The sequence below is a fragment of the Limanda limanda genome, chromosome 15 (assembly GCF_963576545.1).
Source record: "Limanda limanda chromosome 15, fLimLim1.1, whole genome shotgun sequence".
Taxonomy (NCBI): domain Eukaryota; kingdom Metazoa; phylum Chordata; class Actinopteri; order Pleuronectiformes; family Pleuronectidae; genus Limanda; species Limanda limanda.
Window position 1 is genome coordinate 19,125,594 of NC_083650.1, and position 144,179 is coordinate 19,269,772.

Here is a 144,179-nt window from a genome sequence, read left to right on the forward strand (position 1 = left end):
AGCTGAATGAAAGTGTGTTGGTAGCAGTAATGTACCTAAACGTGCCTCGCAGCAGTCTTCATACCAATCTCCCCTCGTCTTGAAAGCAGAGACGGTGGAACGAGAGGTTTTGCTCAGATGCCCTGAAGCAGCAGCTTTACAGCAGTTCAGCTTTTCAAGACAGGCTGAATTCAGCTTTCACTTCACTGTTTGAAGTTCACTGAACACAGCCCATTTCTCAGTGTGAGACAGAGGTATACAACTTTTTTGTTAGTAGTTTAATCTGTTCTATTTCTCTTCCTCCATCCTCTTTGCTAGCATTCTAACATACTGTCTATGCTTTAAAAAAAAGCTGGTGTCCACTCAACTGCTGTCACACTCCCAGTCTGGATGAAAACAACTCAAATCAATGTACAGCTGTAGGGCTTAGATCTATAGCACTTATCCTTTGAAGGTCGTGGAGGGAGCTAGAGCCAATCCCATTTGATATTGGACAGGTCTGGACAGGCTGCCAGTGTTTTGCAAGACCAAGACACAGACACCAAGAGTCAATTTAGAGTCTCCATTCAGCCTTATATAAAACAGCATGTTTTTGACTATGGGAGGAAACCAGAATACCTTGGAAAAACCCACACATGAGGGGGGGAAATTCCCCACAGAAAGACTCTGACCGACCAGGGATTCAAACCTATAACCTTCTTGCTGTCAGGCGACTAACCACTGCATCACCATGCAGGCCCTCGGCTTAGATATAACATTTACAGAACATGTAGAGATGAGGTAAGCCTTCAGCGGTGTGACTTGACAAAATTAAGTACTTATCTTCTAAGGTTACTTTTTTTTTTTTTATTAAACAAATCACTCTTTGTGTTATTATCCCTCCACGGGAGTTCAAATTAAAGCAGACATTCTCAACATAAATATGAACATGTGGGTATGAAGACAACCCTGAACCAGGCCTCATCTCCCTGTGTGTCACCCTGATGCATTTTGTAGCTCTCAGATAAACCTCTGTGCTTCCTGCGCTTTTCACATAGTGTAGCTTTATATATCTGTGGGGTCCACACGGGCTCCCAGCTGTTCCAGCCTATTTATTTGTGTCAGTACATGATATTCTTATACTCCATATCTTACACTCCAAGAGCCAGGCTGCTTTCCAAGGCCTGCCCGTAATAAATGAATCACAGGTTAAATTATGCAACTTCCACACTTTCAGTATTATACTTTGGAAACCAAAATGAGGTCATGACGTCTGTGTAGTATTCTGAAAGGAGAACACTGTACAAACACTGAACATCTTTAAGAGTTTAGAAAAGCTTCAGCCTTCTCTCAGTTTGAAAATTTTGTTTTCGAGAACAATATTTCATGTTTTACTTCATGGTATTTGGACTGAATACTAATGGAGTGGCAGTTTTAGTACTGTATTTTGATTTAGAATCGTGCTCACCGGAGCCCTGCTGTGTTGTGGGCTGACCACTGGCATCAACACAAACCACACAACTTCTCTTCACACAGATTATTACATCAATATACATATTAGATGCGATAGTTACAATTTGCTGAAATGCCCCTGTGCTTGTTCTAGTGTCTGCATCCACAGATGGAGTGGTGGGTGGTTGGGCTTTTCACATAAAACAGTTTAGCATCTAAAAAGGAGCACGAGAAAGTCAGTGAACTTATTTCTCTCACAGCTTGTCTTCTCAGCTCTACATGGAAATGTGGAAATGCTCATACGGTAATGACATTTCAAGTTTCCCATGCTGCCGGATGAGTTCACCTCTGACTTAAATTCCTCCTTCCTTGTTCAGTGTGGTTTGCCTGCGTCACCCTGACCACAAACTCTGATTCAGGTGATTAACAAAAGCATTGACAGAGAGCCAGTATGTCTTTCTTAAAGGTATGAGAACTACTCAGGAGGACTTGGATGGCTTCATAAATCTGAGTCCACCTCCTCCTTCGGCTTCTGAGCTGATAATCCACAGTGTTTGGGAGGGGGGGAAGTAGTGAATCATTAACAGCATGAAGACTCTGGTCCTCGTCACCATGTCCATCAAGACTGCTTTCTCCTACACAGGAAGTTCTGCAGCGATTATATCCTAGAACGGAAAAGCTATTTTTGTAGGTCTGCCTTTTCATGACGTGTATACTGAGGGAATCAGCAGGGCATTAGATGTTTACTTGGAACGGTTGCTTCCATCAGGTCTGACGACATTGTTTCAGAACAGGAACTAATTTTGGTTATAGATAATAGTGAATAGCTTTGTATGCCCCTTTCTAAAGTTGTCCTCTTATATCCAGAAGAGTAGAAGTTCACCTCAGAGGAACATTGTTTAACATACTAGAATACATATTTAGCTTATGCTTTTCCATCCTTTACCTTAAATAAACTACATTTATTTAAATGAGACAAAAACACTGTGCTACTTTTTCTTATCACTTCAGAGCATCAGTTTATTGATTTTCAAATATCCTGAGTACAGGAGCAGCGTATCATTATATATTTTATGATTTTACCTGATATCCTGCCGTGAAAGAATTCTGGTTAAGCTTATTTTTTCAGTGCACATGCAAGAATAGCCGAGCTGTGAAGAGTTGAGAAGCATCAGCAGAAATTAGCCACTTACTGCCATCTGCAGACTGTGGATTGCATTGTCACTGGCCATGAGCTGCTAATGATGGCATACAGTGTACTACAGGGTGTGGACGCATTACAACCGAGTGTTTACTAAAAACAGAGCAAAGAGGTTCCTCAGTCACATCTGAATTACAATGTTGTCTCTTTCTATGACAAATGAAAAGACAAGGAATAGAAAGCAATGAAAGGACACAATAAGAAGATATACAAATAAAACTGCGCTCTCTACCAGCACCAACAGACAGAATTCTCTACCACCATGATAAAAATCATTTATAAAGTTTCCAAACTACCTCACTTCTCTTCTATCAATATAATATTATCTCCACATGATCCAGTAACTACATATCCTTAGATTTACACTCACACTAACGTTGGCAGAACCGGCTTCAGGTATTATGCACTTTTCAAACGAGCTGCAATCTGTCCTACAACTGCAGACTTACCGTTTCCCTTAGTGATTTTAAAACTTTGTAATATATCTATTTCGAGTCTTGATTCAATATTTGTATTATTTGTTGATTTGCTTTTATGTTTTACCTCCATGTTGTTTTGTTTTTATTTATCAACTCCTTGTGTTGCATTTAATCATTAACTCCTGTTTATTTAATTACTGGTTGTAAATGCCTCCTCTTCTCATGTCTCTCTCTTAAAAGATACTGAAAATCTCAATAACACTACCTGATGGAATAAAGATAAAAAAAACAGCAAATCATAAAGATGGGTCTGATATAAGCATTTTACATCCGGTTGTGTTTTTCTCTTAAACTAGATTTGGGAAGAGTCTAGTTTGATCATTTCTAAGTTGGATAACTTTATAAAATAGACAGAATAAGTGCAACACAAGTTGAAAATCTTCCACTTTCATTGCAGATTTATTCACTGGTTTTAATAAAAATTGGACTTTTGGGGGATCCAATAATAGACTGCACTATGCACAATGTAATTCAAGAAATCAGATTAAATGTAGGAATAAAATAGAAATGCTCAATAAAGTACATTTACTGACATTTTTTTAGTGTAAGGATTTTAAATAAAGTCATATATAAAGATGCTATCTTTAACCAGAACCTAATTTTAGGGAATATATCAAAGAAATCAAGAGGACAACATTTCAATTCAACCAACACAGTTTTGTGTTTTATTTAAAACTATCATCATAGAAGTGCATAGCACTGACTGAAATCCTCTGTGTACAGAAGAGCAACAATTTTCTCTGCAAATAAGTTGACATCTAGAGGAAAATATTCTTTACTACTTACACAAATAACACTCAAAACAAAATTCGAGGCACCGACGTAAATCCCTTTGATTACTTCCTGTTTAACTAAACAGTAGTGTCCCTAAATAACACAGGCACAAGGTGAATACGTGCAATACTTCCGAGGTATTTTGGCTTAATTACAAGACTTTTGGTCTGTAGATAAATTATACAGTAACACTAGTCAGTACAGTGGTGCAAACTCTGCCTCTAGTTACCTCACAACAACATTCATTACAGATATCTCAAACGTCTTGAAAAAAAAAAATCCTCAAGCAGGCTCTCCACAGAAAATTCCAGCCGAGTATGCATATTGCACATTGTGTACACCTTATGGTTCAAAGTGCTAGCACAATTTCATCCAGTCTCTTCAAATTAAAAACACGCTTTTTTTTTCCCCTTCGAGGGTATTCTGTTATGTAGAGGAGAAACAGATCCCCACTTTTCTCTTCCTTTTCAAAAAAGACTAAATCCTACAAATCCATCATCTGTCAAAACACGGAGCGGCACAGGTGTAGTGCATGCTGACTTGGTAAGCCCTGTTGGTGAGGTTGGACTTTGGATCCAGTGAGGCAGAGATGGTCTGGGTGCTGCCGTGCTGGGGGCCACTGGGAGCCGGCAGACTGGTGGTGGAGTGGCTGAGGTAGGAGGCAGACCTGTGGTTGGCCTGCTGGGGATACTGCAAACTGGGCCGGTGCAGGCACTGGGCCACAGTGGCTGTCTGGCCCGAACTGTGGTACACCATCTGCTGCTGCTGACACTTCTGCTTGTTGGCCTCTCTGACATCACTGTCATGTGCACTGCTGGACAAAGAGTTGCACTGCGGATTAGTGAGGAAATGTAGTGCTATAGGATGAGCATCACAACATGGATTCACACGCGTCTCCTCTTGAATGTACAGTGTTAGGTTTTTAGGCTACCGACAACTCTTAAAGTTAGGCTTGGTAATATGTTTCAATTAAATTGTATTTATATAGCGCTATTTATAACATACATTATCTCACTTTACATAGTAAGGTAAAAACCTTAAAAATCATAGAGAACCCCAACTTCTCCCACAATGAACAAGCACTTTTTCAAATACGGAGAGACATTTTTTTCTCATTAAGTGGAAGAAACCTCTGGCAGAACCAGACTCAGTGTGGGCGGCCATATGCCTCGACTGGTCGGGTGAGCAGAGAGAAATAGGGAAGGGAGGAGAGATGGGTGGCAAAGAGGGGAGAGAAGAGAGAGATAGACCAGGATCAGTTGTGTGCCGTCATATTTGAGAGAGAGAGAGAGAGAGAAAGAGTTGGGGTCGATTGCTATGTCAGATTTAAAGATTGGATTTTTTCTTATTGGTTGAAATCCTCTCCATGTCCCCACAGACAGCTTTGAGTAAATTGTTCTTGAATTTTTTTTTAAAACTGTCTGTTGCCCTTGCAGGACAGAAAATACGGCTTCTAGCAATTGTCAGCTACTGCATGCCCGTGTGTGTAGATTTAGCACAAGGCCAGATGAGGAGGTTGGATATATCAATTGCAAGTGTAGCCTGCTCTTGCACGCTTTTCAAAGATTACCAACCCTGGCTTTAATTTTTGTGCGACAGCATGAACTGAAAGTTGTCAGTATCTATCTGCTTTACTGTCACAGAAACTAATTCCTGTATCTAATTGTCCTTGTAGCGTGTACAGAATACAGCAGATTTTTCAGATACACACATGAGTAGTTTCTCAGCACATGGGACCAGGTTCTCCCATGTGTAGCCTGTGAGGCGCTGCAGTTGTGGCGGCCACGTAGGGGACAGGTGGAGGACGAGGCGGGAGGCGGCCACACACGCAGCCGCCAGTAGAGAGGGGGCAAAACACAAAAACACATGATCTGGAGGGAGAAAGAAAACAGGAATCCATCACCAGCGCCACAAACAAAATGCTATGGAGGAAAGAATTGCAGAAACTTTGTCAGAATTGAGGAGAGGCCAGATCTCAATGTTCGTTTTACCACAGTAAAGATTATTAAGGAGTTAAAGTTTAATCAAAACAGCACAAGCACTTGAAACCAGTGTTAAAAACAGAGACTGCTAATACCAAACTGCTTCATTAAAGCTGATTTCAGACATGCACTGAGCGCCACGGTTCCCCTGTATTTTCTATGGATGAGGCGCATGCGTGAACGCAAATGTCAGGGTGAGAGAGCTGGATTTGTAGTTTCATAAAAACTGGAGAAGTTGATGCGAGAGCCCACGAGGGGATCTCCCACTGGGTTAACCACGAGCGAGTGGGGGGTGTTGATGTCTCCCAGTGAAAAAACTGGGCTAAAAAGTGGAAGACACAGACAAAGATGTCAAGAGTTTGTGATGATAAGAGCAGACGTTAATACGTCACTTCCTGCCTCTGTCTGCTGCACCCGGCTGCTCCACCTCAAACCTGAATATCCAGAGGTTTTGTTGCTGTTGTGTTTGGTCTGTTAAGGGAACCTCCCACTGTGTTGTGCATGTGTGAAAGGCAAACTGTGGGTAAACTCTGTATCCAATTCAATTTTGCCAACAGGTCATGTCTGAAAACAGCTTTGGAGAATGCTACAAGCAAGTGACCCAACGTCAGCTAAGTCTAAAACTAATCATATCCACTTCGAGGACCTGAAATACAACTCACCTTGCAGAGAAACCTCCAGGAAATAATCAGCATACTTGGCCATGTATAATTTAGACTTCTCCAGGCAGGTCAAGGGCCAGCCATCATGGAGGTCTCCCTCATGGATGGCGATAGACAGGCAGTATTCTATGAAGTGAGCGGCCGTGGGCAGGTACAGGTTCCACTGGAAGGTTTCTAGCAGGAGCAGCTCCATGTGCAGCAAACCCTGCTTGGTCAGGATCAGGTTCATGGAGCTGATGCAGCCCAGGCTGTTCAGCGTCTCCAGCTTTGGCACCTGGTCTTCTCTTTCCTCAAACTTACCTGCAGCGAGGAAGATTCGGAGCTGGTCACCAAACACAAGAGCAATGCAGAGTCTGAGCAGTCTGACACTTGGGAGCGTGAGGTCACTTACTGGCCAACAGAAGACAGGAGAGGGAGACCACAGCAAGCTGCTGCTCGCTGACATCATAGCGGTCCATGAAGAGGTCCAGCAGGTACACAGCCAGGTGTCGGGCTGCAGGACACAGTCGGAAGTGGTTGCTGACAACGGCTATGAGGTCCGCATAGTATCGTCTCAAATTCAGCTGAGGAGACTGGCCCTTGTACGACGGCAACTTGAGCTCCTGTTAGAGAAGATGCAGTTTTGAGATCTCAGGGCACACAAACTCCCATTGGTTTATAATCTGTAATGATACAATGTAAAGAAAAAATATACGGAATACACAAAAACAGACCGGAGCTAGTCTGATGGATGGGTCAGGGCCGACATAAAATTCAATTCAAATCACGCCAAATTACAATATATATTATCTCGAGGCACTTTACATATTAAGGTCGAAACCTTAAAAATAAATAAATAGTAAATAATAACAGTTCTCACAATGAGCGTATTGGTTGCTCTAGGGAACCAATACGCAAACAAAGCTGTTATATAACCATTGCAATTTAATTATCTAGGCTTTTTAAATAAGAATATCTCAGTTCTAAAATTCAATTCATCTTCATTCACAGTCGTAATTATTGAAGAAAAGAAAATCTCTGAGTATGTATATATATGTTCTCTTTCAGTTAGTAGAATTAGCAGCTGTGGAAAAATGCACAACAGAGGGTTAGCACAGAAACGATGGAAGAGTGATAGAGCCACTTGAAAGTAAAGAGCAAATGCAATAAACACAGAGACATACATTGAACATTGTATTTTGTTGGTTGTTCTATCTTTACACACAACCTTGCTCAATGTTTGACACACTCAAGTGGCTCAACACAAAACACATATTCTCCTTCAGACCCTCTTTACTGTCGACATTGTATCAAAAATAATTAAGAGTAAAAAAATTCAATATCAGTTGTCTGTCATGTTATTCTAAAATGTTTTCTCATCTTACACCAACCAGCTTATGTTTTCAGTAGTGATGTGACTGTTCTAGGATTTCTTGAATTTGCTTCTTCCCTCATTATTAATAGAATTATGTTTCTCTTCATTGACTGCATCTAGTATTAATGTTGCAACTTTAAGGTCCGCTTGTTTGTTCTGTATTATTGTTCATTTCCGTTTCCCCATTAGTGTTAAGGACCCCCCTGGGAAATGGGATGAGGGAGTTTATCCCATGACGTTACATCCCTTTCAAACAATGATTTAGCATATATGAGAGTATGAAATGCTCGTAAAAAAAATGAATAAAATAACATTTAAAAACACTTAAAAGGTGTGTGTGTGTGTTGGTAGCCCCCCCAGCAGCGGGTGTGGCCCACTCACTTTGTACCGTAGTGCCTGGTAGATGTCTGTGGCCAGCTGTCCTCTCCACCATTGGTCCTCCAGCTCCATTTAACACAGTGCTCTGGGAACCTGCGAAAACCCAAAACTAATCAGCTGGTTCTGAGCACAGCCGGGGATCTGCACACTGAACACACAACTAGCTCAAAGTCACACGGCGGCAACATGACTGTCAGTCGTTCATTGTGTTGATGTGTTCAGGGGGAAACACTCACCCAAGGAGCACGTGTAGTGATGCTCACAGCCGGCGCCACTGAGGTGCACTAACCGGACATGCTGCCTGACGAGCTCAGCAAACACTACTGCTGCCTTCAGGGCCCGCGGGAAACGACAGCACTTCACGCTGAGAGCCCAGGAACTAAAAATGATAATGAAACAATGAAGCGAATAGTAGGGGTGGGAATTGGCAAAAATGTGACGATTCAATAGTATTGCGATATTTGGGCCACGATTCAATAGTATTGCGATTCTGCGATATATTGCGATTCATGTCCCCCATATTATTCAAAGGCATTACAAAAAATGAGGAAAATAAGACTGCTCAACTCACTTCAAATGTCACATTTAATTCTGTGAACAACATTGTCTTCTACACATTAACTGAAGTGCAAAAACTAAGAAAGGGTAGTGCAAAAACTTTGTCCTTGAACATTCAGGACACAGGACCTTTGTAATTATTTTCTGAGTAGGAGACCTCTCACATGAACACTGAGCTCAATCATATAAATAAGAGTAACCTAGAGCTTCAATCAAATTGAGACCTGCAAGGTCATGACCTAAAATGTTAAATTCATTTGGGAAATAATTGCATTTTTGTTCAGAAAAGGAGTTGGTCAACATGCTCAGATGTTAAAGTGCTCCTCTGGGCCGTTACTATATCTCCTGCAGTGGTGAACATCCTTTCCGCACACACACTAGGTATCTTTTAAACTCTGAAACTCTCCTCGTCATGCTTTGCCAGCCATGGGCTGTTACATATATAATTGTAAATTAATTAATATTTTTTTTTTTTTTTTTTTTTTAAATATTGCAATACTTTGTGCTACAGTATCGATATAATCGCGGGCTCAAAATATCGCAATACTGAACAAAATCGATTTTTTTTCCCCCCACCACTAGCGAATAGTAGCGTAAAATAGTGGTGAAAAGAACAATAGCCAAACCAAAGACAGAAGCTTTGCTGTAAAATGTCTGCAGAAGGTCTGGATTTGTTTTCTATGTGTGTTGATGGTAGACAGTTCCTGTTTACACACACGGTGTTTCACTTTTGTTGTATTTCATTTGTGTTAAATTTTACCAACAGCACAGGAAAGCTTGTTTAAAATGTTAAAGCCACAGTCAAAGCCAAATTTATGTTTCACATATTTAATGTCTGAGGAGAGGGATTTGGTTGTTATAGTCTGACATATATGACCATATATTTGTTATTTTATCTCTTATTCTGCCACTGCTCTTGTTTCTGACTTGTTTATAGTGTATTGTAAGCTCATGCATGCTGACTACATTTTGGTGCTTGACACTTCAAAAAATAAATGTCTTACTTACTTACTACAATGGAAAAACTACTTGTAGAGCATTTCACAGAGCTACATTGGTTGTGTATCAAGAACTAGTTCACTCCTATAACAAGGCGCTGTTGCTGCCTATGATTGAACTTATGTTAAGAAAACAATTTAATTAGGATCCCAAGCAGAGGTACGTTATATATCACTTTTTCATACAAGGCTCAATTCCCCTAAGGGAGGGCACTAACATCATCTTACAACTTGACGCATTGCTGAATTTCAGTCAATCAATCAAATTTTATTTGTATAACCCATATTCACAAATCACAATTTGTCTCATAGTGCTTTAACATTGTGAGACATTATCTGTCCTTAACCCTGAACAAGAGTAAGGAAAAACTATTAAAAACCCTTTTAACAGGGAAAAATACGTAGAAACCTCAGAGAGAGCCACATAGGAGGGATTCCTCTCCCAGGACGGACAGAAGTGCAATAGATACCAAGTGACATAGCAATCCTGTATAGACCATTTGCTAGAATATCCATTTCGACCTGACATAGACCACTCAGAGTCAATTGATGAAGAGAGAGAGACTTTTCCCACTAGCACTTGAAGGCATCATTCCATTGCTGGGACTGATGGTGCACACAGGACGCAGCCAATTACAAGTAAGTACGGCAACTGTCAACATCCAATGGCGGCGCGGACTGCTGCCAGCCAGATGCAGCCAATAGCCAATAAGACTGAATGGTAAAGTAATTATTAATAAAAGACCCAAATGTTCCTGAGCTACATGAGCTACAGTAATGAAGTGATTGGTGTCTGGGCTTTTATTGGATCCTTTGCTCATGTTGTGCACCCGAAGTGCTGGTTTTTACCAGAAGCTGGGTCTGTGCACAATTCTTATGGAGTCCAGTTATTGGGGCATACATGCAGGATAATGCTACAACAACAAAGATAAAAATAACTAAAATTCTGAACTTTAAGAAGAGCAGATCAGACAGAGGCCCAAAACGTAGCCCAGGACAGACCCTATGGAGGCAGATCATCGATGCCTTATGCCCTCAAGGAACGAAAAGATTATGATTTAGATAATTTCACATCTGTTTATAAACTCTATTCAGTGATTGGTTAAAATGCATTATGTTTACACCCCTTTGGACTCCAAATATGGACAGAAATCCTGCATTGACCATAAAATACAATTTGGGAAATCATTCTATAGCATACGTTATTTAAACACTATTGTCCACATTTTTATTATATCTTGAGCAATTTAAGGCAGCTTGTAAATGAAATCTAATTGAAATGTATTGGACATTTATTCTGATTATTTTCAAGCAATATATAGTTGATTATGATACCCATGTACCCAAGCTATACATTAATACATAGACACAGTGAGTGACTCCTTAGGCGTTGTGTCATACATTTGTGAATGGATGAAATATGGTTCAAACACCCCCTTCTGCGACAAACAATAATCGATCTGATTTCACCTACATCTCTACACCGTCACCCCTACTAAAAACTACATTAGATCAACAATAACAGTAATTTGAGTGCATACCCATATACATTCCTCCGGGAGAAGTAGCCATTCATGCTCAGTCTAATGTTGACCAAATGCTCAGTGTCCTTTTCGTGGTACGAATTGAAAATGGGTCAGTGTGCCCCTGCAGCACAGCACAATTCAATTTGACCCAGATAGGTTAAATCAACAACAATGTTCCATAAAATGCTTTCAAGAGACTTTCATCTGATGCAATGTTGCATGTTACCAAAACAACTCTATTTATTCATGGCCCAAATAAATATTGATTGTATATTTCATTAAAGGCCTCAGAGAATTATAAACCTTACTAATTAAAGATGTACAACATCCAGTAGCCGAACAGCATAGTCGATTTTAGTGGGAACTATAGAGGAACATGTCATGTTTTGAGCCAACTGAACCAAGACAGAAAAATAATTATTGAAGGTAAAAGTAATTTGAAAGCTTTCCTGGGTTGGCACATTCATTCCTACCTTGTAGTTTATTGTGAGGTAAAATCTAGTGTAAAACTATATTTCTGAAATGAAAATCATAGAAAGATCAAACGGTTGCTCCATGTTTAACCTAGATAATAAAAAGAGCCATCCAGGGGTGGTGGCTGTGTGGGGGATGGTTTATAAGAGGATTGGTAATTCTATCCACTCTGTGGTAGACGCTGTTGAGGTGTTGGGTAGTCTCGTTCCTAATGGATTGGAAGTGTCTCCTGGAGGAAACAAAAGGGCGTCCTGGGTGGAGGGAGCTGCTGGTCGTCCTTTTGAAGCTTTTCTTCCCTCTGGTGTCCTGCAGCTTCTCACTGGAGGGCAGCAGACAGCCATTGACCTGCTCAGGAGTGTGAACAGCCCCACTGCTGAACACACTGACAGAAACACCACAGCAGAGGGTGTAAGCTGCCTGACGGATATTGATTTTACATTGTCTACTGATTTCCTTGGCAAAAAGAACTTTACCTCCTAAGGAGGGGGTTGATACCATACATCGTGATTGACTCATCTGATTTCTACATTTAAACTATTGATTCTCCTCTGTACATCAGAGATTCCTTGGCAACTCATATGCTCATCTTCACCATATGTTCGCACAGGAAACCATGTGAGGATCTTGCCTTAGTTTAGTTTCTCTTCCAGCTTGTTGGCAGCACAAAGGTTATTCTGCCCAGTTAGGATCATGTATATGATTTAAAGGCAAAGCTACTTTCAATATATCACAAAAAATCAAAAGGTTACATACAAAGGATACCTTAAGGTCATGTAAGCAGCAAAGGGCGAAATAATAAGTTGGTCCGACACATAAACGTTGGTAAACACAGGATAACTTATTATTTGTAACTACATGGATTAAAATGCTAAAATTAATTTCTACATGTGTCCAAAACGGCAGTTAGGTAAACCTATCTTTTACAAAAAGGTCACTGCCGTGAATTAATCCTCACCTTATCATCTAGATGCAGTAAAGTGTCTCACATTTACAGAGATCCGGCCCAGTGGGCTTTTTTTATGGCTGTTGAATAGTGGCACTTCATTGTGTGTTAATTTGTGAACTTCTTGACAGACCCAAAGGGCATCCTGCTTCTCCCAGACATACCAGAGGTACGATACAGCCTCACCTCCCATGTGATGTGCAGGATAATGGGCTTTAAAATACACACTTTAACAGCTTGGGATTAATGACAAGACAAACAAAAACACACACACACACAAAAACAAGAAAAGTAAATCAATTGCAAAAGGTTTTTATATTGCACCGAATGATTGAATGAATGAATGAAAATCCATATCAAAATAATGTGGTTTTGTGTTTCAAAATGTTCTATTAATGCAAGCTGCTTTCAGACAAAGAAATTAAATTGAAGTCACAGGAGTCTGGACATTTTCTTGAAATCTTGCAGAGCGGCTGAAATTTCTGGACCATTATGTTCTGGAGCTCTGTTCAATCATGGTTATAAAACTAGTTTTTAATTATGCTATGCTAAAAGCTATCGAGTGAATGATTCAAACGTGCACCTTACCGAATTGTGCATGGACGTTGGACTTAGAACTGTTGATCATAGCTCTGCACATTTACAACTTATGTTTAATTTAACTGCAGGGGCCTTAAACTAGCAGCCTTTATTTACATGCAAACACTGAATGCAGTTGACAATGACAGTTATTAATCCGTCAGAGCAGTAAATGAATACAAGGCTAAGAGCTGCTGTAGTAAGTCTCCACTGGAACTGGAGTAAAGTGAGATTTTGACTGTATTTCAGTGGCGAGAGAAGTGAATGAATGGCGACAACAATGCATTGAGATCAGTGTTTGCATGGGAAACAGCTCAATGTGTGTGAGTGTGTGTGTGTGTGTGTGTGTGTGCAACAAGATCTCGAGAGAATCTTGCAGAGCGGCTGAAATTTCTGGACCATTATGTTCTGGAGCATTGTTCAATCATGGTCATAAAATTAGTTTTTAATTATATAATATACAGCTTTGTCCCTAAATATAAATAAAATGCAGGGGTGGATACAGGGACAGGGCTGCTGGAATGTGATTGCCTCTGAAGTGCCCTTCCCACATTAGTAGTATTTGTTCTTTTTAAAAAAAATATGAGTAACTTAAAATACTGACAATAATTATGACAATTTGGAAAGAAAAATGTGTTCAGTGATGTGTGGCTTTGCTAAAAGCTATCGAGTAAATAATTCAAACGTGCACCTTACCGATGTAGGAATTGTGCATGGACCTTGGACTTAGAACTGTTGATCATTGCTCTGCACATTTACAACTTTAAGTTTAATTTAACTGCAGGGGCCTTAATCCAGAAGCCTTTATGTACATGCAAACACTGAATGCAGTTGACAATGACAGTTATTAATCCGTCAGAGCAGTGAATGAATACAAGGCTACGATCTGCTGTAGTCAATCTCCACTGGAACTGGAGTAAAGTGAGATTTTGACTGTATTTCAGTGGCGAGAGAAGTGAATGAATGGCGACAACAATGCATTGAGATCAGTGTTTGCATGGGAAACAGCTCAATGTGTGTGAGTGTGTGTGTGTGCCTGAGTGTGGGAGTGTGTGTGTGTGTGTGTAGGCTCGGGACAGGACACACTCAGTCAGAGGAACCAGGCTAAAGGCTAAAGAAGCTCAGAGGCTGTAATCCCCGGATGAAACCATCATGGCTGCCACTCGCTGAGCTGTCAAGCTCCCACAAAAGAAAAGGTAAAAAACCCGAGACAACTCCGACCCTAACCCGGGTTGTGTGTCCCCGGCTCCGCGGTGTGTGTGTCCGCTCCTCTCCCTCGATGCGAGGCGTGGAGGGAAGCGGGATCGACGCAAACTTTGTCGCCATGCTTGTTTTTTTGAATCGAAGTTATTTGGTCTTTGTAAGCTCTTGTGCGTCACGTTAATTCAAATCACTCCGCAGAGCAGCGGCAGCAGCAGCTAGTTCGGCTAACAAACAACAACAACATGTGTGTGTGTGTGTGTGTGTTTGTGTGGTGTAGAAGCAGCTTGTTGTGTGTTCTCACAGCTCCACACGCTGATCTGGAACTTCTCTGGTCCCGGAGGCTTTCGTCTCATCACTTTGTTGTGGTCAAGTCAAACTGCACAATGGCCGCACGGTTCCTTCGTTCATCTGCTGCTTAAACAACCCCCCCCCCCCAACCGGCGGGATAGTGGTCTTTTTATTCGTGCATTTGTTGGGTGTTTTTGTAGTTTTTTTAATTGCACCACCTCCGCTCCCCATAGCGGGTCTAGTTGTGTTTTTACGCAGCGGGTGGAGTTCATAACTCTGTGTGTGTGTGTGTGTGTGCAGGTGAGCAGCTCAGTGGCTGATAACAATCTGTGTTCCTCCTTTCCAACGTGATCCCGGTGCGATGGATTAACATCTATCCGCAGACACTGGGAACAATGGCCAGCAACAGGTGGACTTAAAATGAAGCAGCGAGCAGAGGAGCAGCCTCGGTCTGTGGATCTGACATGAGACGGTGCAGGTCCCAGGCAATCCGTCAGGTTCAATGTAGACTTCAGTGGTCCGAGGTGGAAGAATTGTCTTTGGCTTCACAGAAAAACATCAACAGATTATAAATAGAAACAAACAGTAAATTGTGAGCGCTCAGAGTTTATCACAAACAGACAGATTTCAAAAACAACAGAAATTCCACTTCCCTAGGTTTTTCTTTCTTTATCTTTTCAAACAGTTCGGTGCACTAATGATACCAAAGCTTCTTTAGTTAAAAACACCAAAAACCTTAAAATGAGGGTCAACAAGAAGAGAAGATTTTAATTACCGAGGCTATTGAGCGTTGACATTTGAAAAACACATTAAAAACTAAAAAGTACTTAAATACAAATATAAACAAGTACCTCAAAGTAAAAATGTGTAATATGGCCAAAATGGCCACTAAATGCAAAATAGCAGGCTTCCTGTTCCGTTCTTCCAATTGCACCTATAGACCTTTTTGTTTGTCTGGTCATGATAACCATGTGTATCGATTTTTGTGAAGATCGGTCAACGTGAACATGTTCCGGGGGTCTCGGGGGCACCGTTGAGCCATTTTGCCACACCCATTGAAAATTCCTCCAGAATATGTAAATTTTCACCACTTTCAAACAGTTCGGTGCACTAATGATACCAAAACTTTTTTACTTAGAAACACCAAAAACCTAAAATGAGGGTCAACAAGAAGAGAAGATTTTAATTACCGAGGCTATTGAGCGTTGACATTTGAAAAACACGATAACATTATTTTAAAATGTACTTAAATACAAATATAAACAAGTACCTCAAAGTAAAAATGTGTAATATGGCCAAAATGGCCACTAAATGCAAAATAGCAGGCTTCCTCTTGCGTTTGTCCAATTGCACCTATATACCTTATTGTTTGTCTGGTCATGATACACATGTGTATTGATTTTTGTGAAGATCCGTCAACGTGAACATGTTTGGGGGTCTCGGGGGGGCACCGTTGAACCATTTTGCCACACCAATTGAAAATTCCTCCAGAATACGTAAATTTTCACCACTTTCTAATTTTCTCCAAATTTTGGTAAGAATTTGAGCATGTTAAAGACCTCAAAAAGCCCATTCATTTGCCTGAAGAATAATAATAATAATAATAATAATCCTTACAATTTCAATAGGGTCTCACCTGACCTTTGATGTCAGTGCTCGGGCCCTAACAAGTACCTCAAAGTAAAAATGTGTAATATGGCCAAAATGGCCACTAAATGCAAAAAAGCAGGCTTCCTGTTGCGTTTTTCCAATTGCACCTATAGACCTTTTTGTTTGTCTGGTCATGATCAAATGTGTATCGATTTTTGTGAAGATCGGTCAACGTGAACATGTTCCGGGGGTCTCGGGGGGGCACCGTTGAGCCATTTTGCCCCACCCATTGAAAATTCCTTCAGAATACGTAAATTTTCACCACTTTCTAATTTTCTGCAAATTTTGGTAAGAATTTGAGCATGTTATAAGCCCATTCATTTGCCTGAATAATAATAATAACCCTTACATTTTCAATAGGGCCTCACTGCCTGTCAGTGCTCGAGCCCTAATAAGTGCAAGACTCTTCACATAATAAATAACAATACACCAAAATAATCCCGCTCCAAACCCGTCATTACTTGTGTCCTCTCTGCCGGGGACGTCCACACTGCTTCCGGGTGATGTGCTTGACCCTTGTTCACGCAAACAGTCAAACCAGGAGCATCCCTCTGCTTTCAAACGGATCTCATGTGTCGCCATGTGCTTTAAGTTTGTTGTGCTCCTCCCTTAAAAACGGAATTGTTTTCATCACGAAATACAGACGTACTTTTTGTTATTTGGTTGTCATGTCGACTCGAGTTTAAGGGAGCTACTTGTGTTATATTCTGCCGGCGTCCTGTAGAGATTGTTTGTGATCAGAGTTGAATGTAATGTTAATTTGGCACGTGGAAGCAGGGGAACTATCAGTACAGAGCTCAGACAACGAAACCTGCATTGGGATCTTTTGTGTAATTCAGCTCCCCCCATCGCTTCGCTGCTATCTCTGGTCTCCATGTGGTTTTTCTCACCACATTTCTCACCCTTCACGGTTTCCCTTTGACACTTGACATTCAACTACTCTCCATTCCAAGGAACCATATTAAAAGATGCTTCCCATCAGTTTCTTGTTCACCATTTCAAGAGTGTTCTGGCTCTCCTTGAAGTCACTAAGCTTTCTGAGTAGATATCATTTCTGCATAGGCATTTTATATACATATTCTGTGTTATGTATATAATTTAAAACATCCAACCTTTTCAACAGGGTTCCCTATGTTTTTTTCAAAGGGATGACACAAGTCTGGCATGTAGTGTTTATTGTATATGATCATTTATTTGGTCTTAGTAATATTTATCTCCAGAGCACTTGATTAAAACCATTTCTGAGTGATGTCACATGATCAAAGGCATTACGGCTGATTTGAGAAAAAATTCATGACAAAAGCAAAAGAACTGAGCACTTGTTGATTTGTTGCCTTTATCTTGGAGCTGCATTCATTTTGAGCTGCTTCTTTGTGTTTGTCTGCACTTTCAGAAAGCTGAAAACCCATGGATTCGATGGATCTTTCTGCAGCTTCCTCCGCAGGAGTTAAGAAACAGCGTTTCAGGAAGAAGGGCAGAAACAGGCGCAGACGGCTCCACCTCAGGAAGACTGCTGTTCAGCCCCCTACTATGCAAAGCCAAGATAAGTGTGGACCAAAGAAGATAGCGGAAGAGTGGGTGCAAAGCGAAGTGTGGCCTTCATCAAAGAAGACCTCCCAGGAAGCACAGCCCAGCCAGCACGGGACAAACGACAGTGAGAAAACACTGAGGTTCACGTGCTCTCAATGCAGCGACGACTTGGAATATGTTCCCAAAGACTTGGTGGCACACTTTGAGGACAAACACAGAGGAAGCCCGCCAGTCTTTTCCTGTCACACATGTACTTTTATAACCCATGAGTTCTCCTACCTACAGATTCATCTATTAAGCCACAAGGACACTTTTTCTTGTTGCAGCATTTGTAATGACGACGTTCAGCGCACATGGCCTGAATTCAGCGCACACTTGACTATGTGTCACTGCCAAAATGGCAAATATTCATGTCAGACGTGTCAGAGATTCACCACGGGTGACGTTAAAGTATTTCTAGAACATGTATATGCACATAATTTGGGCCTGGAAGGAGTGAGCAGTGATATGTCGCTGCGCACGAAAGACAAGAATCAGTTTGGGCCTAAACCAACCACTCTACGTTGTCAACACTGTGGCTATGAGGCATCTCAGAAATGGCTGATTACTAAGCACATTAAAGCTGTCCATGTTTGCCAGAACGGGAACCAGAGGCAGAGGAAAAAGGAGGAGGTTCATTCCATAGCAATGAAACAAAAAGACCCGATCCCCAAAATGAAGCCTAGATTAACAAGAAGTGCAGTTAAGGAAATGTGTTGGCTGACCCAGGACTGTCTGTCCCTGCCAGGGAGAGAGTTCCTGGATAAATACTGCCACCTTTCAGACCCACAAACAACACTAGAGGAGACTCAGCAGTTTTTGATGAAATCGGTCGCCAGGGAAACCGGCGACCAGAAATGGACCAAGGCTCTGAAATCGGTTTTGTCGAACGTCCCTCAAGATGTGAGTCTTCATCCAAAGTCGGAGAATGGAATCATGTCGAACTCGTCCGACCTTACTGTCCTCACGGTCAAGAACAAGATAACTGTAGCGCAGAACGGCGCCGCCTATGCCAAAAGGAGGAGAAGGATGACGACATCAGATAAAGAGACCGTTTTCCCCGAGAGTGCTGCTGATGATGCTCGGTGTGCAGTTGACCAAAATGGGTGTCAGTCGAATTTGAATGACTGTCTACCTTGTCCGCAGACTGAAAGCAAACTCCACAATGACGTCTCGGTGTCGGCCCCCAGCGAGGCATCAGGGTGCACGCAAACGCAGGAAAACAGAGAGAATCAGGAATTAAAGACCGATCAGGAAATGGAGGAACATGGGAAAAAACAGCAGGAGCCCATGAATGAGGATGGGATGAACATCTCCAGTGAGCCGAAGTTGACGAACGAGAGCGCGGAGACGACACCCATCCGTCAAGTCCCACCAAAAAATAAGAGACGAAATCGAAGACGGAAAAGAAGGTCTAAAAAAGTGTATAAAAGACCCTCAGGACTGCCCTTGAAAATGGTGCTGAAGAAGAATCCCGTGAAGGAGAAGCAGTGGGTGTCACAAAGCTCAGGAGGTGATCCCATGGATGACAACCATGGACTGCCAACTCCTCAGATGACAACAGAGATAACAGCACAGGTTCTATCAGAGAAGAAATGGACCAGAGCTTCCAGGACTGATCTGCGTGAGCCGGCTGAAGCCTTCACTTCAGATCCACAATCAAAGTCGGGAGAAGAACTCAGCCCAAGTTGTGCTGCACAGCCAGTGGGGTCTTTAAATATGGACGTTAATGAGTCTGGCATGCTCGTAAGCTCGTTGTCGATCCATCAAGAAATGCAAGATGATCCAGGGGAGTCACTGAATTTCCCTGAAGCCGATGTTGACGTGAGAAGTTCAGCGGGTAAATCAGAAGCTGTGGCAGAGGCTGAGGTAGACATGTGCCCCGAGAACTCACCGCTCCAAACATCAGGGAGTAGCCTGGACCGCCATGAGCCAGACGAGAAGACGATTTCAGCAGCTGATGGAGAGACTCAAGGCAGTTACACCAAGTCTTCCCCTGTTTCCCAACCGGCTATTACATCACCGGGTAAGACGGCAAATTATAGCTTCTGCTCAGACATAGTTGTTAAAGATTAACACACGTTGGCTTTCGAACATTCAGTATATATTTTACATTCATGAACACTGGCATGTTTGTTTTTTTTAAAAGCATTTTTTTAATAAGTATTTTCACCCTTGTTCCTTCCAGGTGAGGTAAACCTGGAAGACTCGAGCCTTGCTCTGTCTTCAGAGCAGAGTAACCATACTGCTGAGGGGGGGAGAGACAGAGAAGTGCCTGCAGACTCCTGCCCAGATCTCTTGTGCAGCACTCACTTGCCGGGGGGGAAAGCCATCCAACAAGAGCCCTCACCAGCCTCTGGTCAGCCGGCCCCTAAAACCCAGCAGAGGACCCTGAAGTTAGTAGCCATAAATTCATCTCAGTTGGTGAAGCGTCCGGCGGGAGACCAGCCTGTCGTGGTGCTAAACCACCCGGATGCCGACATCCCCGAGGTGACCAGGATCATGGAGGTCGTCAACAGGAACAGAGGAGAGGTGCAGAAGGTGGTGTTGTCCCGCAGGACCCTGAGTGCTCTGTCAGCCATAAACACGGAGGCCCCTCAGACGTGCGACCCACCAGGGGTCCAGTCTGACTCTGCCAGCCTCACCAAAGACTCTGTGCAGGAGAGGTTTCTTTTGAGGTTGAAACTTCGCAGGTTGAGCAGAAGAAAGTACGAAGTAGTGGACGCATTCTCTCCCAGCAGGGACGTGGCGACAAAGTTCCGCTGCTGGTTCTGCGGCAGGGCGTTTACAAGTCAGGAAATTTGGATTGACCACCGACAGCGACACCTGATAGAGTGGAAAAGGCCAAACTGTGAAAACTCTTGAATGTCACACACACTGGATGAATAACACAACTTGTCTGGGGGAAAAAAGGATGACTTTGCAATACAACAAAACAATAACACAAACTGTGATAGCCACTCTCCTTTTTAAGGTCTTAATGAGTGTTTTTTTTTTTTTTTTTTTTTTTTTTTTTTTTTATGGAATCATTCTCACACTTCCTGGAAGGTTCACATTCTCAGGGTGATTAAAACATTTACCTTCGTCTCTCTCCCAGTTTGAGTAGCTTGATGCAAACTCTTTGTAGATCCGTAATTATTTGTGCAGCCACAAGGACGTGGTGTCGACAACTTAGATCTTTATATATTCTTTTGTATAATGTCAACGCAATAGCTTTATTTAAGGTGATTTAAGTACACTGTCGTATGGAATCTTTTATAGAACACTGTAACATGTATATTTGCCATACCATCTGAGTTTTATGGATCAGTTTATGTACGGGTAGGCTATACAGTGTGGTAGCTATAATATTTATGTTTTTGGAATGGGATACAGAGACCCACAGGTTACTCAGATATACCAAAATCTTTGTGTTAAAGAAAACAGACAATAAGCTGTTTTTATTCAACATTTATTTATGACGCTAGGTTTAGTCTTTTCAAGCTTTTCCTCGTTGCTTTTTTGATCTTTGAAAAAAATCTCTTAATTTGTACAATTTTTGTATAATCTCCAAATTCTGTTATGGTTCAAATATGCTATTATCTTTTAAAGTTATTTCCATGCATTATTCAGTTGGAGGATTTACTCCTAAAGACAGGATTAATTTAAAAGAGTGAACCATTGCTCTGTGACATCAAGGAAATACTCACAAAATCATATCTTTCTGAAATCTGGATAATTTGCTCATGTGTGTTTGTTTTTCTCTCAACAAGTTTCCTCTCTTTTGACTTGAAATGATCCTCTTATCTTTTAATTGCACTATGAAAGGAGGATTAATATTCCCCTTTACCTCACCTTATCAGGCCTTTGACAATCTCGACCAGCGTCCCACTGTGGTGAAACATTTCCTTAAGCAGCCAGGATCCCCGAGTATTCACAGCAAAGGGAACTGTGGCTTGTCTTTATGTGTGTGACACTCGAGGAATAATTGGACAGATGAAAAATAAATTGTGCACGTACCCCCAGATCTGGAGTGTGTCACTCGCTGTTTGGGTACACGCGCGTGTACATTTTTTCAATTTAGGTAAAAAATATATATATTTGTATATAGTCCGGGAGGAGGTACTGTAAAATATTAGAATATAGAAGTTTCACAAAGTGCCTTGGCGTTTCGTTATGCAACCAATGTGTATGAGTGTGACAACATATGTTAAAAGGAGAATAAACCGGCCTGTTTATTTTCTCATGACTGAAGACGTGAGTTGAGTTTTACAACACAAGAGTAAGAGTTTTATTAAAATCAAAAATATACAACCCTGTACTTTTTGGCTCTCCAATGTTCTGCTGCCGTAACTGAATCATGTGTCTACCTGCTTCCCTCTGCTTCAGCAACACTGTCTCATTCCTTGCATTCATTTTGATACACTGTTTACTGACAGAGCATTACAAAAAAAAACTTAATAAAACTTGAGTTAAAACGTCTTCTGAGTCAGTGCTGCTTTCAACTCTGCATGACCAGCAATGCAGGAAAGTCCAGTGCATCCTCCCAGCACCATGTGATCTTAATGGAGGAGGAGGAGAGAAGCATCACACAGCATTCTTCTTTAAACAGTCTGACAGTGAACACAGCGGGTTGGGATGTTCACGCCTGATCCCTGGGTCCTCTTAAGGCTTAATGGGGTAACACAGCTTGGTGGCGTCTTTGCTGTTATTCTGGCCGTCGATCACCACTAGAGGATTCCTCTGGTGGTTCTCGATGATGTGGGAGATAGTGCTGAAATGCTGAGGACAACAAAATGAGGATGATGAGTTAGTCCAAAGTGTAAAGTTTAAATTCCCATCTCATGAAGTTGGTTGAGGTGATTAATGACAGTTCTAAGCTCTGTGTTTGATGTCATCATGTTACATGTTTAGATTAACTATAATTCTAATATATACGATAAATAAGTAACTATATATTCCGCTGAATCTTTTAAATCAAACACTGAATAATTTTCCAACTTTACCATGAGTTTCAGTCTTCCTACATTCTTTCCTCCCTACATTCTTTATCCCCTGTGTTCTCTATTGGCTTGTTCCATTGTTAGGAAGAAACGTATCAAAAAAGAATGTAGATTTGAAATGTAAACTTCACAGCCCCAATTACAGCAGCCTTCCCAATAAAAATTGTATATGAGCGCTTTTCACTGGAGACATTTTGACATGCCACATTGGGAACAGCATAGATGTCAATAAAATCAATGATGGCTGCTTTCCATTTGCCCTTGTGGTTAAAAGGTTCAAAGACCATGAAGATAAGGGACACAACTGATGACATGTCCCGAACAACCACTGGTGTTTAACTCATTAGACTCGTGTGGAAGACCTTAGAACGCACGAGAGAGACATTCACCATCTTGTTCTATGTTTTAAACTAAAATTCCTGCCTCAGTTTTATGGGTACTGTGGTATTGTGCGTGCTAAAAATGAGTATTTACTTTAAATTGTGTTGGCAAATTTAAAACTGTAAAATGTAAGCTTGATACAAAACTTTAAAAATTGAGGCCAGCAGGACAAAAACAGGGTCCATGACCGACTAATGTCTAATGTTTTGTGATTTTTACATTATGTGAAAATGACTGTTGTGAGACTGCAATATGTGGCAAGCTATTGTCAAGGCCTGGGGACACGTGGATGGACTCAAGTTATTAATTGGACATGTGCATGTGCGTCAAATGAAAAAAAAGGCCTATGATGCAGGTGATATGATTTCAGCATAAAAAAAGCATGTAGAAAAGTTATACCTCGACTTTTCTGAAGGAAGTAATAACGTTGTTACACTGACATAATTAAGTGTCTTGTGTTGACTCGGTTATCTCAAGGCCCTTCCAAAGTGCATATAATGAATTCCTGGACATTTTAAACATTATTTGGCAAAATAATATGTCTTTGATTTACCTCAGCCACAGCCAGACTATTCCTACTTTTAATTCAACATTATTATTCAGGACAAGATCCACACGTCTACACAGACATAAAGAGGCTAAATGAGAGAAATGAAATGCCTTCACTCTACCTCCTCTCCTCTCTTCTCTCTTCCCAGTGCATACTGCTGCATGTTTGGGATAAAGCGGATTGGTATGTTGTACACCCTGCCCTTGTAAAACACCACTAATGTGTAGGGCTGCTGGGCGTCCTGACCGGAGCTCTTCCTCACCATAAACGCCCCATCCTGAAACAGAGAGCACCCGCAGTCAAACCCAGCGGGGCATCATGGGAAATAATCCACACACTGCTCGGTTGGATTAACAACATTGCTTTTCTAAGTACGGGCTTTCTCACTTTATTTGAGTGAAGCAGAACCTCGTCAGCAGTCCTGCGGTCACAGGCGCCGGCGTACCAGGGCTTCTTACACATGTCTGCATCCTGAGGAGAAGTCAGCGGAAAAACAGAGGATATTTTAAAACACATTAAGAAAAAGAATTCGCTGAGTCATTTAACTCCTTTTAACAATGTCATGCTTCATGTGGATCACCTTATCTTCATCCTTTGACCGATTATCAGCAGAAGTAATTCCTCTGTGTGGTAGTCCTGACACATCAGGCACAAACACACACACATTATAGTGTTTAGTTACAATGTAGCTTTTATAGTAAGACCATTTTTTTTTTTTTTTAATAATAAAGCACCAAAATAAATATGATACCATTTACAAATATGTCTCGTATAGGAGACATAAGAAGAAGCTGTACTTACTGAGGGGGGTCAACTTGGGAAAAGGTATTCTGCAATAGAGACCACAAGTACAGCAGAATTGATTAATTCTACTTAATTAGTTCAACTTGAGTTTTAAAAAGTGGACAGAGTCAGTATAATGCAAAGTGTAAACCTGCATGTTGCAGTTCTTACTTAGGGCGACTCAAGTCCAGTGTCCCAGCCTTTGGAGGAACTCTGTGGTCTGGGGTTTGCATCACGGGCAGCGTTTGGCCTGTGGAAATCCAGACAAACAGTGATTAAGTAATGACTTAATAATATCAATAACTTAATGAGTGAAAAACTTAATTTAATAGTTTCATAAAATAAAGGGATAGCATATTGTCAATATGTTAATAGATCATTACAAATATCACCTATAAATAAGTTTTTCAATTGTTTTCAGAACAATATCATTTATAAGTGTAATATGAATTTCATTAAAAGATTATAACAAAGATCAAACATATATCGAAATAATGCTAATGATTTGTGCACAGTGAGGAGGTATACCACTTTAATATAACACAATATTGTTCTACCTTGGCTGTCAAATGTTATGCTGTTTATCAAGTATTTATCATTCTTATAAAGAAAAGATTAAAAAGAAGCAAAAGTCTGTTTTAAACTTATATTAAAAGTTATAATGATGACATTTATGAAAATAATAATGTGACATTTATGGACATAATTATCTATAACTGCAACTACAACTGATCTGAAACAGTTTATCTTGATTTGGTTTTTGGCCATATCGTCTTCAGCTCATCTTGGGACACTACAACTGGTCATCATTCTTTACTAAAAGTCACTGAAATGTTTTCTGGTAACACATTAATGTGGGTTTCAGGGAAAGACATGAATTCCACAAATAGATGGCGCTGGATATCGGCAGTTAGTTGCCATCTATCTTTAGTTTTTAATAAAAAGTCTGTAACTAATGATGCAAATGAATTTGAACGCTTACTTTCAGTCTGCCTTGGTCTTAAAGCCGGCTTCTGCAAAACAAGTCATATCAACATCTTCATCAAATGGGAAAGTAAAATACAGTAAAACAAGGATGATCTATATGTACTATTATGCGGATTATTGTGGACTTGATAAAAAAAATATTCCTACCGGTTTTAAAGGTGGTTTTGGTGACCTCCTGTGAGAAAAACAATTAGATCAGATTATCAGCTTTATGACATTTAAACAGGTCTCACTATATTTATATGTAATTAGAAAAAAAATTGACATAAGTGATGCTTACTCTTTGGGCAGAGGTTTTGGCAAAGGTGGAGGAGGACCCTCTGCAGCTTGATCCTTGGAACCTAAAAGAGCACATCGTCCAAATAAACAGCTGATCAACCACTTATTATTCCACCGCAGGGGAATTTATTACTCCCATGGCACTAGTTTGCCTCCTGGTGTTGCACCTAGAATGATTCACGGTAGAAGTCTTAACACAAATCAAAAGGGAAACAAAGTTTAATCTAATACTCACAACTATGTGGATCACAAACTTCATATTCATCGTCCTCTGTAGGCTCCTGTACCTGCGAAATCATGAAACCCATAGTTTAATATCCTCCTAATTATGCAGCATATAATGTCTCTGCAAAACATCTTTTGAATGAAATCTACATTTGTCATCACTTACAGGAGGCGGAGATCTACTCCTCTTCTGTCTAAAATAAAAAACAAATTATTATGAGTGTGGTAATAACAAAGTAATGCATTGATTTCAACATTTGGATCTTTAATATTGAAACTATTCTGACAGACATAATAGAAATCAAGTAAAATTCACTTTGCAACTGGTCTCTTAGGTCTTTACATTAAATGGCAGTGTTGCCAGTTCGTACCTGGGGCTGGGTGTTGGTGGTAAGGGGTGTGACTGTGTCTTAGGCACTGGAAACAGTCTGTAAAGTAAAAAATACAAGGAGATTATTACTCTCAGATTCTATCGATTTTTTCACTATACAAGTTTATACTAAGGAATGAATGAACCTAAGTCAAGAGAGTGTACAACTGACCTGCTTGTTGGCTGAGGTAATGAGGTCTCCTGTAAAGATTAATTCAAATAAAATGTAATTCCACGTGTAAAAGCACCTTAAAATTGCTTGTAAGTGCGTTACAGCTTTCTCACCTCTTTCTCTGGAACTTCATAAAAATCTGAAAAATAACCAAAGACTAAATTAGACACGTTGTCATGCGGCAGTGGCCTTGGACATTTTCCGTGTTTGACTGTACCAGAATCAGAATTCTTTTAATTGCCAAATATATTTACACATACAGGAAATTGCCTTGGTGTGGTTGGTGCATTGGACATAAAAACAACAATCGGACATAAAACAACAATATATACAGTAAGAACAATAAGTTATGGGCACGTGTGGTGCTAAGGTGCTCTCGCTGTAGGTTATTTGTAAAGGAAACAGAAGGGGAGTTTACACAACACAAGCTCTTTCACAGAAGAAAAATAAACCTGAATAGGTGAAAGGTAGGAACGTTTGACTCCTGGTCACATGCACAAGTTGTAGAAGTGTACAAGTACACCCTTGATACCACATTGTGCATTTTCAGTTATTATGATCAGTATTATTACAGCGTCTGGAATTATTATTTTTAGTATTACATAGAACTCAAGGTGGTGCAGTGTTTAGCACTGTCACCTCAGGTCCAGAAGGTTCTGCTCATATCCCTGTTCAGCCAGTGCTTTCTGAATGGAGTTTGGATGTTCTCCCTGTATCTGGGTATAGAGCTAAAGCTCCAAATTTGTGAAAGTTTGAAGATGACTCTATCCTCAGTCAATCAGAAGAGATAAGATTGGAGTATAATTCAGTGTCACATTCAGTGTGACAGGTGGGAATTTCTTTTCTTCTGGCATTGGCTGAAGATCAACTTTTTAATTTTCACTTCATTTCTTAACCACTTATTTCCACTTATTGTTCCAACTTCTTAGGAAAAACAGCCCCGGAATTTCACCCACAAAATAAAACTTGTGTATTTGTCATCCTGGCTTACATCACCATACTTGCAAATGGAATGTAATTCTAGAAGTATAGTGGGATCACAATGTTGTATCACCCTTTGTTTCCGGATGGTGCATTCAACACAGGGCTGGAATGCACGGTATTTGTAGTGTTGACAAGGGATGATAATTATACAAATTGTCCCCTTGTGAACTTACAGCAGGTACAACATGTGTATTGTTGCACCTACCAGAACTCTCTTCATGCTCTGGGGGTGTTGGCAACATAGGGAGATCCATCCCTGTTCTGCGCCTACAAGGAATTATGGGATCTGAGGAGAGGCATAGGGAAGATATTTGTATTGTTATATATTTGTTTGAGTTGTTAGTCTCCACAGCAGCAGCATACACATCACGTGTTTTAGACTCCGTTCTTTTTCTTCTATAGGTTGTTGCGTATCTTACTGGCAGGTTTATTCTCTTCAGGTTCTATGTAGTTGTCGTCCTCGTTACTGCCGTCTGGACTGATGTAGTCTTCCTACAAAACAACATATTGTGAACAAAGGGCCACATCAGCTGTGCTAACTTAAATAATAGCACCAACACAAGATAAGGCAAAATTCTCCAAAGACAATGTTGTGTGGAAGCTTCAGCAAGACACAGGCCTGTGCTAGAGTGTTTGTGAGAGTTTGAGTTCAGGTTGGTTTACTTCATCACTGCCAGTGGGGGTGGGTTCAGGGGGCAGTTGTTTGGTGGCTTTGGCCGGGCGGAGGGGCTTCCTGGCGGGCCGGGTGGGACGGTTACGACAGCTGTCTGGAAAGGAGAAGCAGAAGTAGAAACAGGATATCAGCATTTGCATGAAGCACCAATCCGAAACATCCTGTGAATGATCAGTGCGTATCCACTGAAGGGCTTAATGTTCCAACTCCATTCTGCAGAAATATGAATCACATGGAAACTAGTCTTCCATGTGAAAAGGACTCATCTAATTAAAGCTTTAAATCAAAGCTTAAAATGTAATTTAATCATAACACATCCCCTTATTCTACCTAATTCTTGTGTTTATTATTGTAAAAGGTGGTCATGCCTAAATTTCTGTTACACATTTAGAATTTTTAATTCATTTATTAGTTCTTTAATAGGTTTTGTTCATGTTTTATTATATTTGAAGAGCACATTGTATCTTAGTTTTGAGACGTGCTATCCGTAAATTAAGATATTGTTATATTTGTTGTTGTTATTATTAACAAAAATCATACATGTAAAAGTTTCACTGTAAAAAAGCTGTGAATAAAGGCTCCATTATGCTTCTACGTATCCGTTTCGCGGAGAGGGACGCACGGCTACCAGGCAGTCTTTTTGATTTTTGCTTCTCCGACGACCGTCCGTGTGAAAACAATTCACCGCCAAACAGTAGGTGGCGCAACGGAAGACAAGCTTGGAGAAGCCTACCTCACGAGTAATCAAAAGAAGTCCACGCTGTTTATTTACTTACTCCCCACTTTCCTCACACACAGTGTAGTCTACGATGGCAACTAAATAAAATAAAGTGACACCCAGCAGGTCAAAATGCTGATGTAATTGTTTCTTAGCGCAGCGGTTCCCCGGTCTTGTTTCAGAATTGCGTTGCTAATTCCACAGCTTGAAGCTCGACGGAGCTAGCTATCTCCCCCCCAGCTAGCTTACTCCAGCTTCCACACACAGTCAGCAGGGACTCCCGACACAAACTACTACCCAGTGTTTGCTTCTAACCTGACGGTATTATAGAAACAGTGTCATGATAGAAGTGGAATTAAAGTCGTGACAGAGGGTTTTTGCACTGTAACCACCGCAGTTAGCATGGTTGCTAGCCCGCTATCCTAGCCCGCTAGCGCCGTTTTGAAAGCTCGTTATAACCGTATGTGACCGTGCACACATGCCGTCAGTGCTCTAACGAGCCACCGTCAGCCGGACAACTCCGCAGGCTTAACACACACGTCACATTAATCGTAGAATCGTAGTTGTGTTTATTGTGATACAAGGAAGGAAGCAGGAAGTTTGAGGTCCGGAAATGTGAAATCCGGAAATGACGTCTTACGGAAATGACGTCGTACGGAAATGATGTTGTACGGAAATTATGATGTTCGCGGACCAATCACAGCCAAGGGCTGTCCGTGGGGTCTCCGAAATAAACACGGACAGTTAGAAAAATCAGAGGTGCACGAAAAGGTCTCCGAGGCGCTCGGAGAGGGCGTTCCACGCGGATAGGGCGGTCCTATCTGTCCGTGTCCGTCAAAAACGGAAAAGTATATATCGGCCTTAAGATATGAGGTGCTCTACAAGTCAAACAGCTGTATACTGACCAATGTACTCCCCCCTTGGGAAGGAGGAAGAGGGAGTGGTGGTGAAGACTCTTTGGCTGGGAGGCGCCTCGTAGCTGGCGTCCTGGTCGTCACCCAGATCCTCATACATATCGTCATTACCCTGGGAGCGACATACATACAATGTTTCATACAAATATATCAGACAAAAGAAACATTTAAATAACTAACAATTTCCAACTCACGTAATCAGGTTCAGAGAGCTGTTCATCAAACTCCCCGTCATCATCTGTACACACAAACATTTACAGGGATGTAATTGTAAAGGGTGGAATATATGAACCAGAGATGGGAGATATCTGATTTGTGAATTCATTAAACCAGCAGTTACAAGATATTAAACACCAGCACATTTTCTAATTTCAAAACAAGGCCCCATCTCTAGCCGAGCGTATCTCCTCAGCTCTCTGTTGAAAAATCTCTTCAGCTAAAGCTTCAAATAACCAAGCCCAGTGTTTTTCTCAAAACAACATCTGGAAACAGGGGAAGGGTGTATATAGATATAGATAAATAAATATGGCATATTTAATATGGTATGTTGTGTTTCTCATCACTTGAATAGGCGTTTGATTTCAGACCTTTGGAAACCACTGTAAACTTGTTTCTAAAGCTCAGAAGTGACTGATACGTCATTACAGGGTGATGAAATGAATGTGAAAGAACGTGGGCTGAACCTGGTCAGATTCAGCAGCAAAAAGTTAACCGCAAAGTTTTAGGTATTATTCCATTAAGCAGCCAGCAGGCAAGAATTTAGTCTGAGGCAGATGGTGAATTAAAAAGGATTAATGGTGTTAAAAGAGTTGTGAAAGAGAATGAACAACACTCCAAGTTCAGTAACACGACTGAATCCACGCTCCAGTGAATAAAAACCTGAGGGTCTGTGAAACCCACACAGTCTAATTCTAGTCTTGAGACAAAATTGACACTTGCTATCAGCCTTTTTCCAAATCTGTCTTGTTCACAGTTCTCATTTCTGCAGAAAGTCACTCCAGGGAGAGCTGAAATTGACATGAGGCTTTAATAGTCTGACTTAGTCCAATCTTCCAGTTGCAGTCCTTTTAGTGAGGAATTCCATTTTGTGTATTATGTTTCCTTGCTGAGTTTTGGTGTTTGGAAAGATGAAGTGGGAATTTTGTTTAAAAAAAAAGTTGTAACTTTGCATAATATTCACTTGACCTGGCAAATACTGTGATCCACTCACGTATCAATAGTGCTAGGGATCTCTTTGTGATCAGAGAGGTGGTCAGTAACTCTTTCAATAAGGGCATTTGAGTGTTGTTATAAGACAAACATGAATACAGAATAATTCCATGTGTCAATGTTGAATCAACAGATGGTGACTTCTTTACTTCATTAACACGGTTTAATTTGCAGCAGTGTTAAAGACACAGGCCTTACCTCTGTAATCTCTCTCAGGTAGCTTTGGACATGGCTTGTTTTTAAATCTGTAATGTAGAGAGATAATGTTATGCATTAAAGTGGAATTGTTTGACAAGTGATACTTTGTCTTGGTGCAGGACACATCTACCACAGCAGGTGGTTTAAGTGCACATGGCTGACTGATGTGCATATTTTACAGAAAGGATTAGAACAAATACACCTGTTGTAATAGTATCTATCCTCAATAGAGGACTTATTTCAGGAAAGGAAAGTGAGAGAACAGACATCTGTTGAAGATATTTTTGGTTTGTGGTTTGTCTCTCTTTCCAACGCCTGTGAAAGAGGAATTGACATCCTCCACAGATGCAAATGTATATGCGAACAAACACACACACAAACATGACATTGAGAATTTTTAGATCACCCAACTTCCCAGAGGTTTGTCTCCTAGGTCACAAGGAAATTTTTTTATTTTTTTGTAAGAATGTAGCACTGACCTTCTTAGTTTACTCAGAAAGCTGTCATCTTTTTTCCTGATGTCCTGAACCATCTTTTGCAGCTGCCTGGAAAAAATATACAATTATATTGTTATTCAGAGACAAATCTTCAGATGTATTTTAAATCATAGAAGCTGAAAAACGTTTAAAAGTTAAACTTATGGATATATTTTCAGTTTGCAAAGTTACAATCAAAACATTGGGGAGGTAAGTGCAGCATATCCACAAGACTTTTCTGTAATTTCCCAACTATACAAAATTGTTTATCATAATGTAAAACATCTTTGTTATACTCAGATCAGGGGTAGGGAGCATCTGGGCTGTATAAGGCCCGCATAATAACTCTTAAATGAGAAAAAGACAGAAGAAAAGAACAGGGAAAATTATCTTGTGACAGCATTTTTTTCAGGCAATAAAAAAGCAACATGAACAGTAGACTAACATGTGAGACTAACAGGGAGGACGGAAGTCAGTCAGAGTTAAAGGACCTAAGAGAAAGTCTCTACAATGTCTAAATCATGATTTTTGCGGGCTCAAAAGAAAGGAAACAAGACTTTCTCATTCAACCCAATGTTACGTCCACTGTGCATCTTTCACTTTGCACTGAACATTATACACTACGTCCACATTTGTGTATCAGACAGGCTTCACAGAAAACATTGAATATTTCTAAAAAGAAATCGAATTTTGTACAAAAAATGGGTGGAGTTGGGAATACTGCTCTTAAAATGCAACTCTGAAAAAAGAAATGAAATAAAAGTAAATTTTTTTATTTTGTTGATTTATTTAGGTGTTTTTTCTTTTCTTGCATTTATAGCCCCTGGCCAGTAGGATGTTCAGCGGCCCCCTCAGCATCCTCTACTTCCTGCTTCTGGCTGTGTCAGGTCAGCATGAGTCATCACAAGTGTCATGGTGACTGGTGAAAATAAAATGTTGATGCAGAATGTTGCACTGTCTAAGAGAAATGTGCAAATTCTGTAAGCATGTCGACTTTTTTTCTAGTTTGCGGGAACGATTGCTTTCTAATCACAATTGCTAGCATGCAGCTAACCTGGGTTAGTTGAAAGGACAAATACTGATGGATAAAAAGTGAGCTAACAGCTAAGTTGTGAGCCAACAGGTGAAAAGTGAGCAGTGTTGCCAACTTGGCGACTTTGTCGCTATATCTGGCGACTTTCCAAACCCTCATGGCGACTTTTTTTGTCAAAAGCTACTAGCGACAAATCTAGCGACTTTTTCTGGTGTTGTTGGAGACTTTCTGGTGTTTTGGAGACTGACGTGAAAGCACGTATCGTTCTGCAGTTACTGTCCTCAACGACCAGTGGGTGCTGCCGTGAGCCCCTCCGCCGTCCCAGAGCACTCACAAGCGGTCAGTCTACCAGTAGCTGCAGTCACAGCAGAGAGGAGAGCAGACTGCAAATGAATTGCGCATGCGCAAAGCCGCCGCTGATCCTGCCCTGGTTTACAGACCGAGATGTAAGTGTCAATGTATCTTCACTGTCACTGGAAAACATGAGTCATTGAGTTCAGTCTCATCGATGCAGAGTCCACATCGGGATGCATCTAAGAATCAAGACATTTCCACACCTCTAGATGGTCTATTTCAATGGCAAGATAAAAAAAAAAAAAAGAATCAACAGAAGAATACAGAAGCGTATTGCATTCACTTGAGAAAAAAAAAGTTCTGTTTTTTATTTTATTGAGAACTTGTTTTTCAAGTGAATGCAATACGCTTCTGTAGAAGAAAGCTGATTTGTAGTTCTGAACATATTAAAGGTGATTTTTTTCTCACTTTTTGTACGTCCTACAGCGACCATTACAATTATGCAAATTAGGCGATGACGTCATTTAGCGACTTCTAGCGATTTTTAGGACAGCCAATAGCTACTTTCCTTGCTGAGGAGTTGGCAACACTGAAAGTGAGATGTGAGCAAATAGCTAAGATGGGAGCTAACAGCTAAGATGTGAGCTAACAGCTAAGATGTGAGCTAATAGCTAAGATGGGAGCTAACAGCTAAGATGTGAGTCAACAGGTAAAAAGTGAGCTAACAGCTAGGAGGCTGAAACCTCGTGCAGAAGGAGAAGTGGTAAGGGAGCCCTGTGGCTGCTGTGGAGATGCTAAAACCAGAAGGAAGAAAACATTGAAGGGCACAACAAGAAATGTACATTTTGTTCATGTGTGTCGTGTGATGAAACAACAGACATAACAAATATGGACTAACTCGACATTTTTGTAATTGTTATCTCTGCAGAGTTTGATACCAGGAAAGAATTACTGACTGTAGCCTATTTGCATTGAAGTACCAAAGGTGGGGATTTATCAGAACAAGCTGTTTTGGCTAAAACCAGTTAATGACTTCATCATCATTATTCATCATCATCATCATCATCATCATCATCATCATCATCATCATCATCATCATCATCATCATCATCATCGTCATCATCATCATCATCGTCATCATCATCATCATCATCATCATCATCATCATCATCATCATCATCATCAGACATCTGACTTCTTTCCAAACCGAAGCAGTTGTAGCCATATCATCAGAGAGGTTAGTGTAATATATGTTATATAAATTGAGAATGGCCTTTGATAGGAAACATCTTCTCCACCCCTGCTCTACTTTAGACCTTTTTCACAGTAGCCATCGGGCATGGCACTTGAAAGAAACACTTGATTAGGCTAACGTGAATAATTAGTTAAACCTGTGTTTACCTGCTACTTCATGTCATAAAGACTTCATAATGACTTCTGAACATATTTTCTACAGTTTAAACCCCTTTTTTCACTCTGTCAAAGACGTTTTACCACAGAAGTCTTTTAAAACTTCAAATTAAAAACCTTCATTTTTGTCCAAGGTACCAAACATGGCAACAGTTTAGCAGATATTTTAAAGGATTTGAAAAAAGTGACGGCGTGTCATCGTCCCCAGAGCCTACGTAGACACCAAAGTTCAAATAAAACTGGACGTCTTACCGAAACTTTGCCGCGGCAGGAGCGGCGAATTTACTTAACATATCCATATTCATGTTAAAATCGGCAGTATATGTTTTTGGCTCTTCATCCCTCTTGGTCATTACGCCTGTGGTGTCAGATGTTTTGCAGCAGCTTAAATGAATGCTGTTTGGCTAAAAGTCAAGTCTTTGTCATAGAGGGGAGGGAATGTGTTCATACCCGCATCTGTGAGAAAAATCACTTCTCTTTTCCACTCCCTGTGTCACACACACACACACACACACACACACACACACACACACACACACACACACACACACACACACACACACACACACACACACACACACACACACACACACACACACACACACACACACTCGAAAACAGATTTCAGTTAGCAAACTTTGAACGACCCTCTTGCATCACATGTCACTCGACTCTAAATCCCACTTCTACCACTTACCCTAACCCAGACACTGCCATTTTAACCGCTACTTCCAACTCAATAGTGGCGTCCACTATCAAGTGGTGTCACACCTTTGGACCCCACTCTATATACTGTATACCAACTGACCGAGGTCACTGGAGGAGGCCTTTCAGGTAGTGCATGTTTGTTATGTTTTGGAACTGTTTTGGTCTTTTTTTATGTACAAGGAAAACTGCACAACTACATTTTAAAAGCTTCCTCTTTACAAAGAATCGTTGTCGTTACTGATGTCACCGCTGGGCACACAGGGCTGTTTTTAGTCTAGATCTGTGGGAAAAGGTCTTGCTCCATGTGACATGGAAAGTACCATGTTGTCATCCATTTTCTAAATATGGAAGGGTGAATAAATGTGTGTTGATCCTTTCCTCATTTGAATGGCAGGAGGATGATGTGTGTGTCTGTGTGTGTGTGTGTATCTGACCACCAAGGGGATTTTTGCTAAACAAATGTATGCTCTGCCTCTGATCACAGTGTGTGTCTGTATTGAGAAATGTCCACAGCTATTAAATAATTAAAGAGACAGCTCTGGATTTTTAAGGAAGCACTGTGAGACAAAAAGCCATTTGTCACTATTCAGTCTGGAAATCTAAGTGAAATTATTTGGAAAAACTACTTTACATGAATCTTTAACATCCTTCATTCTGTAGCTTTGACCTGCACAGAAATGAATAAAACTCAAATCAAAATAAGTGAAATTCATTTTGCAAAGTTTGCTCAGGATATACATCAATAGTTTGATTAAAGTTTTACCTGCATGTTAACAATAATCATAATTTAAAACAAATTTATACTCTCAATATTTTTCAGTGGACTTGACAGAGAAATCCAACCTCACTTGAATTTGAAAATGGATTTAAATTTTTACACTGGAAACATTTTTATGTAAAAATTCGTAATTTTAATTTTAAATATGCATTTAGCCATAAATAGAACCTTACATTTTTTTTTTTGCGATTTAGACTTTCAAAGGAACAATGCTTTTTCAAACACAAATATCTGTAATTATGCACATATCAATTATAAATACTCAAATATATATAAAATAGATACACACATCACATAACTCTTTTTATTTAATGGTCTCAGTTTATGTGAGACACACATGTTCACACCCACACAAGCAACACACACATGGGGATAAATGACAAGGAACTTATTTCAGAAACATGAACAAACACATGCTCACAAATGTGCAGGTGTAGTCAGACAGGCAGACCAAAATCCTTCATATGCAGCTGTAAGTGTGTACAAGTATTAAATAACTGTATGCATGTACACCCACCTGGAAACTTATTTTATTTTTATATCTCATACACTGTCTTAAATCACGTTACCTGCTGTCACCTGATGTAATTTTGAATTATTTACTTAAAAATGATCAAAACTGACTATCCAAATGGAGATGTATAGTATTGTATATTTTGGCAATGACCTCAGTGCTCCTCCATGATGTCCCACTAATGACAGTAGCAGCAGATGATTTAGGACACAGGTGCTTCGAATGATAGAGCGTGAAACAAATGGAAAGAAAATAACTGAAGGATGAAGAGAGGCTGAAGAGAAGTGGGTATGATGGAGGTGTGTAATGATGACTGATGTATTTAAGTGTTACTCACGGTTGGTGGATGAGACTAAACTTGCTCATGTCACTGTCAGACAGGTTCTGTGAAAGCATCAGAGAAATCAGTTGTAAACACATGAAAACTGGAGACAACAGAGTTCACACACAACTGTGATTCCTTGGAGCAGAGATAACCATGCAACCTTGTCACTTCACTAAATACAGATGTTTGAGCAGAGGTGGTGGTACTCGTAGAAATGCATTACCTCTCCGCTAACAGGAGAGGGCAGCATCTCACAAAGGGCCACTTTCTGATGTCACCTCATTTTATTTCTTGAGAGCTAATACTGAGATGCAGGGTCAGAGATTGTCACATAAATTACAATCATGCATATATTATTAAAATACCTTGCAGGACTTCACTTTCACACAGGCCATTATTCATGGACAGATATTGCAGCACCTTTACAGGGACCCAACCTTGGAGGTTGAGTGCCTTGCTCAAGGGCTTACTGATGATATATATAGATGATGTAAATATTTATATGAGGAACAGTAAGAACAGGAGCAGTAAGTCAAATCTTTTTATTTATGGGGTGTTTTTCACTGATTGCAACAATGACACCAAACACAGTGGGAGTCAATATCACGGAAAACGGAAAGGGCATAGACTTAATCTCTAAAAAGAAAAGCACAAATCAAAATGTGTGTTTTCTTCCCCATTACCCTGTTTCCCACTTGCAAATAAAAACTGTCAACTTTCAGGTGAAGAGCTTGTTCTTCTATTCAAACAACACACTGACACCACAGTCACAATTTTAATAAATCAACAAACCTTTAAAAAGTGTCTGACTTCTTGCTGTATTCTAATTTTTATTGCATTTTAATGTCTGTGTTACAGTAAGACAATGGAGATTTGTAAATGAGAGGAAAATTATTACCATAAAATATGCAACAAATCCCACTAAATTATGTATTCCCCCTCTCCATTCATAATTTATCGCTCCAAGTCGTTACCAGCTCCGTCTCTCCTCTGTTTTATTATTATTGTAATGAAATGAAAATCCACGACAACAAACGTGTTTATTGTTCTCCTGCGTTTGTTAGATCTCAAATTAACAAATAGATAGAAGCTTGTTAGAAGGGGTTAATGTAGGATGTGTGGGTCTAACGTGGCTAGTTAATTTACACATGAGTAATGCATGGACGGCCCTTAATCTGAAGCGTCTCCTGTGGAACACGTGTAATGATGTACTGTTAATGCCCCTGCAGTTGATTGTGTGGTAGTTTTTCAAAGCTGCTTATAATGTATCCCAGACTTTCCACAGGGATGGGGCTTGAAAATGCAGCTCACAATACACCAGATTGTGAAAATGGGCACTTTGGTGCAACAGAAACATGCATTATCTCTTTAAGCAGAGCTTTTGATTTAATCATCTTGTTAAATCAGAGAGTGAGATCACTTAATATGAAAGGCTTTACCTCCTTCAAAGATCTGAACCTTGGCCTCACAGATACACTCTTGATCATCCCACTAGCTTACAGGGAAGAAAAAAAACCTGTCTGTATAAAATCAGACTTAGCCTTTTGACACCGAATAAAATATCAAATAGTCCGCCCCAGTGGATACTCTGGCTTTGCTCCCACATTGAATTATTTATAGAATTGTCTGTGCTTGTTCGAATGAGACACAACAGTTTTTACAAGCTGCAGCCTCTTTTTACTATAAGCCCGAACCCTCACTCACAGTATAAAACACTCAGTCACATTTAAATTTGTACATGTTTTAATATCTTATATTCAGTCCTCAACAACAGAAATTCACTTCACTTCAAAGTCAGATTGATTTCTTACTGGCAATGATCTGCTTTTCAATTTATGAGCTATTGATTTTTTCTAGAAATGGTTTATTTGTCTTTATTTTAAACTCAGATTTCTTTTAAAACCATCTTGTGTGAGATTACAAAATTTCTGACTTGTGACACCCTGTAAAAGTTAAGTATTGTATAGCTATCTTCTGATTGGCAAGTGATAGATTTTAATATTATCTCTGCACTGAAATCAATCCCATTAAATTGAGTATATGGGTAATTTGTCATCATCACCTCAGTGTTTAAACTGTCGTAATTACCAACTAGTCTTTTGGGGCATGTGCCAGTCCTCTAAAAACTTAAACCCTGTCTAGAGAAACATCTCTACCTCCTAAAGTGAATATTTAACGTTCATTCCAAGTTTTCTTCTCTACAGGGAAGAGTTGTTTTTTCTTCTACATCTTTTTCCTTCAAAAAAAAAAAAATCATCTCAGTGTGAAATTTGCACTCATTTGCAGTCAAAAATGTTTTTGTAAATCTGATAGACACATAGCCTGTTTAAGAACAAGCATGACACAGATAACAAGGAGAGCCATCACAAACACGATTGATGTCTTATAGAGGAATCTGGAAATGTGTGCGACTTTTCTCTCCACCTTGATCGTGACTATTTCAGTCAGATATAAAAACATTTGAATCCTGATGTGGTTACTAAACATGTTTTATGAACTTACAGACCCAAATACTTTCTCAAAGGCTACTGCAAATTGTCTTGCAGATGTAAAGATTTTTTAAATATTATGTTTTGGACAAATTATTGGACAAATTATAATAATATAAAATATGATATAAAATATTGGTCAATTTCGAACCCATCAGTTCAATAGCTGTTAACTAACTCCAAAAGCTGTGAACTGACTGACCAACATTGCCATGTAGGGCTACGGATGTTTAGGATTATTTATTTAATAGATGCTATAATCCTTTACAAATTATACACAGAGCAGCTTGAAAATAATGGAACAAAATCCACTTGTGACCACCTGAGGGCCTCAATTTAAGAATATGTTCTTAAAATGAGGTGTGGTCAGATGCATTGTTGTTGCACTGTTGTCTCGAGGCAGCGGAAAATGATTTCACAACCAAAATATCGGTCAGAAGTCAGTGGCACAGTGTTATTTTCAGGACGCGTCATCAAGATAGTGCCTATGTAGGCAAGTGCACAACACATGTACACTCTGCGTGTTACACACAAACTGGTGGTCTGCTCATGCTGGTTTTCATTTGCCTTTCACTTGTCTGCAGGGAATTGTTCTCTCTTATTAGATGGCAATTCTGCTTTTATAATGCGGGCGCAAGCACATCTGACTTTTAATGGGAGATGGCAACCCGTGTATTGCATGATACTACCAAAACACAGGCTTGCTATAATTAAGAAACAATGTACAACCCTTAAGAACCATGCACCTGGCAGAGTGTCTTTTTGCTAAACACTGAAGATTCAGTAGATTATACAAAAATGTCCTGATAAAGCACATATCATCAGTATTTCAGTGTTCCACAGCAGGTGTTTGATACCAACAACAAAGTCATCATGTGGGACATGTTCCCATAGATGTGTGCATAGGCTCTCCTTGTTGAGTGGCCTTTGTTTGTAGTGTGGATGTCAAACACACAAGTTGAAAGTGACTTCTTCAACCAGCCACAGTGTCACAGAGATGGAGGCTGACAGTTCTTTTGATCCCTTTTAATCTGTCTACCAGTGTGATCGAACAGGCATCAAAAAGATGGAGATTGCCTTTATCTGAGCCTGGCTGGCTCTCTGTCATTCCCATCCACACCGTAGAACACTGTTGTGTATTGCCAGCCACCCCTCAACCACAATAACTTATTTCTCCATTCATTCTGAACAAATGATGAGGAGTTACTGTAGGTGTAAGGTGAAGAAGATGCCTCCCAGGCAGAGCGTGGTGTTTTCATCTGACAGCAGTTTAAAGCTGTACTGCCTACTAACTTGTATCTACTGATTTTATGACCTGTGCTCCATCTATTGTATAAACTTAATATAAATATGCAAAGTAAGTCAAAGGCAAAGTTCAGGTGCAACACTTGCTGCATGACATTCAGACCCTCTCTGCCCTTAGCACACAATGACCTTAGTACGTGATGACTCAATCCTCCTTTCTCATGCTGCAATTCAGCAGGCAAAGGTTTACAAATGTTTGTGATCATGCATGTACATGAAACTCACAGCAACATGTCTAAATCTTGCAGAAACATACAGCATTTTAGATGTGCATATTTAGATATAATAGGTTAATGTACAATCAGACTTGGGTAGGCTCTACACTATGGTTTGGCAATTATCGTCCTGCGAGTGGCCATCATCTGTTTTTTTGTGGGTAGGGATAATTTGTTAATGTATTTTGTGGCCTGCCTCCTCAAGAATCCCTTCAACTCTTTAGATAATTCTACACTTTTCTATACTTTTCTTTAATTGAAAGAAAAATACACACGCACACAAACATAACTGTGCAAATACATCGATTTGTGGGCTGGGTATGGAGCAAAAAGTGAAATTTCACTTCCAGATTCAACTCCAAAAGAAAAAAAAACATCTGTTTTCTGTCAAGAGGAACTGGATATTTACAAAGAGCAACTCTGAAGGGAAGAGCTCCAACTACTGAAACTCAGCTGAGATAAATTGTGTCTCATATCTTCAGAGTAATGAATTTCGGAGATAAAAATGTCAAAACTAAAATCTGCGAAAATGCAGATTGAATATTAACACTATTCTGTTTTCACACAAGTGAGCTGTGTGACAGAGACAAAATACAAGGACACACAAGGACAGGACAAAACATGATTTATGTTGTGAGTAAGTGTGTTTTTTCAGTTTTGGTATAATATTGATCAGATAATCCATCATCTGACCGCCATCAACTGTATATTTATACATTCATGTTTACCTCAACTTATTCTCTCACTAATATACCATTTATACAAAGGCTTTTCCATCTTTTAGTTGTATTTATAATAATTTACGTTACTAATTGTACAATAAATTAGCGATTAATACATTTCTTTGTATTGTTTTATTTTGTAAAAATAGATCACATAACAGAGTAATTAATCATTTGAAAATGCAATGGGGAATAAAAAAGAGGACTTTAAATTGATCTATTAATATTAATTAATAAATATAAATTAAAAACAAATTTAATTGAATTAAAAATGCTGAATTTAATAAGCCATTGAAAAGGTCCATTTCCTTTCCCATTTGCATTCCAATTTCTCCTCTGTGTTTCCTTTTCTAATTATCTGTTTGATTTTCTTAGTTATTTGAGTTCTTCTCTTCTGTCTTCCCATGAAACTTTTTGTTGTCAGCTATCCGTAAACCCACTTTGTTATTGTGGCTACAAACAAATAAAAATAAGGGTTGCCATTATGGCTGTAGTGTTGACTGAATAGGTTATACGCCCCCCTGGGGAGGGATAGAGTCACTGCATCGTGGGGCTTAGATGAGCATGGTAAAATACGGAGTGAAACTAAGTTGATTTATTGATGGCAAAACAAACAGTATTTTGCTGATGCTCTCGTTTGTTTGTTTCACCCGGTGAACTGCAACGTCCTGAAGTCTGAATTTCACCACTACGCAGAGAGATTTCGATTTGTACAGGTCTGACACAGGAAGCAGAGTCATGTGACGACTCCCTGCTGCAAGATGAGAGAGGGAGGGGAAGAAGAGAAAAATAGAGAGAAGACAGAGGTGGATTCAACCAGCTAACACAAAGTCAGATAGATTTTTTCATTACCTAATACTCCGATCAATGCGTACTATGCACGGTGACCACCCATGGACTCAAACTGATAGAGTGTGACCAGGAAGAATTGTTAGACTGGTTAAAGCAAAGGTGTGTGTAGCCATTGTGAGGCCATGAAGAAATATACTTGTTTAATACGGGCTTGTGTGAACCTGAGTTTAATAGAGCTCTGGTGCACTGGTTTAGCTATGGGATCCATTAGACCATACACCTACTATATAAATATGTATTTTTCAGATCTGCACTGGTAACCTGCAGGAAGGTCTCTGCTCTGAAACATTGATCAGTCTGACTGATACAAATCCACAGTGAGCATATTTTAGATGGTGAATAATCTGTGGGACTTTGTGAAAGTACAGTATTTTAGTGATGCAATATCCCACCTGAGATGGAATAAGTCCAGGGTCAGTGAATAATGAATAGAAGAGAAGATCCTTGCTCTCAGGAAGCGGCCAATAAAAAGATGCATATGAATGAATGAACGCTTTGAAAGGCAGTGCACAGGACGTATTACTGAGATATTAATAGGATCCTCAAAATACCAAATATTAGGAAGTTATAAACCCATGCTTAAGTTATTTCACTGCATAAAATCCTCTTCCCCCTCATGACTGAGGCAGATTAAATGATACTTAACTTAAATAAGTAGGGATCACAGCTTTAATAGCCTAGTGACTCATTTCACAGTTCTTACTTTTTGTGAAAATGAGAAGCTGACAGTTTTCCCCTCCACTCACTGCAGTGTGCTTCTCAGAAGTATCAGAGGCGCCTCAGAGAATGTCCATATGTGGATCATGGTGTCTAACAGAGGTGTAGTGCTATTTGTTTAAGTACCAGAGTCTGTGATGCGAGTGCATCTGTGCGGGGGCACGGTTAAATTGTAGCTCATTACATAACTAGTGTTCCTATGGTGGCAACTTTACCTACGTTGTAGTAGTATATCTGAGACCTTAGACAGACATTTATCACACTAGTAATATTACCTGGCAGTCAGCCAAGCATCCTGCGATTTGACTATACAGTGGCTGTAGTAGGTTGTAATTAGCGTGGCGTTAAGCAATATAGGAGAATGAACACAATGTGCCTGGTTGAAACACAAGTGTTATAGGCTGGCTTTGTAATGTATTTGTACTAATGCATCATAGATAAACAGTCAGATGAGGGGATGATGAATGAAAGGATGTTTTACTGATGTAACAGCTTTATTAGTTAACATTAGCTTGGGTAAAGATGATCCTGTCATGGAGTCACAACAATTGCAATGCCTGTCACCACCTTGATGTTCTGACCCATCAATGCTCAGTAATCACTACTACAATATGAGTTGAGTACTCAGTAATAATTACTTAATTATTAGATGAGTAATTAGTAATACTACATTATTAGATGAGTACTCAGTAATCATTAACACATTATCAGATGAGTACTCTATAATAATTACTACATTATTAGATGAGGATTTAATAATCTAGTTGGTTTCTAATCCTGACCCTAAAACCAAGTCTTAACCCTTAAATAGACCTTTGAAGAAGTGACGACTGGCCAAAATGTCCTCACTTTCCGAAAAAATGTCCTCACACTGTTGATAACAGGAACACCCCCCCCCCCCCCACACACACACACACACAGACAAACAGATAGACTTATAAGGTGAAATGATACCAGCCCCACCGTCGTGATTGGTACAAATAATTACATTTACTGTTCAACTAAAGGCACAAATATTGTGATTCCATTGTTCTGATGTGCTCCTGTGCTCCATGCTGACAAAAGCAGCGAGAGCGAGAGTCCTGTCAAAGCAGAAGTTCCAACTGACTCACTAACTTTCAGTCAGAAGGCCCCTCATTACAAACTGTGTGTGGGAAGTCACGCAAGCACGTTTACATGGTTACGTTTCATATCCTGCAAACTCTCCTTTGTGTTTCAACTGTGACAATTTCTTGGGTTGTTTAAGATTTAAAGTTAACTTTATTCCTCAATTTATTCAATAAATACCAAATAAAAGGTTCAGGATTAATAAACACTTGTAGCTGAATAAGAGAGAAAAAAGTCCAAACTGCTGCAAAAATATTTGACCTTAAAACAAGAGTGAAACATGTTTTTTAAGTAAATTCATTTTTTCATTTTTTGCAAAATGGGCACAAATTAATTAAACTAATTAAATTGTCCTGCTGTTTTTAAAACGGTTATCATAATAATAATAACGATTGCTTGGAAGGATTTGTCCATTTGAATTTAATTAGAATAATAAACTAAACACAACCACACAATTTGAAACTGGAAGAAGGACAGAGTATTTTCTGAGAAAGCAGGTAAAATAAGAAAAATGTGAGGGATTAACTCACCAGGAATCGTTGTCCATTAATCCTCAGCTTTCTTACGGTTGTAGCACACTCTGAAATTTTGTTCTGAAGGAAGTAAACATTGATTTTAGTTTCTGAATTTACATAAACAGAAATAACTTCTCTTTATGATCACTCTGTCTTTACATTTTATGAAGCTGTGTATAGTTTGCATGAAGAGAAATTGTCAAACATGACATGATCCACTGTACAATAGGTCAAGTATCCACTGGTTTTCTGCCAGTGCCTTATTTTTTCTCCTGTTTTTCTTCTACTCACCTGGCACAAAAAGAGGGCTACTTGTGCCGGGTCCCAGCCCTCACACTCCTCTCTGGTCGGAAGGTTCATTTCTGTCTCAACAGGAAACCTCTGTGCAGGACTGTGCGTTTGAAAGTACAGTAACAGACTGACCCGTCGGCACGGAACGACACACCATCCAGCTTCAGCAGGGAGAAGTACACACGGGGAGGTCACCTCATTAGAGGCCAGACTTATTATCCGTCTCTAAAAAAACATCTAACTTCTACTGCTATTGCATTGAAGCATAGACAAAAGGGAAGAAGGGACTTCCCCAAAAGGATTCTGTATAGATGTGTCATAATGGTCAGGTAGGTTGTGTAATTTCTTAAACATTTATTAGTTTTGTTCTTGATTGGAAGTTATATTTATAGAGTTTGTGTTCATTTAAAGACTGTCATCTCAGATACAAAAATATAAATGTGTCCATCTATCTCAAAACCCAATACACAGTCATACAGTGTTGTAGATGAAAAAGCTCAACAATAAATTTGATATCCATTTTTACGCATGATGTCCAACTCAAGAAGCTTATTACGCCACTTAAAACTTTTCTTTCTTCCTCAAATTTTTTTTTAGATGAAAATTCCGCTCAGGATCTAAAAACTGCTTAAATGTTATACACTTCCTCTCCCTAATTTTGGAACTGGGATAGCTGAATATGATAATATGGCCCAACCTTTGCTTCCTGTCACCCTACCATCACATCTCACTTCAAGTTGAGGAGCCTACTGAGCTCCACCCACCCAAGTTTAGTTTTTGTTTGGTTTCTTAGTTTTGTGACATCAAGAACATCGGCTGTCTGAATCTCTTCTTCGTAGACTGTCAATTTGTTAAGTGCACTGTTTATGTCGAAATAAGCTGTGGTGTTATTTTGCAGACAATCTTCCCTTTTATCATAATATGCCTGTTCACATATTTAAAAACTGGTCTATATAGAAGACTACAATTACTCGTTTTTACTTAGCATCTGTTTACTGTCATCGTCATGTTTACTTCCAGGTGTTTGCTGTAACACTGTAGGGGATTCTCAGATTCCTCAGATAATGACTACAACATGAAACACAGTCATACACCTCAATTCATAACTAATTCATGAAGACAAATACAAAAAAGGGAACTGTTACTTATTTGTTAATGACTGATTTGTTATAGGGGTGTTCCTCCTGCACTGTCTTTTATTTGGCTACAAAGCATCCTCAACCTCAAATATTGATGATACAAAGCAGTAACTGTTCAGCAAGAAAACTGGATGATATGACTCACCTTCAGGCAGAGATGTTCTCTCTTTTGATGCTCTGTTGGCTATTGATTTGAACATATTTAATGCAAGAAGCCTACTGGAGCTGACAGCAACTGGCAACAAACAAAAGAAAACAGTGCTATCAAAACACTGCTGTATGCTCCAAGCATCGAGTCTTTGTTAGATCATATTTCACACATCTAGCTTTCTCTCCATCTATCCTTCCTCCTTTCTAAAACACTAAGCGCTCCTAATTCAACATTTAAAGAACACGTCTAAAGCACATAAAGTGAGGGGAAAGTTCCTGCAGCAGGCACATTGGTTGAGAAGGGTTGATGTGAGTGCTGAAGGGTCCTTGGGCAGGAGACTGAGCCCCAAATTGTCCCTGGTGGTTGTGCTGGCAGTGATGTGTTAGAGAAAGTGCTGCACACAGATGTGTGTGTACACGGGTGAATGGCAAAATTGAACTTTAAAGCACTGTAAGTGATCATCAAAACCAGAAAAGTGCAACATAAATACCATTTACCGAGTCTTAATTAATCATGGGTGTTTTTTTGGCAAAACATTCAGTAAACTAATCCGAGTGCCATCTTTCATTCCATTTAGAAGCAGGTGCACACTGTGGTAGATTAGTGGCAGAGCACGGAGTGACAGACAGGGCGCCTGTGCACGGGAGTGAAAGCACACAAACCAACCATCTGTGTGTGGAACAAGCAGAGTGTATGCTCTCTGTGCGCCACGTAATGAAGGTGCATAGAACCTTCTTGATGATGTGTCATTAAAATAACAGTAGAACTTGCCACTGACTTTGGATGGGAAAATTACAACCATGTTAGTCTAAAACTAGCAAAGACACCTTGGGTCACACTTGGTCCTGATTTGCATTTGGAGTAAGATACTGTTGGGCTGAAATGTGACCAATCACTCAACTCTCCCTGCAGGACCCAGCTACCTTATGCAAGTAAGATAGATATGCAAATTAAATATGAGAATGAAAAAAACAGGAATCCAAATATATGACATGGATCATTTGTGCTTAACGTTACATATGCATACAGTAATGAATGGAGCCTTTTGTCTGTACTCTTAGTCTTCTGTCATTTTGTCTGTATTTGGGTTTGTCCTTTTAAATTAGAGACGGTTAAAACAGACAAAATGGAGCTGTGCCACCGGAAATACAGGGGGGCAGTGTAACCAAGAAGTTAGAAGTGAGATGACTATAGGACACAAAGAAGAAATTTCATCAACCATTGGTCGTTTAGTAAAGGCAGCATTAATGAGTTAGTTTAACAGCATTAAATACAAGCATTTAAATACAAATATCACAAGATTGTAGCATACTTTTGTACAGATTTCATGACATTTAGTATCTGAGATAATTTTTGTATAAAAAATAGAGCCCTATGGTTTTTACTAAAATTAAAGTCGAGCCGAGTTTGGCTCAGGGTCCCACTCACTGCCACATTGTCCTTTCTAACCAAACTAAATACGTATGATCATTTTAATTATAAGATCATTCTATCATGCACTCACATCGTATGAAGCTAGATGAGAAATTAGGTTCATTTTCCTCGCAGGGATTTCTCCTGGCAGTGTTGGAGCCATTTGTCACAGTGATGTTAGAATTTCATCGGTCACTGTTTGGACGGCGGCCAGGACCCTCATATACATATATGATAAGGTTGTAAATCGTCAAACAATTAGTCGCATCTGCCCTGTGACACCCGTTAACCCCAGCAACTCTGTGCTAATGAGAGCTGTGTAATATTTTGTGTGTAGCAGACAGAAGCAAAGTGTGCTTATTACACCGAAGAGAAGAACAGAGTGGTAATTAGATTTAGTCTAATCAAGACCTATAATTTTGTTTTTTTTCCCCATCTTCGTTAGAATCTACAAATCATTTGTTCTCGGTGAAGTGATACAGATGCATTGTGCATTGTAATAGATTAGTTTAACTGATTAAATCCATTTCCTGTTTATGTACCTTATTTCTGCACATTCAGTGCTTTACCTTTACCTTTACACTGGCTTACATGTCTCTGTGTAGAGGCCGCATGAGTTTGTGGGGTCTTAGGGGAAATGCCCACAAAGACTCTTATTTTAGGCAGTAAGCTAATTAAAGTGATGGAGCAGATGGTGCAGACTTGGTCCAGACATAATGAGACGGTGAGTAGCGAGACGAACTGGACATGGCAGGACAGCTGGGAGGGGTTTCTCGAGGTGACCAGAATTCAGGCGTCTCCCAGGAGTGAGGCTTTACCCGAGCCAAGAGAGTGGAGTTAAAACTGCGTGAAAACTTCTGAGTTACTTGGAGCCATGTTTACGTCCTCCAGAACATGCAGAACAACATTTACTAGAAGTGAATAATGCCATGCCAACAGTTTTTCTTTTTTTTTTATATCTTTTGTTTTCTTCACATCCTCAATCATTCGATCTTGGCAGGTGGTTTTTGGTAAACACCAAATTCTCAACACCTGTTGCCAGAAGCTTTTCCTTTCTGCCAAGTCTCACCAACCCTGCTCCAACTGACACTCTCAGTCCCACCATGGGCAAAAAAAGCTACAACTGTCAAATAAACAACTGTGGCCTTATCAAAGTGGGTGTTTTTCTTGGTTGTTTTTTCTCAAGTATCACACAATTACAAAAAAGGCTCACAACACCAGAAATTCCTAGTGGATCAAGAATACTTTGGACACCTTGTCTTAAAAGATGTTCCAGGCTCCCATTGTGCTTCGTGTGAGGAAAAGGCGGAAGCCGGTGGAAGACAAGGTTTCCAGGCCTGAAAAGGTTAAGTTTCAGGATGTAAGACTGTATCTGGTGGAGAAGAAAATGGGAAACAGCAGGAGAAGCTTTCTGACCCAACTGGCCCGGTCAAAGGGCTTTATTGTGGAGGACGTCCTCAGGTTCGAAAAAGCTTTCCATTTTATTGTTAACTGACTGAGCAGGGCTTGGCTCCTAAAAGCTTTTGAATGTGAAGCTCAAAGAGCCACACTAATGTAGAGTTCAGAGGGATGCAGGGGGAGTTGGGCTATTTTCCAGCTTTGTGTTTTTTTGCTCTGGTACCAGCCAGAATGGTTTGATCTTGGTTTTCAAGCACTTATTGTTACCCTAGTGAAATGGAAGGTTGTTATACCGTTTAAAAGCCTGTTTCGAGCATGGCTGTGATTTCTGGTAAAAGGAAGACTTGGTTTTTGGAGCTCAAATAAACATTAAATTTGTTGCTGGTAGAAGCAGAACAAATTACAGATAATGCAACAAATTTCAGTAATTTCAGATATCAATGTCTTACCCTCTAAATGACTGTGCTCCCGGAAAAGTTGTCAATGTCAATGTACTTTGTGCCATTTTCTTAACCTTCCATTTCTTTTTATGAAGTTAAGGTTCAATTTGCTAATTAAAGAGCCACTGTTGTACCATGAATACTTGATTAGACATGGTTAGGGCATCCATCCTGCCTCTGCTACACCTTAGTGGATTTTCCCCCTGAGCCATAACTCAGCTCCTACATAAATACGTTTAGCTGGGGAGGAAATGGGCTGAACCAGCTACAGCTTGTTGGCAGTGAGAAAAGGAAAACATTGGAAGACAGGCAACCGAGCCCACACAAACTTTTTTAATGAGTTGGCTGAAAGTTTTCTGTTAAGTTGCACTTAACAAGAGATTTTTTGCAAGCTTGTTTCTTACGTTGATGAAATATCTATTGTGTGGTAATTATGGAAGCAGCGTCTTCATCAGTTTTTCTGTCCCTAATTGAAAGTATCTCTTAAATCCCAAACTGTGGACGTAGCAGAAGACCTCTGCTAGTCGTCCACAGCGCTTCAGAGGAAGGTTCATCTGAGGATAGACTTACTGTTGATGCCCACCTTCCACTTTTTAAAAATCTACTCTTCGGGCAACTGAAATTTAGACTTAAAGAGCCCTTCTGGTGAGCAGATGTCTGTGTATGAATGTTTTTTTACTTTTACTTTTAGACATTCAGTGAGGTATATTTTTTTTAAATTAAACTTCCCTTAAGAGGAAATGAACAAGTGTTTATATGTAGTCAATAACGGGTCCTCTTGAGTGTAGTATGCCCAACAGGTGTGTGTGTGTGTGTGTGTGAGTGTTTCAATGCATGTCTAAGTGTTCTTGCCAGCCGTGCACCAGCTTGGCCGTGGCAGCATTCCCAGAAACACAGCTTGCTCGCTCCTATGGTTACACTTGGCTTGTTACAATTGTTTGAAACCAACGACAGGAAGTAGAGCGTGCCAGCCTCAAACTGTCATGAATTCTGCAAGCCGACAAAACTGATATCAGCTGCAGTTTGATAACAACACCTCCCATATCTAGCCTCACAGAAAATTATAGGCCCACTGCCTTGAGCATATGGTCTGATGCACTGTGTGCATTCCTCCGTGCATGAAGGAATGTGCTCGAGCACATGCACTCGCCAGTCGCCCCTTGTCCTAATTTCGAGTCTGATGCTCATGAACTTGGATCCAGATATCGACATGTTTATCCTGGCTGATTGATGAGCTGCAATAAATGCTCTTTCTCACACACACACACACACACACACACACACACACACACACACACACACACACACACACACACACACACACACACACACACACACACACACACACACACACACACACACACACACACACACACAGGCTGTGGATATCATAATTAACCATTTCTAAGCCCAGTCCCCTATACAGTAGTTAAATATAATAAGCTTTTAGTTGTCAGACAGCATATACAGCATGTACTTCCCGGTGGGGGTTAATTTACTGGTCTAAATTTGTAGCTATTTTATTTTATTTCAGATGGTCACAGACAAAAGTAAACTTCTCATTTGCAGCTGACCTTTTTAAACCCTGCAAAAGTATCTCAATCATGCACATGATTTCTATATTATGCTTAACCAACAGGTCCCAAACATAGACTGTAAACAAATAGGGATGAATGAGGCTCCCCAAAAGTGAAGCTGAAGCGTCTCAATCACCCCCTGTTGGCCAGCTGCTGTATAGGTCATAAACCCAGCCGCTTTAATGTTAGTGGATAGCTCACATCTAATTTTCGGTAGTTTTTATCACACAATTTTTTTTTTGTAAGTTTAGTTTTAATAAGTTATTGTATGCTAAGAAAACAGCAGTATCTCAATACCATGGCTCCATCCCCTGAATACTACTGGAAAAACTCTAACTCAAACTGACATCATCGGCACAAGATGCCAGCGGTCATATCTGGGATATTTAGGCTTAATTTCTGGATAGTGGGAGGAAGTGGAGACGTGTCTGACATCTTTGTGAACAGTCCATGTTCCCAAGCCAAACACCTAAGTGGTGGAATGAGCCCCCCATTGACACCAGAAAGTTTATACATCTTCTGCCGCAAACTAAAAACATATCTCTACCGACTATACCTTGAATAACATTTTGAAACTAACAGTTTAGTAGCACTTAAATGGCACTTACTTAAAGCACTTTGTAGTTTTGCTTCATATTTGAAGAAATTGTACATTCTTGATTCTTGTTGTTCTTGGTTTGTACCCTCGGGGTTGATTGCACTTATTGTAAGTCGCTTTGGATAAAAGCTCAGCTAAATGAAATGTAATGTTATGTAAAAACAGTATAACTACCAAAGACATAAAAAAATAAAAATAAAACATTTTTATTGTTTTGCAGTGTACAGCTACTTAGTCCTAGTACTCTTAGTCTAAGGGAAAATTGTTCAAAGTGTTATTGCGTTATTATTCTAATGCCGCATACATACATAATATGCAGTGGACGTAAAAACTCAATCTAATTAAATTCACGTATTTATTAGTAAATTTAAAGAATTGTATCTTCTCTTATTACAGTGATTGTGTAGCCAATAATTAGACGTTGTCTTACAGGCGCAGCTGTTAAAGACAAACAAATGAAACCCCGCTATGGTGTAGAAATCTGTTATGGACACATTCAGTCTTTGATTTGTTTGTTGTTTTTCACTTTTGGAAGGGACAGGCGGGTAGCTGCTGACAGGAGCAGGGCAGAGAGATGAGATCCAGAGAGTTCTCCATATCAAAGCCCATCGACTTTAGCTTGTCCTTGTGTCTGGGCTGAGTCCCTCTGATTCAATCTGGTGCTGGGCTTGCATTCTACCTCATTTGCATGTCAATCTGCCATTTTACATTCTGTGTGGCTACGCATTAAGATAATGATTCAAATTTGATATCTTGGTAAACATGACACGGGCATAGAGTGCTTTTCCCCCCTTAGATCTTCAATCTTGTTCCAGCATAGCAACTCAACCCCTCAGCAGTTTTAGAGGAAATCATCCCTTTAGCCAAACATCTATTACTGTGACATACAATTGAATTTTAAGCTTTTGTGTCCCCTAAATCCCTCAAACTGTCTGTTGGAGAAATCCATGTATTTGTCAATTTCTTTGTACCGTGATTATAAAAATAAAGAAACATGGACCATCGGCGGCCTGACTGATATGCCAAGCAGATAGAGGATTAGTTTTGTCAGTGATTTGGTCAATTAGGCCTCAGCCTGAGCTCTGCTGGGATCTCCCCTTAAGGAGTCTTTCCGCTGATTTACCCACGGCAGGAGAGAGGAAGAGGAGGAGTGTGCAGAGGGTAATTATGTACGGCTGGGCGCTCTGATTGGGTACGGTACTTAGACACTGTTGAAGGAAGCAGAGGGGAGGAGGCCATGATAAAAAGTCTGTTGAAAATGTCTCGGCAGAGCTATAGACGGCACTGGTTGAATGAGTTGAGCGCTCAGCTATCACACAGTTGAGAGAGACACTGAGGGTCTGTGCTGATTGTTCCCCCAGTGTTGTTCCCCAAACAGCATAATACTGAGATATGAGCTTTCAAAATCGCACTTGAACATTTGCACCCTCCAAAGGTTTCTGAGGTCAAAACAGGAAAGGTATACGTTACAAAATCAAGCAGTGAAGCAGACAATTCATGGTATCATGTCAATCAGTAAATGTGGAATCAAGGTTTTTTAGCTGCTTATGTTTTGCATGAAGAGAAATTCCTTCATGCCCTGGAAACACATATCAGGTTATTTGCTTGTGCATAGAAACAAAATGTAATGCTGCAACAGTTTTTGTTCTTCCACATGGGAGTTTCTTATCTGTGCTATTGTGCTCACCCTAACCCTCACTGCTTTTGGAATAGGATGCTTTATGTAACATGCCTGTATTAACCAATGCGACTTTTAACATGTGTGCATGTGTGTGTTGGGTTGCTGTCAGTCAAATATAATAAAACAGTGGTTACCTCCTAATAAATATGAGACAAGAATGTTTTGATCAAAACTCAAATTCTAATATTGGTTGTCATTAAATATCTTAGAGAAACATGTTGTGTTTAATGGTGTGTTTAAGCTGCTAACATAATCATAATGTCTGTATTGACAGTTGATCACATGACTTCTTTTAAAAGAGTCACTCGTGAAATCAAATGCACAAAGAATCATCACATAACCAAACCAAACCAGAGCTAAAAGGAGAGTAAATATTAACGTTAAATTGAATTAAATGTTACAGAATCCAATAAGCTGATGTTTTCGACTTGACGTAAGCAACATTTTGCTGAAAAGTTAACTCTGCCAACCTAAAAGGTAAAAACTATGTTTCTTCTGTTGCCGCCCTTGAACTTAAAAGTGACCTTAATAATGGAGCTTTGACTGACTGACCAAGACCACAAACTGAGCCGTGACCCTTCTGACAGGTCTCTTCTCTTCTCCTCTCTCCTCAGCGAGACGGTCACTCATGTTGTGTCAGAGAACAGCCAGGCTTTGTCACTGTGGACGTGGCTGAAGGGCTGCGATCTGAAGAATCTACCCAGCGTGCACGTGTTGGACATCAGCTGGTTCACTGACAGCATGAGAGAGGGGAGACCTGTTGCTGTGGAGACCAGACATCTTGTTCAGGTTAGTAGTATCGATTCAGATATAGGGTTAGCAATATGGCAGATTTATTTAATTGGAAATGGCGGATAGACATGCAAAATTGAATTATTTGAGGAAAGAATCAATTATAACTTTTGTACAGGAAATGCATATTCTGAAGTTATTCCTCCATATAATATATGTCTAAATGTTATAAGCTACTTCTTTTCACCCTGCAAAACTATGATGTCTAATGTGTAATGTCAGCTCTCTGACAGGGAGAACAAATTCAACCTCCCTCTGTCTCTTTCATAGTTCTACAGTTCACCTTGCTGATAGCAACAGAAACTCCCCTCATATTGCACGGAAGTGTCAAATAAAGCCACCAGCAGGATGTCAGGGTTCCGAGGAGCACACTAAATGAAACACATCGAAACACACATTTCCCCCTGTGGATGGCACTATGAGTCATATGGATCCACAGTAAAGAAATATATATATATCTCCTTTTCCTCCCACAGTGGAAAGAGGAAAACACTCAACTCCCGGAGTAATGCTTGCCTGTGATGGCATTAACGGTCACGGTGACATTCACTGTTTATGGGACTGCGAAATACCCCACAAGTGTTTTTGTCTTGCAATGGCATTGTTTCCACATAAGCAGGCGAGCGTGGCACATCAGTGGCATGCTTCTAGTTGACTGCATCATTAAGTGACGAGGCTAACGAGGCCATGCTGGCATTTATTGACCCAGCTCCCCGGGTAACCAAAAGCTCATTTCTCTGCTTGTTTTGTGATGCCGTTCCTCTTCGAAGCCAACAAGGTAATGCGCGGTGGCATTTATCTGCGTGGCGCTTCTAGGAGATTGTTTTTTATGAGAGATGGATCCATTTCAGGAGCCATAGAGATAAAATGTTCCCCATGTAAGCTACTTCTCGGCCACATTAGCCGGCAGCTCCTTTTGACAGTATGGAAATTCAATGGTTTTCCTTGTCAAAGATATTCTATAGGAATTCAGGGAGGAATTATAAGCTTTAAATGCATTGAAATGTCACATGTGCCATTACTTCTTGGCTTGCAGAGAAGATGTTTAACCTATTTAAGTGGAGAGGTGGGAAGATGGAAGAATGTGCTGTTAAAGGAAATAAGTGGAAATCATTGCCAAGGATTTAGTTTGCATGTAGCTTGAGAACATGTGTCTGCCTTCACTCATTGGTTAGATGACATAAAAATGCACTTACACTCACTCAAAGCCTTTCTGAATCAGCTATGTTTTGAGTACATTCATAAAACTTTCAACAAAGCTTGAAACTGTTCCGGGTGTGCCACAGTATTAGAGCATACATTGGTTGTAAAAGACGGTTTCTCAACTCGTTTTGTGAGCCTTCAAAGAAAAAAAAGTACCAGTATCAGTTAATGTCAGGGCTTTTATTTTTTTATAAGCGGCGAAAGTGTTTGAAATGTACGAAGGTGTTAAATCATGAATAAAAATGAACAAAAGAGCTTTGGATGTGGGTAAAAAGATCTTAAAATTCACTATCAATTGAGGGGAAAAGACAGTGCAGCCTAAACAAGAGGAATGTCTGCTCCTTTAGAGGACCTTTGAAGAGATCATTGTTATAACATTGTGCATGTGGAGGAATGATGTTGTGATCACTTCGAAGGACCGCCCACTCAGCTCAAGGCCTCTAGCTCCCTACTGTCAATATGATCTGAAATCATTTTTACATTTCTCAGTGTTTCCCATGCATTTGTCTAATTGCGGTGATTCGCCACACTATCAACATTGACTGCCACGTATTGATTTTTTTTACCCTTTCAGATTAGTTAAATCCTTTTATTGCAGCACATTGATTCTTTCAGCCCCTGTTCCCCCGACCTCAGGCAGTCAGAGCCAATCAACAGGATTGTTAAACTGCGTGTTAACTGTGTAGCTATGGAAAACGTATTGATAATGTGATCTGATGCAAGCAGAGGAAATGGCAGAGGACCAGGTGTAGGTTTGTGTGTGCAGTGACAAGTAGTCTCCCTCTAGAAGTGGAGCCTCTGTGACCTTTGACCTGCTCAGCCGCCCAGGAGGATTTCATCTGCCCACCTGAGTGCACTCTGCGTGACAGCCATTATCATGGATGGCGTGGAGTGCCTCTTTGGTTTACAGGAGGGTGCAGGAGTGGGCGAGGTCTTTCAGCGCTTACAGTTGTTACCATTTCATCTGGACAGATGGTTTGTGGAGAAAGGAAGCTGCGGCATGTAGACTGCACATATTAGTTACATCTAAGTCGTACAGCAAACGTGAAGAGGACACTGGAGAGGAAGCCAGGAGGGGATTCACTGCCTATCTGATCGGTCTTAGAGCTTCCACAGAGTTATGGGCCTGTATAATAACCAAGGCCAGATGGGAAAAGCAACTTCTGCATGCTGATGCACAGACGCTTGGCTCCATGGATGCACAATCCCATATTGGATTAAACAAGCTGCAGCTGAGGAGGAAAAGTGAGGGAGAACCTCCTGTTGTATTTACAAGCAGCGCAGTTAGGGAGTTTCCGGGGCAGTTTTACATTTGATTGGCAGAAAAATTGTACCGTGATATATATTCATTTATTCCGTTTTTTTGGGGGGAGAACAGGAAGGGCTCCTGGCAGAGAATAAATGATGAACATTTTATGAATCCCTTACTGATTGATTCAGCCCAGCTCTGTGAGAGGCACCAGCGCTTTGCATTATCTTTTCTGAGACACTCCTGTTCCCTCTGCAGCATCGATCCCAGTCAACACGGTGTGGCGACAATCGCTCCATCTTCCTCTTCCTCCTCTTCCTCCCCTTTCTGTATCATTCTCCCACCTATTCCATGGGCAATTTAATGGACACAATGTTCTCTTTTGTGAGTTCTAATTGTCTGCAAGAATATTAATATTACATTGGTAATCCTTTTGACACATATATAACAAATGGGGAACCATTTCTTCATAGAATGAAAAGGCAATTTACAGGAGGCAAATTGGATGATGGCAAGCAGATTTGTAATGCCACGGGTTAGGTAGTGTAATGGATTTGGATGCCACCAGACTGTGAGATGAGTGTCATTAGCCTGTTGCCCTGGAGACACACAGTCATAAAAATAACTTCTCCAAGGCAAATGGCTACATTTTTATGTAATTCAATTTGAATGCTCGGCTTCGGCAATAGTCAGGAAAAACCTTACACACATTAAGCCTGTCAACAATTTGCAAACGCTCAGAAATAATGACAATATATGGCTGTGTATGTATGTGTTCATGGGTCTGTGGTTATTTTTTAATTTTTTACATAGGACACCGTGGCCGCATTTCCAGAAAGTTCTACCCCCAGTCCTGAGGTCAAAGTTTCCCGATACGCCTGCCAGAGGCCGACAAGCACGGAAAACTACAACACGACTTTCACAGTAAGAAACTGTTTTCTAACCTCACTCTGGACACAACTGCACCTTTTATACGTTCACCCACCTGCGGCTGTAGCTCCAGCTGTGCAAAACATAAAAAGCCCCCTAATCTGTTCTGCTCTAATTGGACGGCTGGCTTGCTTCACTCACCAGCGCTCTTGACACAACTCCCCCCCAAATACATTAACCTGCAAATGAGTAGCATCTGCAGCTGTGGCAATCGGAGGTGCAACAGCTGACATGCCCATGATCCCTGGCACAGGGGCTGGCACGGACACGCCCCGAGGCGCCGCGCCAAGATGGGTGACAGACGTGACACTCCTCACAAGCAATGATGGATTTGTCCCCCTGCCATCTGGTGGAAAGCATCGGGAGAGGAGGGGGGGGTGGTTGAGGTGGGCCGATGAGGAAGAGGCACTCAGGTTCATGCGTGGAGATGGGGAAGTGGTTAATTGGCTGATTGGCTTAGATGTTGATGAGCCTGAGAGAAAGAGGATATGATGGCGCTGAAACTGCAGGTGCACAGTGAGAGACCGGAAAATAGGAAGCAGCCCATAGTTAGGCAGGCAGTTTATTAATCATACAAACAATAAACCACCACACAGTGGTTTTGAAAGGTACTATTTGAAAGACTTGACCTACATTTCTACAAAGGGATGAATCAAAAAGAGCATTTATTATGCATCTGTGACAAACTGTTGTAGCTTCCATCTTCATTGGTGTGAGGACCTTGCTGCCTTTCCTGTTTTTGTCTTTTTAAATACGCCGTTTGGGTTTTAGTCTGTTAGTTGAAAGAAAACAATTCATTTGGAAACGTCACTTTGGCCTCTGAGAAATTATGAGAGGCATTTTCATTATTTTCTAATATTTTAAAACTAAGCAATCATCTTGAAAATAATGAATGCTCAAATAATTGACAGATGAATCTATTCTGAAGACAGTAATTACTTTAAAATTGAATAGCACAGCCGTGACCTGATGGGACATTCAGTCTGATTAAAACATACAGATAAACACATCCACATTGGTTTACTCTTTGTATTCCATTCATTTTTCATTTAGTTTTTTATGGAATGTGAACTCTGAAGACTAAGTGAGTGTGAGTGTGTGTGTGTGAGTGTGTGTGTGTGTGTGTGTGTTTAAGAGTGTGACGACCTGCTGATGAGCCTCTCTAAGCCTCTCTTCTGCTTTATTATGACTTTGTATTTCCCAGTGATAGTCATAATAAATGCAAACACAAATCATTTTCACCCGTGCACGTGAAGGCATGAATTGAAACTGAGACACATGCACTCACACGTTTGTTCACATACAGATGGGAGCACCCACACACGTCTCACCTGGGCAGGGCCTTATTCTTTCTTTCTTTCCACAACATTAACTCCATAATTAGCGATCCCACTCAATTTCTCTATCCCCATGATTAACTCATTTTCCTACACAAAGCTACATCGAAGATGACTTGAATGAGAGAGAGAGAGAGAGTTTGCACCAGATGTGGTCTTTTGAAAACCACAGGTAAAATACTTCTACCTCAAAAAAATAATTTTCCTCACACCTCAATAATAAAGCAAGTCGCTCTGTAGAGACAAGCAACAGAAAATCACATGATGTTCTGTGACAGTGCTTATATGGACAAAGGGATTAATACACAAAAATGCAATCCTTGATCTGTCCTCCTGCCTGCTTGAATGCAAAGAACAATGCTGGTGAAATGAATGCATGCGTAATGAAACATCTTTTGAAGGTGCCTAGAGATATTTTGAAATGTTTTTATGTGTCTGTATTTGTGATCATGTTTATTAATATAGTTTAGTGGTTATTTAGTATGCCTCCATGGCTTTGTGATGTAAGCTGCCTTCAGACTTTCTCTGAACTCCTAAAACCTCCTGAAGTTATCCTGAGGGGCTGCATGTGAGATCGTAAATGTCAGAGTCAGAGGCTCCAGACAATCTCCAAAGCTTTTCCTGCCAGCCGTCTAAAAACTCTAGATGATGTCGGAATTAGCCGATGAGAGTGGGGATCCTCATGATCTTCGCTGCCTCTGGCTCCATCCTCTGTGCTGGGGCTGACAATAGACTCCTCAGGATGAGCCCCTGTCCCCTGGCTCTCTCCCTGGATCTGACCCTGATCAGTCTCTCACCTAGAAGAGAAATAAGGTGTTTTCCATACTCCTAACTCCTCAGTTCAACACAACAACAAGACTAATCTCTTTACTTTAAGTAAGTCTAAATATAAGAGGGCTTTTAAGTCATAACTCGGAGACAAAAACTAACAAACTTACCTGAGAGTCTTTGCCTCTGTCTGACTGTCCTTGCCTGATGACACATTTGTGGAACATTTCCATGAGCACTTCATTACTGTCTTATATAAATTTGCGTTTGTTATCACTGGGGTCCTCACTTGTTGTTTTGGTGCAGTGGGAAAAAAAAGGTGGACCAAATCAATGTGAGTCAAGGAGAGGGATTCAATCAAAGCTTAATGATGCTTCATTTTGCATCTATAATGTGCTCAGTGCATATTGTATTATTATTTCAAATTATCATTGCTTATGTTTGCACTGAGATTGAGGGGGAAGTCTCTCTGGAAGAGTGTCCCCCCCTGGATAAAAATAAGTTCCATACACTTGGAAAAATAATAAATAATTGATTTTTATGAAAAAAAAAATCTCATTAGTTTGTGTTATTCTTCAGGTTCTGAAAATGTGAATTATTTCATAATTGAGATTTCACGATACTGGAATCACATTTATTCTGTAATTATGCCATCATTAGTTGTTTGTGTGTTATGCTGTCAAGTCATGGATGTCATGGTGTTTGAAAGTGGCTAAATATAGATGACAGCAGATTGTTGTGATAACATGTTCTTAAGAAAGTTCACTCCCTCTCATTAGCTTTTCAGCTGTCAGTTGACAGCGTTGTAGTGATGGGTGTTGTCAGAGGAGAAACATGTCTGATGGCAGAGGTGAGGGACCCTGGTGAGATTTGTTTTTGTGTATTGGTAGCATATTCACATGCCAGAAAAATAGAGACATTCTTAAATACCCTCACTTTAATAAACAAATGGATACAGTATTCTCTGGCTCAGTCCCACAATAGTATGGTTCAGTGTGTGGCCAAATAGTAGTTTTGGATCATGCTTTGCTGTCACCTAGCAACCACAACTATTACTACTACTACTGATTAGTTGATGTGAATACTTAATTAATTAGTACAGAGTATTCATGTAGCTGGCGTGATCCCATCACAAGATAGTTTGAAGTTTTATTATTTTTGGAGCTGTCTTCGTGTCATTGCAAAGAAAAAGGAGCCAATCCAACACAACACTAGACTCTTAAAGGAGACATGTAATACTTCACATATGTAATATGTTTTTTTGTAAATGTAAAAGGTCTGCAATGTTAGAAAGCCCACAGTCCACAGTAAAGAGAGCTATTCTGCCTGACATGAAAACACTGCTCGTGATGAGGCTCCTGAAACACCTCGACAACGGCCCGGCCGATACGTCCATCATCCTGTTGTCACGTGACATTGCGATGACCCACATTTGCTTTATGCACTCCTAGTGGCAAGTCCAGGATGTCCATGAAGAAAGCCAGCTAAAATGAGAGCGGAAGACGCCATTTCCTGCACATGTTGGAAGTATTTGATCAATCACAATAGAGTGGGCCAGATCGCTGATCGGACCAGACTGGGCTTTTACAGGAGGGGTTCTTAAAGAGACAGGAGCTAAAACCAAAGGTTCATGAGAGAGGCTGAAAAGAAAAGCTGCAGCAATGAACAGTCTGAGGAAAGTGATGTTTTCTGACCATTAGAGCATGTGAACCTTTTCAAGTAATAACCCAAATTTGAATTATCAACCTGAATATGCATAATGTGTTTCCTTTAAATTCCAGACTCTGCTACGGCAGCACAACACATAACATACAAATAAGATTGTGTGAACATTTTGTACGTACAATTTTGTATGTACTGAAATTACCTTGATTTTAGATAAAGATTTGTGTGGCTTTGAAACTTTTATCAGTATAATTTCAAACTGGATGACCTTGATGTCTCCCTTATATCACTAATGTAACTTCCGCGAAAGGGGACAATAAACTGTCTGTAATTTCCATTTAAAAGGAGGAAATAATTACTTTTTTCTATAGTAAGACTTTTTTCTATAGTAAGACAGACTTAGCTTAGTTAAATGAAGCTCTGTTGACTCGTTTGTTATTACTTTACAAGTGCAGTGGCTTATATATTTCATAAATAATTGTGTTTTCTTTACATTGCTGCGTGCTTTTCCGACAAATCATCAAAACAGTTTTATGTTGTCTTTTGATACATTTTTTATGAATAATTATTTACTGTAGCCACTTTCAAAAAACGAAAATAGAAAGATCTATTTAATCAAGTACACACCATGGAAATTATATCATATATAATTAGGAATCAAAGATGTACAGCAGAAATAAGATGGAGAAGATGTACTGAATACTGCGATTACACAAATTAAAATAAACCTCTTCTCTGATCCCACAGGGAAGTTGACTTGCATATTAATTTATTTTAACATGCATGTATGTGCATTTGTAAGAATGTATGTATATATGCACATGTGTTTAAATATTTATATGTATGTATATGTGTATATATGTATATAGACACCTTTGCTCTTTTTCGTTTCTTTTTCTAATCAGAAATGTTTTTTCTTTAAAGGATGCATGGGCCATGGAAGTCTCTTTGTTTAACTCTCCTATATTGTAAGACAAAATGTTCATGTATCAATGAGAGCAAGGTACAAGCATGGAAGAATATATTTGACAAAAGTAAAAAAAGAGAATGAAGCGGATGACAGGATGTTGCATCGGGATCCTGGCTCTGTAGTTACTGCACTAACAAGAATTGTTGTTTGAATACACTTCTTACCTCACCTTCTCGGTGAGAATCGCATGACAAATTGATAGCACTCTCATATCTGTGCATTAATTATGCCGTTTAAGCCAGGAGATGATTCGCTCAACATTAACATTCCAAGTGGAATTCAATGCTTGACTTGGAAGTTTAACCCAATGACTGGCAATGAGCAGATACAATTTTAACCTCATCCAAAAAAAACTTCAATCAACTGCAACAATGAATCTCACAAACACACAATGTAGGAAGAAAAGTACCACATACTCGGGGGCTTTAAATGGTTTGTGAGTATCAACGTGCACTGCTGTTTGCACACAACACAAAAGGAGGAAACAGCCTGCAATGCTTTCAGGATGTAGAGGAGGAGAGGAGCTTCCAGGGCAACAGGGTGTGCTGGAGGAGGAGGAGGAAGTAGGTGGTGCAGGGAGGTGTCAGGATCAGGAAGAGAGGATGAGCATCATCTCAGAAACAGCACCCCAGTGAGGTGTCAATCATACACTGGCAGCAAACGGCCCTTCATCCCAGAGCCATGCACTATTGATTTATTCCTCCCTGCTCCCTCTTTATCCCTCATCCCTCACCCTCTCTGCCTCGCACTCTTTCACTCCTGTACCGCTTGTCCCTGCCGTTCACACTGTGCGCTCTCTCACTGTGGTTGTCTCTTGCTGTCTTGCCGTCTCGCTGCGACTGAAAAATCCGCACCGTCTTTGTGTGAGTACACACAGAAGTCAAGCTTCCTCCCTCGCCATTTTTTTTTTATCTGCTTAGCCTTGAGACTTCTGCTGTCATTATTTTACCATAAGCCTAGTGCATGCCGACACAAAAATTGACATTTGTGTCTTGGCTGATTGACACGCAGCATTGAATTCCTTTTCTCTGGTGGCAACAAACACACACACATGCGCACAGGCACAGAGAAGTGTGCCAGAAAGACACAACATACAGTTTGCTCGACTAATGAGGGGAGGAAAAGAAAGTCAGTGGAAGAAAGAGGTGTAGAGAGAAAAAGGCTTATTGTGAATTTGCTTCCCTGCAGCACAAGGCCTCCAATGCAGTGATAGCAACATGCCACGGATGAGGAGATGTGTAGATGGGGTATTGGAGCACTGAACCTTAAAGGCATCCCCCAGTGGTGTTAACATTCACAACTTAAAGAACCAACAAACAAAAAGATACAAAGATCAGAAATGTCTCACGTTGGTGCTTCTACTGCTGACCACATTTGGTAAATTCCATGTTAGAGTGCAGTTAACTTTTCTTTGAAGGTGTTTTTCAAATCAAATGAGCTACCCCGTGTTTCTTCATTTAAGATAAATTATTACATTCCATGAAGAAAAGAAAAAAAATCCCATTTATGTCCTCATATTCATCAGATAAGTGATGGATACAATTCCTCTCCTAGCTGTTAATCTTATTAAAAATCTTCTCCGTGGGTTCTCTGACCTCCTTTCATGGTTTCATTTTGCACGTGCGGTGAGACTGGCTGCTGTGCGAACATGACTCGCAGGCATGTCCGTGATATCCGATGGCAGGGGGTAAATCGGCGTGCTACATCAATGTCCCTACGCACCAAGTCCCACTACCAGCCTTAACTCCTCATTAATTAGATAAATGCATATAGAGAGTGGGTTTCCAGCCCGGAGCGCAGAATTCATGCAGTTGCTACGACAACTTGACAGTTAACAGACTGGCTGCAGAGGGTGTCTGGTGTGTGTGCGTGTGTGTGTGTGTGTGTGTGTGTGTGTGGTGTCGGGTCTTATTTTTACAGGCCATGTGATTAACATAATTTGTAGTTTTGGGTATCAGTTTCTTTGGGGTTTAACTAAGCTTTTGCTGCGATGTTTATGTTGCCTTTAAACAAAGCAACTATTTCACAACAGAGCTCAGGCACCAAACATCTGCACTTCGATTTGATTTGATTGGTTGTAGGAACCTCAATGCCCAAACCCGTTCATTTGGTGTTTGCTTGCTTCCAAGCTTTAATAATTTCAACTACTTTCTTGACAAGTATTACACAGACACTGTCACTTGATGAAATCCCTCGTTTAGTAACAGTGAAATAACTTCTGATTTAAAAATAAATACCATCAATAAGTTGTTCCAAGAGATGTTAAACTTACAATTCCAAATTTACAACCTGCATAGAAATGTTTTTTTATTTCTGATGTCCTGTCTTATTTATAGTTTTCAGATTTTATACTACTTATCTATATAGGTATATCTATGTATAGCTGAGGTCAAAGACAGGGATGGAAAGGCATGAATGCTAATCGTGTTTTTGTCCTCCATAGAGAACCATGAACTAGCTTCACATTGCCAGAGATTCTTGTTATTGTGTATTATGTACTAGATCATCTTTTTTTGATAATCCACAGTTTACCCTCTGGATTTTATTAGTGTGGCTTCCAGACAGACTTTTTGCAACACACTCTGCACACTACACACTTGAAACTACACAAGCACGCCCTATCACCTATCCAGTTATAAGCCTGCTTCTCCTATTTGTATCGTGCTGAGAGGAGAACCCAACTAGCTGTGTGTGCTTGTGTATCTATGTATGTGTGTGCATGTGTGTAATTGTATGCAAGTGTGTGTGTGTGTGTGTGCGCGTGCTGGGATGTAAAAGGGAGCTCTCATTCTATTTGCTGCTGAAAACGGGTCAGTGCGTCTCCTGGGTGAGCCGGACTGGAGTCCGCTGCTCACTGACCTGAGGCTGCATGTCTGCACAGGACTCCGGCTGGTGCAATGACCTCAGGTTGTGTCCCTGCGAGAGGAGAGGAAACGGAGGCATGAATATGTCTGAGTTTGTCCTGAGCATTGGTCACACTGGGCTGCTCTAAGTCCAGGCCATGGATCTAGACATTTTAGTCCCAGTAGTGGCATTTCACTATTTGTCCTTCAGGCACTTGTTCCATGGCAGAGTGGTTCATTAACTGTATGGTATTTCACTGATATGAATCTCTAGTTTTGCTATTATTGTTCTTAAACATAACTAATTCATGCATTACATCCAGGGCAGAGTAGCATCATGCTACGGTTGGCATTATATGAAATGCTGACCAAAATGTCATACGGGATTACAGACTAAGCTGTTTTAGAGATGATACTACACACTTTGTTGCACAATGTGTTGTTATTAATGTTGAATTAAATGTTAAACACATGCTTATAGTGTCAACCCCATTGGGAATCAAATGGTCTCCTTCGGCTGCATCGCGAGCATTAGAAACACCTGCAATTTTCCATTGCTATCTATTTACTAAAAAGGCTTTTAGACGTGCACTGGAATGTGAATGTGGCTGAATGTGAGAACGCAAATGTCTGGTTCAGTTGCTGTGGACATTCTGCAGAGTTATTTCTGCCAGTTCCCTGGTGAATGAATCCTGAGAATGAGGATTCACTTTGAGTGAGTGGGCAAGTTGATTAAGTTTCTAACACATGACAGATGCAAAACAGTAAAAAACTAAAGTAAAAGATGCCAACAAAGATGTCAAGGATGGAAAGAGAATGAGATTCGTGAACTTTTCGACGTGCTGTCAACAAGAACACATTTAAGTGTGATGTCCAGCCTCCTGCTTGCTCTACCAAGACATCAACCCTCTCCTGAATGCTTTTCCTGATGTTGTGTTGTTTGCGGAGTCCTGGTGTTTTGCATTTTGATTCCAATATTCTATATTTTTCAGACTTTAAGTCAAACTCTCTTGTGTGAATAATGTACGATACTTTTCCAGCCTGAAAACGTGGTTTGATTATAAGTGTAGGTCTCGAAGTGAATCAAACTTTAGTGCCCTGTATAATTTCTCAGAAATTGTCGGACCAAACAGAACATAAATCAAACTTCACTGTTTGTTCACTTCAAAGTCAGTTTATCAGTGTTGGTTGTTGCTGAAGTCTACATGTTTGAAGATTGGAGAAAAAACCCGGGGTGTAGCATTAGAGTGAAGTGAGCTGTCCAGACCTCCTCTCTGCTGGAGGCTAGTGGCTCCAGGCTGCAGCAGCTATTACTGGTTAGGTTTCATAGTGTGTAATGAAGGCAATGAGTTTTAACAAAGGAAGAATGAGATATTGTTTCTGACAGTTTTAGTAAAAGAAAGAATCCAACAACATTAATCTAAAAGAGACAAAAGTCATGCAGTAATTCAACTGTTTCTGTCCCTTTTTGTGCACATAAACAAGTGCGTACTGTGTCTCCCAGCAGGGACTGACATTGTGCTCTTTGGTTTCCATATATATATTATATTTATTATTAATTATTGTTTCTCACTTCTCTCTATGATGGCACAGGTTTTCAGAAACCCTTTGAAAGTGGCTGTTCTGAACAGCTATTCAAAACAGCTTTTAACACATTTGCCCATGGTCGGATGAAACATCTTTCAATCATCATCTTCTGGATCCCAGAATTTGTGTAGCTTGTATATCTCGAGAACCATTCATCTTATCAGCTTCACACTTGTCATGTTTATTGTTAAATGCCCAGGGAAGTGTAGTGTTGAATTTGTTGCGATTTGCACAAAAGTCAATATTAATAACCTTTCAAAGGCCCTGGGACTCCTGAACGGAAGTGATATTGTCGATTGCAACAACAAGACGTTCACAACAACAGTGTGATCATGGAACGGCGATGAAAACTCATTCCTCAGTTTTGGGTTCTGTTTTCTGAGTCAAGCTTCGCTGAACTTTGAATAAGCAGGTGAACAGTTGAACAGCTAGAAAAAAAATCTGCAACCAGCATTACCACAAGCCAAGCAAACAGTCTGTTCCAAACAGGCAGGTTTATAACTGGCACTGTACTAGTTCCAATAATTACATTTCCACAAGCAGCCAAACTTTCAGTACACTAATGTTGCCGTGTGAATCATCAACTAAAATACAGGTATGTATACTTTATGAAGGTGCTATTGCTGCAAGATTGCTTTGTAATGATTTTATAATGTCTTGACCTTTTGTAGAAAGAACAGGTGGTGTTAAAGGTTCAGTGTGAATAATGTACTGACTTCTAGTGGTGAAGTTGCATGTTGCAGCTGAATACCCCTCATCTCATCCTGCACTTCAAAACATGAAAGAGAACTAGTGGTAGCCTTCAGTTGTCCTAAACAGTCAAAGGTGTTTAGTTTGTCCAGATTGGACACTGTAAAAAACATGCCAGCCTCCGTAGAGAAGACCCGCTTCTGATGTCAATATAAAGTATTTAAATTTTAGAGAAACATTTGGTACAATTTAGATGAAACACACAAGTGAAAACATCACAAGAATTATTTTATGTCAAATTACTGCCAATAGATCCTTTTAAATCGTACACACTGAACCTTTAAATATCAAATCAGTAAAACAGGTATTTGTTGCACAAAACTCAAATTTATGTAAGAAGCAGCTTGGCATCATTACTATTGTTGCATTTAAAGTGACTCAATAGACATAATATTACAAACAGCATCTGAATAAAGAAGAAATATTGATTTATAATAACCATTAGAAAAAGAAGGCAAGTGGCAGAATGGCACTTTGGTTATTAATAAATCGTGTGGGTTGGGGAAGAATCTTTGTAGGTTCCAAGTGAAAAAGCCAAATTAAAACAAGACAGTACGATAGCACATACATTTTTAGTTCAGTTCTCACAATTCTCTCATTCAGAGAAGCACAGAATGCTTTGGCAACAAGAACACGTTTTCATGGATGGACACAAAGACATTTGTGTAAGGTTCTCAGTCAAATTAGTAAAATTTTATAATAGTTAGACAATTCTTTTTTATAAGCTTGGCTTCATGTATCCAATACTGTATTGTACAGTTTTTATCAACTGTTAATTTTTAATGCCTTTTTTTTAACATCTAATGCTAAGCTAAATGCTAATAGCCTCTTGGTTGTTTCAGTTAGGATTCCATATTCTTGCTTCAATATAAACCAGCTTGTTCTATAGAAATGATGGAAGTTCTCCTCACACCTGCAGCTCTCCAGCTCTCACTGCACCAACCTGCTCCCATCTCAGAGACACTCAGACAGCAATCTCCTTTCAAATGCTTTTTCATCACCCACATACAAATATTATACCTGGCTAATGAATGGCAGTACTGATGATCCGGCTCTCCTGTGGTGACATGTTTTCCTCCACTTCGTTCTGCAACAGTAGCTCATCTCTTCAGCGGCAGCAAACCGTGAAGCGGTCGAGCTGAACACGGCGCCACATGTTCAGCTGCATGCCAATGTTAGAGTGACAGTCAAGTTGTTTCTCGACAATAGGAGTCCATTGCTTAAAATGTGAATGACAATGATGTGGAATGGCCCCCAGTAGTAGTGGCCATTTTATTTGTTTCTCTGGTCTTTACCAGGATATTTTAAAACATACCAAATGGATTTCGACAAAATCCATATATATAATACAATATTAGTGACTCTGACACATAATGAATTTAATCATTTATTGTTTGCCTATATATGTTTAAATGGAAATATAAATTGCAATAATTCTTTAATGAAAAATGAAGAATAAGTGATTCTTAATTCAAATGCCTCATTTACATCTGCATTTTACAAAACTACACAATGCTAAAACATTCTGGTAAAATGTTGTCATTAGTCAGACAGATTTACCTTTTGCTCAATCTAAGATGTTCACTGATAATAAAGTTTTTGGTCAAATTTTGGCTGTGGAAGCAAGCTATTCAAAATATAGACATATCTCCCTACTTGGTTGATTAGGAAAGAAATGATCAACTATTTTTCCTATTGGTTTATATGTAGATAAATTGTTTTGATCAATTGATTCAAGTTCATTGCATAACAAGTGCAATCACAACTTTTTTCATCCTCTCTTCAAATGCTTCATTCACAAAACTCAGTTGAAGGACGGGACATGGGCAATGAAAGAACACTTTTCATTTTGGCCTGGATATGGATTTAAGTTTTTTTCAACTTCTTTGTTATGTTTTTGTACATTTCACCAATTTCACAGGAAATAGTTCATGGATCTTGAACAACATGAAAATAACCAGGCACAGTGAATGGAAAGATATTTAATAATGCATACAATTTGGTGCACATACATTTCTGAATCAAACTAATATAAATCTGGTTTTATAAGGGGACTGTTGGGTCTTGGCGTTGGTATGCGCTCAAGCTTGGTATAGAAAACTTTTGAACACGTTGCCTTCGTAACGGTAAAGTCAACACCTGTTACTCTGGGGAGCCTGCTGTGAACAAGTGGAAAATGACAGGTTCCAGTTTGGTGTTCACCTGCCTCAAATGTCTGTCCGGTCATCCAGAAGAAAACGACATGCAGCAGGTCCTACTGCACAGTGACAGCAGCAGGGGCAGGACCAGGGATAGAGAGAGGGGGGGATGGAGGAGGGAGGACGGAACTGGAGGGAGTTCTGTTCCTGTCTGGTTTCCTGTCCGGGTCACTGCACCTCACATGTGAATGCACACCTGACACATTTTAGCTCAGTCTGTCTTCAGTTGCTTGGCTTTCTCTACCTTTCCTTTGTAAAATGAATGTGTATGTGTTAGCTTTTAGCTTCTCTCTTCTATTATTCTTCTACATCCCTTCACCTGTCCTTGCCTGCCTCTCCCAATAGGATGCGTTTGAAGTCATGGCACAGAGCTATGAATTCAGTGAGATTGAAGGTTCATGTCTGGCCTTCAGGAGAGCTGCTTCAGTCCTGAAGAGTCTGCCCAGTGTGGTGCGTCGTCTGGGGGAGGTTGAGGATCTGCCCTGCCTCGGAGAACATACCAAAGCGGTCATAGAGGTAAGGCCTATAGAGCACTGACAGCCAATCCATCCATATCATGTGTTGCTGAAACAATCGTGTTTATTAACCATATGAAACGTTATTTTAATGCATTAGAGTGCTAAACTCTAGCCTCTCACAACACTCATGAATGCTTTGAGAGTTTGCACCTGTGAAAACGTGTGCAAACTTGATTACACCTGCAAAAAAAACATGCAAGCTGATCAACTAACGGTGCGCACTGAGGACAGCGTGCAGAATAACACACACTGCCTTTTTAGTACTTTCGCTTCAATGAATATGCATTATCGGGCGTTTCTACCCGAGTGAGCAAAATAGAATAGATTCAAGGACTTTAATTAAGCAGACACATTGTAATTTACAAAGCCTGAAAATAATTGCGGTGATTGTGACTGCGTCTTTATAAATACATGTGAAAGGTAGGTGCTAATCGGCACGGCGGTGCACACAGATGGCTGCAGTTATTTTGGTGAGGAGGAGACGGAAAGAAGGAAGAAGACAGAGAGAAGGTTTTTTTTTCCAGAAAGTTAACTGCACCTGCTGCTAAATATTGGTCAGAAGCATCTCTTCCACAGCCCCCCCCATCACCTGTTTTATTTGCCTTGCATCTTCTCTTAATTTCATCGTATTTTGTTTTACCTACAGCATTTCCTTTCTCCCTGATACTCTCCCATATCGCGTTTCTTTGAATTATATTAATATTTGTTTTGCTGTAGCTCAACAATATGTTTGTTTGCCTCTTCCACTTACACCTCCAATTCCATGGAGCAGTAATTCCATGACTAAAGTCAGAAGAAGAGTATCTCGATCCATCACATATTTGTATCAGAATACTGAATCCTTTCTTCTCTATTGCAGTATGCGTTGGACCCAAGGTTTTGTTAGAGAGCTAGATGGATTACAAAGAAGGTAAATAGAATATCTGCAAGAGGGCCACATGAAGATGTGAGATTATAATTGTTATTTTGCAAGGACAGCACATAACTCCTTCACCCTGCAAGATTTCTCTTACAATCTTCTGACAAAATACCTTGTGACTGTAACAAGTCCAGGAGTTGACAGAATACTCAAACAAGGAGAGATCTTTCACTGTTGTGAAACTGTCTAAAGTCAGAGCCTGCCTTGAAGGGAGAAAGCCAATCTCAATAGTTTCCGAAAAATTGCATTGTCAGCAGTAATGCTAAATGCAGGTGATGTGATTATTGAGCTTAAACAGTAACAACTATAGAGATGGCTGTTTAATGACCAGTAAACCATGACCTTTATGGACTTTTATAACGGAGTGATATGAAGAGCTGCAACAATGACAGACCTGACTTACTTCACTGTGAAATAATAAAACTGACCACTTAGCATTTGGTTAAAGTACTTTGCACATGTAATATTGACCCGCTTAATACAGTTAAACAACAGTATATCAACGTACCTGATTAGTTACAGGAGTATGAGGAAGATATCCATCGTTCAGCTATATGTGACTTACCAATAAACTTAATAATTTGTTGTAAATCTAATTACAACTAATACAACTATTTATATAATCATCAGAAAGTAAGTTAGAAAATACGTGTTGGATATACAATTTCTTTATGGTAGTTAGTTTAACAGTAAGAGAAACCATTGTTAAATATTGTAAATCCAGTGGACTTGTAAATGCGAGGGAAATGGGTGATTGGAACTCATTTAACATTTTATGACACAAAACATAAAACATGGAATTAACAAATTTAAAATCGCATGGACTTCACTGTAAAAGACCTTTAAAGTTAATGGAGAGTAAGTAGGCCTTTATAACTGACTTGTACACTCTGTGGACTCAAGCAGTGGACAACTACAAATAAACAATGTCCAGGTGTGTCAGAAGCCAAACATGAAAAGAGAGGGAGTTGAAAAGCTGACTACATGTAGTAACCAGTTATTTTGCTGCTGTAAGCCCAACTAATAGTGCTGGAATGTTTTCAGGTCAAGCAAATACCAATTTGGTCAACTAATTCACAAAGAGTTCAATAGGCAATATAGGCCCCTTGATGTCACACCCCTTGGAGAGGTTAGACACAACCGTGTCCCAGAATCCAAACTCTGCTGCCCACTCCCAGAACATGTGAAAACAACTACCAGCTGCTTTCAAGGGACAAAGAGTATTAGTAGGGTCAGAGATTGTTTTTACTGAGTAAAGCATCCAATGTGTGATGTGTTAACCCAAACTTTGGGCTTAGATCTGGGACATCTGTCCTCCACAGAGCATTTAATGTCAGGGATATGTGGGAGTGTTGTAACAGGAGACCAAGCCCCTTGTGCCTCTAGTGCTGCACAGTACTTCATGAACTGGACACGTGTCCCTGAAACTGCTCTTCAGGTCTTAGTTGCAATAAAAGAAAACAAATTGGCAGGTCGTACTTAGCACATATGACATTGATAAAGTTTTTGAGATATTTTGTTTTGATGTTTTGATGGTGCAGTATTCCTTTAAATTTTGCTTGTTAGTTTGTTTTTCTGTCAAGAAGAGAGTAGTTTAATCTTTCTGAATCTGGACAAAAGGACATTGAAGTGGAATTTCATCTTACAAAACTCATTTGCCTTGAGCTACTGAAGGTAAAAAAAAAAAAAAATGACATAGCATTCAATCTTTCAAAACAGATATTAAGAATAGTTTTGATATTTCAAGTCCCGCACAGACACACAAACTTGCCGCACTCGATGCTCACACATGAGCACACATACTGACAGGCATCACACAAATTTACTTCATCTTCTGAGGGGAGAAAAAAAGCATCTTATTGGGTCGCCGGGCAATCATCCCATCATCTACAGTGGAGCTCAGGGCAGACATCGTGGCAGGTTGTCAGGGAAAGTGTTGAAAAATGTTTGCTCGGAGAGAACGGTGAATCCCTGCAGGAGAACAAGGTGAGCCCTGCAGTCTAACTCACTGACACATTCAACCTAACATACACACAGCGGTTCTCGGAGCAGGCTTCACAATCTGTCACATCTCTCACCACCGGGGCTGATTTACTCATCAAAATAACCTAAATGTACCAGAGAGGCCAAATTAGACTGCCTGTGAGTGACCTCTCCCTCTTGTTGTTCTTACACGACTCAGACGTACGCCCAGTGGTGGTTTTTTTTTTGTTGGTTTGTTTGTTTTTTGTGGTTAGGTTGTCTCTTTGAACAGATCGGCGTCTCGAAACAAGAAGATGACATGACACGTAAAACAAAGTGAAACCAAACAGAGTAAAAACAAAACGCCTGATGTGCCTTTGAACATCGGAGTGACACTGTCAGCAGCGACTGAACCGCTCGCTGCTTATCCAGCATCCAAAGTGGGGAAAAGATATAAACCTACTGACATGAAAGTCTGGGAGCACTGAGGCAGAGTTGGTGATGAATAGATAGTATGTATTTTCTGTGTGTATGCGTGCGTGCGCGTGAGAGGGAGCATTGTGCACGTGAAGAAGTGCATCTCCCGCGGCGCAGGGAGTGTGTTGAAGAATTATCCTTGCGTTTGAGGTTGGCCTTAGCTGGAGGGTGGAAAAGCAGAGGTGGACGGGCGGATGCATCATTGAGCACTGAAGGCTGCTTTAATCTGCACTGTACTCACAGTCTAGATCTGAGGTTCACTGGTTCATTGATGCCCTCACTCCATGCACAAGCTTGAAATGCAAATGCATATTTAATGTAAAACTCAAAGATGCAGCCTCATTTTTGACACTAACAACTTTAAAAATGTCCCCTCGGGTGATGGTGGGAATTAACCGGTGAACTGCTGTTTGAGTTTACACCTTCACATAATGAAGACAGTTCAAATTTGACCAGCAAATTACTTGTGCTCCGCTCAGTAAGGCAGAAAATTAAACTCAGGACATAGTTGTTTCATAACAAACAATAAAAGCTGGGGAAAACATTACCCTGGGCTTTTTATGAATGCTATAAAACCTGTATTAATCCCAGGTTTCACAACAGCAAAGTCATTATTTCTTCAAAAGAAATGGAAATGAGGAAACCTGATTTAATCGGAAACTGCTTTAAAATGTCCAGCAATTTGGGGCAATTGTTAATCGCTGACGGAACAGAAACAAAGTGGAAAACAAGCATATGCTGATTCCACCAGTGTTTTCACATCATTTACTTTTATATGTTGCAGGATATTCTTCAATATGGCCGTTCGTTTGAAGTCGAGAAAATACTTTCTGATGAAAGGTATCAAACACTGAAGGTCAGTAGATGGAAAACAACATTTGTGTGCTTTCTCTATTCTGGTGCTTTCAACTCGCTGTGATGCTCGACATTTGCTGTCTCTTAAAGACATAAAGCTCTTGAAAAAACTTTTAAAAGCTGACTCCTTCCGAGGAGAGCCAGTCATTTCAGAGCATGTCTTCTTGATTACGTCCTTACCTCGTTTCCTGCCAGCTGTTCACAAGTGTGTTTGGGGTTGGACCGAAGACGGCGGAGAAGTGGTACCGCAGAGGGCTGCGCTCATTCAGCGGCATTCTGACAGAGCCCAGCATCCATCTCAACCAGATGCAGGAAAAAGGTACATCAACATTTCGCTCTCTCCACTCTGACACTCCACAAACGATAGACTGAAAAATACAACTTGAATTTGCTTCTCAGAAAAGGCCTACATCTCATTCAGAGATCTTTTTTTTGTTCTTTTCGCTCCCATAGGAGGTTTCTTATGTGATTTGTTAGCTGTAATGTGTTTCCTCTAAAAGTGAGATGAGATGTGACCAGCAGGGAGTTAACAGTGGAAACGTAATGCAAAAGGCAGCAGGGGTATTTTTAATAAAAATCAATGAATAGTGACTCTGAAGTGGAATGCCTGCTGTGGAATTAGCACTCATCAATCAGCTGGGCAGAGCACGAACCAGAGCACGCCAAGTCGATGTGAGGCTGCTCACAGTGTTATAACTTGTATAGCGTGTTAATGGTAACGCAGGGGTGGGGAATCTTTCTCCTGCCAAATGTTATATTGATTATCACATATTTATTCTAACAGCCTTCATGGGCTCTACTAAGTTATTAATTACATTTTCGAAAGAGTATCGCACTAATCTATGATGATGATGGTTGTAACTTTTTGTCTGGTGAAGGATCTGATTTCCGATTTGTTTTAGAACAAATCTGCACCTTTGCTGGTGAAGTCAGTAATTCCTCCCATCAGTCATTTAGTGAGTTGGTCTGTATTGGTTATCTGTTATTTCATCACAGGTCAGAGAGAAAAACTGGAATTTCTTTTGTGTGCAGTATCCAGTTGTTTTTCCCTATCTTCAGTATCATTCTAGTAGCTCCACAGCTGCAACAAGGCTCCTTCAAAAATGTTACTTCTGAATCGGGTTTAAGCTTATTTGATATGATCTCACTGCGAAGCTATCAGCTTGGTCAACACCAAACTTGCCTGTAAACGTTGTCTGTGTCAAACTGATAGTTCCCCGCAAATTGGCCTCACCAGTTTGTTGTTTACTTCAGTGAAAAACTAGGTTGTTAATCCAATTCAAGTAGAACCCGAGCTATTTGGGTCCACGCTGAAATATCACAACTATTTTTGGCTGTGATGAAACTTTGTACGAATGTCTATAATCTCCAAAGGCCAAAAACTAATTTACTTTGAAAATCCCCTGAGTTTTACAGTTATACCAACCAAAAGGTCAAAAGTGTTACTCATACTGGACTGATATAAACATCTAGTTGGTGGATTGGCATTAAAGTTTGTAAATACTTTCATAACCCCTGAGGATGCACTCTGCTGACTTTGGTGACCTCCTGACCTACCATCATCAGGAAGTGGAAATTTGTGGTTTTCAGTGAAATGTGTCAATAACCACTGGATGGTTTGTCATGGATCTACAGTAACTGCCCCTTCAAGATGAATCACAGTAACTCTGAATCCCTTCACTTTAATCTAGCACCATCTTCAGGTCAGAATTTAAATGTATCCAGTAATTTGGTTTATGACCAAATACCATAGAATCTAATGTCATTCCCATCAGCCTCAGCTGTACTTTGAATTAAGTGCTGTTTGTTAGCATTTAGCTCACAGCACTGTTGTGATGTGCAGCCCAGCCTCTCAGAGCTTAATCTTGTTTCCTAACATTGAAGCGTATAATTAAGCTACTAGCTGTCATTTCTCTTTCACATCAGTCCATATTCCAGGTGAAAATAGAATTAACTCAGAGTATATGGACTTGAATCAAAGTGTTAGTCATTTAATATATGACCTAGTGATGGCGCTAGCTGTTAAGTTAGGGGGCAATAACAATAGTCCCCAGAGATTGATAATGTCTGCACCAAATAGCATCAGTCCAATGTCTAATGAGTAACCTCACTCTGAAACACAAACTTAAAATTGCTGGTGTCACTGAAGGATCATCAGAGTCATTGTGCTTTAATGTCTGTTAAACATGAATGTTTGTTAAAAAAAATAAAAGTAACAGTAATACCTGAAATAGGTGTTGAGATATTGCAACTTGGAGTAAAGTGGTTGACAGGCCATTAAACTGATGTTTCTATACCTACAGACATGAGACCATTGCTAAAGATGAAATAATCGATTGATTCAAAAACAGGATGGAGATGAGAGGAAATGCAGAACAAGAAATTAAATTGGCAGGGATTATTCTCTGAGGTGATGTAATGCTCTTATCTGAAAGGGAACAACAGAGCGAACCAAAAAAGTGTGATACAGGAGCAACGAGACATGCAGAATACATCAGCTTCAAATGTGATAGAAATCAGCCTTTGACATATAGTATGTGGTAAAAATGCCTCAAAGGAAAGAAATGATATGCAGCTTTTTAAGCATCATTTCTTTGCTGCTGCTGAGGATGTTGCTGGATGTATATACTGTGCACGTGGTGGTTATTCAAAACATTCTACTGCAGGTTCCCATTCACTTTGGAACTCCATCCAATATTGTGTTATGCTGACAGACATCTTCATCAAACTGGTCATAATCCATCATTCGGAACAGTGCGGACCCGGCTCCGTGCAGAGAAATAATGCAATTTTTCAGACATGGAAAATGTGTTTGTACCTTGATCTCGCCGCTGTGTTCTGTAAATCTTAAAAGAGCAAAAACATGAATCATCCCATTTGTTTTATTGCACTACAGACAGAAATATCATGCTTTGTCTGTTCTAAAGGAAAGACAAGGAAATTGATGCTTTTTATGTCGTGCAGAAAAATGAAAAAAAACACAAAGTAAGATGCATGAAATCCACAACATACCCATCAATCCATAAATCAGATTTTTAGCTCCGTCTCTGCAGTGGCTGTAATCCTCCTGTGTGTGCAGCAGGCGTGCACCGGGAGTCGCCTCCTATCTGCCAGCACATCACACTTTACCTTATTTTTAATTCACCATGACTCTCCACTTCCCCAGGGCAAACGGCCATGATTGATGGCTGACTGTCAGACTAATAAGCACACGGTCTTTTCCCTGCAGGTTTTCTGCATTATGAAGACATCTCCAGGGCTGTCAGTAAGGCAGAGGCCCGAGCCCTTGGGAACATTATTGACGAAGCTGTCCATGCGATCACATCGGACGCCATAACGGCACTGACAGGTGGCTTTCGAAGGTACAAAACTTGTCTCCTCCTTTCAGTGTTTATACAGGGCTTGAAACAAAACAGTATTTCCTTTTCCACTGCTGCTAACCTCATATTGGTTATGCACGGGGAAATGCAAAGATATAAAAAAAGCCTCAGGAGGTCTGCTTAAATCCCATGTGGCTATTCCTTATTACTTACTACAGTCACAGCATGGATGTCACCGTGTGTGTGTGTGTGTGTGTTTGTGTGTTTGTGTGTGGTTGGGTAGATGCCTTAAAGCAGTTGGTGATGAAATGCATCCTTCTGTTAATAATTACTAGATAAAATGAATTTATTTGACGTTTAGAATTGCATATTATCACAGGGTCTTGGTCCTCGATCATAAAAAAAAGAAACATGAGTGCACAGGTCATTCCTGTTTTGCATTAAGACGCTGAGATGCATTTCACTGTCAATCTCAGAGTGCATGGTGAGTGCTCTTGTAAAGCTACCTACTGAGTGTGACTGTTTGTTCACAGCCGGCGCCTCCCTCCATCGCCTGCTCTTTGTGTTGCTCTTTTTTTGAATGTGCAGTGCTTTGAGTAAGTTTGGGGCACTCTGCTGTGTGGTGTTGTAGAGATCCAGCCATGACCAGTGGCGTGTGCGGTAAATAATTCAAAAGCAGTCTGGCAGTAAGGACAGGCGCTTGCCTCTCAGCGGGGGTGACAGAGCTGCCTCAGCTCAGCTCGCAGTCGTTAATAGTGCCTGGGCTACAAGCTTTGTGTGTTGGAAGGGGAAAGATCTCTTTTCTCTCCGAAAACCTTATAAATGTTTCACTTGACTGTGTTTGTTGTTTTCTAACATTTTCTATTTCATTGAATTTTGGTACAAAATGATCATAGACTGACTTTTCAAAGTAAGTTGGATTTAAATATGGAGCCCGGTGGATTTGAGCTCAAAAGCAATTTAGCGAAAGCTAAAATTTTAAGCTTTCATAACATTTAAACAAGTGGAGATGTGAAATCGTTTGTTCCCTTTATGTACTGATAAGTAGTATTAAAAATGACATCACAATATTAAGCTGACGCTTTTATCCACAGCGACTTTCAATTATTGCATTCAACATCAATGAGGGGACATTCATGGTTCAGCATCTTGCCCAAGGACACTTCGGCATGGGCTGGGATCCGATCTGCCGACCGAAGTAAATAGAACAGCACTGTACTATACTTTTTAATAAGCTATTTGCTATAAGCTATGTTTTCCAGTAGTACACAGGTTATAATGCGCAGCCCCTGGTGGTTAAGGTGTGAAGGTATTCGTTAGATATTAGATCTTAACTGGGCCAAAACAGTAGTGGTTAGCACTCACAGCAAGAAGGTTCCTGGTTTGAATCTCAGCTTGTCTTTGTGGGAGTTTGTCAGAGTGCAACTGCTTGTGGTAGTTATCAAAGGTGCAGAGCAGACTCACCTCATTCCAGCACCCGACACAATGCAACTCCAACACACAATATAAATCCCAGGAAAAATCAAAGAAATCATTGAATGTTGAATGAAGGTAGCAGGCAGCTCACCTCCGAGCTCTCCCACAAGGAGCAGGCCGCCCTTGCCTCTGGGCCTGTGGTGTGCAGAAATAAGAGAAAACAAAGAAACGTCAGAGCACAGAGCGAGTACACAATGTCACATACAGATATATACAGAGATAATCCTCACAAACTGCGTTGAATGGTGTGAAGTAGTGTTGGGAAACTTGCTTGAAAAATAGAATTTACATAAACATTGGTTTACTTAATACAAAATGCAACTCTGCAACTAAAATCAGAGGATTCCTTAAAGTACGCATACCAGTGGGTAATGTTAGCGAGAACATCCAGTCTCAACAGCTACATGGTCGAACCTCAGCGTCTTGATGCTGGGGTACACATTAATTAGTGTCTGTGGTTATAGGTCCAGAAGATGGTATTTAAACAACACAAGGAAAGAAAAACATCTTTGGAAAGCATAAACGGCAGCTGCAATGATATCTCATTATGTAAATAACTGCTTCTCAAGAGGGAAATGTGGTAAAAGAGATGAGGAAAGAGATAAGAGCATTGTGGATAGTTAACATCGAGAATGAAGGGGAGGAACTGTGCAAGATTTATGGGCCAGGAGTGTGCTGCAAAGTGTAAAGGCCCGGTGAGAGAGCCGTTACAGCAAACCCAGTGCGACGAGGCAGACATTTACGTCATCTCATCTTTGGTGCAGGCTCGGGGAATATAACGTGAGACCTAATTGGATTCATGCTATAATGGAAGAATGATGACTTGTACATTATCAGTCTGTAATTTACTTTTATCGTGTTGAAAAGCTGATTCTCCAGACGTGGTTTTAAACATAGTGGGAGGCGTGGCAAGGCCTATTAAAAAGTGCAAACAAAAAGTGCATTTGCTCCCTGAGATGGCAGCAGCGCCACTAATAACCCATTAATTCTCTTCAGCGTGACACATTTGAAAATGGTCACTTCTAAAGTCCTGTCAAAGCTCGATTTAATTACCTATAATTTTCCAGCGTGAGGCAGAGTCTCTTATTAGCTTCATCTCTCCAGCGGATAGCCCTTGTCAAAAATGGGGACACACACACACAGTGTATTCTACACTTCTTTAAATAGACATACCCGGCTCTGGCTAATCTTTCATCTTCTGGATAACATACACAAAAAAAAAATAACTCCCCAAAGTTTCGTGAAATAAGCAGCGTTTTGGAATAAACTCCGGGCTGTCATCCACTTCAGAGGAAACAACATGGCGAGGAATTTGTTGATGCCGCTGACATTATCCTCATTGAAAGGACAGCTGTGGAGGGCGGGTGACAATTATTAAAGCGGTTTTGTTGGGGAGGATGGAGGGGGGTGGGGGTGGGGGGGGATTAAAAATAGATTAGTCTTGAAAAACGCAGCTTCTGTCACCGCTGTGTGTGAACGGCTCACACGGTGTCAGCGGAGCACTGTATTTATTTCAGTGTGAAGTCCCCGCTGCGGCTGCTATTTAACATCTGATCGTCTGGAATACGCCTCAAAGTGACACTGATGAGGGGCCTGGTGGTGTCAGCCTTCACATCCTCAAACCGGGGCTGAGTCCCCCTGCACTGTCTCTTCCGCGAACAACAATCGAGATAAGCAATCCTTGTCAGTTTGGTTCAGGGTGTCGTGGTTTTTCTAAACTAACTCTATTATCAGCTTGCAGGCGAAAGCACAAAAACATGCCGTCAGATAAAGAGATATAGCCCCGGTCGACTTTGCACACACTGCTTGTTCTCGATAGTATCACCTGTTTCTTCTGCATTAGCAAACTTTGGTAACGAGCGAGATGGAAGGTGAAATGCATCGCTACAAATGGAGCTGTTTCTTTTCCCTGATCGGCTCCTTTTATCTGCTCCCGCACTCCGTCCCTCCTGCAGATGAATGCATTCTGTGAAATCTCCAGCCGCAGCAACACTCCCCACATCTGTATTATTCATACATGTCGCACTGTCGTCCACACAAATTTGTAAATAACCATGTATATTTGATGGGCTTTGTGGAGAAGTATTTAATAATTTAACATTTTCTCCCGCACAATAAAAAGAGCAGACTGCTTAAGTTCACACCAGGCGTTTATAGATCTACTGCTCTGCTCTGCTTTGCACTTAATTAGAATAAAAAAGAAAAACACTGAAAGTGTAGCGCTGCTGTACACAGTCCATCAGAGCTAACAATTTCTGCTGAATCTCTCTCAGCCATATCTCCTGCTGACAGAAGCGGGATGCCAAATGCTGAATAAAAACAGTGTTGTGAAGGTGCACCTTTAGAGGCACAGATGATGAAAAACACCCTCTTTGCTGGAGAGAATGTGCCTGACACGGTGTCGTCTAATTTCCGCTGAAGGGGGTTGAATTAGAGGAGGCACAGACCCGACACATACTAATGCTGCTGTGTGCTGCACTCAGGAAAGAGCTGAAAAGGGAAAAACAGCGTGTCTTCACCTCAAACAACCAGCGATTCCCATGTCAGCCCCTCACAAGCAGCCGTGCTTCGATAAATCAAGTTGTTTTTAATGCTGATTGGAAGTAAACTGAATATATGCTGATGGTCTCTTTGTCTCTCTCCCGCTGAGGTTTTTTTTGCTATTCATGGCACACATATACACGGTGCACTCGAGTGAGTTTTGCCAGCGCAGCAGAGGCTAGCGGCGAGATTCACTCAACAACTTGAGTGCCCTGTACGCACTGGAAGTGTTGTCGAATCTCGGCTTGGCCAGTTAGCAGTGTTGGAGGAAAGCTGCTCATTCAGCAGATGGGAGTCTGTGATGCATTCTCAAATAGCTGTGTCGACCAGTCAACTGAATAAAGAAGTGTAAACTTTTCACATAAAGGCCGACATGAAAACCACTGAGTATGAGGACAAGTGAGATACATGATATACAGTCACAGGGCAAATGAAATGACTGTGACTCGAGCACCAGCTGCTGAGTGAACCTGTGAGCCAGGGACAGTCCGTCAGTGCCACGGGGGTACATGCTCTTTGCCACTATCGCTAACCATTAACATTATCATGCCTTGTGGAGCTCTAATGGCTGTTCTTTTTAATACTTCCTTGCTCCCTGAATTAGCCACGGTGACCTTTGAAGCTTTCCCACAAGCCATTCACGCCTCCTTCCATTCCTTTAATGTTTCCCTCTCTCTCTTTCTCTCCTTCTCTCTCTCTCTCTCGCTGCCTTCACTCATTTGTTCGAGGCGGCAAGGAAACATCAAACATGGAGCTTTGCAGCCGCCTAGGTTTCTTCTGATCACCCAGGACGTTTATAGTCATTTTGCTTTGTGGTTAGGTGTGTCATTTAGCGTCTGCATTATTTCTGCAATTGTTTATCAAATTGTTTGTGTCTGTTTGAGTGGGCGGTGGAAGGTGGTCAATGTGAAATGATGCCTGGGCTTTTGGTAGTGCTGAAATAGGTTTAGCCTTGAAATGGAACCATTGTTGCTGCATAGTGGAACGTTTTCGTTTGAAAAAGAACCAAATCTGCTCAAATGTAGTTTGAGAGCTATTAAAACTGAGGCTTTTAAAATGGCGCTAGCCCCGTCCAGGGCTGCATTTCTGCCTGAATGAGCAGAAACTGAGATGTTTCAAAATGTTGCAGACACTCACAACCGCTTGCTGATTGTGTCTTTTCGGTCATGACCTAGCCTTCGCTGATTCTTCATGCACTTATTACATGACCCCCTTCCAGAAGAAAAACAATCTGCATTTGCTTTGGCTACCAGTGTAGACCACAACATGGATAATCAATTACAAGCGTTGTTGACCATGTTGTCTTTGTCATTCTACAATGATACAACTGCTTACAAGTGTATGAGATAGCCTATTGTTCAAGCAATTCCTGTTCACAAATAAACGCAGACCCAGTGACATACTAGTGGACCAGGAGCCAAAAGGCCTGTCTGGACAGAGATTGTTGTAGTTTTAGTTCGCTGTTTTGGATGTAGTGTGTATCATCTGAGGGGTGACCTCCGCTCAGGGTGTTTGTGTTTGCTGTAAAACGGCCATATGAGACTGTGTTAGCAGGTTACAATAATCCCAGGAACCCACTGTCACTTTTGATCATTCCATCTGACTGCTGCTTGAGTCATCCTGCCGAGCCTGTCTCCTTGAGTGAAAGACAGGTGGCCAGTCGATCACAGGACTCACACACAGACATATTCTCTGTCATATTTACTCATTTTGACTTACATGTGTTTATCACCACTTTACTTTGAGACATAATGGTCCTGATATCTTGCTCAAATGCCAAAGAGCACATCAGAAAACCAAAATAAAGCCTGTTCTTTGATGATTTAAATTATTGAGACTTCATAAAAACTTTACTGTGTTTTCATGAATGTGTGCGTCGGCAGGAAGGCACAGTGTGTAGACACAGGTCGGTGTGGCCAACTGCTGTTCTGCAATTGTGCTGACAGGAGGTGCACATGCACAATCCTGGCACAGCACTGACCAGTCTGGAGAAGTGTCTGGAACATGATGAATATATAGCTAGTAGGAGGAATACATAATCAGGAGGAGGAGTTTGAGCCGGCTTCAGTGACAGCCAATCAAATCACCTCCTCTTATGACCTTCAAAGCACAGGTTTGTTAACGTTTTTTTGCAACTAAACATTTTTTTGTAAAAAATTTAAGCTGTAATGACTGGACAATGGCCGTGAAAGGTTAGAAAAAAAGCCAGTTTTATTATAACAGTGATATTACCTCCACCAACAAGGGTTTGTTGTTGTTTGTTAGTAAGCATGATTCCTGTGGGAATTGAATAGTGTAATTTCTGTTTTTGACTTGGAAATTTATTGATTTACTGTGATCTTTATGTCACATGATACCGATGTTATCTTTAGGGGCTTGGTCAGATGATGTCTGTGTGAAACTCATTCATGCTGTCAAATAGCCAGATTACAATCAACTGAGCGGTACAATGAAAGGAACGTTGTACTCAGGAAGGCCTTGTAAATATCTGGATGACCTGGCCATTTTGATCAACATGTTATGAGTCTGCAACTGTTCTTCTGAGGGTACGTAAGACAAGACAATCTGAAATTGTGTCAGAGAACAATCCTGTGGGACTTCTCTCAATGCTGCATGATGTAAAGGGAATTGATCCATCACATCACGTCTGTTATACTTCAGAGAATTAACAACTCTCAACATTCGAGAAAAATTTCTTCGACATTACGCCAAAATGACTGGACAGATAACCATGAAACTTGAAGAATGAACCCATCACTTTTTTTCATGTATCTGGATGATGGGGCGGATCAAATAATTATTTTTTACTTTCTTTAACATTGCAAGATAGGGCGTTTTTCAACCTTATTTTTTTTATTTCATGGATCGTGATAAAAAAAGTAATTAATTAGGCATATTTATGGGATTTATATTTATGATTGTGTGCAACTTGGTGCCGATCCCAAAAAATCGGGATCTAATGAATTTAAATGTGATTTCTCCAAGGGACTGTTTGGCCTTGGTACGTGCTCTCTGATTGCCATTCTAATTCATATGTATGATCCCACAGCTCCCCCCTTTTTAATGATGAGATTGACATCAATAAAAACTATCTATTCTAAATATGCACACAGTATATTAAAACAATGTGGATTTCCACTGAGCAGAAGAATTAGCCTTCATGCAAAAATGTCCAGGCCTCTGTACTACTTCATTTCTTTCACCTTTAGAGGGTCAGCCATATGTACAAGAGAGAAATATCCAGAGTCTCTGCAAATGGCTTATGATTACCACCCTGTGGCGCTCTATTCTTCAAAGCTGCCTCCTGTAGTGCAGGAGATGCCAGCTTGTTAACAGGCTGTTGCTGCCACAAGTATCAAAAGCAGCTTTCAGACATTCACTGGACTCCACAGTTTCCTGAGTATTTTCTCCGGAGGAGGTAAATGTGTGAATTGTCGGAGTGAGATGCTCCGTAGTTTCTGCAGACTTTATCTGCCTAACCTCCTCGTATAAGGTCCAGGGTTCCCCGCTGGATTCACTGCGAGTAAGTAGGGGGTTGATGATGCTCCCTAAACTCCACAGATGCAAAAAATTTAAAATAAAAACCAAAACCAATATCTCCAAGTGAAAAAACAGTGTCATACAGGTACAAGACACCGACAAAGATGTCAAGAGAGTTTGTGGTGATGATGGTGTCTTGGTGCTGTAAACACGATCACGTGATCTCGGCAGCGGAGATAATACGTCACTTCCTGTCTCTGCCTACTGCACATGGCTTCTCCGCCTCTCACCTGAATAATGCGAAGGATTTGTTGCTGTCGTGAACGCGTCTGTGCTGGTGCTGGTTGTGCAGGTGTGAAAGGGAAAGTGCGGTTACATTTCGTAGCCAATTCTCCGGATTTTATCTCCAGGTCTTGTCTGAAAACGGCTTTAGATTTAAAGTCGATTCCTATCTTAATGGATGTAAAGTTTAGCATTTTTGCAGCAGCTGATCATACATCTATGAAGGGACTTTTCTACCTTACTCTTATATTTCTGTTCATAGGTATTCATCTTAAATCCCTCAGCACTGGCCCCCTTGCTTGAATCAGATGATCATCTTCTGCAGTTGCACTTGACTGCAAAACAGTGTTGGCTATTGTTAAAATGTCCTGCTCACAGAGTTGATATTGATTCTGATTCCTAAGATACCATATTAGTGGACATCGCTGCAAAACAATCTGTGCTTATCCCGTCTTCTATTGTAGCCGACTACAGGATTTGTGTTTGCAGCCTCATGTTCTTTCATGTTGTCTCACTCGATGGTGTAGTTCTGCGCCGATGGTCATGTGGATCAAGTTGGACACGGATCTGCACACATGGGAAAAGGAGGAATAAATGATGTGATTGCAACCGAATAGTTTGCCCCAGGTACAACTGCCTGGTATAACAGCATTACAGGCATTAAGCCGGTCATTGATTATTTTCTTGAAAGGGTCTTTTATGTCCAGCATTTGTTAAAACAAGGCAATTCAAATTGCTTCCAACAAAACACAAAATGCATTAAGACAATATAAAAGACAAACTTAATTAGGATTTAAAAGAATAAGGATAAATTAAAAAAAAAAACTGGAATAGATTCAAACAGATAACGAATAGGCACAACTACAACTTAATACTTTGAGTTTGAGTTTACAGATACAGAAAGAAAAGTCTTAAGCTCTGATGCACCCATTATACTGATCCTGCCGACAATGCCAAATTAATGAATAAAACAAATTGGTCAGTCGCCATTGATTTAAATTAAAGTATTCATTCTGGTAACCGACTCCATACATGATAAAGAGTATAGAATCTGCTTAACTCCTCAGCCTATTGTACCAAACTCCAATGAGAACTAAGTCAAAGTTTGTCTCCTGTCTGAGTAACAATATGAGGACAGTCAGAACACTTCACAGAGAGAATATCTCAGACACTGGAACTCTATAGTCTTCATGAGTGAACAGTCGGGCATAAAAGGTCACAGCAGCATGAGTTATTACAAAAGTCGGTCTAACAGTGATACAGTAGCCTCATTTACACTCATTTCAAATATAGTGTTCCTCACTGGTGACAGCCAGTGGACAGGCACATTATGGTTTTGGGTCTTCCGTCAGTCCCATTCTTGTGAACACAATATCTCAATAATGTATTGAGGGAACTTCTTCACATTTAGTATGTTAAGTTGGAGTCAAGGACTAATTGATTTAATTCTAGTGGTCAAAGTTCAATGTCACTGTGACCTTACAAAACACATTTTAGTGCAGTGAATGCAACATCTGCATGAACTGATTTGATTTTGGAGGTCAAAGGTCACGGTGGACTCATTATTGTAAATGCAACATATCAGGAACACCTGAAGGGACTGAGCCTGCACTTGCTGGCAGAGGCATACAACCCCAATGTGTTCATTCCAGTCGTAACAAATTCAAAGTCAGTCATTATTAAATCTGCTTTAACCAAGTCATATTATTCAAAGCATGCTGGATCTTCAGAAAGTCAGTGTTCGCAGTTTTTTTAAAGCTGTGCAACTGAGTTAGTGGGAGGACTCCAGGCAAAATCTTTGATATGTTGTTTGTGTACATCTTCTCTTCACATACACAGGTTCCCTGCAGAGCTCTTGGTTGAGCCTGTACTTGCATGATAATCACTTACAGTACTGGAACCCCCCCATGCCTGTAGTTCAGCTGACAGCGACAATACATTGTTTCAGGTTGAATATGGCTCGACAATGATTCAAGTAAAAAATGATGATGACTGTGATAAAAGTTCTGACAGCTGAGACAACAAGCAGTAAGCAATGACTTGTCTGAATAATGAAAATGCGAGTGTTATTAGCTTAGCTTGTGCTTTTAATAGCTCTGTTTGCCTCCTTCCCTCTTCATCAGTTAGGGACTGTGAATGAATGATTAGTGTTCTCCTTCTCACAGTGAGTAATTATCAGTGCTGTTTTCATCTCCAGGGGGAAAGAGTTTGGTCATGATGTTGACTTCATTGTGACCACACCAGAGACGGGGAGGGAGAAGAGTCTCTTACCAGACATCATCGACAGATTCAAACAAGAAGTAAGTATGCTCTTAGGTGAGTTTTACTCACTCAAGGTAAGTAATGAGGGTGTTGAACACGCTTTTGGAAATAAAGTTGAGTGTTTTTCTCACAATTTGTACAATTTGTGTCTTCATATGGGTTTGAATCCACACATTTTTGTGGATTTAGGCCAATAAGCTAAATACAAAGTCACAATTGGGTGGACAAATTATCAGTATATACTGCTATAGTGCTAAACGTGTTTATTTATACTGCTCTACATTCAAACTTAAAATGCCACTTGTGTTTTTCAGACCCTGTCCTATCAGATTTCTTATAATTTGTAATTTAACGCGAGGTGCTAGAAAGCCACATGTACAGTCAGTTATTAATTATTCTATTGATCATGGAACTTAAATTGGAATTTTCAATTTGCTCTTCAAAGAAGTGCAAACGATGCACGTGACAACCTGTCCCATGGGGTCATCAGTGAAAAATCAAATCCCCTATGTGGGCTCTTGTTGAGCTCGGTCACTACTACTAGGAGGAGAAAATTAGAAATAATGTTCAGGTTGGTCTCGTCTACCAAAGGATTATTACGCAGCAAACATTTAAACTTTGATTTATGTATCAAGGTTTGGCTTTCCTAATTAACATGATGCTTTAACTTCTTCAGCAATTAATGTCAAGTTAACGGCACACCTACTTTCACAGTTTCAGCTTATGATTTCTAATAGGTTAAGTGAGCCAAAGCTTGACACTGCAATTGTTCAACACAGAGCGACTTTGGCGAAAACATGTGTGAAAAACCAAACAATCTACCCAAAACAATCCCTTCTGATGGTCATGGTCATTTTGATGGTGCTCAGTCTGCTCACACATGTGTAACCAACGCAAGCAGGCAAGCTGTAACCATGGTAACAATAATTGCATGAGAGGGAAGCAAAAAGTCGGTGTGTCAGGCTCGACTCAGTTTGGCACAAAAAGGAAACAAAATGCCTGTCTGGATTGGTCACTGAATTTGTAAATAAGTGGACCGAGAACCAGAAGACACTCAACACCAGCATAGAAAATCTTCCTCCACAGCGCGACTCACACACACACTTATCCACAACTATAAATGCTCAGCCTCGTGCGTATCTATGGGGTAGCTTCGTCGCAGAAGCATGAATTTGGTTTAATTGAGCTGTCATACATCACAGTGATTGAGTGATATGATTGGCTGACGATATTCTTTAATCACCTCTTTAGCCCTTTTCTCCACCACACCCAGTAGATCGATTTATATTTGCCCAACTGCTGAATAAACATGAGCGGACACCATAGGCATCCATGCTGTGCTATCATTTTTTTATGTTCTGAATAAATGACAAAAGATGGAGAAAGTACATCCCGGTGGTCACTGTGTATTCTGTGATCTAGAATTTAAAGAACTGTAAAAGCCTCATAAATCTGAAAGTCACTCTTCTTTTCATTTTTCACTGTCGGACACTGGAGGATTTTCCAGAGAAAAAAATATGAAGAACTGACGATACTTTTTGTCTTAAGGACATACTGTGTTTCTGACTTCACTGCATGCTGCATGTTTCGCTGATAAATCATTAAATGGGGTTTGACACTTTCCATCATCCAGAACTGTGTCCTTGCAGCCATATCATAAAACGTGGTGTGCAGCCTCTGATTGTATGGAAGAAGACTGTGAAAAGGTTAACGGACAAGTAAAAGAGAAATAGTACAATTTAGCAGGTTTCATGAAAAAAACTTTAGCAGGTCTGTCAAGGACCATGGGCAGCACTGGAGACCCCTTAATGGAAAATGGATCCTTTAATGGAACATGGTTGGGAAAAAAAGAAGAGGTGGGAGAGACAAGAGAAAAGGAGGAGGATGGCAGCTGGTTGAAGGAAGTAGGAAATGAGAAGAGAGAGAAAATGTGTGAACAAGAGATAAAACAGAAATAGACGATGTTAATGACAAGCTTTGTTTACATACAGCTAATGGTTTAATCATTGGCTGTACTCAATTATTTGCGGCTAATATCAAAATAATTTGACAAATGTCAATGCTCTGCAGAAGTGTCTAATTAAAACCCAACGTTTGTATACACATTTATCTAATTATGTTAAACTAAGGTCTTAATCACAATATTGCAAACAGAAGTCCAGTGCGATGATGTTTGTAAATGTTTTACTGCTTTTACCTCCTCCAGCTTTCAGCTTGTTCACAATTCATTAACCGCACAGTTTGCATTTAAAGGAAAAAAAAGGAAAGAGTAAAAATAGTTGTTGTATGCACCTGACAGGAGAAAATAACAAGTTCTCCAAGTTCAGTTTTAAACTCATTAATTGGAAGTTTAGTTAAATAACTGGCAAATATGAATGAGGGGCAAATAAGCAAAATTTGGGAATTACAAAATTAATAGACATGGTTGTTTTCCATTAACGAATAACGACTTGTGATCTTTGAAGAAGTATAAAGCAGTTAAACTCTGAAAAGAATTCACAGCCACATTCAGGACACATCTTTATTGCATTTTTTAGGAAGCAGAATTTTTAATAAAAATAATCAAGAAGACCCTGAACTTCATAGTTTCTCATTAGTTTGTTTTGCACATGTAGAATGCAGTTTGGACTCATCCTAAAATGCCAGAGGTTTTACGTAAACAAGACAAAAGGCTCCTGTCACACTGACAGTGCACCCTTTTCTTCTTTATTAAAAATGTCTATTTATTTATACTTCAGATTATTAGATCAAGAGCTGTATTTAATAGTTGTTCACAGCTAAGATTTTAATATTGATTCCGTTCATTAATTATTGCAGTGCTATGCAGCGAATAATCATTTTATTAGCTACGCTTATATTTATCAACTTTGAAAAGCTCTACTTATCTGGGCCTCTCCCAAAATACATGGACTCTAAGACATTTTTCTCAGTTAATGAATATTTTTAAGGACACAGTTTTTTTACAAGAAACTGCTGCATACATTGAAAGAGTCGTGGGTCACTGCAATTATTCCTCCTCTCTTCTGTGCTGTTCAAGATGGCCTAAATCCAGATTCTGTGAAAAAATGTAATATGTCAATTTAAGCCCAAAATAGTAAGAAGCCTCAGCAGGCTGGAGTAGCCACATTAACTGTTATTGCAGTTGTTTTTTTCCTGGTCATACACGGTCCATAGTAAAACACATAGTGAATTATGGATGAGACTCGTGTGATTTGGCTGACACAGACTGTGAAGGGTCATTTAATTTCAGTTCAAATGTACAGGTCATTATTTTTTCATAACGGGTCTATTGTGGATTTTGTTCCTGATTTATGATTATGTTCTTACTACATGAAGGAGAGGAGGAATGATCACATGTTCAACAATCAATCATTTTAATGTCCCAATGGATTGTAACAACCTGCAAAGCCAGACTGAAATGAGAGATGGGAAACTTGTAGGTAAAAATGTGTGGTTGCCTTGCTAACTTGTCTACGCGAACTGTAAAAAAACACATAAAAACAATCTGTTCATGAAGAAATGGTCACAAAATTTGCAAACTTATACCTGTGAAATTATCCTGTTCTAACTGTCAGTCTGCAATCGGAGTATGGAGCCACTGTAGCATGGTCCTGCTGATAAATGTGACCAATCTTGAGTCAGTCTCAGCTGTCAGTCGTGACGTTTAACCTGGTTTTCATTGCATCCAATTCAACACTTGAACAGACGTCAGTGTGAAGAACAAACTTATGTCCCATCCACTAACATGGAGGAGGCCTATACTGCAGACAGACAATCGAGACGTTTGCCTTCACCTTTTGTGAGCAGACATGTTGCCCACTTTTATTTAAAGTCTGTGGAACAGGGATGATGGAAAATTATGTGTAAAGTTAATTAAAGAGGTAATACATATTTTGGTTCGCAATTAACAGTTCAAAGAAGACAAAACTCATTACTGGTCATTAATTCCGAATGAAATGTGTCCACTGTAACAATTTATTAAAACACAAACTCATAAAAGATTGTCAGAACGACAGCCAATGAGTCAACATTGTGATATTTGGTTACACAACCTTAGTTCATAGTTGTCTCCTGAGAGTCTGGGCAGTGGGTCAGGAATTATACACATATACAAATACATAACCTTATTATCATCGAGACTGCTCAGTTTCCACTGAACATATATGTTAACATGATACAGCCAACTGGATCTTGGAAGCCAAATGAAAATACATTATGGACAGTTTCCCTTACAGAAAACACACAGGTCATGTGGATGTGGAAGGACTTCTCTTCTCTCTCCGATTACTGCGTAGCAGGAGACAGTCATGAGAGGAGACAGGGGTTTGATGAAGAGCAGAACCACGCTGTGGAGTCGTGCTGCCGGCTGCTTTTTGTCATCACCGGGTTTAAAAATATCCTCCGTCCTCCGCCCCCTTCTCCATCTACCGCTCCACTCCCCCTTCCGCTCCTTCAGAGGTCCATCCTGATGATAATTACCTCCTACGCTATCGCGGGGAGCTCGCACCTATTGCAGCCCCTGGCAGCCTCTCGCAGCCACTTTGATTCACCACGGGTGGAGGGAACAAGGGGACGGTGTGAAAGTGTAGGAGAATGTGCGGGTCTGGGGTATAATGGATGTGAGACAGTGAATTAGGCAGGTAGGGCAGGTGTTAAAAAGGCTTTAGGAGCATAAGACGGCTAGTGTGAAACAACCAGAAGCTTTCAGGCTGATAGAATCGGGATGGAGAGGGGACTGGTCACCAGGGATGAGGACACAGGAGACAGTGATTAAGTGGAGGTAGCAGAGGTTGACTCTTAAGTCGTGTGACCTTGTCATCTGCAATCAAGGCCCTGGAGCCCCCCCAACCTGTCTCCACTCAGGCCTAATATCATGGGCACCCCTGCCATCCCCTATCCACTCGTTCAGCACCCTTCTTCCGCCTGCAGGGAGTTAAAAATACATCCATCCAGAAACGTCCTTGTAAAATCGGGTTCATCATTTCATTCCTTCCCCCCCCCCGCCCTTCCTCCTGCTGATATTCTGAAAGCATAACTTGGGGGCAGAGGCAAGGTCAGCCCCCAGCTTCTGTGGCAGACAGATGAGATTCAGCTTGGCCCTGGTAATAGCAATGGGAACGACAGAGAGAGCGATGTTTCATCCTCTATCCATCTGTCATCTCTGTCTCTAAATACTGTATAAGTTCTTCTTTCTGAAGGCTGAGCTGTGTGTGCATTGCCGCCAGTGCGATGCCATTCAGCCCCGGCTTTATTGTTCTGCTTTCCGAGTCACTGCGGTTCAGAATCGGAGCGCTTCCCCTTTAGCTTGAGTAAGTGATTCAGACAGAGCTGCCCATACAGCTGAGGTTATTCTGCAGTCACACAGAGTTAGTCACTTTGAGATCTAAATAAAATCTGAGGCAGTGAGGGCAACTTTGACCGGCAGCGAGAGGACGCACAAACACACACACAAACCGCTGCACTTTAATTCCGGCAATCAGGCTCTTTCATTCCGTCGAAGCTGTGAATCAAAGTCAAAGCGCCGTTCAAATGGTCCCGGCTAACGCGCGGTAATCTGCAACTTGAAGGCAGGTTTTTGAAGTCTCTCCCTGCGAGTCAAAGAGAATGCGAGATGAGATCGAGTCGCCTTTCGCTCGTCCTCTGCAGATGCAGGTGGCTGCGTTTGGCCCCTGTGACCGATCATCGCAATCTCTCCAAAAGAAGAGCCCGAGTAAATAATCAAAGAGGGAAAAAGGCCCAGCTTTCAGTTCACAATTTCAAAAGTCGTGTTCACTTGACTTTTTTTCTTTTTTCTGCACTCAGAGGCGAAGCTTTAGGGGAGAGATTATCTTCCCGCTGTCCTCCTCTGTAATTCCCTCTGTAAACAGTTTTGGTGGAATCAGCTTACTCTCAGATGCTTGCTGACATTACCTGCTGTGTGCGAGATGATTACAGAGCGCTATTGGGCTAAACAGCCCCCGGCGATGCTGAGACTGGAAACTTCACCACGTCCTGTTTTTATGGTAGATTTATGTGCGTCAGACAGAACAAGAGAGAGTGAGAGATAAAGCAGCGTTACAATACTGCATGCACAGGGGCAAGAAAACCTCATCAATCGGAAGACGCCTCCATATTCAGGTACTTAATGATCTGTGCAACTGTCACCTTATTATATGAATACTTTTCTCTAAAGGCATCTATACGATTCCAGAAAGAAACGCGATGCTAGGAGCAACTAAAAAATACAGTATGGGCCGGAATAGTGGAATATGAAGTGACCTACATTTGCAGCCTCATGCATGAGATGGGTTACGGACCTTCTCCCACAACTTGTCTGAAGTGTGGCTCGGGGGGTATTTTAATTTCAGATTAGTCGGTGTTTAAGTGCTTTTATGCTGTCATTCTGGCCTCATTATCTAAGTGGGAGCTGTCACTGCCTTTAGCCAAGCCATTACAGAATGTAAAGGGAACTTCAAGAATCCCTCTCCCTGGCCATTATCGAAAGGTGAATGGTTATCTGTAATTGCAGAGGGAGAGTGGTCCACGGGTGCAGCGGAGGGTGACATCAAGAATCTCTGCCTGCAATTGCGCGACAAACGTGTCCACCCCTGAGGATAATGAGATGAGGGAAAGTGAGGGCGGGGGCGGGTGGTTTCTTTGAGATCCGCTCCCTCTGTGTGTCACTCAAGGTGTTCACCGTCACCACCTTGGATTCCTCGCTATCTCCGTCCATCAGTGGCCTCTGGGAAACGCTGTCCTCCTCTGATAACTTGGGCGGTTTGACGGTCGGGCAGGGATGTTTGGTGCCGGCGACTCCGGCCATGCTGACAAGGTTTTTAATGTTTTGCAATGAACCTAAGTCATCGGCTGGACAGGCAGAGTGGCCGCTCACTGCATTCGCTTCTCCAATTATTGCTCTTTAAGGATTGTGTGGCAGATTTATGGCCAGTGAGAGGGGAGTAGTATCCCAACAATTACGCCGGGCGCTGGGATTAAATTGACAATTTGTAATCTTAATCGTTTTAACACTCCTGCATCCAGAGAGAAACATAATCAGCCGGGGCGAGGCCTGGAGGAAATCAATTCACACACACACAGTCCTTTTCCTCCCTCTCCTCCTTTCTGTCTTTCCCCTGCTATCTACTCATCCACCTACTCCTTACTTTCTCTTACAGGTTGAACGCTTTATTCTCTAACTCTCCTACACTCACTCCATTTCCCTCCTCTCTACACTGACGGCTTTGTTTCTCATCAGTGGCCCTCTCTCCTTCTCTCCTTCACACACTGACATCTCACTTGGCAGAGAGTTCCATTATCTAAGGAGTGGACCCATTTACCACGGAATCGGCTTCAGCCATCGACTATGGCTGACTGGAGGCTCGTCTCTCTATTGGATCTTACACTCAACCATCCTCTTTTTTTCACCACTCCGGGCTCAAATTAGACCAGGGACAAGTCTCAGCAGATGTTCACACAGTGAGATTCCTTTTCTAGCAAAGCTTTGGTGTTTTGTCAATCAGAAAAGGAAGATTTCTATCTCTGGTCCTTGCTCTTGATTAAGTCACAGAGCAGATTTCATTCATGCATCAACATGATATACTGTAACATGATTGTTTCAGATTGCAACATCACTAACAAGATCAGTTTTTTATGAAATTACAGAAACAGTGGGATTAAGTTGCAAAAAACCTGAAAACAGTGAGATGTCTGAGACAAAGTGGAAAAAATAGTTTACAGCACTGGTTTAACTGGGGGCCAGTTATAATTCTCTTAGCAAAAAACAAACTTGCTGATGTAGTATTTTATCTGAGGGCCAGTCATTTTTCCCATAATGGCTTAAAGAAGCAAAGTTTCTCCTGACTTGGAAAAAGGATACTACAAAAGGCAGAATGTATGCTCTCAGTTACACAACATAACTCAAAATGCATTTGATAGGTTCGGCACATTTAAAAAGTTTTGTTGTTTCTGCCATATTGTTTTATAGTGTGAAGATTCCATTTGACTGCCACCTGATTAAGTTTGAAATGTAGTTCAGGGATTATAATTAGATGCTCCAGTTTCATGTTCATTGGTGTTTATATGCCTTCTATTTGCATCTTTACTCAGAGGAGATTGAAGAAAACTTCAGAGAAGAAGCCACAATTTGTCCTCCACTGGTTTACAGCCATGCTAGCAGTGCTATACTTTCAGCTAACATGCTCGCATGGTGATGTTCAGCAGGTGCAATATTTTGCACGATCACCATGTTAGGTTAGTTATTTAGGCATGAAAACATTGGTTAATCAGGACAAAGTACAGATTAGGTTGGGAGTGGAAGGGAGTGTCCTTAGTTTTGCAGGAATTTGGTGATAAACAGAAGGATTCAACAAATACAAATTTTTACTTGATATTGTCAGGGAATTACTAGTTGCTTTTATAAATTATCCTTGGCGAACCAAAATTACCAATATAAATGCTAAATTACAAATCTGATATTCACCAAAGTCATTGGAGTTCATCGTCTGGGGACCGTGAGTGTGTGCACCGAATTTCATGGCAAAGCAGTTTTAATATTTCTGTCTGGGCCCCATAAATAACAATCAATTAATAAAGTCACTCATAAAGGTATGGTAAATAACATCATCTATAGCACCGCACCCAGACATCTTTCTCAGATAGTTTCTTCTATATTTCCTCTCAGAATTGTAAGATTGAAAAACAAAACTTTGCTCAGTGAAACATAACCTTAACACGACCATTTTCAATACCCAAGGCCTTCACTAAACTTTCTTTTCATCAAGATTAAGAAGTGTTCGATTTTAAAGACAGTTGCAGTGCTCATGGAGAGAAATAACACTTTGTAAGACTTGCAGCTCTGAAAGCAAAATTACAGCATTGAAACTGTGCGTGATTATGAATGATCTTATGATGAATCAAGAAACAGGATTCTGCTTTGTGACACGGCTCTTGCAGTTAAGGGCAAGTTAAAGTTACGTTTTTAGTGTTAAAGACAGGGCTGTTCCAATAAAACTCAAATATAGGCCTACATTAATGAAAACTACAATAGAATGGATGTATAGGACTGATCTTGACAATATTCACTACAGCCAATCTATGACAAAAGAGAAGTTGTTTTGTTTTCCAAGAACACATAGCAAATAACATCAAGCCATACAGTGACACTTTTTTTCACTGTAATCGTGCTTTTCAGTGTAAACATTGAACAGCCTTCAAAGTGTTGTATCCCATAGGTAACCTGATGATCCGGTTTGCAGCAGATTGATGAGCCGGTGTCTTTACAGTTGCAATCAGAAATATTCAATCCCAAAAAGATTTTAAGGATTAATCAATAACAGTTTTTTCAAAGAGCAAGATTCTGCTCTGGATGACTTCTTTATGAGTTGAGTGATACATAAAACCAACACGGAAAATGCATGATGTAGTATTTGTGTGTAACAGTATATTTTGTTAAGATAGCCATGTCACAATTATTCAACCCCTAGATAATATTGTTGTTTTTAAAGCTGTCTGACAGTTTTTATGGCCTAAAGTGGAGTTGAAACATAATTAAGCCTTTAGGAACTCTATAATGATCCTTCATTTGCTTCAGCTGTGATGCATATATAAACCCCACCCTTGAAAGTATTCAAGGTGAGTTGCAATCATGGGAAAGACAATTGGGAGCATTATAAGAAAGTTTAAAACTTATGGAGCAGCTTCAAACCTGCCTGGCCTTGGAAGAAGGCTCAACATTTCATCAAGGACCCTCAGAAACTTAGTCAGAACAACTCAGGTAGCCTCTTAAGTCCTCCTGTCTGAGGAGTACCGAAAGTAAATTGAAAGCTGTTCTTGAACCATTTGGAGTACATGCATGATCTTGGTCTCTTTGAAAGGTAACATTCTGAACTTTCCCCCCCAACCGTCAGAATCAGTCTAAGTGCTACTGACATTGAGTAATAGCAGTTGGAACACAGTGAAGTAGAAGGTTTTTATTTCCGCCTGAATATTTTTTGTTAAACAGATGTCTGCAGATGACTCTAGCTGGGACTTATGAGCTAGAAAACACACTGGGACCCTAGCATGAAGCCTTGACTAGCCGTGGTTCAAATTTGATAACAATACCACAGAAAATGAATATTTCACAGATTTTTTCCTAAGGGCATGTCTAGGCGTTTTCCACAACGGCCATTTGGAACTATGGTAACCAACTAGGCTAAAAAGGCTACTTTTACACTCAAAATCATACTTTTATATAAAGGAGGCAAAACCGTTCATATGGTTTAAAATGTATACAAATAAACATCTTTCATGTTGTTTACATCTTGATGCTGGCTGCGCTGAGATTACGCAACAGCTGACTGTGGCTATTCTTTGATGTAATAGTGTGTTTTGGACTGATTATGTTACTGGATTGGATCGTCTGGACCTTTGGCAATGTACCAAGACTGTTTTGGTTGGAATGTTATCGATCTGTGGATTAATATGATGCTTCTTAGGTGAGTGACGTCGACTTTGTGATTAGTTTTTTTGTGTTAGTGTCTTGACTGAGACGTTAATTGTACCGGCTGTGGGGATCGGATCTTGAAATGGTTTACATCAGTCGAATCGGAAGAATCCTAGCTTTCTAATGATATGTTGCATTAGTATCTAGCGGTACGAGGCAGCTCGAAAAAAAATAACAATGTTTGAGGCTTATCGGCAGCACCGGCCCGCCCGTGAGCCGGTGCTGCTTAACAGGATAAACCCCTGTGTGACTGCAGGATGACCTGATGAAAGCTTGTACAAGTGCTTCAGTGGCAACTATAAGACGTGAACTGAATAAAAAAGGACTTCATGGCCGAACTCCAAGACGCACTCAGCTCTTGACCACAAGGAACATCAAAAGTCGACTAGAATATGCCAGGAGGAATTTGGGCAACTGAGTTTTGGGTGACAGTTCTCTGAACTGATGAAACCAAACTGGAACTATTTGGACATATGGACCAGCGGTATGTCTGGCATGTGAAAGGCCAGGCTTATGACCATAAGAATACCATCCCCAAGGTCAAGCCTGATGGTGGGTCATTGATGATGTTGGGCTGTTTTTCTGCGGCAGGAACTAGCAATCTTGATCGGTACATGGCATCATGGATTCTCAGAAATACCAGGCCATTTGAAGGAGGAATGTGATGCCTTCTGTTGACAAATTAAACCTTGGTGATCATTGGACTTTCCAGAAAGACAATGATCCAAAGCCCACCTCCAGGTCAAGAAAAGCTTTGTTGAGAAAAAGATCCTGGAACGTCCTGAACATTCTCAGTCACCAGATTTAAATCTAATTGAAAATCTTTGGTGGGATTTAAAGAAGGCAGTTGCAGCACGGAAGCCATGAAACATCACTGAGCTAGAGGTTTTTGCACGTGAAAAATGGGCAAAGATTCCAATCGAGAGGTGTAAGAAGCTTGTCCACACTTACCGAAAACGTTTGTTAGAAGTTATCAAAGCTAGAAGATGTGCCACAAAGTATTGACGCTGGGGGTTGAATAATACTGAACACTGAATTTTTTCTTTTGCTACATCGAAACTATGAAGAAACTAAAAAACTACTTTTGGTGGCAGAGATAACTTGCGTACCTGCTTATACTGGTATACATGTATTTTTCAACTAATTAGCTGAGGAATTTTTGAGTTATTACCAAAAACATGTTTTCGAAGGTCACATTAATCTTGACTTTGACATCCAAATTCTGTAAAGTGAGTGTTTGTGCCAAATCCTTTTGACCTCGTCACTTCAGATGTGGCATCCTTATAGTATCAGCTTTGGAATAAATTCAAGATCAACGTGGGGATCAACACCTTGCTTTCAGACTGTGATCGTCAGCTGGGTTTGTGGCTGTGGCTGTCAGGGTTCCTGGATGCTCCCTTGAAGCTTGATCGAGTGGCAGTCCTTCTTAAACTCCCTCACCTAAAACCATGAAAGCATTTTCATAATTGTAGTTGCATTAATTTAAAGAAAGTAAAGTTTGGATTTATCGTACAAGTATGCCTGTACTTTAATTGTTATAGATGCACTAGTTTGTGTCTTATGTGTCAAACTGAGAGGCTGATGTTTTCGAAGAAGCAAGAATCTATAAAGGGAAAACCTGCATTGATAAAATTACTTATAGGATATATAACCTGAAGAAGACACACATCTATAACCTAACAGATGTTCATGCTATTAAACTTAGTTTTTCTCTCTTCACCAGGGCATTTTGCTGTATTATGATTACCAGGCCTCCACCTTTGAATGGTCCAAGCTTCCCAGCCTCAGGTTTGAGGCTATGGATCACTTTGCAAAGTGCTTCCTGATCTTGAGGCTGAAGGCAAGCCAAGTGGAGGGAGGTCTCAACTGTGCAGAGGGAGACGACAGGGGCTGGAGGGCTGTGCGTGTGGACCTGGTGTCACCGCCTCTGGATCGTTACGCTTATGCACTGCTGGGCTGGACCGGCTCCAGGGTATGAAGGATTATAGAGACTGAATGACAGTGAGGTAGCCTCAGGGGCAATCAATGATTAGAACAACAGCAAAAAGTACAAGTTGCTGTGATGATTGATAATTCATTGGCTGGCCAACACCATGTGATGAAATGTTGCCCGGGCACAAGAACAACCTCAAGGACAGAAAACTAAATCACCTTGATAGAAACTTGATATATTGAAAGTGTATACAAAGTCATGCAAGTGTATAATATCGAAATACCTACTTGTTAATGATGTAAAAAGCTAAACACTCCCACAGGAAGACATAACACATTCAGCTTTTTCCTTTCAGTCCCATATAAACAGACAAATAAACATAATAAGATATCTGATTTCTGGCTATTGATCCTTCTCTCCCACAGCAGTTTGAGAGAGACCTGAGGAGTTTTGCTCGATTAGAGCGGCGGATGCTTTTGGACAACCACACCCTGTACGACAAAACGAAGGTACCCAGTGCATCATCAGATACACAACAACAGACTGTTTTTGCACAGTCACTGAATAATGTGCAAAAGTTTAGCAAAGATTTATTGGAAAACATTTAAATAAGTTGTTTGAACAAATGCCACAATGTATATGTTCAAACTATTTGGTTAAGACAGAAAGAGCTTAACACAGACTGATGAAATGTGATAGAGACATTCATACCTCAACTGTAACAATGACTTACACAAAAACATTTTAACTTAAGTTCTGGTCTCTATTCTCCGACATACTCCACTTCCCTGCCTTCCCTCCATATGCACAATGTGTTCCAAACTCGCAAGTTAACAGCTCGTCATACAAGCTGCAAATAGTAACAACGGAGTGTTTACCCACATTTGGGCATCTTTAGCTGAAACATGTTCGGGATTAGATATCTAATTTTATTCTTAATTATTTATCACGGGCCATCACTGCCAGCACAAGGCATCATGATCGATACGTAGTCACCAAATACCAGATTTTACACAAAGGGATGAGAAGGAACAGATGTATTTGGTTCGGCAGATTATTTGATTTCTACTTCCTATAAGTGAGAGACATTTTCATCTCAGTGAGTACACACAACAGTTCAGGCAAAAACAGAAAAGTAAAAGCACCATTTCAGTTTGTAGGAATTGGACTTTTCTTGCATCCAGCCTCCGACAGCTAAGATAAGTGTTTTTCCACAAAGGTGTTTCCCAGGACATGTTGAAGAATTGAGTGGGATTTTGCATCATATACAGTGATTTAAAGTGTTCATCACAATGTGCTGGTTGCAGTTGCCAAGTGTTTATTTTAATCTCGATCAAAGGAATAATTAGATTTAAGAGTTATTGTATTTGAGAATTGTTGTCCACAGCTTGCATCCTGTCAGTTTTTATATTTTTAATGAATGTAGCTGGGTAGCTAGCAAAGTGTTTAGCTAAGGACGATAATGTCTATGAAAGATTATCAAAGGAGCATCAAAGTTATTGTTGGATTAAATGTGACCTTTTTGTCTGTATGATATTAGTGGAATAGTGGCATCTAAATTTGTATGGTTATGATTGAAATGGACTCCACAAAGTCAAAGCATCATCGTAGACTCAACTGTTTTTGAATCCCTGAAGAAACCAAACCACTCTCTTTACAAGCTGGTCTCAAAGAGCATGCAAGCAAAAAATGCCCTGCTCTTTAAAATAAACTATAAACTATATTACTCTCTATAAAACACAGATAAACATAGAAGTGGAGTGTGAGATGGAGTGTGAATCAAAATCCACCAGCAGTGAGTGCAAAGGCAATCACGTCAGCGTTTTCCACGGAGTTGTGCTTTGCCACATTTCCCCACTGACTGTGTGTTTATGAGCAGGCAGAGTGAATAACTGCCAAAGCACTGGTCCTTAAAGGTATAGGGATTAGGGCCTGCGTGACTGAAGGCCCCAGCACGAGAAAACTTTGACAAACTATCTCAAATGGTTTTCGGTGCGATACATGTTTCCACTCTGAGCGAGCTGCAACATGTTTAATTAAATCACAGTGTTTAGTGGGAGGTGGGAATGGTTTAGCTCTCTCTCTCTCACACACACACACACACACACACACCACACAGCCGAATGAACAAAACCGTCTCAATGTTTCAATACGTGAGAGCACAAGCTTATAAATGTGAAGATAATTGCAACAGGAAGTTAACTTCCACATTTCCAAATTAAATAAACCACATCTTACCTTACACACTTATATAAATACACACAGTAAAGGCGGGTTAACGTATTTACAAGATATCTCGTGCAATTTAATAACCAATTATCGCTTTGCTTGCCTACGGTGATGGAGCTAATTAGGTTTTGACTGGGAAAACCTCACCTTTGTGGGGATAATGTACTTAATTGGCTTCAGGAGGGGAGAAACAGTGGTTTGCTGTGTTTTCATGTAGTTGTTGAAAGGCTCACGCAGTGGTGGTAATATTGTTAAGATGGGCTGTCGCAAACGCTATCCTATGACAAGGTCGGGCCTTCACTCATAGCACAGCTGGTATTTTTAGCCATGCGAAAAAGTCTTTTTTCCATGTGTGAAAAATCCGTTTTGACAACAGGTGCGATGAGCTCGGAGGCAGGGGTGACAGATGGCTGTGATTTTTAACACTTTCCATGCAGAAAACAGCAAGTAAGAGCGTTGCAGTAGCATGTGATACAATTAAGACGTAAATTAAAAGTGTAGACATTTGTTTCACATGTTTTTATCAATATTAAAACTTGCAATCTTTGCATTATATCAAGTTGTTTCAACTGGAAATTGAATAAACTCTTTCTATTCCTCACATCTTACGCAATCAGAACCTTTTCCACCACACAGACCCTTGGACCCTAAAGCAAAATCTCATTTGGCGAATATGGGTTTGTGTTTTCACTACATCAAATAACAACTTGCAAAGTAGAGCGATGAAGCAGGATAAAGTTACTCCTTTGTTTGCAAGGTAATGAATACAGCCGTCACCTTGTTTTTTCTAGTACTTCATTGATGTTCCATTGTGAGATACAGAGGCAGAGACCGAAAACTTTCCCAAAGAAAGATTTCCTGCTGTCTTTACGGTTCTTTTCTAGTAAACATAACAAACAGTTCCTACAGAGCAGCATTTATTCAACCAGTCTGTTGACAAGGCGTTCATTTGATGAGATTTTGACAGTGAATTATTTAGGCAATTTATAAAGCCAAAATTCAAAAATTTACATAGTGGCATTGTGGCATTTTAAAGTGTAAATGATGAATTCATATTTTTAGCCATGCAGAGAAGTAATTTTCCTATCATCAGTTTTGACATCAGGTGTGATGAGTCTGGAGGCAGGGGTGACAGATGGCTGGGATTTTTAGTTTCCATGCAGCGAGCAACAACTAAGGAGATTTGAATAGCATTTAATACAAGTCGGATATAGCTAACAGCACACCAAACAAATGCACGTTTTAGTTTGATATTTTTTGATCGATGAAGCCTTTGTATTAAATCTCATTTGTATGTCGTACATCAGCTGTTATTGCATAACCTCAGCTTGCTTTTATCCTCACCACTCTGACAGTGAGGAGTCGATAGATACCCTCCTGAAAGTGCCTGCGTGTAAACTTATAAAAAGACTGACATGACTCTTCAGCAGAGGAACTCAATTATTCAGCAGGGAAAAAGTTTATAGTACTGGCAAGACAACAACAAATTCCAGGGAACCATCAATCTTTGTGACAGGCATCTCCGAGGCTCGAGTTTATCCCATCCTTCTGACTATTCATTGCATCCTGTAAGGCGGCCCTGTCTCATTTCCAATGCATAGGGCAGAGTGGCAAGGCGTTTGAGTTGTGAGTGGACTGGGACAAGGGTGTAAGGCGTATCATTGCATGGATCGACAGGAGAAGACACCCTGTCTCCGTGATGTCCCAGCGCTGGCTCCCCGGGGGCAGAGGTCAGAGTTTCTGGGATCACTGGGTGGCAGCTGCCTGACAGATTTTATACACAAGCAGCCAACTCAGATGGTGTTTATTAAAATGCAAGGGCAGAGCGCGTCTTGCTGACAGTGCAGGCATCCATAAAGAGGAGTGGACAGGGGGAAACCGCACACAAACACACACACACAAATTCCCACAGAAACGTTGCATCTGTTTGTCGGAGTGTGATGCTTTCAGAAAGTACACCATCAATTCTTTAACTTCTAACGAGGCAGGAAACATGAGAATAACAGGAGATTGAAACAGATTTTCGGCTTGTAAGGAAGTTGAGGATTTAAAAGTGCAGTAAAACAGCTCAAAACATTTATGCACTCACTCTCGCTCACTTAGGCGATATGCAGCATCCCTTCGCAGGCTAGTTTCAAGGTCATCAGAAAGCTTAAAGTGGTTCATTCAGACAGAATCGAACAACAGTGTGACCCGTTCTTCATTCCTCGCTTCACATCACCTCTGTAATTAACATAATGAAGACCCATTAAGTGTCCCAGTGTCCGTCCTGTCACCACCTTCACACAAGGCTGACTGTTCACCTTGAAGAGGAGGAGTGCCCCCCTTCTTTTTGGCCGCCATTAAACGGAAGAAATGTATCGTTCAGTTCAGTGCGATAATGGCGTTTTGAACTTTTCCGTGTCCCTTCTAATTGCCCGGTGGTTTTTTGCAGAAACTGTGCGGCGCTCATGTTACTGGTGTCAGAGGAACGGGAGTGATGTCTACTTGAAGCAGAGACATCTCAGTTAAGGACCAGAGGCGGTCATTTAGAGGACTTAAATCTTGTGGGCTTCAGACAGGCTCTCAACGGAAACAAGTTGGTCCGCTTCTTATTATAAAATGTTTAAAAAAAGATCAGAGGGCTACACTCACACTAATGATCTCTCCTCCCAATTAAGAACAGACTCAGGAGGAATCCTTGAATCGCTGGGGGGGGGCCCGTCACACATCTGTCATAGCAACAATGACTTAAGGTTCATGCACAACAGACGCATTTCTACTTTGAAGCATTTGCTGTGATTCAGTTTTGCTGTGATTCAGTTTACTTTCAAAGGAGAAAGATTCTAACACTCAACACCCAAAAACTAGTGAAATGGCTGAAGATGCAGGTTCTGGTCCGTAGCGAGAACACACTGTATAATACAAACCAATTACAGGGAATGGCCCCACAACACAAGGCTTTATGAGTATCAGGAGACGGGTGATGGCAGCTGGAGTTCCTTGCTCATAAAGCCACGCATAGCGAAATGAGCAGGCTATACCCTGTGTGAGATAATGGCCTGAGGAGCTCCGTTCCCAGCTCTTTGAAAGTAAACACAGCTATAATCTGATGCCATTTTGTTTGGCGTCCACCCTTTTCTCCTCTGCTTTTCCTCCTGCTGCCAACCATGTTGAAAAATTACCAAAACTTCAGATCCATATTTACCAGACAGTCCAAGACACCCCTTAGAAGGAGCTTAATGAGGAACTTAATGTCCATTTTGTGTTTGTTTTGTGGTTTGAGTTGTTTTCACACAAAGCAACAGCACTTGCCACAGTGGTGCTCTTTTAAATGTTTATGTTGTGACATAAAAAAGTTGGAGAAGGAAACTCAGCGTAGTGCGAATAGTTTGTCGTAACACATTTCTGCTTTGTACGGCTCCCCTTAGTAATGAACCAATTAGATGATTAATTTAATAATCGTTAAACAAAGAGGGCTTTGAGCAACTTGGATTGTAAAAATAATTAACAACCAAAAATATCTCTGTTTCTCTTTGGGTTTTGTGTGGTTGGTCAGAAAAAAACACACAATGTGAAGAAATTTCATCCGGGGCTTTGGAAAATACTGTATGTCAAAGGTTTCCTCAAGTTTTTGACATTTTAAAGTCCGAACAGTTATTCTGTTAGACTGAAAAATTAACAGATTTTGTTGGTGCAGCAGAATCGGGTTGAACAAAGTTGACCTCAGCATTGATGTATCAAATGATTTTTGGCACCTGGTCACAGTGAGTCCAATATCTTTTGTCTTTTAGGCTGTTTACGACCTCTGAGGGAAGTCTCTGGCACTTAAATAAATGCTCCACCATGTTCAGCTGCTAGTCACTAGCTCAGTCAGGGATTTTTTAAGAGCTTTTTTTAGTGTTAAAAAAGACCCTGTGAGAGCAGTGAGAGCAGTGAGAGGAACTCAAAGTCACTGTAAAGCTGATGGGAGCTGCACATTTAGGTTGTAATTATTTATTGTCACTGTGACTTGATTATCTGATGAATTATTATTTTAAAAATAATAATTATAAATGCTTTAATTACATGTTTTGTTATTGCCTACAAAATATGTTATCAGTTATATCCTGATTTAAACCACCAGTCATACTGACAGCTTTAGTGATTGCCAACTGCATGAATGAATGCTGTATGCAGGTTGACCATAGGACTTTCTTCACAGCATATGGACACGGTTTAGTCTCAGGAGGTACAGCGGGTCGTCCACCAGAAGGTCGGCATTTCAACTTCCAGCACTTCCAGTCTACATCCTGTGTTGTCCTAGGGCACTAGGGCAAGATAATGCTACCCAAATTATTCCTGATGACTGTGCTGGCAGTGTAGGAACCGTGTTTGATAGAAATAGAGTGTGTTTCAGTGGGTGAATGTGACTTGTGCTGTAAAGTGCTTTGAGTGGTCGACTAGAAAAGTGGAATATAAACACAGTCCATTTACATTTTGACTCGTCTTGATAGGAAAAGCACAGGTCTCACTGATATCATTAATGATATTCTTTTCAATCTTCCCAGTAAGCCATGGTAGTGTGACAGGGAACTTGTAAAATATCAGGTTCCGAAAACCACAGCAGCCAAATTGAATTCAGTCTCTATCAATGTTGCTATTCACACCTTTCTTACTGTGACATGTCAATATGTCTTCTGCGAAAATGTCCTCCATCCTCACATTTTCTGGGTAAAGTGAACCCTGAGATCCTTCACAACGCTCTGATCTAGTTTAATAGTTTACACTCTCAGTTGAAATTTGAATAATAGATGTGTCACCATTCGGTTTTAAGTGGTGAGTGGCGACTCTTGCTGAGTGCCACAGTTGAAATTGCACAGGTCTACAGCATCATATCACACTGGGATGTTTAGTCCCTGTAGCTGCGACTGGACAACTTCAGTCTGCTAGTGTTTGATTTGTTGTCCAAATATTGTTATGATATAATTGACTCTGAAAAATGGTCGGGGAGCCCCAAAGTCGAACACAAGGGGCAACACAGCCTCCACAGCAGCAGACACAAGGATCGATCATGGAGACAACAGTAATGTTACCATGAGCAGAGTCGGGTGTCTGAATACATACCCACTGCTTCTATACAACTGTCACAGTCTGCTCATCTCCTGTCTGCTGGTATTTTTCCACTCCTCTGTCTCTGCTCCACTCTACCTGTTAGCCACGCCCCCTCATCAGGCCAACTCTCCACACCTGTGACAGCCCTGGCTGCATATAAGCCTGCTCCTGTCTCTGCTTCAGTGCCAGATTGTCTTGCGTAAATGCCTGACCTCCAGCATTTCTCTCTCCGGCCTGCTACCTGTTATCTGCCTGCTACCTGCCTGCTACCTGCTCCGGCCTGCTACCTGCTATCTGCCTGCTATCTGCCTGCTACCTGCTTGCTACCTGCTTGCTACCTGCTCCGGCCTGCTACACAGCTCACCACTGATCCTGTCTGCATCTAGGTAATCCTCCTGCTGTGGACCTTGCCTCCACTCAGCAACACCAGACTCACTCCTTGCCAGATCTCGCTGAAGATCACTGGGAACAAAGACTTTTCACCCTGCCACTGTTAAGAACTGTTTAAGACTGCAGTGACAAATAAAGTTCATTACCAATTAAGATCTCGTCTGCCTGTGCTGCATTTGGGTCCTCACCATACCCGTGACAGTACAATCTGGCCAGACATGGACCCAGCGCACACGCCGATGGATCGCCTGGAGAAGGTAGAGGCGATGCTCCAGCACCACGAGGCGCTGCTGCTTTCGAACTCAGCAGATGTTCAACTGGCGGTGACTAAGCAGGAGCAGGCGGTTACCTTGCTAGCCTCGCAGGTCCAACAACTCGCCGCAGCTTTTGCTCAAGCTGTCCCTCTGCCTCCAGAACCAGTCCAGCCTCTACCAGTCCCGGCTGCCTCTGCTTCCGCCTCGGAGCCTCGTGTGGGGGTTCCTGAACGCTACGCCGGGGACGCGGAGGGCTGCCGCCCGTTCCTCACAAACTGTTCCATCCTGTTTGCCCTCCAGCCCCACACCTTCGCTTCGGAAGACGCCAGGGTGGCGTTCACCGTGAATCATCTGACGGGGCGCGCTCGGCTGTGGGGAACAGCCGAGTGGGAGCGTCGCACTCCAGCGTGCTCCACTTTCCAAGCCTTCGCCGCTGAGCTCCGCAAAGTGTTCGGAGAAGCTTCCCGAGGTCCGGACGCTTCTGGAGGGCTTCTAGGTCTGAAGCAAGGGTCTCGTTCAGTGGCCGATTACTCCATCCACTTCCGCACCCAGGCTAGCTCCAGTGAGTGGAACCAGGCTGCCCAGTGCGACGCATTCCTGATGGGGCTCGCTGACTACATTAAAGACGAACTGATTTCGTACGACCTTCCCACCACTGTCGACGGCATCATCGAGCTGGCGTCCCGCATTGACCGTCGCATTCAAGCGAGACAGCGGGAGAAACATCAGGGGCTCGCAGGACGACGCCAGCCCGCCCCTTCACCAGCGGCTTCCGACGTATCGATGCTTTCTGGCTGCCGGTATTCAGGGGAGCCTGAACCCATGCAGGTGGGTGGGGCCAGTCTAACGCCAGAAGAGAGGAGGAGACGCCGCGAGGGGAGCCTCTGCCTGTATTGTGGCCAAGCGGGACACTTTATTTCCAGGTGCCCGCTAAAAGGTCGGGCTCATCAGGAAGGAAGGAGTTCCTGGTGAGTCATACATCTAGCTCCTCCTCCAGCCCACGATCCCTGTGCCAGGTCCGCCTGCTACTGCCTGAGGGATCCCAGACCCTCGCCACCCTCATTGACTCTGGCTCTGATGCCAACATTATGGACTCTAACCTAGCTCTGCAGCTGGGTGTCGGTCAGATTCCCCTGCCAGCTCCAGTTTCCACCAACGCTCTGGATGGCCGACTTCTGGGAACTGTGACCCACCTGACAGTGCCTATACAGATGTTAATTTCCGGGAACCACCATGAAACACTCCAGTTTCACATCCTGCACTCTCCTCGTCATCCTCTCCTTCTGGGGTTCCCATGGCTCCGACGTCACAATCCACACCTTGATTGGACCACAGGGGCGATCCTGGGGTGGAGTTCATCGTGTCACCAGGTCTGCCTCAAGCAAGCCGCCACACCACGACCTTCTGCCACGACCAGTTCTTCTACCGATGTGCTGGGGGTCCCGGCTGAGTATCTGGACTTCAGGGAGGTCTTCAGTAAGGCCAAGGCAACCTCCCTGCCCCCACATCGGCCCTATGACTGCGCCATCAACCTCCAGCCCGGTGCCACGCCCCCCAGAGGACGCCTGTATTCCCTGTCCGTTCCTGAGAGGGGGGCGATGGAGACATATATCAATGACGGTCTAGCGGCAGGCATCATCCGCCCTTCCTCGTCTCCGGCTGGAGCAGGTTTCTTCTTCGTGGAGAAGAAAGACAAGACACTCCGCCCCTGCATTGATTATCGTGGATTGAATGACATTACCATCAAGAACCGGTACCCCCTGCCTCTCATCTCCTCAGCTTTCGAGCTCCTAGAGGGGGCCACCATATTTACCAAGCTTGACCTGCGCAACGCCTACCACCTGGTCCGGATCCGCGAGGGGGACGAGTGGAAGACGGCGTTCAATACCCCCACTGGTCACTACGAGTACCTGGTGATGCCCTTCGGCCTCACCAACGCTCCTGCTGTCTTCCAGGCTCTGGTCAACGACGTGCTCAGAGACATGCTCAACAGGGTCGTCTTCGTGTACCTTGATGACATTCTGATCTTCTCCCGCTCCAGAGAGGAACATGTACATCACGTCCAGAAGGTCCTCCAACGTCTGCTGGAAAACTCGCTGTTCATCAAGGCCGAGAAGTGTGAGTTTCACGTCTCGTCTGTCTCCTTCCTGGGGTACGTCGTAGGGAGAGGGACCGTGGAGATGGACTCAGCCAAGGTTTCTGCCGTCACCACTTGGCCCGCCCCTGATTCCCGCAAGCAGCTGCAACGTTTCCTGGGCTTCGCCAACTTCTACCGGAAGTTCATCAGGGGCTACAGTTCGGTGGCGGCCCCCCTCACAGCTCTTACCTCCTCCAAGGTTAAACCGGTCCAAGAGAGCGCCCTGGTTCCTGCCACACCACCTCCACCGCCTCCTCGCCTCATCGATGGAGGTCCCGCCTACACTGTCCGTCGTATCCTGCAGTCTCGCCGGCGTGGGAGGGGATTCCAGTACTTGGTGGACTGGGAGGGTTACGGCCCTGAAGAAAGGTTCTGGGTTCCTGGGAGGAACATCTTGGACCGCACCATCATCAGGGATTTCCATCGACGCAACCCCACCCAGACGTCCAGAACCAGGCCACCTCCCAGACCACATCCTCCGTCGGAGTCCCCAAACGACAGCGACGACAGTCTCCCCGGGACCAGGGTCTTGGAGATGGACGCTGGGCTCTCGGACGAGTATTAGCCCTCCTCCAGGCCCCCGCCTCCCACCCGGTTTGGTCCATTCGTCTTGGGACGTCGAGAGCCGTCCCTTGAGGGGGGGGTTCTGTCACAGTCTGCTCATCTCCTGTCTGCTGGTATTTTTCCACTCCTCTGTCTCTGCTCCACTCTACCTGTTAGCCACGCCCCCTCATCAGGCCAACTCTCCACACCTGTGACAGCCCTGGCTGCATATAAGCCTGCTCCTGTCTCTGCTTCAGTGCCAGATTGTCTTGCGTAAATGCCTGACCTCCAGCATTTCTCTCTCCGGCCTGCTACCTGTTATCTGCCTGCTACCTGCCTGCTACCTGCTCCGGCCTGCTACCTGCTATCTGCCTGCTATCTGCCTGCTACCTGCTTGCTACCTGCTTGCTACCTGCTCCGGCCTGCTACACAGCTCACCACTGATCCTGTCTGCATCTAGGTAATCCTCCTGCTGTGGACCTTGCCTCCACTCAGCAACACCAGACTCACTCCTTGCCAGATCTCGCTGAAGATCACTGGGAACAAAGACTTTTCACCCTGCCACTGTTAAGAACTGTTTAAGACTGCAGTGACAAATAAAGTTCATTACCAATTAAGATCTCGTCTGCCTGTGCTGCATTTGGGTCCTCACCATACCCGTGACAGTAACTACGTTTTGGGACCACTACAGAACAGTACTATTGTTCAGATGTGAAGTGTATGGCATTTTATGCTCTAATCTTTCAATAGGTGGTAGTATTTCCTCTGCGGATCTGTGTTCACATCCTGTTAGGACAATAAAATGTATATAAAGGTAGACGATATGACAGCTTCCCAAAAGTGAAGCCAGCCGGCTGCAGTAAAGGTCATAAAGCCCACCTCCTCCATGTTAGTGGATGGGACATGGATCAAACTTAAAACTCAAACACTGACATTTAGGAAAACCTAATCACACTGATGTTTGTCCGAATACAATTTTTGACTCTGGCTCCAAATGTGGAAAATGGCAACATTCGTATCTAATGTATTTTGACTATTATTTGTCATTGTAAAAGTTTCTGAAAGGAACTCGCTAAGTATTCGCTAAATACTGTTTCCAACCTTTTCCTGACAGAAGTCTTTGTAGCTGTTAGGTAATGGAATAATAATCCCTTTTTGAATTTCAACTATCACTTTTAAGCACTAGTGTGCCTTCATTCATTTCTGTGGCTCAGGAAACAAATTCAGACCCTTGTTCCTCTTGCTTCAAGTTCCCGCTGTGATAAAGGGCTATTTTTATCAATAAAGAAGCTACTCTGTCAGTATGGTTTTCTTGTTACTGGCGACTGTGAAAGAGAATTGACAAAATTGAACCCAGGAAAGCTTTTGCACCATGGCGTGATTGATGACCGAGCTTCCACCGTCAAGTTTGGGCTGGGACGCCCTGCTGGCAGTAACTGACATCTAGGCGTCCTCTGGAAATACTCTGCTGACCAGCATCAGTATCTGACGACCACAGTTGAATTTTAACTGAAGTTTAGGTCTGACAGAGTGGTGTCGGCGAGGGAGAGAGGGAGGATCTGTGTGTGTGTGTGTGTGTGTGTGTGTGTGATCCTGTGTCCTCTGCTGTAAGTCTGAGGGTTTGTAATAATTAATATGTGTAGAGAGCTTGATGAATGAGGACAGGTGGAGAATTTCATCATGCCAAGACAGACTGACTCCCTCCCCAGGCATGAGGCATTCATGACCCGCCCAGCACCTTGAAAAAACACGCCCCTGTATGTGTGGCAGGGTCTACCCTTGAAACTCACTATGTGTGTGTGTGTGTGTGTGCTTGGTAGTTCAGCTCAGGAACTCACAGGCTGCAAAACAAAGTACACCTGTTAAAAATGTGTTTTGTTTAAATGCATTTCACAGTCCATTTTTTCCTGCAAATTTAAACATACTTCCATATGCCGTGAGTTGAAAGTGTGTTATATATTGTGAGCGTGTGTTTCGATGTGTCTCTCCTAGAGGGTAATTACTCTATGTCATGTTGCAGGAGAGTGATTAATGAGCTTCTGGTCAAAAGGCTTTGAGCAGCGATGGCCTGGCTTTAGTCCTGAAGCCCAGTTACAGATATGAGAGGATCTTTTTATATTCACCTGACACCTCTTCTCTGGACTTCAACTAACCGAGTGTTAATCAAATAACAACACTGTTATGACAATAAGAAACCTACTCTGCAACCGTAAACTGTAAAGAATTTAGGTCGTACCATTTAAAAAATCTACACCTTGACTACAAATGGCGTATTTTTCTCCTCATTCTTTTTTGCACTTCAACATTACTGTCATTATAAAATATTTACTTGCATTCCAAAGAAAACACAGCCTGTATTTACCAAACAAAGAAAATCAGGCAACAGGCTTCCAGCAAGCATTAAGAGCAGCTCTCAAGTGATCACATGATTAATCACTTTAAACTCACAGCAGGAATAGCTGGTCAGAGAAGAAAAAATAATCCCCAATTTCTTATTTCGTGATGTTCAGTTCTGCTGAAACAACAGTTGTTTTACATTCTTAATATTTCCAGTGGCAGTATCATGGGAAATTAATAATAAACAGGGCAAAGACATGCAGGTTAGGATGATTGTTTACTTTTAATTGCAGGTAGGTGGTTGTTTATGGATGTACTTTAGGGACGTAATGACATTTGTAGTAGTTTAAGTTACAACACAGTGCTGTATTTAAAATGTACCTCATTGAACTGATCTATTTGTACGAATGAGGGCTTTCCTACAGTTTGCAGAGAATGTTTTATTTCACTTATATTCTGACTTAAGTGTATTATTTTGTGAGAACAAAAAATACACCTAGTTTAAAGAAAGTAAGCCCATGAATAATTTCTTTAGAGCAGTGACTTTGTAGCAAATAAAACATTAACTGGGACATCTAGGAAAGCCCACATTCATACAAAAGACCTCAAGGAGTAGATTGGAGTAGATTTTTAGGTAGTGCTAATTTTAGATTCCTGCAGGATATATGTAAAAAGGGTTTCGATCGCTTGTGTGCACAAATGTGAGACACACATTAGTAAGAAGGACGACAGGAAATTCCTTTAAAGACTGAACATTCTTCAGCTTGCTCCCCTACTCCCCAGAAAAGAAAAATATGTTTTATTAAATTTGTAGAGTAGATACGTTTATTATCCACAATGTGCTCCACACCTCTTTCCTCTCTGCATCTCTCCTCCGGGGTAACAGCAGAAGCTAATACGAAGCATACATGTCCAATTACAATATTTTGGATGTAGAGTGCTCACAGCTCTTCCGACCCCCCACTCTCTTTCAGCCTCTGAGCAGTGGATGAGTGGACAATAACAGGGCAATTGCACTGGGCTTTGGGGAGTGGTGGTTTCCACCACTCCCTGGGCTTCAGTGCTCACACAGGCAGTGTTTGTCGCCTGGAAGCAGGATGGGAGCCGGCTGGAAGGAGGCCGGCGCTCTGCGAGCAGAAGAAGGGGCGGAGAAGTTTAATTTAGCGGATGGTGGCACAGGGACCCTCAGGGCGTCACACACACCTGAGCATACGCTGTGACAGACACACGTAGGAAGGTGCGGTCTCTGTCCTCCAAACATCCTGGTGGCGTACTGGGAGAATTGGAAAATTTAGCGTTTAAAGATGGAGTGCTGTGCGAGGTAGAAGTGTGTGGGTTTGTGTGCGTTTGTTCACGAAGCATGCACATTTGCAAATGGTTCGTGTCGACCTTGGCGGTGCGTCTGCTCTTATGGATTTTAATTAACAGAGGTAGATAAATAGACGTGCTGTTGCTGCGTTTGAAAGAGGAGCGATGCATTGCGATCCTTTTCTCAAGGACAGAAGTTGACCTTGCTTGGTGGGTGACGACTGGCTTTCAACCAGAGCTAATTAGTTTGCGTTTGGTGCTATAGTGGAAGTATTTGTGTTTACTGGTGATGAGGGAGAAGGGGTTCATACACAATTAAAAAAGGAAATCCTTGAAATGTGTTACTTCCCCTACGTACACACATGGCTGCCAAATCATGCACTCACACATGAGCTCCTCTACAGTCTATTTCCTCAGCCTGTAAACGACATGTTAGGGGCACCTCTCTCCTGAATTAATGAGAATTATATATGAAGGTAGCATCACCACCAACCCCTCTGCCCATGATTATGAAAGAGCAAATATGATCCCTTACCAATTAAAAGCTTGCAGCAATTTCATGCTACTTTATCACCATTTGTCTTTTCATTATAGACCTTAGGCAGTTTTAATCCAGTGCTGTTTATAAAAAGCAATAAAAAACCCTAAATTATTCCAGTTCATTGCCCACATTCTGAGCAACCAATAGCATGGATTGCAAGAATCCGTCAGCTAAAATAAGACATTCTTTTGGGTGTCCTAATATTAACATACAATGTTAGTGAGGATGGATCGTAAGTTTTTATTCTCACTCGCACTAAAACAAACACAGGACACAATAAGTGGATTACAAGTCGAAAATTCGTCACTGTATTACTGTTGCGGAAGTGAAGTGTTCCAGGAACATTACACTGGTAATTGCTACACTGGGTGTCTGTTGTCAGGAGCAGAAACTGAATTCTTATTTTTTTTCTTTCCTCCCTCCCTCTAATCCTCCTCCTGGTTTATGGATGGTCGGTTTTATTATTAGGCTGCGTGCGGTTTGTTAGTTGTTGAGTTTGCACTCGGTATTGGATTGTTCTCGCTTTTGCCATATTGACCTGAATAAGACGTAATGTGTTTAAGGTGTGAATGCACACTTTGATGAATATGTTAATGTATTAAAGCTTTAAGTGGGGATCAGGACTTGTATATTTAGAAGGTTGCAACAATGTTGTGTAGCTGTAGGCTGATACAATTGATTATTCATGAATTTGCTAACAACTTTACTGCCACCGTGAGTGGAGGCTGTTATATATAAAGCGGCTGTTATGTTAAATATAAAACAAATTTTGTATATCACAGTCATACAATTTATTCTTAGTAGTTAACATAGTTGTTAACAAATACAGCACGTGTATACACTTTTAACATGTATATACAGTCTGTGTATAACTTATTCTGATTAATGGAAGACATGTTTGTAAGTAAATTGTTCTGAATTTGGTTCCTAAATGTGAAGATTTGGTTTCAGCTACAGATGTCTCCCACTCTGGAAGTTGTTTATGGCACAAAAAAGAGTTGGTTACAATCAAATGTTCACAATGAACACATGTGACATATTTCATTGGTTTAATATGAGTTTTTATCATGTTATTTAGATACAAATTTATTTTGTAGTGGATTTCTGTGTCATATTTAATTAATCATCAATAATTCAGATTCAGATATTATGATTAATGAACAAAAGAGAAAATTGCAAGTACATTAAACAGAATTGAATACCACATGGTCTCATGAATGACACATATATACCACCTGAGAACGCCAACTAATGTTGACTCAAGTGACAATGTTCGTAAGCTCCCTCTGGAGCTGCAAAATACTTTTTACAACTTGTTTAAAGTACAACCAGTCGAGTTATAAACGATTGTTTAAAATAATGTCCCAATTAGTAAACATAATAAGTTTGAAATATATATAATTTTTAAGATAGGGTGTTTCTTCTTTATTGTGAAGATAGAGTTAAAGGTGGATAAAGCGATTGTGGGGAGTGACTGTTATTTGAACTTAACCTTACAACCTCTTCATCCTTTTTCTGTCCAGAGTTAAAATGCCTCATCGATGTTCGCCGGTCTTTGTCCTTCCGTTATGTCGTTAACTTCTTTAGGCTAGCTGTAGTCTGTGGGGATTCATTCGCAGCGCTACGGTGAAAATAATTGTAGTTATAACTTGCTTTGAGATTTACTGTGATTTTTGCAATCATCTTGAAGAGTTAAGGACTTTTCTTAAGACCTTTTCCACAAAGCAGGAGAAAAATATTTTGTGATGCTGCTTCCAGTCACTTAGCTCCGAGACGATGAAACAGCTTCTCAGAAGATCTGAGGTGAGCTGAAAATATAACGAAAAACCTATTTTGAATATACTCTTTGATGGTATTTTATAATTTCATTCTTATTATTATCATTTATTCTGTCTTTTTATTAACGTTTACTGTTTTATTATCATGTTTGAAGGTTGCTATCTATAGAAGATTGATTTACAAGACTATTTGCAAGACCTGCGCACACCAGGTGTAGTCTCAGCCCGACAGCCACACCAAGAAGCCATTCATAGTTTGCTTCAGTAAGTGAGGATGCATCATAACCACAAGTTACATTGTCATCATGGTTTGGAGTCATAGCATCAAACCATTTCATTGTCGGGGAATGTTATGCAGATGTGTGGTCATAGCTTGAAACGTCCTCACTGTGGGTAGAGTAGTTATCACTGTGGGCGCAAATATTATCACTGCAGATAGAAATGTCACCACCATGGGTATCAATGTCATCACTGCAGGTAGAAACGTCATCTCGTCATTACAGATTATAACACACTCATTACGTCCCCTACTACTAGTCACATAGATAAAATGGCTGATTATCCTCCCCAGAGCCGACAAGAAACTGACAAACACAACACCCTGCGATGTAACAGCAGTGTCTGGGTAGAACCTGCGCAGTTACAATAATAGACCCACATACTGCATGGAGACGTGTGGGAGCAGAGCAGAGATGCATGTGGAGTAGTTCCTTAAGCTTGGATCAGTCTGCAGGATTTAAAGAATCTCAAAATATCTCATATTTACAGGCGGCCCGCTCTGGGTTACTCTCGTAAAACCTTGTCTTAGGTTTCAAGAGAAGCTCCCACCCGGGCGGAAGATAAGGACGGGGAATTACAGATTACAAGATTCATTTGGATTTGTAAATAGGATTTGTAAAATTGGACCATTTCAGATGTTGCCAACAGGTGCATTCTAGGAACACCAGGCAACAAACTCAAAACAAGCAGGGAGCTTCGCCAGCAGTAAAATCCTGCTGCAGTCATAATTTGTAGAGGGAGAGTAAAGTGGAGAACCATGTGGATAGACAGAAGGGCTCTGCAGGTGTGGAATCCAAGAGGTTTTTGTTTTGCAGGATGAGCTGGAGGCATTCTCATTATTTACTGTTGAGACAATCAGCTTTTCTATTAGAGCTGTTGCTCACCTTTGTTGCTCTGATATTTTTCTGCAGTTTTGTTTTTGTTCTGCTTCCCGATGCTTTTGCTGTAGTTGAGGCCAGTGTGTGCTTGTACTGAAGAGTAGTCCAATCATGTATGAGCAGTTCTGTGAAGCTGAAGTAAAAGACTGTTTGCAAAATATAAATATGTATTCAGGTTGTGATGCATGCATCCGTAAAATCTTTACATGTTTTCAGGCTGCTTGGTAGTTGTGTGTGGTTTGAACAAGCATGTGTGAATACACAAAATAATGCAAAATATCGCTGCACACGATTGTGTATCTTATTTTTCATTTGGAGATAACGTACACATGTGGTAGTACACTACACTACAGGTTAATGCAACAACGTGAGATGTTTGCACAAACTGCTCAAGAAACAATTACTGTAGGTTTATGGCCTGATCTGGCAGATGGAGATTTAGGCCCAATCCCATTTCACCCCCTCCCCCTTCCCATACCCCTTGTTTTCTAGGGTTATCTTGCCCCTTGAAACGGAGTCACCAGGGGTATATAGCCCTTCAAGAAGCCGTTACATCATCGGTAGTCGTCGCGGAAACACAGAAAAACACCATCAGTACTTGTCGATGATGAACAGACGAGACAAAAAGTTTTGTCTGGGATGTCATTGTATTAACATTGTTGAGATCTTAAATAAGCCAATGCTGTTGTTTGCGGTTACTAAAGTGACAAACCTATAATATCCAAATAACATCTATGCTAATGCAGGTGAATCAACCCTCTCAGAATGCTTTGTTATTAGAAGAACAGTTCAGCTCAGTAACATCGCTGCTATAAGCAGGTTCCAATCAAGTGCATCGTGTGTCTAGAGCGAAGGGGGGGTGCGATATGAAAATATGTGAAAATATTGGATCATCATGCAAAAAAAGGTTGCTATCATGCTAACGCTAGCGTGCTAATACATACAATAATACATTGAAACAATATTAAAATATTAAACTAAGATATTACAATCATTATAATAATGTTTGTATCTGATTAATGGAGATAGTGCTACATTTGTTGGTCTCTCTCCCAGTTTGCCTGTGATTTGCAAGGCATTCTGGGAAATTTCCATACCCCCTTGGGCCTAACTTGTCAGAAAGGTGATCCTTAATATCACAACTTGTGCAGAGCTGTTCGGAGAGGCGATCTAACGATGTTAGTTTTAAGGGAGGCTGCCACTGGAAGATGAACATGATAGATGCTGGGTGGCTCAGGTCCTAAGAAGTAAGATAATATCACAATTCAGTTGTGGGATATAACTGGCAATTTGCCTCGGAAAGAAAGTAGCATCCAGCCATCACCTCTGATGTCTGCATGGTGTGTCTAAACAATGGGGCTCTGCAGGTCCCTTTCTGAGTCGCTGCCTTGATGTATGTCAGGACCTAATGTAGTCAAAAGTGGAAGTGAGTGGGTTTTGTTTTTCTTCTCACAAGTTATTTTGTCACCATGATGAGCAGGGTACAAACAAAGCCTCTTGTAAGTAAAGTTGTTCAGCTCTGAACCTTTTCACCTGCCTCTCTGTGCTCATCCAAAGCAGCATCTAATCAATAAGGACTACGGAAAGCACAGATAACGGCAAATACTATCAGCCACTTAATTATCTGGATGTTCCAGATTTTGTTATTGGGGTGTAAATGAGGTCATCGCACACAAGCCAAAAAAAACCCAGTTCCACTGCTTTGTTTAAGGCAAGTGTTTCAATTGGAAACCTTACTGGTTTATTTATTGATCACTACACTTTCTGCTGCATGTTATCTTTGATCGATAGTCACTTCCTTCCAGTCTATTAGCTTAATTGATGATGTACATTCAGATTTATTTTTCTTCTGACCGATAACTGACCCCCTAAAATTGATTAACCAATAACTGACTAAATTAAAATGTTATATATCGGAAAAATATCTGATGGAGGGAAAAAATACCAATTCAATTCGTGGTTAATATTTGCAGGTGAAAACAGTAGCATGTAACTTTTGCATGGAGCGATTGTAATATACAGAATTTCCCTGTGGGATCAATAAAGTATTTCTAATTCTGATCTGATTCTGATAAACCATAGAAAAGTATGATTCAATCATCATCACACACCTGCAGTGCTGCTCTATTCTCTCCTTCTTTTCTTTAACACACAGACCCGTCTCTCTCAGTCGAGAGAATTCTAGTCACTTCGGTGGACTGTCAAAACATCCATAGTTTCACGTTGTTAGCATCTTAGGAAGGCAGATGTCGCCTTAACTTTCTGCTTTTGTGCGTATTCCCTCAGCCATGACGGGCATGCAGTCACTCAGATAACCATGAGAGTAAACTGTGGAATTGTTAAGTGGACAATTACAAAATTCAACTCTCATTTTGCCCTGCCCCAATTCCTCTCGCTTGGCTCTACCCGACATATCAAGTGCCCTTCGCTTGGAGAGGGCCACAAGGGGCTGGGCTAAACGGACAAGACTCGTTACGTCAGCAGCCAACAAACATTATTACATTAAAAAACATAATCATCTGACATTATATATAACCATTATCTATCAAAATTATTAATGAAAACGTTATAACATGAGCGGGGAATTATTTTTCAAACCTCACACACGGGTGGGAGTATGACTGTTTACATGTTTGTTGTTATTTGCATGTCATTTGCTACTGGATTTAAATAAAATACTCTTCTGGATTAAAAAACAATTTCATGGTTAGTTTTTAAGATTTCATACTTACATTTATGAACATTTTACCCACAGGGGTCGTCAAGTTGTTTGCTTCTTCCGTTCATAAAGCCTTGGGGGATATTACGTCTACCCCTTCGTTATTATGTGGTCCTGAATACACTAAGGTTGAAGGGATGTTTGAAGGGCTAGATGGCCGCTCCCCCTACATCACATAGGGAAATGGTACAACACAAGCCCTTTATGTCCGTGCGCAAAACCAAAGGGTTGGGCCAAGTGGTATTGCTAAGGGGTGAATTGGGCCAGGCCTTAACAAGCCAGGACTACTCAGTCCTCAGCAGAGAGGTTTTTCTACTGGTTTTTATTCAGAAACAGCAATATAACCAATTGCTATGGGGTTGGTCTGGTGTGTAGTCTGTAAATTCTCCCCTGTGTTAATTCACAGGGGAGAATTTACTTATTTATTTATACCTGGTCAAATAGTCCCAGATTAAATCAACAAGATTAACCAATCAAGTAAACAATAATTTGGTTCAAATTATTATGTCAGTTCATGTTTTAAACGGTCAACAATGAGAAAAATAGTCGGAATCACCCCTGCATGCCTGCAATGTCTGTTCTCTGTCCATGTTAATGCCGTACTCACGAAAAAGGTCTGACTGTCTTCTTGCATTTATTCTGATTAAAAATGCCGCTCTCCTCTTAGGGAGCTGCCACTCAGCATTACAAAGACAGGAGTTTTTCATTTGCCATAAATACCTGCACATATTTTCTGCCTTTTTCTTCTGCCAGTCAAAAATGGTTCAAGGAATTTTCAATTTCAGGGATTTGCTTTGATCACGACAGTTTGGACGTTTTCTCTGCTATGTCCTCGAGTTGGTCTTGAAAGGCTCTGACTGTAAGATGGAAGCCAAGTGGAATTCTGGCAGACAGGTAAATCAGCGTGGATGCATGATGGATTATACAGTGACAGCATTCATTGAGTTAACTGGGAAGGTGTTTGGTGCAGTGACGTATAATTCCACTCCAGAAGGTTTCCTGAACAATCCCTTGTCAAAATTTGTGCTCTACTGTTGCTTTTAGAAAATACATCATCACTACCAGATGCAACAATTTCCTCTGCTTTGGCTTATTTTACTAGAAGTGTTCTTAAATACAAAATGTTTCAAATGTCAGGTGTCTCTGAAAAATCAAAATATTAGCACAAATTGGTGAAAACTGCTCTTTTGTCCTCCCCTCCCCCTGACGCCTGTTTGCTCCAATCACCAAAGTAATGAGGCCCCAATGACAGGTGAACAATGCAAATATTCACATTCACTTCAGGATACAGTTGCCATGGGTCGTTCCACATAGAGGTCAGAGAAACAATTATTGGACTTCAATGGGAATAATAGGGTAGTGTGAAGTGGGAGGGCTGCTGCTGTAATGGTGCAAAGTGCTGTGTTCATAAATGGTCCACTAGTTTTTGGTCTTATACTGATTGACTTCCATGGTTATAGGCTTTGTCCCTTTTTTCCTCTTTGAGTTTCAAAAAGAGAATAGGGGTAACAGGGGTAAAGGAGAAAAAGGCTTTAAGACATGTACTGATTCTCTGCACTCTGTGTAAGAAGCTAATGAATGAACGCAAATGTCAGAATGAGAGCCTCCTGCTTTATCTGCAAACTTTCTTCCTGCCTGTGCCACCTAGTATAAAGTCCCAAGAAATTCAGAAGAATCCGATATGAGAACATCATCCCCCGCTGGATTCACAGCAAGCAAGTGGGAGGTTAATGACGCTTCTAACAGTGACAGACGCAAAATTATAAAATTTAAAAAAGAACAATATCTCCTGTTGAAAATACAGTGTCACACACATAGAGCCGACAACATCGTCTTTGTGAATTCCCGTGATCTCGCATTGGACTTAATAAGTTACTTCCTGCCTCTGTCTGCTGCACCCGGCTGCTCCACCTCTCGCCTGAATAACGCAGAGGATTTGTTGCTGTTGTGAACGCATCTGTGCAGAAACCTCCCACTGTGTTTTCTGTACTAAATCTACAGGTCATGTCTGAAAATGGCTGTGGTGCTCACACTGACAATGTTAGCGTGTTTAACAGGCAAAATGTTTATCATGTTCTGGAGAGAGCATTAACTGTACATGCCGGTTTCAAGACTGTTTGGTAACATGTGGTGCCAAAGAGATAGCAGAGTGAAAACAGGTAAAAAACAACTACAAAATAATGGTTTCTCACTTTTTTTCTATTGTTCTGGTACTTATTTACTCTGTGTAGGTGACACAGCAGTTTTTCAGTGGCAAATGGGGCAAATCTACAGCATCACCGGGAAGGGGGATACATTTTTTTAAAAACGGCAGCAAATTTCATGTCATTTATGTTGACAGCATAAGCATATTTTTTCCGTTAAATGGCTGCCTAGTGAAGCCTAAGAGGACAGTATGTCTATTGGAATGTGCTACGGGAGGGGAAACGGTAGTGACAATAAATCAAGGGGGAGATGAAGATGGACAGAGCAACGAATGAAGAGAAAGAAAGAGACAGGGTGGCTCTGTCGCCGCTCCCGCCGACTGTTATCCCTGATGAGGCTGTATCAGCAGGATGGTCATCTAATCAGCCTTCACAGTGGGACAACTACATCAGTTAGCATCAATGATAAATCATATTGACAGCTATTCCCTGACAGAAAGAGGGTGATGATAGAGGAGGGAGTGTGGAACGGTTGAAAAATAGACTGAAATGAAGCAAGAAAAAAGAGTGGTGGACACATTTAGAGGAACAAAAAATTGTGAATAGAAAGGAGGCACATAAATCCATGAATATTATTACTGTTCTTGAATTCTACCACCCCCCTCTTTCTCCCTGTCACAGTTTCACTCCTATCTCACCCACTGTACCTTGGCCACTTTTTCAACCTCTCATCCACCCACTCAGTTCCTGTTACTAGCTTCTAATGAGTAGTAGTCATAGATTCTTATATGCAACTTTTAATTCAATAGACCAACCACATACATTCCGAGTCCTGCAAACTGCAACCTTATATTCATGGAATTACAGTGTAAAGAGCAGAAATTTGACGATTTTGTGAACTTGTAAACTGGAAGGAGAGGCCAAAGAAGGGTTGAAGGGAATGTTAGAGGTTGGGGTAGCTGGACTGAACCAGGGTCTCGACTCACTCAGGCGATGGATCCTGCTTTATTATTAATGAAAGTGAATGGCAGAAGGTTTCAGGAAGGCCCAGTTTTGGGCAATGTCTGCTTGTCGTGCAACATTAATTGATACAGCCTTTGCGGTGGCACAGGCACCGGCCTGTCCGAGGCTCCCATTTCAGGTTGCCCCATGATTTATTTACAGGGACACTCGATGGAACAACCATGGGCTGATTCAGGCTTATCTTGCGGTCTCTGTGCTGCAGTGCCCTCTAAAAGGCATAGGTTAAAGGTTGATCATGTTCTTTAGAGGTGTTAAGTACATGTATGAACTAATCTTTTGGATCTTATTTTTAAACTGAACTGTCTACATGAATAACCCATGCTACTGATCAAGGCAGTAGCAGTTAGCACCAGAGCTCCCCAGACAGGTTGTCTGTTTAGACTTGACTACTTCCTGGTTAGAAGTCCTCCAAACTAATGATTTCTCAATGCTATAGACTGAATATGAACGAAGAATGACGTGTCTCCCATTTGCTAACATGGAGGATGTGATGGGTTGATCAAGAAACTGTTATGGAAGTTTTCTGGAAGCTGATGAAAGGAGAAATCAGGCAACAGCTGATGTCTTATGCAAAAGGTTTTAATCTAGACTTAATGCATCGAGGAGACCAGAAGGTGAAACAATATACAAACACTAACAGAGGAACATTAGTGTCACCCCCAAGCCTGAAGATGTCTCCCACAGCATCCCAGTACATCTTCCTCTACTTGTGTCACCCATCCATGAATGGCTAGAATTGCTTTCACTCTCTATGTTACATGTAAGTGTTCGCATCCTATTGGATAGTTAAGCCTAAAGAATGCATTCCAAAATCACATTGTGTCCTTACATCTTGCAACCGGTGAAATACACAAAAGAGTTAAAGTTGGTGAGAGTTGAAGTTGGTGCCTCTCTGTCTGGCGCTTCTGAGTCAGATATGAAAGTCCCTCAGCGTAGACACTACAATGTACCGTTGATTGGCTTTTATCTAGAACCTGACCTTGGGTACTGCTTAGAGAGGGAAGGGAGGATCTTTGGAATTAGACAGGCACTATTCTCCTGTAAAGATATAATATACAATACACATAATATAGTGGCATATACAGTAATGTGTGAGGATGGTCAAAAATTCCTAAACAGACACCATGGCTTTACTCTCGAGGAGCTGATTGACTTTCATTAAAATAAATCAGCATATTGATGCTATGGATGAGGCTTGGTTTGCTTACCACACAAGAAGGATTGTGGGTTGAGTTAAGATAAGCACTTTGTAAATGTTTAAATTTATCAAAACGGTCACAATAACTTGTAATTCACTTCTTTAGTAGTAATGTAGATGTGTAATCATGATATATACAGTCATATAAATTTTGTCTTTTTTATTGCAATTATTTCATGAAATGACATGTAGCAATGCTGTAGTCGGGTGATGCCTTAGCGTTAGGATTCAGCCATGTAGCCAGTTCTTGAAAGGTTGTACATGAGCTATTCTTAACACAGTATACTGATCAGAGCCTGCCTATGCAGAGGTGATTCACTCTCTGTTTGCAGAAACAACTGTGTGTTCGTTTGTACTAAATATGATACGGCAAAGCAAAGATAAGAAGCTGCGGTTCATCCCTGGCTCTATTTCTGTAATGATGCCGGTGCACAGGATGTGGCAACTTATTTTTTGTTACCTTTTGGCCACAGTGTCTTGGAACCAGGGTGTGATTAGGAGGAATACATTAATCAGCCAGTGGAGGCTCTGACATGAGCCATGACAAATCGCGACACTTCTTTTCATCTCCTTTAAAAGCAGACTGCTCTGAGCGACCATGTTCTGATGGAGAGAAGAGTTCATAGCAAAAATCCACCACAACAGTGTCCCAATGGTACTCTGAAGTGATTATATGGTACCTTAAATTACATTTGTGTGGGAGGAGATATCACATTTGGCTACATGTTCCCGGATCCTAAGAGAACCATTTCACAATGTCAGAGAGTGTTCATTGATATTGAGGAAGGATGGCATTTGCCAGCGTTTTAACTCATGACGCATATTGGCACTTCTGACTTGGATGATAATCATTAAAATCACAGCCAGCAGGATAAAGTGGTTAGAGAGAAAATCCTTTATTATTTAAGAATCTGTCGATATGTTTGTTAAATCAATGAAAATATCATGCTTCCTCTAACATTTCACTCGGACCAAGTGTCTCTGTGACACATTCCGGCACCAAAATAACCCTGCACTGCTCCATTATTACTGAAAAGTACTATATTGCACTTTTGACTGCCCACTGGCACATTCACCATCACAGCGAGTTACCAAAATACAAAATGAGTGCTGTCAAGAAAACAAAAGCTCCAGTATGTTCATCTAGCAAAATGCCTCATGAAAGCCCACCAGTGCTGTCATAGAAATAGAACACCGAGTTCACTGAGAGACAAACCTGCTGCTTTATATATGTGCTGTGCTCACACCACTTCCAATGCTGTGGTTACAGAGTCACACTGAGCTAATTCCCTGACAGTGGGGGCACAGATTTGGAGCGTAGCAGCGACTGCCTTCTTTTAGAACAGCTATGGTTCCGGAGGATTTACCGTTTAAAAAGAATTGTGAGCATGGAACCAGGCCGACCGGCTACAAGATGAATTGTGACCATAAAACCTTTGATTTTATGCGAAGAAAAATTTGGAAAAAATTGAAAAAAAATGCATTCCATAAACCATTGAGAATTATCCCTTAACAATGACTTCCAGCGTGACTCTTTTTGAATTGAACCTTGTTGCAGTGATTTTCAGCCCTTTACACTCCATTCGTCATCTCTAAATAACCGCAGCATGTTAGAAAGAGAAATCGTGGTTGCCCTGGGATAAACAAAATGTATCCTTGAATCATCAGATCGTAGCTGTGATTTTGAGTCATGGTAAACATTCCCATGGCAACAGCAAGCTCCACCAATCAGAGACATAACTCTTACACCTCATGAGTGTAGTACTTCCCGTTCAGATTGGGATTGAAACAGTTTCTTTCACAGTTGATGTCATATGGACTTGTGCCGCATAAAACATTGTACCAATAACAATTTTATGGCTCATTATCAAAATCTCTTTTCAGAAAATCAATGGGATTATTTGCTTCCAGAACCACGCTGTTGAGCTCTATTTAGGCTGATAACAGTCAGCAGTCACCTCGCCTGACTGATGAACTTTGTTCTTGTAAATACGTAAACTTTCCCTTCAGAAACCTGACATATAAGTTCTGTATTCAAACCCATATTATCATGAATTTAATTTCAGTGTTTTTTTGTGGACTATATTTTCATCATATAACAGTTTCCACAAGATCTTAGTTATAAGCAGTGGAAAGGTAAAAATCCTGTTTTGGGATGGAACATGGACCAGATGAAAAAGTAAGAGTACACGTTAAATACATTTTTCTCAAAGATGGTTTCTGTCAATTCAAGAAATTATTAATACACTTTTGTCCAAGTGTTCATTTTTTTCTGTAAATCTGGTTTTTATTGTGGGCATAAAATGGGGTGAAACATCATGATTGACAGCTGAAAATGAGTCACAATTGGTTGACTGCATGTAGAAGCGGGACCTCACTACCAAAGCTTTATCATACTGTGCAGACACCAAATACACAAGTTGGCAGCGTTTCTAAGCAGGGTTAATTTGGCTTTATATCTGGATAATGGAGATACGTCTTTATAAACAGTGTGTGGTCTTACCTTATAGCACATTTCTTCCCCATCCCATGATTTGTGGCCTCTGCCATGTTGAGACTCAAAATGACTCAGAAGATCCTGGCTCATTTCAGTATGAAGTCGTGATCTAAATATTCTCAAACGAAGCTCAAATTTTACCGATGTGTTTTCTCTTCATTGAGCAGAATGAAAGAAATGCTGTGACAGCAGCATCCGATCACACTGCAGGAAACAAATCGGTCATGCAAAACCAGCCCCTCTTTAACAAACCAATTAATTATTTATGGGCTTCAACGGAGCAGAGAAAGTTAATTTATTGTTATCATTAGAAGAGTGTTCTGTTTGGGTCCATGTGGGGATGAGTCAAGGTACAATTACAGGCTGTGCAAATGAGGGAGAGCTTCATCTAGTCACTCTCACACATCCCAAGTTCACAAGATGCCTCTGGACTTGGGTGATGAACTTCAGGAGAATTACAGGGTAATTAATGCATATTAAATTCATGGCAACAAAGTCACATCTTGTCAAGGCAATTCCTGAATTTCAGGGAGAAAATACGAATTAAGTTAATAAACTTAAAATGTATACTTTTTATTTTACCACTACTCTGTTAACATGTGTCATGGTGAAGGGACACTCTCTGGATTAGTGCAACAAGTTCAGCCACTTGAGGTCAGCACATGACATATTTTCAGCTGCTGTAAAATTGCTCTTTAAGCTATTTAATCTGTAATAAACGATTTTGGAAAGTTACAACGGTATTTACGAGCTTTAAAGTGGTAATTGGGACATGTTTTTTTAATGGTAACACAAGCGGTGTAAATTCACAAAACTGACTAAAATGTAATTTTCAGTGTAATATCTATGTAAACTTACATGATAGAGTACACAATACAAGCCACAATTAATAACTCGTCCTACCAGGTCAAGTAAGACTATTCCTTTTACATATTTTATATATACATAAAAATAAAGTTACATAGTCTTAAATATATTGGTATTTTTACTATTTTGTTATTCTATGTCTGTATAGTGGAGTAACGTGACAAGTGAGCATCAATTCACTGCAGTTGAACCGGCTCCTTCTCCAAAACTGCAAAATGTAAATTGTCAGATTTCACTGGTTAACAAGGCTAATGTGTTCTTACTTAATGACTTCAGTAAATAGAACATTCATTACAAATTCATTTGATGACATTCCTCTTGTTTGCAGCAGTTCAGAGTGGATGGACATTTAAACTGGAGACACTGTTAGTTCTTATTTCTAACCAATGATCAGCATTCTGTCGTAATATTGACCAGCACCAGAGGAGCTGATGGGTCAGGGAAGAGGAAGATTGATCACGACGATGTGTCGCCTCACAAGAGAAACTCTCTTCCCTGGTCAGATAGTAACAGAAGGTTCCAGGGAAACTGTGACTACAACAGCAGAAGGGAATATAAGAAGAGAAGAAGACATGAATTTTCAGGCAGATCCACCTGCAGCAGAAAACATGATTCTTGGCACAGTCGCCATCATCAGTCATCCGGCGTATAGCAGCGATGTGACTTAACTGAACTGCTCTTCTAATAACAAAGCATCCAAAGCATACAGACCACTGCTAGTACCCTGTGTGCTTTAGATTCATAGTTGAAATAATGCAGAGCAGCCTTGTGACTCTGTTTCAAGGCAAGATAACCTTCGAGGGGCAGGGACCTAAGAGTCAGGCCTTGTTAGGATAGAAAAGGGCAGAAGGATAATGAGGATGTGTGGCCTATAGCAAGAGGAAATCTGTTCCCTGGACAGAGGAAAACAGGTCTTAGCAGCACGGTGGTCCTGCACTGTCCGAACCCCCGGCACAGCAGATGTCTCCTTTGAGTGCTTTTGAGAGACGGAGAGAAGGAAAGGACTGGGAACGTTTTTAAATGGTAGACAATGTGGTAGTTCTGGGGTTTAGTTTCAGCATCCATTTGAAAATTAGCGCAGGTTTCCATATTCCCTCTCACGGGTTGTCGCTGGTGGTCGGGGGAGGCCCATGCATAGAGGGTGTTTACTTTTTTCAAATATATATATAAACTAGTGCAGTGTCTGTTCCTAAAGCTGCCTGTTTAAATGGTCTGTTTGCTTGACCTTTGTTAATAATCTACAGCTACTTCAGAATTATTAAGAAGATTTTATAGTCACTGTTTCATTAAATTAAACTGAGTTGACCTTTTTACTACTCACATGTCGTTTAGATAAGTTTGAAGGATTTACAAAGCTTAGTTTTTTTTTCATACATTGCATTTCAGAGGTCTGTTAAGCAATCAACACAATCTTCAGACCGAAGTCTGTAACTGCTGTAGTTAATCTGAGGATGTGGAAGAAGACATGTTCAGCTCGGTCCACAGACTGAAGGCACACTTATCCCCCCCCCCCCAACCGGCTGTGACAGAGTGCTGGTCGCTTGTTTATTAAATGTTTATTAACATTGAACCTATTGCACGTCCTTATCTTACACTGCACTTCCTCGAACCAGTTTAAATGCACATGTAGAGTGTGAAGCCGATGAGAAGAACAGTTTGGGAGATATGCCTTCCACTTAGAGTAAGATGTTACTGTAATTGAATGGAAAAAGTAGTTAGATGATGATCTGAAACCATTTTTTTTTCAACAATGATGCTCCTGTATCTGAAGGTAGTGACAAATGATCTGTAGTTTTGTTACGGATAGCTTAAGGCCATTTGAAAATTGTTATTTAAAGTAATAAATAAACTGTGGTTATAAATATGAATTTAAATGTGCCAACAACGAGGAATATTAGCCCTAACCTAACCCTAACCCTTAGTTTGAGAGTCAAAGTAGAACAATGATACTGAAAGATATTACAGTTATAAGGACTAACCATCTAGCTTTTATGACCCTTCTCTCAGACGTGTTACTGTATCTGTTCATTACCTTCGGCCAGCCTAATCAACTGAATAACTTTGATTTGCAAATGTTTACTCCTCCACACAAGCAAAGAGCCATAACACCAGGGACGTCAGGGGAGGATCCCATTGTTTCTGATTAGGAATTCATTATTCCTGAGCCGTCTGCCTCTCTGCCCAATGCACAGGCTGATTAGCAAGCCAAGGAAAGATAGGTAATGACGATAACACTAAACTCAATAGCTGTTTTATAGGCGGAGGTGCTTTATGGCGCTTGCACTAATTGCTAGTGTGATTAGTGAGGTGTCTGTGCCCTCTCTGGTAACTCGGTGTGTCCTCTGAACTGAGCTGCTCTTGCAGACAGGAGCACAGGGAAGTGTGGGCGTGCGGTGGATCGTTACAGCAGGAAGACACACGGACATAATCGATTTCCCACTTTTTTTCCCGCCCCTGTCAGCCCTTTCCTGTGAGCCGCAATAAAGACAAATTAACTTAGAGGCAATCAGATGATTTTTTTTTTCCTGATCTCTTGGCAGTAAAGTAATATATTTCTAACTGTCTGAGAAAGATTGTCCAAAAGAAAGGAAACAGAACATTAGCTGATTTGATAACCTGCAATGTATTTTTTTCTCTAAACATCCCTTTCCTGTCTGCTTTCGAGTGTGTCTCGTCTGATGGACGCTTAACTTAGACTCCTTGTATAAAGGTGTATGTCCTCCGCTGTTAGACCTGTGGATAAGAACAGCATTCACCTCAGCAGCATGGTGAAACCCATGCTTTCGAAAGCTTTATGTGCGTCTGCCATTCAGTTTGACCTCTGCTCTCCAGCTCTTGATACGAGGTAATTGGTTGATGTAGCCGAGCAGACAGTCGCAGCAGAAAGTGAAATGATAGCACACTTACAGAGGTTTTTGTTCAAATACATTTTCCTACCAGTGAGTTTGTGTAAGTGAATTTGCATAGATTTCAGGTTGTGTTTGCATACTTCTCTGTGTGTGACCTTTAGCTCGGTTCTCTCCTGTATTCCTGTATGTGCGTTTCATAAGACATATCTCCCTGCCTAATGCTGCAGTTTTTATATAAGATTATCCCTCATATATTATTTATTTTTCTCTGGTTTAATCTTTTAAAAGTCTACATTATCAAGTTGACTTTTAAATAGATGGATGTTGACTACAGTAGAATTGTCACCCTAATCTACTATAATAGTAGAATAGGGTGAAATATGTTTTTAAAATGATCTGCATTAAGTTGTTTGGACCACTTGGGGCAGCGTAGCAAGCTTACATATTTTCATCTCATGATGTTTATATGTAAAAGTCCAAGCAAACACAGACTAATAGCGTACAATACATTTGGAGTTGTGAATCATGTGAACTTGTTAAAGACGGTTAAATCTATTCCCTCCATCCATCTGGTGCCATTAACCTGTAAGTTGATTTTGTCAGACGGCGTTGTGAGAATTTAATAATGATAAGGTCAGCTGGGCCGTCTGCACCAGATGTTTGATGTTTACCAGATGAAAACAGGAGACTTGTAGGTCTTTATAAAAATGACCTGGAAATGCTAATATAGATACAAATTATTTTCACATGTATTAAAAATATACAGTTTAATGCAGAATCCACAGAAAATATTTTCTTCCCATGTTTGGCACATGGTTGTGACACATGTTTCTCATGGCTGCCCACTAAGACTAGACATAAGCATACTTTTAAACCTGAAGGCTATTCTCTCCTCTTTCATGTGTTTAATAATAAACACATTCTCTTTAAGGTGTTTGGTGCTAGACATAGGATTTCTTTAATTAGTCAACAATCTGATTCATTACTAGACTAATATTGTTCAACTTTACTTAAAACAGGTTCTATTGCTCCTGAACTCAACCTTACCGAACTGTTCAACATGCAGATTTTCATTTACGTCATACCCAAGTTCTAAAGGATGCTTCTGCAGGATGATCTAATAGCTCCTGAACACATGTAAGAACCATTTTGAGTTGTGAAGTCTGAGAAAATATTTTGGACATCCAGGGTCTGTCTGGGAAAATAAGTGCCCTCACCTGCCAAGTGGCTGGCACTTCATTTTAATGGATTTGAAACTCACTGTTGTATTAAGGCTTTTTTATACTCAATGTTAGTTATGTGTTGGGGCTGCTCTGGCTCAGGAGGCGGAGCGGGTCGTTCACTATCCAGCAGGTTGGCGGTCAGTCTCCTCCATTCTTTGGGAAAGAAACCGAACTCCAAATTGCTCCTGATAGCTGTGCTTTTAATGGTCATAGAGACTAAAGTGCATATAAATACACACCAGTCACCATCTTCCATATGTGTGTGGACGCAGTCTGAGTCAACAATAATCAGGGTGACAACGTATCAAATACATTTTGAACAGACAATGAAACAAATGATTTTGTGTTGCCAGCTTGAAATAGTAAAAAAAAAGTTTATGTATCTACATTGAGCTGACAGTGAAACACATGTGGGTTTTATTAAATCCAGTATGATGTTTTAGTTTGGTGGTGAAAATCCTTATTTCTTTGGCTAGCGAGCTCCCTCTGTGTTTCTGTCCTTCACATGCTTGCTGGCAGGCTGGCTGATCGGGTTGAGCAGCTCTCCAAGTTTGTCCCTCCATCTCTTTATCTCTCCGTCTCCCTCCCTCTCTCTCTCTCTCTCTCTTTGATGTGTCAGTTGAGTCGGGTTTGGAGTCGGGCGGGCAGCCATGTCCATCAGCTCCATCCGTCAGGCGCTGGGCCGGGTGGCAGAGAGAGGATGACGGGCAGCAGAGAAGGGGCAGATGTTTGCAGGAGCTGATATGTGCTCCCGTCCACGAGGGATGTCATTACGTGGCGGACAGAGAAACATGGAGCTGATTAGCAGCTTATTAAGTCAAGGACACTGGCTCCCAGTAAAACACACCTCTTGCATTCTGGCTCGTGTTGGGGATGGCTTGCCGGTCACTGAGCACGTGAGCATCTCACATGGATAACCTCTCTCTCTCTAATTACCTCCTGCTCTACGGCTGAACTCTAAGCTCCTTTTGATAAAACCAAAACGCTCCAAAAAAGAATAAAAGCCGCTTTTCCCATTTCCACTGCAGTTTCCCCGAAGGCGAGAACTCAGAGGTACATAAGGTTTGTGGATTTATCTCTCTGAGAGCCCACACTGTGTTGTGCTAAGTAAATAAAGCAGCATCTCCCGGAGGGCATGTAAGGATTGCAGGAATTGAGGAAAGTGGACAGTGCAGCGGAGAGAGGGCTTTACCCCTGATCCAGGACAATGGCTGAAATGGTAATGTTGAGAATCTCATCTGTGCCCTGTGTTCTCCCCTTTAGTTGGATCTCCAGAGTTTCCTCTGAACAGTAAACCCTGCCATGTGCTGTAAGAAATCAGGATATACTACAAATCACATCAGCCTTATCCAGCACTTTCCTCTCTTTCCTGTTTTCTTCCTCTTCCACTGCCTCCACTTTTCATCTCTGCATATTTTTTAGATCTGTTTAATAGAGAGTAGCTTACCGCACCATAAATCGCAGCTATGTGTGTCTGTATTTCATGTGTTTTGAGTGGTTAGCGCAATAAACGGGCTCAGGGTTATGAGAACAGTGAAAAACTACAGGCAGCGGTGGACAAATTTAATAGGCTTTGGATAGTGTCACTCAAAAATAATACAGTTTCACCAAAAATATACTGTTATGTTCCCCAAGACAGCAGTGATAAACGTTTTTTGTGTGCAAGAGAAATGAGTGATGGGAATAGATCCACAGAACAGACTCCCCAGACGTTCAGAGGTGAACAACTTGGGTCTCATTTTTGTATTTTGGGCCATAATTCCCAAACATAACATCCCCAAGGTACTTCAACATAAAGTTTGGAAGAGCAACGTGCACAAGCGTTTGGTTGATGATGAAGAAGAGTTCTAATCTTATCTGGTATCCTTTCTTTTCACGAGTCAAATACACAAGCATATCACAACAAACCTCCTTAAATCCACTTATAAATCATTAAAAGATACTCATAATAGAAATTATCTAATAATCATCATGTTTATATGTTTCAGTGTTAATTATGATTTATCTAGACTGTGACAGCCCACCATATTCAAATTTGTGCCGCCACAGTTTCATAATGTACCAAAAACTGTTTACACTTCTCACAACAACATAATAACATAAGAGATCTCGATCTTGGTGTTTACATAAAGTGAAAAAACAATCTGTATCTTACAATAGCAGATGGGTCCAATCGTCCATATGTTTGCATTTCTAGGAAATTACATTTTTTAAATCGTGTAAAAAAAAAAGAGGTAACGAAAACGGAAAATAAATATGTTGCAGTCGGTGTTGATATTTAGGACCACCATAGATAAATTAATGTTTGGGAAACATTTAGACGCTTGAAATCTTTTTGGCTCATAATGAATTTGCAGCGGGTTGGAGGGCGTCAGCTGACAGCTGTCTTTAATGCGGCCCAGGACAAGTTTTTGTTCACACTGCTAAAAGAATGTGGCAGAACACCTACCACCTGTTTTTAAAGCTGTCCACTTGTGATGGGAATCACCCGAGATTGATGAGTGACAGCGCGGTGAGAGGACGACAGGAGGCAAGGACACATGGAGCAGCGAAAATATGTCAATCAAATCAAATGTTCCATGAGGGGAAGCAACTTAATTTGATTTCTGCAACTTTGTGTTTCTGTTTCATCTGGACATTGAATGGAGTTCTTTAACAGACACATTTCTCTTTTACCTTGCTGTTAATTTCCCTGTCTGCAGTCTCATGTCATGTTGTAAAGAGCTGATGGTTACTCATAAACATCTCTCCAGGAGAAATCTACCAACGTTTTTCTAATCTCTTCACTGTAACTCCATTTTACCTCATTTACATTTTAAAGACCTATTTTCTTGCCCTCATTTTTTGGCCTGTCAGACTTTGCTGTAACAACTTTCTCCGTGCTCCCAGGTCTCAGCAATTACTTTATTCAATGTCACCGTAAGTGAAAGAAATATCGACAAAACTACACACAACAGCCAGACACGTGCTGTAGCCCAAATTAGATGAAATGAGCGTCATGCATTGTGCGCGTAAACCTCCCTGTCACGTGGCCAACCTGTCATTTGAATTATACAAAACAAGCCAGTGTGTGGTGGGGGGGGCGACTTGCCTTGTAGTGTTTTCCCCTCTCTCTCACTGCCTACTGGTTGCTCTCAGTTATCTCCGTCCGCTGGCAGCGTGAGTTGACGTGCTCTCGGTTTTTTCCGCCTTCTCTTCGCGACGTGTCAGGTCCAGTTTAGCACTTGAGGGCAGGATGTGTCAGAATCACAGTTCTCTTTCTCTCCCTCTCTCTCCGGGCTGTCTCACTCCCAAGGTGAGTCAGGCCTCGTCATCGCTCCAACAGAGAAATAACCCATCACATGGCGCTGGTCGACGGCCAGCCGTTAATAGCCCTGTCGTGATTTGTCAGGGAAAATACTCATCTGCCGAAAGGTGCGATCACTTAGGGCAAGGTTAAAGAGTTTATGGGTCGGGAGCGAGGTGGACGGTCAAATGTAAATCTGCGCAGCCACGGCATGTGTGGGCCTTGGTGTGAAGTGGGCGAATAGAGTCCTCAATCGAAATTGACAGCTTGAAGAAGTTGAGGTTGTGAGAACATGAACATCGTGAGGAATAGTGAAGCCTGAAGCTGAGAATCTGTGGAGCTGCTCTGGTGACAAATTCCAGCACATTTATCCACAAGTCCATGACTTTCTGTTTGTTTGTCCTCTCTCTAGAACAAGTTCCTGGCAGCTACGACTGAAAAGGACATCTTTGCCCATCTGGGTCTCGAGTACATCGAGCCTTGGCAGAGAAATGCGTAGGCTCAGCTCCTCCCTGACTGGATGATACACTCCGCGTACATCAGTGTTTGTCCTGTCTGCTTGCTCTGCTGGGATTCGCTTTCAAACAGCTTTTTAATTCCATACAGTTATGCGTTGTTGTTGCCATTGCATTTGTTGTTGTCGTATGGATTACATGCGGCTGTATGATTCATAATTCCTTATTCACTATTGTCTGTTTGCGACCGAACACTCCTTCTCGTCCTGCCTGCCTGTGTAAGTGTTGTAATCATGGTCAGGACACAAAGACAAATCAGACAAGAGTATGAATCGCCTCGGGAGCCTGCGAGGTGCAGGAGAGAGAGAGGGAGAGCCTGGAAGAAACGCAGAGGGATGCAAAAGAGGGTGACCACGGAGAGAAAGGAGGGAGAAGACAGGAAACTATGAGGAAAGTGAGGGGGAGGGGAGCTTTTGTGGAGCAAAATGTTGTAATCACCCTCCTCCTGGCAGGAAAGTGCTCGGCGTGAAGCTGAGCCAGGTCTCCGGGGAATTGAGAGGCGGGTAATGAGCTTCAGATAGAGGAGCGTTTGACGTCGCCATTTAGCCTCCATTTAAACCTACGTCCACTGGAGATCATTTAGCTGGCATTCTGCTATCCAAAGACCCATAGCCTCCGCTCTTGTTCCACTGTGAGTCCCCTTCCCCAGATGCTCGGCTGAAATTAGAGGCACTCAGCTGCACCGGGAAATTAGGAGGAATTCAGACGGAAGGTAAATGAGTCCACTAACCACACGGATGGATCTTGGCATTCAAAGCCTCTCTGGCTCCAGTGCATAAAACATCCATTATCTTATTGCTTTGACTTTGGCTCATGTATGAAGGTTGTTTATCAGGATTCTAGTCCATATTTTTCAAAAGTGGATAAGTTTGAAAATGCTGCTGTCCGTGAGTTAGTTTGAAAACTGTGAGACTGCATTGTGGCATGGACAGGTGTTAACGGAGATGTTGACTCAGTCACCCGTATTCCTGATTGGTTCTAACTCGCCATGACTATACAACCTGCAGGGAAGACAATACATTAGACTTGTGCTGTTAACACACGCTGTGACTATTGGTTCTCCTCTGGAAAAGAGGAGAGGTGGATTACAGGCTGAAGGGAATACAATTGCTGCATGTACCTGTTGTGGAAATCCCCAGCACTGTCCAGTGGACGTAGGTTTAATTGGAGGATAAATGGCCAATCACTGTTACATTACTATTATTATTAACATTATCTTAGCTCAATATGCAAATGTTGCATCTATTGTGTCACGCCAATGAAACAGCGTTCGTGTTGTCCCTTGCTAGTGATGCAAAATGTGTGTCTCTTCGCAGCTTTGCAGGGACTTTGTATGTCATTTTATTGCTTCTCGTTTGGTGTGAATGCACCATTACAGTCCCTGCTGTAATGGTGGAAATCCCTGCTCTCACTTTTTACAATTGTTTTTTCTTGTTCGCAGTATTTACTGTCTCAAAGCAATTGACTGCAGTGTAGACAATCTGCACCAGCATGCATATGAGCAGCGTATGTGAATGGTCATGTGACATGTGTTTTCAGGTGTGTCTATTTGGATAGGGATTGTTACTCATATGGAGCTAAAACATTTTTGTGGACGGAGATCGTTTTGGTTTTAAAACAAGAAAGTATTGGTATGGATGTAGCCTGACTCATGTCTCCAGTGATGACACGTCCTGTCCTGAGGTCCACTAACCCAACCCACTTTCCCATCAGCCTCTGGTTTATCCCAGGGTTCCTCATTGAGAGCAGAGATAGATGAGAGCAAGCCATTCTAGTGGAATACCCTATTTAAAGATCTTTAAGTAGAACAGTCCAGCACTTTGAGGACTTGACCCAGGCCTTCTCCCTTTATCCTGTCTTCTTTCCCCCTCTCGCTCTTTGTCCCTCTTTCTCTTCCGCCGTGCCGCTCTCTCCACCTTGCTGGCACAAAACAATCTGTAAAGGTTCTGTGTTGTGGTGTTAACCAGATGGAGCGGTCTCTGGAACCCTCCTCTCCTGGGTTATCCAGTGTTTTCACTCAACAGAGATTAACTTTTTTTTTTTCACCAAAAAATAGGAGATCTCTCCAGAGTAAAACAAAATCAACCTGACCTAAATAAATTTACATTTGTCCTGCTCTCTTTTTCTTAATTGTTTTTCAAGTGCAAATGGGATTTCTTTTTTACTTTCACATTAACTATTCAGTAGTGTAAGGGGATTTAAAGGCCGCAGCATTCAATTTAGGAATTCACACATTGTTGTTTAGGACTTAGAGAGCCTTAAACTGTTTGTAAAGCTGAAATGCCAAAAAGTTAGTGCAGAGAGTAAAAGCTATCTGCTCCAAAGTCCTCAATCTCATTCCTAATACAATTCATTTACAAGATATCACAGATTAAGTGAGGCCGTCTTTTCTGTTTGCTCCTTTATCTGGCTGTACTGCAGGATATAACTGTGACTGCCTAACGATACAGTTGATTATACTGGAGTACTTCATTGTTTAACCTCAGTGAACTGTGATAAGTACTCATTGTAATACAGACAATTTATTTCTGCACAGCGATTTTTACTCCTGTAACACACTTTCTGTGTTTGTGCTGAATAAACATGAGTCGAAATTGGTATAGATGAAAGGGCCATAAGGCCACAACTGCTAGAGTGCTGCCGCATGGTCCTTATCAGTATAAATTAACTTGTCACTGTAACTTTTCCTAATGTGACTTGATGTTGAGTTCAATGCAAAGCTGCCAGGTTTGGTGTTCTCTATAAAAACTGACACATGAGTTGCTTGGCCAGATGATGAGCAGTGCCACTAGATGACTTGGTGACCCTGGGACCTGTGAGCTGGCATTAGCACGGCTGGCATCTTTAGTGTAGCCGCACTGTGCTGGTTGTAGCCATTTACTGTGTTAAAATGATGACATGACTTCCCCCCCCCCCCCCAAAAAAAAGTGAAGCCAAGCCTTCCTGTTCACCCCCTGGTGGCTGGCTGCAGCATAGGTAATATATCCAGCCTTCTCCAGGTAAGAGGATGGAATATAAGCTGAACAGAGTACATGTCAAATAATTAATTCTCAAAGATAGTTTGGTTCATTTATTTTAGTTCTTATCACATTGATGTATGCTTGAGTATTACTTGTTCCCAGTAAGTTAGTTTGTAATTATCTATCTGATGATGTAAAAACGGGATGAGACAGATGAAACTCATGATTGGTCGATCGTATGTACATATATGCAACCTCAGCACAGTGGCTCCATCCCCCGATCACTTCTGTACAGACTCAGGCTACAAATACACAAGATGGCAGTGTTCGTATCTGCGATATTAAGGCTTCATTTCTGGATAGTGGGAAGAAGTGGAGATGCGTCATCCATGCCATATGTGTGCAGCCCATCAACTGTATAAAAGTGAGGTGTAGCCCTGGTGTTTCTGTTCTAACAGCACTGTGGTGGGTACAGGTGTTTTTGTGTCTCAGAAAGACATCACAGTACAGAAGATGCAAAAAACGTATGGAAACATATTTTGGGGATACAATTGTTTAAAAAAAATGTATTATTGTTATTACTATTATTATTACATTGTTAGTATTACCTATCATCTAAATCTGATTCAACCCTGTGACAATGTAGACAAAAAACAGACATTAGCAGATGTTGGTGTCCAGTGTGACGGGGGCTTACTGAAAGAAAGACAGAATCTCTGGTGAGATTTGAAAATGGCCCAGAACAAACAATCAAGCTTTTTCATGTTTATTTATGAAGCTATGGAAGAGAAAAATAAATAGAACGCAAATTCAGAAATACATAACTGTGCATATTCCTCTGACAAAAATGTCCCTTCTTAGGTTTAAAAACAAATCAATTCCCATTAAAACAACCCACTGGGTTTTATGTGAATTTGTTAAACACTAAAACGGTTCCAGGAGTGTATACCAGTCCACGCTGGTCTACAAAGACCAAATAAATTGTTGGATAAAAAGATTTAATAAATTCTAGTCATCTATTTAGTCATTACTGCCCAAATTCCAGCTTCACCGAGAGTTCAACTCCAAACATTCAGATCATTTGCTTATTCATCACTTTCAGCCAATCACAGGTGGCCATTCCCTATGCAAATCCTTGCCTTTAGCTCCTTGCAGTCTGGCAAACATTCCCTTTTTACGTGCTGGATGTCTGAGGTCTGACTGAGATGACAGATGTGTGAATGTTTGAAAAATTGTTTGCAGTAATTTGCATAAAGTAGCTCCATTTGCTGACAAAAAAAAAAGTATTTTGCCTCCCAATCAGTTTTTCAATTCTACCTATGCAATCATTTCCAATCCCCAGTTTCCTCTCATTGACATTCCAGTGCCAAATGCCTTCAATCATCGCTGTCTGACACCTTTTCTTTTAACTCGCCCGGATCCATCATGGCACACGAGCTTTATATTGACGTCTCAATGGAATAAACCAGCCAGGTCTCACTCACTCTGTGTCTCACAGCAGCACAGCCCAACTCCTGACCTTTTAACAAGCATGTGCGTCTATGGAGGGATTACTGAATAGGTCTGCTGTGCCCAGGCTCAGAGGCCCCCTGACACCCTCTGGGCCTGGGCCCGGCACACACATTCAGTAATTCAGTAATCCATAAATGTATCTAGAGCATCTGTTTACAGTGACTGTTACAATTTTGTGTTTGCAAGTCAACAAAACCACCGCATTAAGACACAAAATGACCACAGAGGGACAGAAAATGACCAGGGAGACAGTTAACAGCCACACAGAGATGTAAAACGACCCAAAGAGACCTGGTCGTTTTGTCGTAAAGTTTTGCAAAATGACCATAAAGAGACCCAAATGAAACACAAAATGTCGTCCCCTGATTTTTGTAGTCAATTTGTGTCTCTTTGGTTCCGTCAGACCTGGTAACATCTGTCCTGTGATGTCCGATCACAGGCTCTCAGGGGCCACATCATGTCAGCTGTGACCACTTGTGATCGTGGTGTGATGTCACTTCCACAATCTGTATACACACGATTTCTGTTTGTTTAGACCAAACTATGTTGTTTTTACACACTTTGTGCTTAAAGATGTTTCTGTTTAGTTTGTGTGTGTTTATTTGAAAACTCATTGATGCTGCCTTCATGTACGCAAAGAGATATGACAGTTTCAAACGATTTAACCGTCACTGCTCACATGCTACAATCCATAATTTGGCTGTCAAGCGACATATTCACTAGAGGGCGCTGCAGAGACAGAGAGTTTCTGACAGCCGCAAGAATGGCGATAGTGCAAAAGGGTTATGATAATGTGCCTCTTAACCCCTTGTAGACGAATGTCGCGAATTCGCCTCAAACCCCATTCCGGTATTTTCATCCCACTAATGCCTGATGGTGCGAATACTACACATACCATTAAGGTATTGGAAGTACTCTGCCGCCATCTAGTGGTCGGAGTGGAAAATACATACTAGCCCCTTGGTACTGTGCAGCAAAGTTATTTTGAGTTATTCAGCTGTATATGCTATATTGAAATTAACAATCTCCACTTAATTTAGCATCTGTATGACATCCAAAAACACAAATAATATTTTTTTTATATAATTGGTAATTAATTCATGCAATAAGGGGTTAAGAAAGAGGCAAAAGCGGCTGTTGTTGAAAGTTCTTTGTCTTTGTGTCTTATTGTTGTCTTCCTTGAACTAGTAGCTACACTGCCCCCAACTGTTTCCGGTGGTACTGCTCCGTTTCATCTGTTTTGTTGATATCTGAAACCTTTAGAAGATGAAATCAATGTTGACTGGGTTATCTGATCTCACATGCATCTTCTATCCAGTTTGGATGCATTCACTTCTGTAAAGCTGTCCATTTGTGATATGGTTATTCAGGATGGCTGTTAATACAAAATATGAACAGTGTCTAGTTCCTTTGAAATAGGAGGTGGGGGGGCTTTTGCTGCCTCTGTGCCCATGAGCTCATTGTCTCAGAACTCGTTAGTGGATACACCGCCACGGGAAAATGGCGTAAGGTCATTGTGCAGCTCTGACAATTTGTCACTGCAGATATTATGAGGTAGATTGAGAGAGCTGATGATACGTGGCGGGTTTGCATTGATAGGAAGTGCTCAGAGATTAATGGGTGACTCTTTGAGGAGGACACATGTACCTGAGGGAACATACATCAGCCGTAAGGCTTCCCTGGAGACGTTCTGAAGATAGAATGTGAAGTGTCACTTTCGCCTCTCAAAATCATGTGACAAAAGGACATGATGAACGACGAGCGAGGGAGTGTGTGATGTGAACAAGAGTGCCAACACGTGCCGCAAAGGTGAGAGCAGGCGTCTGTGAATGAAAATGCTAAAAATGAGCAGAGCAGACGCACCAAACGGTTTCAGTTTGATTACAATCCAAACCATCAGTGCAGCGGAGAAACATCACAGTTTCCATCACAGTTTGAGCCACTGGCACATCTATCCTTTCATGTCAGACATCCAGCATCTGAAAAGGAGAGGACCGAAATAGATTGGGACCAAACACGGATCATGTCTGAGCCGAGCTCCTTGGGCAAACTTTTTCTTTGTATTGTATTAGAAGACAGTGATTTATTGGCTGTGCTGTAGGGGCTTGAATGCATGTGTTGGGGCCAGTCAAAGCCAATGGGGGAAGGTGACAGAATAAGGACACTGCGGATCTCTGCCTCTCAAGGCTTGTCACATCGTCAACTCAGCCGGAGAGAAGTGAAGCAGATGTGTTGCTTCTGAGTGTCTGCACAACACGAGCCTCTTAAATTTGCCTGAAAAAGAAAAAAAGGGAGATGCTGAGGATTTGTGTGATCAGTGAAGATGTTAAATACGTATGTTAGAGATGATTCACTCACAAAGACAAACTCCACTCCCACCAGTGTCACTGTGACTTTCAGACTGCTTCGGTCTGACGTGTACGGAGGGACGTGTGGAAATCTGCGTGAGTGTGAGACAAAAATCACGTGCACACACACACACACAGACAAAGCAAACTTAGATTTGAGGTGACCTGCTCCGTTCGTGATAAATGACCTGCATCCTTGATTTCGGGGGGGGGGCGGACGGTCTCAGAGATGGCGTGTCCTCCTCCACAGGTGGCCAGGGAATGAGAGGAAGGGGGGGTGGGGGTGAGAAGGCGGAGACGCACCATCTGCTGCAGCATGTCACAACACTCTTCCCTCCGCTTTCGGCTTTGTGGCACGCAGGCAGAGGAAGAGAATCTGATCCGTTTGTCTTTGTGGGGATGTGAGTGTGTGTGTGGAGCCTCTGCCTGGGCCTGCATCCATTGGTTGGTTATGATTAAACTTTAAAGACGGAGACAACTAGGCCTATGTGCAACTCACACTCTTAGTCATCCAATTAGATGATTGGCCAGAGTCCATACGTCTCTCACAGACCCCACAGGCAGTCCAAGTTGTGTGTAATACCACTCATCTGTTTTGCAATACAGCTCAACAATGTGGTTTCCGGAATAAAAAATCCCATTTATTTTCTGAACAGAGATTTTGATCATGGGCCATAATGTTTTGAGACAAGCTTTGGGACTGTGATACAATGTTATATGCTCCTGTAGAAGCCACAAATTCACATGATATCAACAGCATTTTAAGAAAAACTTTAGTCGTAATTTCAATTTTCATCCTCAGGTGTAATAGCGACACGTCTAGTTTGTTTTACCATGTTAATGTTTACCATCACAGTAAAAATCATGTCAGCTGTTATTGGCTGCAATGGATCGTTAATTCAGCATTAATT

The 144,179-nt window shown here is 41.1% G+C and overlaps 4 protein-coding genes across 4 annotated transcripts; 2 read left to right on the forward strand and 2 right to left on the reverse strand.

The window, feature by feature from the left end:
- Positions 1 to 4,359: 4,359 nt before the first annotated feature.
- On the reverse strand, positions 4,360 to 8,315 carry ccnj (cyclin J). The gene is made up of 5 exons (XM_061087825.1): positions 8,244 to 8,315; positions 6,900 to 7,110; positions 6,509 to 6,808; positions 5,576 to 5,735; positions 4,360 to 4,675 (listed from the first exon to the last, which is right to left on the reverse strand). Exons 1-5 carry the CDS (start codon positions 8,310 to 8,312, stop codon positions 4,360 to 4,362), a joined length of 1,056 nt encoding a protein of 351 aa, XP_060943808.1. The 5' UTR covers positions 8,313 to 8,315.
- A 6,131-nt stretch (positions 8,316 to 14,446) lies between these two features.
- On the forward strand, positions 14,447 to 21,873 carry LOC133020504 (uncharacterized). The gene is made up of 3 exons (XM_061087081.1): positions 14,447 to 14,514; positions 17,853 to 20,054; positions 20,217 to 21,873. Exons 2-3 carry the CDS (start codon positions 17,867 to 17,869, stop codon positions 20,891 to 20,893), a joined length of 2,865 nt encoding a protein of 954 aa, XP_060943064.1. The 5' UTR covers positions 14,447 to 14,514; positions 17,853 to 17,866; the 3' UTR covers positions 20,894 to 21,873.
- Positions 21,874 to 22,269: 396 nt separating this feature from the next.
- blnk (B cell linker) lies at positions 22,270 to 45,311 on the reverse strand. The gene is made up of 24 exons (XM_061087083.1): positions 45,205 to 45,311; positions 44,929 to 44,991; positions 37,004 to 37,050; positions 31,933 to 31,998; positions 31,454 to 31,500; positions 30,241 to 30,284; positions 30,038 to 30,158; positions 28,405 to 28,508; positions 28,161 to 28,233; positions 27,947 to 28,027; positions 26,871 to 26,896; positions 26,758 to 26,786; positions 26,587 to 26,643; positions 26,382 to 26,409; positions 26,226 to 26,277; positions 25,992 to 26,052; positions 25,859 to 25,886; positions 25,707 to 25,737; positions 24,896 to 24,974; positions 24,743 to 24,771; positions 24,522 to 24,577; positions 24,329 to 24,412; positions 24,063 to 24,218; positions 22,270 to 22,789 (listed from the first exon to the last, which is right to left on the reverse strand). The coding sequence occupies exons 1-24, from the start codon at positions 45,271 to 45,273 to the stop codon at positions 22,673 to 22,675; spliced, it is 1,548 nt and encodes a 515-aa protein (XP_060943066.1). The 5' UTR covers positions 45,274 to 45,311; the 3' UTR covers positions 22,270 to 22,672.
- A 3,863-nt stretch (positions 45,312 to 49,174) lies between these two features.
- Positions 49,175 to 71,297, forward strand: dntt (deoxynucleotidyltransferase, terminal). Its single transcript, XM_061087823.1, has 5 exons — positions 49,175 to 49,368; positions 54,216 to 54,390; positions 57,659 to 57,769; positions 70,239 to 70,409; positions 71,271 to 71,297. Exons 1-5 carry the CDS (start codon positions 49,175 to 49,177, stop codon positions 71,295 to 71,297), a joined length of 678 nt encoding a protein of 225 aa, XP_060943806.1.
- The last annotated feature ends 72,882 nt before the right edge of the window (positions 71,298 to 144,179 follow it).

Bases quoted from the DNA above. Each gene is read 5' to 3' on its own strand.
- dntt (XM_061087823.1), top strand. From the start codon at position 49,175: ATGTTCCAGGCTCCCATTGTGCTTCGTGTGAGGAAAAGGCGGAAGCCG. The intron at 49,369-54,215 runs GTTCGAAAAAGC...CTCTCTCCTCAG, and splicing joins ATTGTGGAGGACGTCCTCAG to CGAGACGGTCACTCATGTTG. The intron at 54,391-57,658 runs GTTAGTAGTATC...TTTTTTACATAG, and splicing joins AGACCAGACATCTTGTTCAG to GACACCGTGGCCGCATTTCC.
- LOC133020504 (XM_061087081.1), top strand. From the start codon at position 17,867: ATGGATTCGATGGATCTTTCTGCAGCTTCCTCCGCAGGAGTTAAGAAA. The intron at 20,055-20,216 runs GTAAGACGGCAA...TGTTCCTTCCAG, and splicing joins ACCGGCTATTACATCACCGG to GTGAGGTAAACCTGGAAGAC.
- ccnj (XM_061087825.1), bottom strand. From the start codon at position 8,312: ATGGAGCTGGAGGACCAATGGTGGAGAGGACAGCTGGCCACAGACATC. The intron at 5,736-6,508 runs GTGAGTTGTATT...TTCTCCCTCCAG, and splicing joins CCTGGAGGTTTCTCTGCAAG to ATCATGTGTTTTTGTGTTTT. The intron at 4,676-5,575 runs GTGTGTATCTGA...TTTGTCCAGCAG, and splicing joins TGTGCTGAGAAACTACTCAT to TGCACATGACAGTGATGTCA.
- blnk (XM_061087083.1), bottom strand. From the start codon at position 45,273: ATGAACCTTCCGACCAGAGAGGAGTGTGAGGGCTGGGACCCGGCACAA. The intron at 30,285-31,453 runs GTAAGGCCTGTG...TTGTGTGTACAG, and splicing joins ACCTGAGAGAGATTACAGAG to ATGATGACGGGGAGTTTGAT. The intron at 28,234-28,404 runs GTAAACCAACCT...GTTGTTTTGTAG, and splicing joins CCCCCACTGGCAGTGATGAA to GAAGACTACATCAGTCCAGA.